This window comes from Amblyomma americanum, chromosome 11 (genome assembly GCF_052857255.1).
Source record: "Amblyomma americanum isolate KBUSLIRL-KWMA chromosome 11, ASM5285725v1, whole genome shotgun sequence".
Classification (NCBI taxonomy): Eukaryota; Metazoa; Arthropoda; class Arachnida; order Ixodida; family Ixodidae; genus Amblyomma; species Amblyomma americanum.
Genome location: NC_135507.1, coordinates 8,455,515 through 8,577,566, shown reverse-complemented (window position 1 = coordinate 8,577,566; position 122,052 = coordinate 8,455,515). Strand labels below are relative to the sequence as shown.

The 122,052-nt window shown below is 44.8% G+C and overlaps 7 protein-coding genes across 9 annotated transcripts; 4 read left to right on the top strand and 3 right to left on the bottom strand.

Moving 5' to 3' along the window:
• The first annotated feature begins 10,818 nt into the window (after nt 1-10,818).
• On the top strand, nt 10,819-14,236 carry LOC144110410 (E3 SUMO-protein ligase PIAS1-like). Its single transcript, XM_077643268.1, has 3 exons — nt 10,819-10,932; nt 12,298-12,854; nt 13,622-14,236. Exons 2-3 carry the CDS (start codon nt 12,336-12,338, stop codon nt 13,997-13,999), a joined length of 897 nt encoding a protein of 298 aa, XP_077499394.1. The 5' UTR covers nt 10,819-10,932; nt 12,298-12,335; the 3' UTR covers nt 14,000-14,236.
• Nucleotides 14,237-23,837: 9,601 nt separating this feature from the next.
• Nucleotides 23,838-30,988, top strand: Mettl2 (methyltransferase-like protein). Its single transcript, XM_077644102.1, has 8 exons — nt 23,838-24,182; nt 25,067-25,158; nt 25,225-25,421; nt 26,321-26,370; nt 26,539-26,599; nt 28,183-28,319; nt 29,763-29,935; nt 30,432-30,988. The coding sequence occupies exons 1-8, from the start codon at nt 24,103-24,105 to the stop codon at nt 30,575-30,577; spliced, it is 936 nt and encodes a 311-aa protein (XP_077500228.1). The 5' UTR covers nt 23,838-24,102; the 3' UTR covers nt 30,578-30,988.
• A 380-nt stretch (nt 30,989-31,368) lies between these two features.
• LOC144111017 (2-hydroxyacyl-CoA lyase 2-like) lies at nt 31,369-61,059 on the bottom strand. The gene is made up of 17 exons (XM_077644101.1): nt 60,936-61,059; nt 60,708-60,831; nt 60,504-60,557; nt 60,262-60,366; nt 59,293-59,371; nt 58,340-58,431; nt 56,683-56,821; nt 55,179-55,290; nt 53,801-53,901; nt 53,214-53,323; nt 50,333-50,456; nt 47,378-47,472; nt 45,899-46,053; nt 39,351-39,488; nt 37,350-37,524; nt 33,742-33,840; nt 31,369-32,757 (listed from the first exon to the last, which is right to left on the bottom strand). The coding sequence occupies exons 2-17, from the start codon at nt 60,828-60,830 to the stop codon at nt 32,572-32,574; spliced, it is 1,887 nt and encodes a 628-aa protein (XP_077500227.1). The 5' UTR covers nt 60,831; nt 60,936-61,059; the 3' UTR covers nt 31,369-32,571.
• A 507-nt stretch (nt 61,060-61,566) lies between these two features.
• Nucleotides 61,567-67,657, bottom strand: LOC144111299 (uncharacterized). The gene is made up of 6 exons (XM_077644550.1): nt 67,340-67,657; nt 66,349-66,478; nt 64,962-65,202; nt 63,543-63,825; nt 62,703-62,846; nt 61,567-61,879 (listed from the first exon to the last, which is right to left on the bottom strand). The coding sequence occupies exons 1-6, from the start codon at nt 67,343-67,345 to the stop codon at nt 61,598-61,600; spliced, it is 1,086 nt and encodes a 361-aa protein (XP_077500676.1). The 5' UTR covers nt 67,346-67,657; the 3' UTR covers nt 61,567-61,597.
• Nucleotides 67,658-70,138: 2,481 nt separating this feature from the next.
• LOC144110476 (uncharacterized) lies at nt 70,139-100,331 on the bottom strand. 3 transcript variants are annotated; one of them, XM_077643388.1, is made up of 9 exons: nt 98,259-100,331; nt 96,481-96,729; nt 93,214-93,397; nt 90,708-90,965; nt 87,869-88,024; nt 82,607-82,753; nt 80,180-80,304; nt 76,872-78,336; nt 70,139-74,486 (listed from the first exon to the last, which is right to left on the bottom strand). In XM_077643388.1, exons 1-9 carry the CDS (start codon nt 99,834-99,836, stop codon nt 74,074-74,076), a joined length of 4,575 nt encoding a protein of 1,524 aa, XP_077499514.1. In that variant the 5' UTR covers nt 99,837-100,331; the 3' UTR covers nt 70,139-74,073. The 3 variants fall into 3 exon arrangements, 2 of the variants coding, with proteins under 2 accessions (XP_077499514.1, XP_077499515.1); XM_077643389.1 differs by having other exon boundaries at nt 76,957-78,336; nt 98,259-100,330; XR_013309850.1 differs by having other exon boundaries at nt 74,353-74,486; nt 76,004-78,336.
• Nucleotides 100,332-100,562: 231 nt separating this feature from the next.
• Nucleotides 100,563-112,532, top strand: LOC144110897 (uncharacterized). The gene is made up of 7 exons (XM_077643966.1): nt 100,563-101,233; nt 103,974-104,225; nt 105,988-106,171; nt 107,454-107,714; nt 109,519-109,692; nt 111,120-111,266; nt 112,402-112,532. Exons 1-7 carry the CDS (start codon nt 101,198-101,200, stop codon nt 112,530-112,532), a joined length of 1,185 nt encoding a protein of 394 aa, XP_077500092.1. The 5' UTR covers nt 100,563-101,197.
• A 3,131-nt stretch (nt 112,533-115,663) lies between these two features.
• Nucleotides 115,664-119,591, top strand: LOC144110477 (uncharacterized). Its single transcript, XM_077643390.1, has 2 exons — nt 115,664-116,993; nt 119,215-119,591. Exons 1-2 carry the CDS (start codon nt 115,668-115,670, stop codon nt 119,467-119,469), a joined length of 1,581 nt encoding a protein of 526 aa, XP_077499516.1. The 5' UTR covers nt 115,664-115,667; the 3' UTR covers nt 119,470-119,591.
• Nucleotides 119,592-122,052: the final 2,461 nt, after the last annotated feature.

The window sequence follows — 122,052 nt, the reverse complement described above, 5'->3', positions numbered from 1 at the left end:
CACTGCCCGATTTAAAGGGTTCAGCCGTATCCATCCATCCATCCATCCATGTTTGTTGTTTGAGGCCAGGACGGGAGTTTTGCGGACTCAGACATATACAGTCAGGTACCACGAGATAGACACGTTGTGCATTGCGTGCGGAGAGGAGGAGGAAACGGCTGAACACTTGATACTTTTCTGTAAAGGGCTTCACCCTTCAGTGGACAGCAGCAGGACTGATTTATCCAAGACATTGGGGTTTAAGGACAGTAAAGGGAAAGCAGATTTTAAGCGGGTAGAAGTAACCAAGCGAAGGTTATCTGATTGGTGGCTAAAATCAAGACAAGAGTAAAATTTCATAAGCCATGGCTAGGTGGCTTGTGGCACCGCCCGATTTAAAGGGTTCAGCCGTATCCATCCATCAATCCAGCCACGCTTTCCGTCACTTGTGTGTGTGCTACAGAGGCGAACAAACAGGAACAGCGTAACTGACCGATCACCGGAGCGACGCAATGGCTGCGCATGGCTCCGAGGTTCGAGAACTTGCCGATAAGGAGAGTACCAGGCCTTTCCCACACCTCGGTCTAAGGGGATTTCAGCGGACAGTAATCGTTTGCGAAGAATTCTTCTTTTTCTCCTTTTTTTCGATTAAATTTACCTTGCTTAGAATAAACACACTGACGAAGTAATGATAGAAGTGAAGACTTGCCTGCTCACAACTACAGCGCTCAGAATAAAGGTCGTGTGCAGTGTCGCGCACGGCCGATCAGCTATATACGATCTAAGCCAAAAGACCAAATCCTGAGTCAGCGCGTGCAGTGGTACTCCGACGCTCGAGCGTGCCGTCCGCGATCGACTCGGGCACCGCGCCACGGCTTGAGAAGCGGCACGCCTAAGAAAACTTGCTTTCTGGCGACCTCCCCTATCTGCAAACGTGGGAACGGCGTGGTACCGTCGCGCTGTCGCTATCAGCGCGTCCGCGAAGCGTAACTCCGTGGGGTGCGATTCCAGCCTTTTGTTCGTCTGATTTTTCCCTCGCCATTACTGTACTTTCCCTAGCCGCTGGCGTCCAGTGCGTTTCGCGTGTTGTGGTGGTGGTAACGACATTTAGGATTAGTTCTAGCCGTCCATGATGAGCGGACTCCACAGTCACGGACTCCGGTGGCTGACGCTGACGCATCCAGCCTACTTGCACAGGTCAAACCGTTCGGATTTGCTACAGTGAACCTGCTAGTGAATGTGATAATAGACAAATGCAGCAGTCCTTATAAACAACTACGGTCGAAACGATAACCTCCCCAAAGCCCGCAGTTATGAGTAGCGACGAGCAGATATACAGTGTACTTCATATCTGGGCTGCTGCAGCCTGGCGCAATGGCGGCTGTTATTACAATTAAAGCAAGACGATGATGGCGCCACTTCAGTGAGATATATCCGACCAAGATAACAAATAAAAGATCTGTCTAAGCCTGCACTCTATCCGGGCCACCAAGAGTGAGAGCAGTAGTTGTTCACTGCTTTATTTTAGACCCCTCCTTGCTTTTAACGGCCTTAGTCTGAAACGAAAATCACATATAACACTTGACCTAGGTGGCGTTAGCGAGGCGTTCGCGCTTACCTCAAGTTTAATCGCTCTATCAAGTCTAACGCATTCGTCACCTTTTGTTTTCTTGCCCACGTTGCAGTACCCGCTCTTGGATTGAAGTTATAAAACGGCTAATGTTGACAGAAGCCATTTCCTCGGTTGACGGCAGTGAAAGCACTGCTGCGGCCATTGTCTTGGAGGAGGCGGATTCAACGCTTCAATTTAAGGTTGGTGGTGCTTACTGCATGGCAAACGCTTTCCTTTACTCTTTACCGACACCGCACGAGTTCGGGCAAACCCTTATTTGTCGGCTCCTGCATCATGTGCATAACTGTTTCTCAGTTCTGGAGTATTTTTCTTTTTATTCGTTCAGCACAGGACGTAAGCTTCTGCGGACGCAGGCATGGAACAGCCCAAAAGGCGTAAATTATGTTACAGTTCTGGCGCAGTTATTAACCGAAACCTTCGTATCTGGCACTACGGTATTAATTTATTTTACACTCGAATTATTGGCTTCTTGTGGACCGTTATTAATTGCATGTGACCCTGAGGTCAGGTTGAGCCTGGCACGTAGAAATTTGGGTAGAAATTGGCCAGCAGAAATTTGCTGCAGAGCGCTCGTGCCCGCTAGTGAATTTAATCGCTAACTCTTCGTATAAATTCCTCTTATTAGGTGGCTTTTTTTCACATTAAGAGGTAGGGCCGTTTCTCGAGGAAAAACACTGACAACTACGCGATCCTGGCAAGACGGATCGAATAACGCAACCCAAAATAATGTGCCAGTAACATAAATGTAAACTCTCGTACTTCGCTCAGCGAACTCGGCGGTTATAGATATGCCACCTTGAAGATATTGGTTCCGCGCTTGTCTTGTGTGTTCGTCCCTTTCCGTATTCTGGTAGCGCTCACCAATATCTTCAAGGATGCATTTCCAACTAGCCCCAGTTGTAGCTCTTTAGATATGCCACGTTCCTGAGCTATCCACTAAAAATTTGCTCATAAACTGAGCCACGACAAGGGAAGTTGTAGGTGCCGCGTGAGTTTGCCTCTCAGCTTTGTTTCATGCTCTTGTACAATCTACGCTGATCGCTTAAGTATGGGAGGGAACTAAGCAGCCTAACATGTCATCCCGCGTTCAAGTGAAGGACGGTATGCCCTGCCTGTATGGCCTGTCCTGTATGTAAGGCCAGTATGTGTTGCCCTAGCGGTCAAGTGTTGGAAGTGAGCAACTTGCCTTCTCCTGACCTTCAGTCGCTGTTGTGCTTGAACGTCCAACACACCAAACAGCATAACCCTCTTGAACTCAAATATCGCGCCCATGAATTCGCGAAGTATAGACCTTTTCACATTTGCCTTTTTGAGCCATATTTTCATAATCTCAGCTTTATTTCCACTAGGCTGTGTACGCAGCGTTCTGTTTGGCGAATTTCATACAGGCATCTACTGCGCATGCGCGCTCAATTAAGCTGTACACAGTTCAAATGCCTATTTCGAGGGTCATCAAGCCGCGAAAATGCACTACGTCAGCACGAGGCTGCTTGGGGTGCGGAAGCGGAGATGTAGTTCTTCCTTCCTTTTTTTTTTTTGCTCCAGATTCGTTGCATCGCGTGATATCCCGAAGGATAAAAAAATAGTCTACCCGACTTTGTTTCTTTTATAAACTGGCCACATTACCACCGGCGCACACTTCATGACTGGAGCTTTTGAAACAGCAAGCAAAGTTTGAAGGAGGCCAAAGGCAATGCCTGTGGTTGCATCATAAATACTTTAAGGACCAGCACGGCTTTTTCACTAAGGCTGTTGGGAGTGCTTGAGAAGTCGCAGCACTGCTCTAAGCATGCTCCTCACAACAGCTCTGAGGGAATTTTTTTTTCCTGTGGTTCACCATGAATAAGCCATGCTACCAGAGCTAACAGTGCTCTGCGTTTTATTTATTTATTTATTTACAGATACCTTACAGGCCTCCGGAGAGGCATTGTGTAAGAAGGGTCAAATACAGAAGTTTGTGCAAAATAAGTTAGAAATCAGAAAAACGCAGTAAAGTACAGCAAAACACAAAAAACAGGTGAGTTCAGATACGATATCGGAATTCACAAAAAGAGATAACAGTTAAACACAACTATGCGTCATGTAACAAAAATAAAGGAAATGCACAACAAGTTATACAAAAGCAAAATAGTATATCAGGCATACATGAGGAAAGCTGCGCATCAACAGAACCAAAGAGGCAATAGTCTCAAGCAGCTGAAAACGAAGTTATATGCATCTTGAGTATAAAAATGATGTGCTAAGCGTTATCAATGAAGTGCTTGAGCAGATATCTGCGAAAGGTGTCATGATTACCCTGCTGGGCGATGCAGTCCGGAAGATTGTTCCAGAGACGGATGGCACGCGGGAGTGATGAGAAGTTGAAAGCATGTGTGTTGCCATAAATCCGGGCATAGCTGTAGCTATTATGTAATCTACGTGATAAGTAGGAGGGACGCTGTAGATGTGCTGGCGCTGAATCAGTGGCATGGACGTATTTGTGAAAGATAGATAAAAGGGCAATGTCACGACGAATTTGCAACGGATGGAGCGAAATTTCGATCTTTAGTTGGGATACACTGGAATGATAGTTGTAATTTTGCGAAATGAAACGACAAGCCCTATTCTGGACAGCTTCCAACTTCTCTATTAGATATTTCTGATGAGGTGACCAGATGGATGAAGCGTACTCTAGCTGCGGTCTGACAAAAGCAATGTAGGCTTGTTTACGCACGTGAGGTGTAGTGCATTTCAGGTTACGGCGAAGGAAACCTAGTGACCTGGAAGCCTTAGCGAAAATGATGTTTATGTGTTCAGCCCAAGAAAGGTTTGGTGAAAGATGGACGCCTAGATACTTATACTGCGTAGTCCGAGCCAATGTATCGTTATTAATGTGGTAGGGAAAATCCGAATTGACTGATTTTCGGCGAAAAGAAATTGTCTTACACTTAAAAATGTTTAAGGTCATTAGCCACGTTTTACACCAGTCGTTAATGCGATCGAGGTCACTTTGAAGTGCAAGGTGGTCGTTAGTACTTTTTATTGATCGGTAAATAATGCAGCCGTCAGCAAATATGCGTATCCAAGATGAGATGCTTACTGGCAAGTCATTAACGTAAATTAAGAAGAGCAATTGACCAAGGACGCTTCCTTGCGGCACGCCCGATGTAACGTCGGAGAGAGGAGAGGAATAATTATTTGCTGCTAACTCTGATTATTTTCTTGTAATGACTCCCTGAAGCCTTTTCCTGGTTTTCGGTTAGGGTTCCGTATGGCCGCTCCGGGTGTTCAGTGATGGATAGTATACACCTCTACCGGCTGGTTAAGATTAGCTGTCCTAATTCACTTTGTCACAGGTTTCAAACACGCGACCGGCGGGCCGCATGTGGACTCCACAGGATTTTATCATTTACTCCGAAAAAACGTAACTCATCCCGCCTTTTTCTGTTTTTTTTCTTTACCCGTCACCGGCAAAAAAAAATTCTTGTTTGAGCGACATCCTGCAGGATAATCGTAGTTCAGTCAGTACCGAAAGAAGGCAGACAACTTGCATAATTTACTATCAGTTATCGCGTTGCTCCTCTAACGAAAAATCCAGCAGCCAAAGCAGATATGAGCATCAAATCATTGACATTCTCTCTGAATTAACCGCAATAAGGCATGGCTTAATGGGCCAATCTCTTCTAAAAATAAACTGTAAATTACCCCAACAAACCCAACGCCTACAAAAATTGAACTTACACCAACAGGCCCAACTTTCTACGGTATGAGTACCCCTGGTGCCTGACAGCACGCTTTCTCTTCCAGATCAAATAACGCGGGACGTCCCACTTTCCCTCGCGGCCATAGCCATGTTCCCAATCCAGCCGTTCTACTCCTTAGTACAGAAGTTTCATCTGAAATTCGTCCCCTGTGATAAGCGCCCTGACCGGCTCACGTACTTCGGAAATTTCTCAACGACCAAGGACAGCCGCTCCAATCAGACCATGGTGTTTGCCCACTTCACGCTGACTTCGAATCGTGATGCTTCCGAAGGCTTCAAGGCTACCGTGAGCGTCAATTACAAGAGCCATCACGGCCTCCCGCTCACAGTGGTCAACATCTCGCAGCTCCTCTACCGACTCCCCGAAATTAACTACGTGTTATCCTTCCCAGCCGTGCCGAGGTACGTCACAGTAAACGTCTACGAAGTGCGCAAGGTGTATGAAGAGGATGTGCTGCGCTATACCGATGACAGAGCCCCGTATGCATGGAAGCAGGAAGACACACAAGCTCTCGTCCAAGCCTACCTCGCAGAGAAAGACCACGACTGTTTACAGGTTCGAGTGAGTACCTACAGCCTATCGTCACTGAACACTTCTCTAAGGGATCCTAGCTGTCATAAAATATCTTCGTTGCAGTTTATCGAGATCAGCTAGGTGCAGAATGTAACAGCATTTATTTATTTACCCACAGCGCCACAGTGTGCGCGTGCGTGCGCGTGTGCGCGTGGGCGTGCGCGTGTGTGTGTGCGTGTGCGCGCGCGTGTGTGTGTGACTAGTACAAGGCAAAAAAATTACAAGGGCAGTCACAATGACAATAGAAATGAAGATAAAGCATTCCATTCTCGCACAGTGTGAGGAAAAAACGACATCTTGAACATATCGGTTCTTGATCTGAATTCTGGCACTTTATGGTTATGATCAACCCGCTCGGATCTGTAGCATGTGCTGCAATTATCTCGGGGGCGACACATCACAATTTATAGACAACCCAGCAAGGCTAGGATTTATTTTTTAACGTCTATCTTGTTACTAACACATCTGCCGGAATTGTGCATGCTTTGCTTGTTTCTGCATCGAGACTTCGTTAGTGGGAGGTTTTAGCCGGCCGTTATGAATGGCCTCTCCACTTGATTCTAGCTGCGCCGTCGATATCGAATGTGTACGCTTTCCGAGGTCGACACAGTTGCGAAGCGATATTTTCCCTGTGTATATATCTTGTGGCGTGCAGGTGTCGCTAGACTGCCCGCTGGCGCACAGGAGGATCGTGGTCCCCTGCCGTGGAGTCTTATGCCACCATGCGCAGTGCTTCGACGCGTTCGCCTACCTCGGCTACAACGAGGCCACTCTGGAGCCGTCCTGGCTCTGCCCCGTGTGCAGTGGCCAAGTCTTCGCCCAGGACATCCGCGTGGATCTACTCACGCTGGGCATCCTTACCGAGGCCGACGACACGTGCACTGCCGCGAACCTACGAGCGGACGGAAGCTGGGAACCGGTGGATTCGGCCGCGCAGACCGAAGCTGGCCGCGAAGACCGCTCAAGCATGTACTAGCGAACTGCGGCTCCTCCCTCATCTTAGGCCCCAGTTTGTTAGCTTAACGGCCGGCCACTTCACCTGGCAAAAGGATTCGCAGTGACCTGCATCAGCGAGTGTATAAGGAATGAGACGCAAGTATGCCCCTTGGGAAACGAACGGTGTGCATTTGCCGATTTTTGTACCCTTTGGACAGCGACGCTTGTCGCAGTTTTCCCTGCCAGCTTGATTGAAGTCGTCGTTTTCAGCGCGATGTGAAGTAGACTGCATTTGTGGCAATTTCTAGCTGTACAAAAATGAGCGCCGCTAAATATTCCTGCGTGATTCACACGGCTCAACTGCATGCGCTTTTAGGCTTTTACCTTATTTTGTCGTTTTGGCATCTTGCAATGACGTAATAAAGCACTTTTTAAACTGTCTGTCTGTTGCTCCATCTACACGGCTTTCTTAACGTTCACGTGTGTCCTGGGTGAGACTGCACTGTTCGTGAAGATGACAGTCACGCTCACCCGATTCTAGGAGTTCAGTATACTCTTGACGACTGTGTAGGCACGTTCTGTCAATTGTTCCGAGCTGCGTATTAAAAAAAAACGCGCGGCCGTCATCCACTCATTCTATACCGAGTATTGCCAAAGGTGCACGATGCATAACCGAAATGAAAAAAAAAAAAACACCAGTGTATTATGCGATTTCCGCGCCGACAATAGAGCCCCAGGCATTCAAGTTAATGCAGAGGCGTCGCTAGCAGCCCACGCGTGAATGTTCGAGTTAAACACATGTTACGACAGCAGAGCACGGCATAGCATGGCGTGACACGCCATATCACGAACAGTGCTTTCAATAACATCACCGTTAATGGGAGGGAATGTTACGTTGTGCTTCGAATAAACTGCACACTTCGGGGTAGTTTCAGTGACGATGTGCTCTCCACAATCGGCGTGCGGCTTTTTCCTGTTCCTTAACAAATCGACAAACGCTAACGTTTTGTGTTCTACCATTTCCAAGCCACTTACGTCCATTGCCACCAATGTGTGTTATCGTAGCCTTCCATCGGCCTCTGGCGGCGAAGCAGGAGAGCGGACAACGCAAATTTCCGATATCCTTCCGCAGCTGCATGGCTGTCTGTGGGATGGAGTTGTTAATTGCCTATTTTGCAGCGGAGCGATGGTATCCGCTCTTGGTGCAACCCGTAGAAATGCATGCACACAGGGTTCTGATATCAACCTCTCTAGTCTACGACACATCTGTGGTGTAAGCACTCCGCTACATCTGAAAGTAGTACCTGTAGACCGTGGCGTAATTCGAAAGCTAACACATTTTTAAAAGGTCGAACAAGAGCCCACACTGTCGCTTAATTATTCCGACAGGAGCTTCCACGCAGAATCGCACGTCCACCATTACAGGATGGTGAATATTTAAGCGATAGCTCTATTCAATACAAAAACTAGAGTTTCAGTCGGTGTGTAGATTTGACATTGAAATGACCTTAGGACATATTATATATATATATATATATATATATATATATATATATATATATATATATATATATGCTTTAAGTCAGATGCCGAAGCATACTGCCCCAAGTTGTACGCAAATTTGGCCCGATTACCAACGTCGGCCCGCACTCGAAATTTGACCTCGGATTTGGACGAAAGTCGATTTCCAACCTAATTTGAATATGCCCAATACGATGCTGACCTCCGAATTCAGTCGGCCATTTTCAGGTTTGGCCCACCCTCACCCTTGAAATTAGACATCGAACTTGGGCCAAAATCGATATCCAGCCTAATTTAAATGTGTCCAATACGATGGTGACCTCCAAATTTCACCCGGGCCACTCCCAAAAATTAGCCCACCCAACCCCCAATAATGACCTCAGATGCAACAAGTTAAACGATGAGATAAGAAACATGAAAATCATAGTAGAAGCAAGAATAGCTATCGCTCGAGCATTCGGTGTAACAGAGTTAAACCGCTGTCATTTTTTTTTTCAAGAGTTCTGCACTACGACTTCTACAACAGTCCAGGTTCCGCTTTAGGACGTTAAACACAATGTGCGGTGTTGTGCCGTACCATACCTACTTGGTGGGTGTGGAGTGTTTTGGTGGGTTTGGAGTGGACCACAGCACTCACGACACGCCCCCAGCAACAACACGAAATTCCTGCCGCTGCTCCTTCTTTCTTCGTTTGCCACAGGTGAACTTTGTCGTTTCTGACTTCATGTTTACTTTGACAGTGTTATGAATTGGGAGTTTAACGCAGAATAGAAAAGATGCGCTGTACTTGTGTCATACGGTTCCGTGTAAAGCACGGAGTGTTTTCATTGGCAACATATGACACGCACCCTCATAGCAGAAAACCTGATTAAACAGCGCAGAGAGAGAGAGGATAAGACGCGGAGTACATAAAACAAGCGCCGCTAGCTTTGTATTTCTGTCAGTAGAGTGTTAATTGAAACAGTTCGCCAGCGCTCGCACCCTTTTCATAAAAAAGTGGTATGGCTTTATCGCAGTTAAAGCGAGCAGACGTGCGAAGGCATGTGTTTAGTCTAGTTGGCTTATGGTTTTGCTTTGCGGGGGGGCTCGGCACGATATTAGTTCGACAGTAGTACTGCCCAGCGCGACAGTGTGTTGCAGTTTAACACGAGACGAGATCGGATGCGGCGATAACATAGTGCTTTCGGGTACAGGCCTGCGAAGCTGATCTGTTCGCGCCGCCGCCGGTTCGGCACCTAGTCGCGTCTATATTTATTTATTTGCTTATTTATTTCGGTTCACACGGTCAACTCAAGGTCAGGCTTGAGCGGTGAAACGGCTCTTGCAGCTTGGGTCGTGAAGTAGAGTTTTCTCTCTAAAAATAAAAATTAGCGGGGTTTAACTCCTCTTATACCAACGTGTGACGTGGGAAAGTGCGGTGCCGTGAATGGCGACGCCACAAATGCACCATAACAGCGAGATTGCGCAAATCTCAAAGCTGCGAACTTTCTCGGGGTGGCCCGGACCAAGACGAGGAGGAAGAAGAGGAAAGGCAGGGAGGTTAATCGGATGAATAACCTGTTTGCTACCCTGCACGGGGGGAAAGGGGTGAGGGGATAAGAAATGAAAGAAGGGTCGCTATGAAAAGTCAGCGTTCGTAAAAGTCACAGCCTATCGTGCAGGCCAGAAGTTCGTAAGAAGCGGAGCAGTGCCTTGCAGGCCCGGACCAAATTCTTGTAAATGACCCAAGTCAAATTTAGAGGTCACTATCGTGTCGGGCGTGCTCAATTATGGTTGGACATCGATCGGTTTTGGACCAAATCATCAGAAGTGAAATTTCGGAGGTCGCCCAGGCCAATTTTTTTTAAATGACCCCAGGACAAATTTGGAGCTCGCCATCGTGTAGGGCAAGCTCAATTACGATTGGACATCGATTTTGAGTCAAATCGTCCAGTGTCAAATTTCGGAGGTCGCCCGGGCCAAATCTGAAGGTTGCCATAGTGTCGGGCACGATCAATTATGGTTGAACATTGATTTTGGTCCAAATCGCCCAAGGTCAAATTTCGGAGGTCGTCCGGGCAAAAATTTTGCTGCTTGGCGTCACAGTTGATATGGCAACGAGCGATTCACAAGCAAGATGTACAATCAAGATGCGCAAGCAACATTTTTGCTCATCTCTGACCGTCGTATGAGTTCTTTCACGCCAAAATGCGTTGAAATAGAGTGTCGTGCGAACACGCGATCCGCTCTCATTTTCCTTCACGGGCAACCACAAAAATTCCTTCCTCAACGAGGAGTGGCTGCAGCGCCTCGGTCGTCATCATCTTCACTCATTTTTATTCGAGGGTTGAATCACACATCTAGCATTCTTCATTTTCTTCTTGCTCGCGCCGTCGCGTCGCGGTGGGTGGCTCTTCGATGGCAATTAAAATGTTTTTATCATCGCCACCTTCTTCTTCGGTCGCAATCTTTAAAACCGCCGATTTTGGACAGCAACTGTTTCCGCGGCTGGCAGCACTGAAAGGCGAGAATATCTCGGAGGCTACCGCTTCAAAACATCGAGTTCAGGTACGTAGTGCTCTCTGCAAGATTATATTTCATCCCTTGACGCGGGTTGTCTCTTCGCGTGGTTCCCTTGCACACACTAATCATGAGCATGGTTCCCACCTTTGAATGAGTGAAAGCTTCTGTCGGAGCTCGTACCTAATGCTTTTGGCTCAGTCACTGGAAGACCGTTAAAAGTCCGTCCCGGCATCGCGATGGAAGCGTTTATGGGCGCGTCGTTCCTCTGGGCAGTGCATTTTTTGTAGACCGTAGGCCGTTGACTCTTCTGGATTTCATATTCGTAGACCGCGAGAACTATGCACGCTATAAGTAAAGCCACGTTGGTCCTGACATGTTAGGGAAAAGTTGCTACCGCTCCTGTTAGCAGGACATCAGTGCCGCAGACAGGTTGGCGCGAAGCAGTTCGCAAAGGCGCACAATTCCACGAGATGGGCTAGATAGTGGCGATGCACTGTTCGCAAAAGAGCGCCGGCGACGGTATCGACGAATATTTCGTACTCAGTTTCCACACGTCACAATGCTGACCTGTTTCCTATAATACCTGTTTTTGTAGAAACACTGAACAAAAGCCAGAAGTTTCCCAATCGCATCAGCAAGCAAGGAAACGTTTAGAACGTGCATCGGCCAAGCCGGCATAGTTTCGCGACAAAGATCTTGTACAGCTCGCCTGTTCTTTGTTTCGCCTTATTGCGCTTCTTTTGTCGGTGGATATCAGCCCGAAGTGCCTAAAATTTGACGCCAAAGATTTTTTAAAAAATGCGGTTTCAGCGCTCACCTTGCGTCTACCTTCGTGTAGTGTCCTTTGTGCTGCTTTGTGAGACAAAATAAGTGTGTTTAAACAGCAACCTGCGATTAATAGTGCACTAACGTCCCGAAGTAACGGCGCTGCGAAAACAAAGCTCTCGGGTGCCTTTTTCTTGACTTTGGGCTTTTAGATCTTGTGGTTTATGGGGGTTTAACGTCCCAAAGCGACTCATGCTATGAGAGACGCCGTAGTGAAGGGCTCCGGAAATTTCGACCACCTGGGGTTTTTTAACGTGCACTGACATCGCACAGCACACGTGCTTCTAGAATATTGCCTCCATCGAAATTCGACCGCCGCGGCCGGGATCGAACCCGCGTCTTTCGGGTATACCTATCACTATCGGAACTTCTGCCCAACCTGCCGCATAAGAAAAGAACGATGTTTGGCGATAAACGTAATTTACTCAAACTGTCTCGAAAGTGAAAGGCCTCCCACCTCGTCTTGCTTAATCTGGGAGACACTTCATATCCGAGAGATCGGCCTAGCCAATTTGGCCGATCGCAAGTACAGGCTTGCCAGTTTCGCTGTGGAGTGACCGTGACACCGCATTTGGTACATTTCAGGTCGGAGGGTACACGGCGTCCCATACTTCCTGCGTATTATGACGACCCACGCCGAGGACACTGTCAAAGCCTTCGCCATGCTTCCCGCCCACCCTTTCTACCGCCTGCTGAGGCTGCTTCCGTTGAGAGCCGTCGTCTGGGCCAAGCAACCAGATGTGCTCTGCTACAGCGGAAAGTATCCACCAGTGGCGAGAGGCCACGCCAATTCGTCATTGGTATTCGTGCACTGCACGCTGCAGACGGAGCGATCCGCTCTCGACAGCAGTACGGCGAGCGTATCCGTCAATGGCGGTGCTTCCCACCATGGCATTCCGTTAACGATGGTCAACATAACCCCGCTCTTTTCTTTGTCTAAAAAAAATCACTTCACTTTATGGGCCCCAGACATTCCGAAGCACTGTACTTTGCACGTCAGTGCAGTGAGAAAAATTTCCGAAGACGAGCTGTTGCGTACTATTGACGACCACGCCCCCTACGTGCACAAATGGGAAGAGACGGGGGCACTCCTCAAGGCACAATTTGCCGACGAAGACCAGGTCGTCGTTCAACATTTCCAGGTGCGTTTGCGGTCGTACAGAACAGCAAAAACAAATTTCTTCAATGCACTGTGTTCATACTAGGCGTAGAATGCAAAAAAAAAGCACTCTATTATCTCTGGGCTGATCCAACCCCGTTTTTTTTTTGTGTTTCAGGCAGCTCACCAAGACAACGTAGAAATGTTTTTTCGACTACTATCGCGTTACCTATATTATATGTCATGTCCTGCGCATGTGCTGCATTGAGGTTTCTGGTCAGGACTTAATGAGCTGCAGCCTTAGGGAGCCGTTATTCACCAGGAACCGATTTCGGCGGAAGGGGAGGCGGGGGGTTTTCATCACTCCCATTGCGATTTTACATAGGAAAACCATATTGTATCCTTTTTTTTTTTCGTTAAGTCCAGGAAATACATGGTGCAAATTTCAGCCCCCTCCCTACCTAGAGTGAACCATGAATCCCTCCCTGTTTTAGACACCTTTAGCATACCGTGTACCGTGCTACAGTTACCGTTACCGGAGTACCGGGAGCCCGCCCACAGCCGGTGAGCACGCGCTGATTGTCCCCGATGCTTCCGGGTACCTGGCGCCACATCGTCAAGGTGATTTGCGCATGCGCATTGGCTGCGCGCGGGCTCCCAGTACTCCGGTACCGGTAACGGTCGCACGGTACACGGTATGCTAAAGGTGTCTGTTAACTCAGTCTTCTCATATTTCATGTCTAGCGTGCCTGCTTGTAGACTCAATGGCGTGGTCAGAATCCTTGGCCATGAATGCTTTGCCCCGCGCAGGTGTCTCTACTCTGTCCGTTAACGAAGACCAAGATGCGAGTCCCGAGCCGCGGAGTCCGTTGCAGACACGTGCAGTGCTTTGATGCACTGGCGTACCTCGACGTCAATGAAAGCACTCTGCAGCCGTCCTGGAAGTGCCCCGTGTGCGGCGGACAAGTCTTCGCCCGGGACATCCGCGTGGACCTGTTCACCCTGGACGTCGTGGGCAAGGTCGACAATGACTGCAACGCTGTGGTTCTTGAATGCGACGGAAGCTGGCAACCAATGTCGTCGGACGCAAAGCACAGCGTCATTGTCATTGATGACAGTTTCGTGGAGGCCGACACTGCCCATCGAGATTTTCCTCTCATTGAACTGTCGAGCGACTCGGACGAGTAGTTGCTCACGTGTGTGACGGCAGCTTGGGTGTCCGCCCGCGACATTCGTCTTTCTCTGGCACAATGAGCAGACAGCAACGTTTGCGGCGCCCCGTTCGTCATCCGCATTAGTGCTACAGTTTGACTGGTAGTGCGAGCGCCCTTCATTTGCCAATGGAAGAAGACGCGGTATGTGCGATCTTTGAAAACATTTTGCAGTTAAACCTCCCTGCAGATACGATTAAAATCATTTCAATTTTTTGGTTGTAATTTTGTTTTACAATTTATAGCAGATTCGGTGTAACAGATTTCAGAAAAAAAAAAGGTTAGTACTGCGCGAATTAGACACGACAGGAGAATAGGAACAAACACGACAACACCATGCAATGAACCAACTATAGCCCGCAAGAACGTTCTACTTACAGATTTCCTTATAGCGTTCTTTTTATGCACGACGGCAAACGGTGTTCTGCTGAGCTCGAAAGGCGGGTTATCTGGCGTTTTGTTTTTGTTTCTTTACACTGAACCAGGGTCGCCGAAGCGAAAAATGTCACGCGCCGCTTGTTCTGCGATGTTCGGGGCCTGATGCAAGCACGTTATCTGAAAAGAACACGGTAGAGTTAAAAGCTTTGTAAAGATCGAAGACGCTTAGCAGTGTACTCGCTGTAAAACTGATATATTTTCGGTGTCATACACACAAAGACAAAAGGCATTCAGAAACGTAAAATCAAATTATTTCGTTGAAAACAAGCGCGCCAAACATCCGTGCCAACAAATTTCTGACTATAAGATATGATGATATTACTTACTGTAGGCTACACGCCTCTCAATAATTAAGGAACCTAACAATAATAGTTATAAGTTAACTTTTCATGATTAGTCCACCATTGTCAGTAAGCTGCGTATTCCGCAAAGTCTCATCCATAAATTGTAGCATATCAATTTCAGGCGATGTCGCCCGACTACTTGGAGAGCCGAGGTTTAGCACAGCACTGTGCAACTGTCGGCTTTGGCTTTTCTTTGCCAATTTAAAATATAAATTCCTGCAAAAAACACGAGTTCTCCCTCCTTATCGTCATTTCAAAGCTGTCACATTTCAACAATTAATCGCAGCGTATCGTTCCATCCTTTTTGTATAACTCTGACTATATTCAGGCTGTTTTTGTTTTGTTTTTTGTTCTCTGGCAAAACTGTCGCCACTGGAACATCCACTAAGCTGTCCATATAACGCCGCATAACTGTACAGAGCAGGCAAGCTGATGTTTGTGTCCTTTTTTGTATGTTTCATTGCTGGCTACTCAAGTGCCGGTAATAGTGGTTAAGATCATGTTAGTGCAGCGGCGGCTGCAGCGGCTTTCTATAACCCGCCCATTTCGGCGCCCCTGTCGCCCGCTTTGAAACGCCTTGGAAAATCGGGTCGCTCCAGGGCAGGTCTACTACGACGCATGCGCAAAGCCGTCACGGAGGAGTCCGATGAGGCGTTAGGACACGGCGGGATTCCGTCGGCGCCTGCTATAACAAGGCTCCTGCACTGCGAAATCCTTCAGCGTACACATAATGAGGCTTCAGCGTTCGCAGGAGACTGGCCGCTCTCTGCAACTGCGGTGGCCACGCGGGTACTTGTACAGCCTGACGTCGCCAGATTAGCACTGATCCGGACAGCGCGGACCGATCGATAAGCTCATTCGCCCCAGCTACTCCTCTCTTCGCGTCTCTCTTTCGAAGTTCTCACAAGTTATTCTAGCCTTCTGGATTAGGTGGAAGGTCGAAGAGTGGTTCTAGTTGTTGATCCACTTCGAACACCAGCAGCAAACACCGTTGTTTTGTAGCGTTTTACAGTGTAAGCTGTTGAAGGCTTGTGTGGAAATCGCGTCGTGAGCGCGAAATGACGTCATCGTCATGTGGCCGTCATCAACGTCACCGTCGGTCATGTCACACATTGGTCACGTGGCTGGCCTATGGCATAGCATTCTAAAGACATAGTGCGGCGTGTAGAGGCAAGTTTGGAGGAAATGAAAGCGGAAAGGAGAGCAATCAGATGGTGTCCGGTACGAAATTGCATGCTTCGGCGCCCCCTATGACATTGGATATATGGGCATAAAAAATGAGAGGTGATCTACGAATAGCAGAAAAGACGAGTGTCTGCAACGAATTCCTTCAATCGCGGCATTCCTGCCCTTCACGACATAGTCGGTACAACTGAGGCATTGTAGATATAAAAAAAGCTTTTAAAAAGTCTATTTATGCACATATGTGAACTAAGACGATGAGAAATTAGATGAACACACAGGCGTATCACTATCGCGGTCTTTTCAAAGAGCAAGGTTGTCACACAATAATTCAGACTATCTCGCCGTCGTCGAGAGTAGATGCAAGCAAGGTAAGCATGACACACACTGCAGGAAAGGCGCAGCGTAGTCTAGGGTGGCTCATAGATATTAATATCCGCCCCACCATCAGTCGTTTTTCTTTCATAAGTTTTCCTTCACAAGCTACAGCCAACAGCGCGCTCGGCTCTCATTACCGCTTTCTATGTATGGCGACCGTGCTGATGGATGGCGCCATGGGATCTGAGTCATCGGCACGCGCATTACGTAATGACGGCAACTCGCGTGGCGCTGTTGCCTCGCTCATCAAGTGTGACCAGGACTCGGGCTGCAGGGCAGAATTTCGGCTCCTTTGCGCCGGCCGCTGGCTTTTACCACCACGGGACCATGAAGACGCTGTTGTTGACACATGCGCTGCTCCAACGGCAGCTCAGCACGTATAAGGCACCAGGCGCTGGTGAACTGAAAGTTTTGACAATGTTCGTTTAGGTGTAGCGAACGTCTTGAAGCATTATTTGTCAAGAATAAAGCAACATATTGTGCCAGGGACACGTCAGTCAGTATTTCTGTTATAGGTGCATTTGTTCTAAGCCACGCTGATATAAATTACTTTCCTACCTACACTTTTTGTTCTGAAACCCTGCCGCTCCTCTCCTGTGCTGGCATGGCAAAGAATGTATATAATTGTACGTGCTTCGAATAAACTTCAATTCATATACCTTGAATAAAGCTCAAAAAAACAGGGGCTGAGTGTGCACGTCTTCTATGCGGAGTACATCCATAGGCACCGCGAGAAGCACCACATGTACCCCCCCCCCCCACACACACACACACTTCCTCCACCAGTACCGCTCCTGAGAGCTAGGGAAGATGTCCTGTAGTACCGGCACTAGGGCAGACATCTTAACTACTCTCGCCCTAAAACCGATATGCGGCCACCATGCTGCTGCTGGTTTAATTGTCATACGCGGGAAATTGCAGATAACACTGGGCATTTGGATTAGGTGACCCAGCGTCGAAGGCAAAAATCTATTGTAATAAAGCTTCTCCCTCTCTCTCCCACGGTTTTGGTCACCCAGCTACGCTCGAGTACACAACGATTTGCACCTCCACCAAGCAATCCTCACTCGCTTTGTCCAGAATTTTCTCGACATAATTTGGCTGAGTAGAAGTCGAAAGAATTAGACTACACGCATCTCTCGAGAAAAAAAATATGCGGTCTAGTCCGTTCTACGCCTAACTATTCCACTGCATGAATGTATGCATGCTGACCCACGCTCTGTTGCCATAAACAAAGTACAGTTTTTGAGGAAGCTTACCTTTAATCACGCGTGTGTTCTGCGCTGTCGCGCAGGGCAGCTAGTAACGGCATGTGGTAACTGAAGTAAGAAGTTCATGCTGGTTACATCGACGTGTTGTGAAAAGATGCACACACCCTCATTGGTTCCGCGATACCACATAGTTTCTAGGTATTGCCTTAAAGAAAACCTGAAGCCACCGTATATGCGAGTTTCTTAAATGGCACTTCATTCACCGTGGGAATGCTGTGAAGACAGCGTGGGCGTACTTGGCTTGGCCTTAAAGCACGACTACGGCTGCCAATTTTCGCAAATTATATGTTGCAAGGAAGCGTTGTTTTGCAATCAGCATGTCCTGTAATAAAATATGCTAACTTTACATCGCAGTAGAGGAGCACAAGAACATAAGCGGAAACGATTAAAGAAAAATGACCATGGCGCGACAGTAGTTTTTTTTTTTTTGAAGTGATGTTTATTGCCTCAGGGCATAAAAACTATGAAGTTAGAGATGAGTAAGATGCTTAAATAAATGAAAAAAGGTGGGCTGATTTGATGAAATCAAGAAGTGACCGATGATATGGACCCTGTGTCCAGGCAATATAGGAATCCGGATTGTCCGGTGAGAGTCCACTGCCGCCAGGAGCCGAATTCTTGTCGGCTTCAGCGCCGGGCAGTCCCACAAACAGGTGGTGGATATTTGCCTCACAGTCTCTGTTCTTGCAGACTGGACACCCGTGGCGGGGATAAAAATCCTTGAAGTGCGGCCACTTGCGTGTCACAGCTGGAGTTAGGGCAACCTCGACCCGTATCGTCCGAAGCGCAACCTCCTCTGAACGGTAAGACCACGGGGGATGGTTACCGCACACGGAGGGATTAGAGCACGTGTGCGGCGCCGGAGGTGTTCCTTTCTTGTTAAAAGGAGGGTGCTGTCATCCAGAGTGAGGACTCGATGCAAAGACGAGGTTGGGGTCGGAAGGCGGGTCGCAGAATCTGCATGACTTTGTGCGCTCAGGAGGTCACGCGGGACCCACTCAATACGGGTTTGCTGCGGCATGCGTGCCGCTAGACGATGGATGTCTTGACAGATTTCTGGGGTGCGACTGACTCGTCGTAGTAGGCGTGTGACGTGAAGAGCATCGGTGCGAATGACAATGCGGGCCGTGGGTAGCATGGGAACGGCGGCCACAGAGCAAAGTGCCTCTTGAACTGCAAGCATCTCCGCACAGGAGGAAGGAGGTTCTGAGAGGCGAAACCTTGATGTTTTGTTCAGAGCAGGCTTGCAAGGAGAGTAAACTGCCGTTGTTGTTTCGCAGGCATGGATGCTTGCGTCAACGTACATAACGGTGGAGCTATGCGGCAGATTAGCGTCTTGCTCTGTAATTCTGTCGCGAAACGACGATGCCGCGTGGGTAGATGATGGCCGACGTAGATCAGTTGGCTTGTTGTCGCTTAGCTGCACAAAACGCTAGGGAGGAAGAACTGGCGGGGGCGGCTGTAGAATGGAGTGCGATGAAGCATATGCCCAGAGTGCACACGTTGTGTGTGTAAGGCTTGACTTTAGGCGGCGAGCATCGCGTCGTTGCTGCACCAGCTCATCTAGTGTATTCAGCTGCGCATGTTCTTGGAGCGCCACGATCGGGGTAATGCAGGGAAGGCAAGTGATGACCCTCATTGCCTCTCGATTAACAGCTTCTAGACGATCCCAAGGCGCGGTTGCACAACCGCCCGCACCAACTGTCGTGCAACGTGAGAGCGGGCTCCACCTGTATTCGGAGCAATGCGTCTAATCAGACCCAACGCCTGAATTGCTTGCTTTTTAGCCCGAGAAAGCCAAGCAGTACTTGTTCCTGACTCGTGTATTGTCAAGCCCAAGATCTTTACGGTCGAACTTTCTTGAATTGGAGTTCCGGATAGATGGAGACGAATTGGTGTTGCAGCCAGTTTACGGTGCCCCCAGCGGTTGGCGACTGACACGAACGTGGTTTTGCTCACTGAAAGCTGCAGACCAATTGAAGAAGCAAAAGTCGACGTAATATCTATGGCTGATTGTAGGCCTGCTGCTTGAGTCATCAGGTCGTTGTGAGTGGTCTACACCGTTATGTCATCAGCATACAATAAGAACTTAATCTCAGAGACATCATGTAAGCGCCAAGCAAGGGGGATAAAAGCAATATTAAATAATGTTGGCGATAGCGCCGATCCCTGGGGAACGCCGCGAAGAGGCACAAATGATTCGACGGCCTCACCACTGAGGCGTATGGCAAAGTGTCGGCCTTCAAGGAAGGATTTAACAAAATCGCGCACTCTAACGGGGAAATGCAGCATGTCAAGCGATTCCAGGATGGCAGCATGACTGATATTATAGTACGCCTTTTCAACGTCCATGGCTAGTACAGTACGCACATTGTGGCTGCGAGTTGAGGCCAGAACTGCTGACGCCAAGACAGCCAGTCCATCTTCTGCACCTATGGACGTACGAAAGCCAATTTGGGCGGGATGGTAGAAACCATGGTGCTCAAGCCACCACGACAGTCGTGTGGCAAGCATTTTTTCGGTAAGCTTGCATAATGTTGGCTTAAGCGATATAGGCTGGAAATTTCCGAGGTCTGTCGGCGGATTTCCCGGCTTTGGTATAGGGATCACAATAGCCGATTTCCAGGTTTCTGGTACAACGCCTTCTATCCATACCTTATTAATGGTGGCGAGGAGTTTGGGCAGTACAGCGGAACTTAAGTTCTTGTAAACCTCGTGCGGAATGATGTCTGGACCGGGCGCAGTCTTCCAACGGGCCTCGTCTATTGCTGCAAGAAACTCGGGCATTGAAAATGGGCTTGCAATTCCCTCGGCGTCGGCTGTAGATGGGAGCTTATCGACATATGCTGGAATGACAGCCAAGGGGGCTCCTATGACCCTTGTAGGCAACACATCATACTTGGGGAAAAACTTCCGCGCTGCCTCTCTGGCGAAATCATCCGGAGCTAAGTTAGCTGCGAAGCATGCTGTGGCCGCTGCGTCAGGACGACGGGAACCATGTTCCATTGCACGAAACGTTCGCCAGAGAGCAGCATTCGATGACTTTGTCGAGAACTGCTCACATCACGCATGCCACTGCCGTCGCGAGAGAGCACGTTCATATCTTCGAGCGTTGGCAGTAAGGTAATTCAACCTTGTCCGTGCTTGTGCAGAAGTCTGGTCTCGGGAAGCTGCCATCTCCGCTTGTCGGCGAGCAGCTCACAGGTTAAGCAGACCCACATCCGGCGCCGGGCGATTCACGTCCGTCCAGGTGACAGCAGTAGCCTTATTCAGCGCAGTTTGTATGCAGTCCACAAGTAGTGTAGATGATTGCAGAGAGAGATCTTCGACGGTGGTGCGAAACATGTCCCAATTGACCACAGAACACCTACGGCGTAATCGGCGGGCCCTTGATGGATGGAAACCGATTATGATAGGACGGTGGTCACTACCCCAGCAGTCTGGCTCCAGGTGCCACGATGGAGTGCCGGGTCCTGACCACCACGTAAGGTACGGAGCATATGTTAGACTGCGAGCATGGCGCACAGTCCGCGTTAATGAATCTGGATGGTTGAGCAAAACAAACAGCGCATCCACGAATGCGTCCCGCACACGCCTACCACGGGGGCTTGAAGCGGGGTACCCCCAGTTCGGATGAGGGGCGTTAAAGTCACCACCGACTAAAACCGGCCACGCTGGGTGCTGTTGTCGTAGGGTTAATAACCACCCCAGATTAATGCGGGAGGGAGCTCCACCGGCGGGTCTTATATATAGTATGACACAACCACAACAGTTGCCTTGGGAAGCTTCACAGCCACTGCGGCTACCTCTTGATATGAGGTGCAGCAGTTTTCTAGAGAGAGGCGAACTTGAGGAAAACGCGCATCAACGTACACCGCCGCCTTTCCCGGAGGGGCATCAGTGTGCACACGACGGTCGTTCATTGAAGGAGACATGTATCCATTAAAGCCCGGAATGGATGGCAAGGCATTGGTCTCCTGCAGTAGCAGGGTCCACACCTGTAGCTTAATTGTTCATGCGAAGTCGAGATTTGAGCTCTCCCGGCTTTGTGGAGAGGCCTCTGCAGTTCCATTTCAGCACACCACACCTACGTGTACTCGCCATTTTCGATTAGGCTTCCAAGCGTTGTAATAGAGCTGATGTCAGGTTAGATAACTGGTTTACCATAAATCGGAGGATGAATGTTGTTGAGTTATCCTGCAGTGCTGCAGAAGACCTTTTAGAGTCTGCGAAAAACGCATGAGGGCTGGACGTAGTCGAAGGCGCTGCAGCATTGAATGGCGTGGATTGGGATTCCGCTGGTTGTCTAAAGAAGTTCACGGCGTTACCGTAGCTTAGAGACCTCGGCTAAAAGGCGTGCAATTTGGTCGTCAGCTGCTGTCATGTCCTCACGCAGAGGTTCCGGTATGCAGTGTTTTTGTGTAGCTTGAAGGCGACGGCGATCCTTGCGCACTTTATCACTGTACGACTGTTGGGCACGGGCTGCAGGTGGATTGGGCTCAGAAAGCTCCGGCCAGTCGTCTTCAGAGAGAGAGTAGTTAATTGCACTTCGTGCTGCCAAATATAGCTAAACGTGGAAAAAAAAATTGTTTTCGCTGAATATTCTTTAAAAAATTGTTAGCCCTTAAATTATTATACTTTAGAAGCAATGTGAAGAACCGAAACGTTTCATCGGTTCAGCGTTGTTACATTTTGGGCGAGTTGGTTGTTCATAGCGGATATAAATACTGCGCACACAACAAACATATGGACCAGAAGGGGATATACACACAGGCGGAGCTTTTCCATTGTGCAGTCTGCTATTGACGGACGCACCCTATGTCCGTGCATAGGCAATCTTCGCTCCTTGAGAAATTTGCCCGCGCCACCGGTTTTCTAGCTATGAGAAACTAGTTTGCACGCACTATAAGTGCCGGCTCTCGGCATGTCCTGGCGCTGCGTTTACAGATTTTGCCAAGAAAAACATGAATTAGAAAGCGCAAGCCTCTCCTACCGCAACTAAGTGACGACCGTATCTATGCCGACAAGTGCAACATGCGGGTATCTGCGTGAATTAATTCATGAAGTGGAAGTCGTTATTGCATGCAATGCGCGGCCACCACCAGTCTTCGAAATGAACCAAAAGCATTCCTCGGCGAGTACAGTTAGCATATATGTTGCGCTTGTCGAAGTACTTAGCGCTTTTAAAAGACAAGTGTCTCCGAGACTCCTACGAGAAATGTTCAGAGTGGTCACAGCATCAGACTGCTGAATTGTTGTTTGCCCAAAGTGCTGAGTTCTCAAAGCGCACAAAACATCAGTAAAATCTACAGTACTGAAAACGAAACTGAACAACCAAAAAAATCAAATCCGTAGCATAGACAAAAGCCATCAAATGTCAATCCGAAGTGCTATTTTCGCGGCATGCTTCGAGTTCTAGTTGACTGCAACACCGCTAACAGTGGCTATTACCGCCGCGTCATCTGCCACCATCGTTGCAACCGGGCCTTCGTGACGTGGTACATGCATGGGTACACGGCCACGACCGTTTTGCATCAAGCGGCCGTTAAACTGCTTTTTTGGTTGCACCGCGCTCTCCCTCGTTTTCTTCTTCGCCTGGCTCAAATCCAAACACGCGCGGGAAGGTGGCGCCATCTGCATGCGGAGTGAATAACCCGTTACAGTGGAAAAACCAACTAACGCGGACAAGTGGCGCTATCTGGCGTCATCGCCGCAATTCTTGTTTTGAACAGCAGTTGGCGCCGGGGATCACGCGGTAGAAACTCTCCTCCTCGGCTTCCTCTTCGCCTGCCTCATATCCCAACGCTTGTGTGAAGGTGGCGCCATCTGCGTGTGAAATAAGCAACCCATCGCAATAAATCACCAAATACACGGACAAGTAGCGTCATCTAGTGCCATTATTGCGATTCATTATTTGAACAACTGTGGCCTCTGCAATCGGCTCCAGCCTGGCGCTACCATCGCAATTCATATTTGAACAACTGAGGCTTTCGCGATCGGCTCCGGCGGTGTCCCACAATATTGTGTTTTCACAATGTCGCTACTGTAGGTAGTAATTAAAAAGCCTTCTCAGTATTTTTTAAAGTAAGACGCATACGCAGCAAAAATTTTTTTTAATAGTGAGAAAAGTTTTTAATTTTTTCGTAATTTATTCAAGTACTGAGCTGCCGACAAAACTCCCGTCAGACCTGTCGCCACCGGCAACAACAATGGCAGCCTCCATGAGTTTCTCACAGACCAGCGTGTGTGGTACGCCTGTAGCTGAATAATCGTGAAGTTCAGCAGCTCTGCGATATTACGTTTTTTTTTTTTGCTCAACGTTTGACCCTTAAATTACAAGGCAGGCTGCGATTCTCCTGTTGTCGGGGCTCACTACTAGCACTATTGCGAAATCTTCTCTACCAGCTGCAACGCTATCATACAGTGGTTTTGCCGAGACACATTTGTTGACGTCGACGCAAAACGCAATGAGTGAAAGTGACAAAAGGCCCCAGTTTGGCCAGCGTTACCTGGACGACGACAGCCGAGTCTTTGAGCACAACGCTTGGCAAGTAAATAGTTTGTCTTCATCGGTTTTGAGAACGCTGGTACCTTTTAGCTCAGCATGTCATCGCCATCTCTAAATAACTATTTACTTTCAGTATGTTGTCTGTGTGCTTTTCAAGACCACTAGTTTAAAATTTCCAAGAAAGCACTACCCAGTACATGAGAAACAGTGTTTCTTCGAGCTTTCAAGGGTTCTACCTGTCCTAATTTCGAGATGTTATTGAATAAGGAAAAACCGTAATCCACTTTGTCTCCTTTTCTTTTTATTTTATTGTTTTCCTGTTGCAAAGATGTGCAGCATTCGTAGAACTCTGAAAAGGTGATGTAAGTGTGACATCTTTTAGCTGGGCTCGGTTAACACTGCCCGTGCGTCCTCTTTATGGCGCTTTAAAAATCAGACTTCTTTTTTCTCCTTAAAGAACAACATAGATCCATTACAAGAAATATTGAATAATTACGTCACAACTTCGCTCTCCTAAAATCTTTACCAGGGAGCAAAGCGTTCAAAAATAGAAGGCCCAAAATTTATGTTCCATAATCATGACTCCTCTTGATGTGACATCTATAATCTACGAATGCCCACGGGTTCCAAGATGATTGTGCATATTTTCGGAATAGGTCTGCCTTTGCAACGAGGTGGCACCCACATTTATGGTCGCCTGTTTTCCCTCAGTACTTATTTCACATATACATGTGCAGCTGTAAAAAGATAGACAGCCTGAGCAGACAAGCTAGACTAAACATTGTATGCAAGTAAACATTCAGAGCTGCAGTTGGACATATCGAAAAGGCCTTGCCACAGCTGCTGTTACTTGTGGTGATTCACACACAGCAGTTTACTCTACTACTTGGTCTTGTGTCAGCTGGATCAACATTCTTCTACAGGGATGATGTGTGCTGGACTGAAGAGCAGCTTAAAGCAGCCCAACAAAAAGTCGACGAGAACTCTGTCTGCAAAGTGGAACCCGCCCTGAAAGGTGCAAACTGCCACTTTATGAGTAAAGTTAAAAAACTTAACAATATGTGTTCACTATTTTTTACAGACCAGTATGAAGCTGAAGCAGCTCAGTACTGGGACAAGTTTTATGGAATCCACAGCAACCGCTTCTTCAAGGACCGGCATTGGCTCTTTGTTGAGTTTCCAGAGCTCCTTCCTGGGAACACCACTGCAAAGGACACGCCAAAGGATGACAGTGGGGAGGATTACCCAGGAAAGGGAGCCTCACTAAGGATTCTTGAGGTATGTCGTTTCTACTGCATTATAAAATGGAACAAAAATGTACTGTACTTTCATCTCTCAAAAACACGCTGTTACTTACTTGAGAGATGTCACCCTGGGACACTCGACACAAATTTCTGGTAAGTGCAGCTCTTTAATAAAACAAAAAGGGCTGCGCATGAAGATTATTGCATTTTACACCCCCCACCCTTCACAACCAACCTTACAAAACCAAGGTTGCCATGGCCAGGAATGAAGTATGTGGCTTTGTGTTTAATATTAGAATGCCATAACCACTAGGCTGCCACAGCGAATGTCACAAATACAAAGAAGACCAGAATGAAGCTGGGAAAGGAAAGGGAGAACGCCATCCTGCGCCATCTCATCTCAGCTTGAGCAGCAGAGTCTAGCACATCTGTATTGCACTTCCATCTTTTCCTGGCTCTGGGAATTAATCCCGGGCACGTAACAGTATAGTATTGTCAGAATCTCCATGGACTGCATTGCAAGGTGCATCAAACTGAACCTCACTTTATTACTGCCACTTTAGTGATTATTTTTTGTTCCTCCCAGCGTGACAGTATTTGCTTATAGTTGAGACACTGAGTAGTTTCAGCATAAACTAATCTTTCTTTTGTCTGCTGGTCGGTCCGAAGCTATGGAGGTCACAGGTTGAATCTTTGCCCTAGTAGCTACAATTCTGTTGAGGCAAAATGCAAAAGTGCCTGTGTACCGATTTTTCAGTGAATTTAACACCAGGTGGTTGAAATTAGCCGAAAGCCAATTTACGCAGAAAAAGCAAAAGAACAAGATTGTGCACTGTTCCAAAAGCATGGTTCGCTCCATTTTACTCACTCTGCAGCTAGCAGACACAAAAGTTTATAGCACGGTTTCATCACTTCAGATTTTTTTACTTTCAGATTGGGTGCGGTGTTGGAAATACAGTATTCCCCATTCTGGAAGTGAACAGGTCAGTAAGCCTTTCATTACTTTGCTAACTGAATATAGCTGAAGTTTATATAAATGGCTATGTAGCATTGGCTATGTAGAACTGTAATTGTAGTGTTGTCCTAAAAGCAGGTCATCTTGGAAGCTGGATGAGTGAAATATCTGCTTTTTTGTTGTATTTTTCACACAGGGATCCTGGACTGTTTGTGTATGGCTGTGACTTCTCATCAACAGCCATCTCTGTCTTGAAGGTAACCAAATGCCTAATATGCGTGTCAACCACTTTCTAATGGCCTTATTTCAGATTTGACCAGCGTATTCAATGAACCATGTCATCCAGTCCATGCCTAGTTGTTTTAAGCTGCAAGTAATTAGTGAATCCATAGAAAGCACTGAAGAGTGAAACTTACAAAATTTTTGTAGATGTATTCGTCATTACTGCTGTGTTGCAACTGACACAGTGCTGTCAAGTTGTACTCGTACATAGGGGAAAAGACGGAACATTTATTTCTGAACTGTGCGCTTGTTATCCTTTGCAAGTAGCTCCGTGAATGCATTTTGCAGCAGAGAAATTTATAATATAGCAGCACCTTCGAAAATATTTTCATCCAGCTTGCCAACTGTGTAAGCACATAGTTTCCCCCTTAGTAACACAAGTGGTATCGATGCCATGTGCCATGGGAAGGCAGCATTATAAAAGGTGCCACACCAATAGGTCAAGTTTTGTTTTGCAGCACAGGAAGTTGTATGACCCGATGCAAGCAAGCAGAGAGTAAAAGACGCGCAGAGAGGAGCAAGAAACCCATCTTGTGGTTTTTGTGCTCCGTTTGTGTTTGCTATTTTCCATCGTGAAGTTATGGCTACCTGTCTACAGATGTCCTCTTCTGCCAAGCTGCATTTCTGTCCTGCAGTGGTACAGGCTGTGCAAATAATTTTGTTGTCAACTGTATTAACATTTCTTGTCACTCACAATGAATTAATAAAGTACTGCTATTGAATGCTGTCGTAGATGAAATACACTGGCAGCCTTTGTAAAAACTTGTGAGGGACCAAGGTGCCACAGCATGACAAAACTTTTCCTTACATGTGAAATTGTTCCTTCCACAGAACTATTAAAATTCCTCTTGATCAGAAAACTGCCAAAGAATACCCGTATTGTGCAATGCTTAGAAGGAACTTCCTGTCTCTATGCTTTTTGAATGTGCTAATGTTACTTTTTTTTCACCACAGCAGTATATTTAGCCATTCCTCTTTACTGCATTGTTATGAAAAAAGAACTAGATCTTCAAGTATATCTGAAACATCCGAGTTAGAAAAGGACAGCTTGCGAAAGATAGAATCCAAGCAGTATTTCCTTTTGCTTTTAAAGTGCAATGCCATTGATCCGCCACTTGCTGGAACAAGGGCTTGTATATTTTATTTAATAAAGTTTGTTTACTAACTCCTAGAAGCATTACCAGCATATGCTAGCAGCAGATGGTCTGCCAGTGTGTGCTCTTTTGATTGCTGCTGTAGGCTGTAGGCCTAATACTATTTGTTACTGCACGCCGCCGCACTGGCTCAGTGGTTATGGTGCTCGGCTGCTGACCCGAAAGACGCGGATTCGTTCCCGGCCGTGGCGGTCGAATTTCGATGGAGGCGAAATTCTAGAGGCCCGTGCGATTGTGCGATGTCACTGCACGTTAAAGAACCCCAGGCAGTTGAAATTTCTAGAGCCCTTCACTACAGCGTCCCTCATAACCTGAATCACTTTCGGGCAAAAGACCCCCCCAAAACATGAAACTATTTGTTACTGCCACCTTTTTCATAATGCTTCTGCCTCAATACTTTGCAGGAGCACAAGGACTATGATGAGAAGCGGTGCCACGCTTTCGTCTGTGATGTGGCGAAAGAGTGGGACGTCCCATTCCCCGAGCAAAGCTTGGACTTTGTGATGCTCATTTTTGTTCTCAGCGCCATCAGCCCCGACCGGTGAGGACCAAAATCAAACTGCTTTTTTCTCATCATCATCATCATCAGCCCTACTACACCCACTGCAGGGCAAAGGCCTCTCCCATGTCTCTCCAATTAACCCTATCCTTTGCCAGCTGCATCCACCCTTTGCCTGCAAACTTCTTAATCTCATCCGCCCACCTAACCTTCTGCCGCCCCCTGCTCCGCTTACTTTCTCTTGGAATCCACTCCGTTACCCTTAAGGACCAGCGGTTATCTTGCCTTCGCATTACATGCCCTGCCCAAGCCCATTTCTTTCTCTTGATTTCGACTAGGATGTCATTAACCCGTGTTTGTTCCCTCACCCACTCTGCCCGCTTCCGATCTCTTAACGTTACACCTATCATTTTTCTTTCCATGGCTCGCTGCATTGTCCTTAACTTAAGCTGAACTCTTTTCGTTAGCCTCCACGTTTCTGCCCCGTAGGTGAGTAACGGTAAGATTATGCTGTTGTACACTTTCCTCTTGAGGGAGATTGGTAAACTGCCACTCATGATCTGCGAGAATTTGCCATATGCGCTCCACCCCATTCTTATCCTTCTAGTTATCTCCCTCTCATGATCCGGATCAGCTGTCACTACCTGCCCTAAGTAGACGTATTCCGTCACAATTTCTAGGCTCTCGCTGCCGATTGTGAACTGGTGTTCCCTTGCTAGGCTGTTAAACATTACCTCGGGTGAACAGTCCTCAAAGAATGCAGTGGTGAATGCCCCGCACAGGAGACCCTCCAGCCAACGGTGTCGACCGGTTGTCATGTCATGATAACCTGGCTAATCCGTGGTTAATCCCCTTGTACCTGCCAGCCCCCTATGATGTCACACTAGCAGTTGCAAGGGGATTCACTGCGAAGTCATGACAGTCTGTCCACACCATTGGCCAGAAGGCCTTTTTTGAGGGGCATTGTTGATTTGTATCAGACTGTAGACCACCATTCAGGGCATAAATTTAAATAGAAAAATTTTAAATAATCACTATAGACCACTATTCAGGGCATAAATTTAAATAGAAAAATTTTAAATAATCACTATAGACCACCATTGAGGGCATAAACTTAAATAGAAAATTTTTAAATTACTGCACTGAGAGTATGCATATGCATGAAATTTTCTAAGTGGGCGGGTGAACATTGTGTTCTTGAGGAAATATAAATACTATACTGGGCCATACTGTATGTGATGTCACTGTTTGTGATGGCTAAATTGCTACCTGGCTGTGGCCTAGCTACCATCTGAAACGTTCTTTAGCTGCACTTCGATGGCACAAATGTTGCACAGTTTTAAATTGTTGTGAAGATCCCTATCAAACTTGCAGCTAAAAGACAGCACCTGTCTCTACTCTGTCAATTGACCTGCGTTTGTTGCACTAATTTTAATGTGCAGCTAGTGCATTTAGGTTTGGCTGTGACATTTGTTTTATTTTCAGGATGCAGCATGTCATAGACTCTGTGGCCCGGTACCTCAGGCCAGGAGGAAAGGTGATCTTCAGGGACTACGGTCGCTACGACATGGCACAGCTCAGGTTCAAGAATGGCCGCTGCATCGAGGACAACTTCTATGTCCGGGGAGATGGGACCAGGGTGTACTTCTTCATGCAAGGTACTAATTCTGTGTGTATTTTAAATTAAACCACAAGCATAATGAATGTAGGCTCGCACCACAGATGCAAGTGCATATTTAGGCCTGTTCACACCGAACTTGTGAAGAAAAGTAAAATATGCTTTGGGACAATGGTACCGCCCCGCATGCAAAAAGAAAAAGGCAGTGAACTGTTAACACCATCAGTCCATGATGCCGTCATGGACTGTAGTACTGTTAGCACAGTAGATTCACCTTAATTCGAAATCGTCTAATTCAAACATGTGGTTTAGTTAAACCATTGCCTTAGTCCTGTAAACATGAAGTGTATTAATTAGAACTCCGAATAATTTGAAAAAAAAAAAAATCTAATTTTCCTTTGAATTCGAATTATTGAGGGACGATTGTAAATGGCCACACATCAACTGCATGCCAGTCCACACGTCGACTAGCATGCCAAATTTCATTTCACTTCATGGAAGCTAAAAAAGGAAATCACTTTATGCTGCCATTCCAGATGAGCTGACGAAGATGTTCACAAAGAGTGGCTTTGTAGAGGAGCAGAACCACTTGGACAGAAGGCTGCAGGTCAACCGGGGGAGGCTGCTATGCATGTACAGGGTGTGGATACAGGCGCGATTCAGAAAGGAGGTGACCACGTGACAAATGGAACCGTTAGCACACCTTGAATGATATGAGTTGCTATTCTTCTGTACATTTCAGGCCACTAAATGCAGTGTACTCAGAACTAGAGCTGGAGTCACCTCACCAGCTTCTTCATCGTTGTCAGCAGAGATGGCGTCACCGTCATCACCATCATTGGACAGGTTATATCCATTGATCTTCAATTATAGCCCTGTTCAACATCATGTGTGCCCACATTATCCTATGAGGCTTACTACTAGTTGTTAAATACAAATTGCACTGTGAATTTGGCCCCTGAATTGCTGACAGATGTCCTTGTAGGCCTTACCTTTAAAGTACTATGTGTATAATGCTTTTATAATTTTGTGCTTTGGTTCTCTATGAACCAGGGGACACAAATGCCCTGTGGATGAATAAACTCATTGCTCTTGAATGATTTGATACATTATATGAGTTGTGAATTGTGCCAATCGAATGATTACAGTACATTTACAGAAATATAGTCATTTGCTGTTGTGATGTTTCAGAACCAAAGAGGTTGCCTTATGCAGGTGCAGCCTGATGCAATCTAGACCTCATTATGCGAAGGCTGGGCTCTTAACTTTTACTTGGGTTAATGAACATAAATAACAGTACAGCGAAAAGTAAGTCGTAAAAGCTTGTTTGCATTCAGCGCTATCAATTCTGTCACATAAAGATCACAGCTACAATAAGTCTGTTTGATAAAAAATAAGCATTCTATTAGACCTGCTGCTCTCTTTGGTTTCACTTGTGATCAATGAGGAGGAAAGAAATTCATCACAAGGACAAACTGAAAAATATGAGCTGTATTTATAAATATCTATACATTCAGCCGACCGTCTTATCATTATTTTCCAGCTTTAAATTTTTAACACTATATATATACCATCAGTAATGACATACTACAGCATATTGTGTGCAAGTTGGAATGCCATTTCTTTTCTCAATAAATTCACAGTGAAAATGTTTCTAAAATATAATATGCAAGTAAAAAAAAGTATAAAAGTAACTTATTGACCACAGAAAAGCAGCTCTAAAATAAAGCAATTACATGTGCATTCAGCTGAGAGTTGTCACTCGCTATTTTCACAGTTACAGTCAGCTAGTAATAATTTGAACTTGGGTAATTGTTTAATTTCTCTTCATTCCAGCAAATTTTATGGTTTTGATTGGTCCCATGTTCATTTTCAAACTACTTTTAAACCATTTAGTTTACACTGTCGCCAGTTCTTCTAAATCTGCCGTTCCATGAAACGACACTGACGACAGGTTCACCTCTTATGATGGCGACACCTGTATATGTGTTTCCGAGTGTTTTTCAGCTTTCGAAAGCACTTTTCTTTTTTTCGAGAATGGTCTCTTTGCAGTTAGAATGCGACACCCTATTGATACAGGCAACCTTCAATTTGTCCTCAGATTCCTTTAAGAATAAACCATTTGCATGAAAAAGTAGCTAAACATGAACAATAATTGATTTTGAAATAACCAGAACGAGTGATAGGTTCGACAATTGTTGCTATAGTTGCCTCATTCCTGCTCATCTGTTATTTCATCTGACCTGTTTGCCTTACACTTATTTGTTCGCCTATACTGTACAAACAAGGCACATGTCAAATGACCACCTTCGCTTTAGCTGCCAGTATGCCTCTCTGACACGGCTTAGCACCCCTCTTTGACGACACAGAGTCGTCATAGTCAACTACTATTCACACAGCACAGCTTGTTGCGCCCAATCGGGAATGTGGTTGCATTTTGCACAGACACAACAAGCAAAGAATATAGTATAAATCTCTTCAAGCTCAGGCACGAGTATAAAAAAATATCAACGTGATCAAATTTCGTAATTTCACTGGCTGTGCCAGAGTAAGTAGCTTGTACATGAAACTGCTACAGGTGAACCTACCACCACCCAGTAGCATAACAATGGGACAGCTATGGCACTACAACAGCAGTGCTACGTAATGCAAAACAAAATGTGGCAGTGCTGAAAATTACACAGAGATGCTGCCTTCCCTAAAGGAGGTCTTCCCAATAAGACAGTTGAGAAGCACACTATGTCCCTCCCTGTTGAGCCTTTGTGCTTCCCTGAAGACCTCCGGCAGCCGATCCTTGTCTGGCAGAGCCACCAGGACACCCTTGGCACCAAGGCCCTCCACCGCCCTGTGGTAGTCTGTGTACTGCAGGGAATTAAAAGTTCACTAGAGTTCAAACTAATCGCTCGAAATGGATTGTGACTAGGTAATTGTGAGCAGGTGGCCAAGAGAAAACTGGCAAATGGAGGTATGTAGTACTGCGCAGAAAGTATAGTTCTTTTAATACGTAACCTGCACCATTGCATAAATGCAACTAAGCACACAATTTATATAACGACCATCATACCATTGTTTGAGTATGCTAATGTTGCATGAGATCTTCACTTGAAGTTGTTACTAATTTTCAAGTTTGAAGCAATCCAGCAAAAAATCTTACGTTTAGTGTACGATTGACTTTCTAGTTTCACATCTGTTATCTATCTCAGTTCGCACTGCAAGGCTGATGAAAAAAAAGCATAGCTTAGCATTAACTGAGCCCAATTATAGAGCCCTTACGTTTAAGGAGCTTTTGTTCCCCAAGACCATTAGCAGCTGGAACAGACCTCTTGCCCCTGTGATTAGTTGAAAACCCTGGACTACTTCATTGATGCAGTCCCACAGTAGTTATCCAATAATTAGTTTTTACTTCCTCACGTGGGACTGTATTTTGCTTCTCCAGTTTTCCAAGCTTGTGTTCCTTGTTGCCCTGCCCTAGATTGCTGTCAGTTTACAACCAAAGAAATTAATAAAATAAATACAAGACGTACATTTAAGCAGCCTCACATACTACCCATAAATTAGAAATGCACAGTCATCTCCACTTGTCTAGAGCACTCAATGGCACGCTTAGTAGTGCATTTATGACGATTGTCACAGCCTCGTGAGCCCAATATAGCTTTTGAAGACAGAAGTTAAACTCGATCCATGGGAATGGGCATGCACAGTAAAGTCTCGTTTCGAGCCCTAGGCCACTCGTAAATGATGGAAGTGTACTCCCTGGTATGGCGTTAGAGCGCTCTAGACAGGCGTATGGACAACTGTACAACACCCTAAGAACTGGTGCAATCTTGCCCCAAATGCGGTACTCACGGCAAGCCCACAAGCAACGTTGCTCTTGAACATTTTGACTTGCTCTCGGGAAATCTGCATCCAGCAAGCGTCATTTCCCACCACGGCTACGACTGGAATCTGCAGTTAGAGGGGAAACACAACGGATGCATGCATTCAGAATTACTACTGCTGGTGATCTGCCAAATCACTCTTCAGTCTCATACATTTCAGAGATTTTCTGCACCCCTATCTTTGGCAAAAATGTACCCAGATGACTTTAACCCTGAGTGCAGGTTCTGTGGCGAAACAGCCACATATGATCACTTATTACGACAGTACAAATTCCTTCTCTTGAGCAATGGGAGGCCGTTCTGGTCTGCTCCGACCCGGGCGTTCAAGCCTTGGTCATCGAGTGGGCCGTTAAGGTCGCTGCAAGCCATCTAGCATAGACCGTCTGCATCGACATTTTGGTGGAATAAATGTTTTCCAATCCATATTACCCTACCCCGGATCATCATTGTAATTTTTTGCCCAAGTGATAACATACCAGTTCCTCTATCCAATCTACATGCCACGCAACGGGTCCCGGTGTGCGCTCAACAGAGTATGCTGCAAGATAGCATTCATCAAGCAAATCACCGACTAGTGCTAAATGCAGACAATGTCAAACAACGTTCAACTGCACACGTTTTAACTCTTTATAAAGAAAAAGCTCTGTGCATGTCCCGCATGCATATAAAAGGTAAAATTGCACTCAGCATGTTACTGAGAATTGAATGGCATCACTTTCAAGCCGTTTTTACCACAAGTTTTGCACAAAAAAAAAAGGCACACAGTTGCACTAATGACTTCATAAAAATACAAGTTTCACTCATTGTGGCTCACTGCACAGCTAGATATATAATAAATAAGTTTACACAGTTTTATTTTTAAAGATCTTTTAAAGGCAAGTTAAGCACGTCTGCATAAAATAAATGGCAAAAAATTAGTTTTGAGAAAAGGGATAAAAGATGTGTACAAATGCCACAACGACAAGTTCGGGGCAATTAAAATCCATCACATCTGTAGCTAGCTCAGCTTCTCCTTATTCATGCTTCTACTTGCTTTTCGTCACGTGGTACCTCGCTTTTATTTTATTTTCTTTTTTGGCCCCATTAGACTGACAAGGTTCCCAATACGCTGCTGGTCACCTAACAAGCAAGTTCAATTTTTGCAGACCACGTTTCATCCAAGTGTACTTTAGAATGTCTAGCGTCTCTCTGTTGCTACTATTGAAATTATACTCGGAATCATACAAACCAAACATCAATTTGGTTTGGCTAAGTGAAGGGGGCTTCCCAAAGTGACTAGGGCTACTAGGTACGCCGTAATGGAGGGCTCCGGAGAATTTTGAACACCTGGGCTTTTTTAGCATGCACTGACATCACGCTGCCCCTAGCATTTCGCCTCCATCGAAATGCAACTGCCGCGGCTGGGATCAAACCCACATCTTTCGGGTCGACCCGAGCAACATAACTATTGAGCCGCCACCACAGCGGCCAAACGACAGTGTTGGCAGGTTGACATAGCCAACCAATGTGTTCCAAACATCCCGAGTCCCTCTTGTAAGCGTTTTAGTTATTAAACATAAACAAAAATAGATGCAGGCGTTAAGAAGCAGTCCTTATTCATTTAAACTGAACAAAATAACTAATGATATAAAAATTAAGAAATTATTTTGCTGGCAAACTTTTTGTTTCGTTTTTGCGAGATAGCAAGGGGTTACAACTTTGGCTGTACATTTCGAATGGTGTTAATTAGAAACATAATATAATTTTCTCAGGAATGAACAGGTACATCTGATGAAACAAAATTTTGTTTCTTTTATTTTCACAAATATTGAGTTTGTGATGTCGCAAGAGTCCGTATTTTACAGGTATTTGGTGTTGTGCTAACAAGGACATTTGCATAGCTGAGAACTGGCATGTGCAGTTTAACGTGCCAACGCTCCAAATGGGCTATATTACGGACAGAGCAATGGAAAGCTCCAGGTTAATTTTGACCACCTGGGGTTCATGAACGTGCACTGACGTCAATTTGCACATGAATGTCTTTTGCATTTCAGCTTCATCAAAATGCAGCTACCGCAAACCTCAGCTCACCAACCAAACGGCATAGCCACTAAGGCACTGCTAAGAACACAACAATGGTGGCGAAGCAAGCCATGCTCACGCCTGTGGCCACAGTGTGCTGATCTCGTAACTCTACACGAGGTGCCATTGGTATCTTCCTTTCCTCGTTGCACTTTAACGGAGGAGCGGGCAGGACCAGACGACATGGCTAAAGAATAAGCAGAATGGCCGCAGTGCTCTTGCCAACAGTACTAATTACATATAGTAAGCCACTGCTAAAAGCTCCTCCCTAAGTCAGGCCTAAAAGGTGAGACATTCTGTATGACCTGGCTGTGAACTGCCAACGCTTTGCGCGTACTATGTCACACGCCGATTGGCTTCGACAGTGTTAGCACTTCAGCACAGGCCATACTGTTAGCCAGGTGATGTAATATGGCAGGTATTCCACCTGTCATATGCAAGCCGTCATGCAATAATCAGCATTTGAATTCTATCTGAAATTTCAATTTTTCTCCCTAATATCATATAAGTAAATCTCTATTCAGATTAGGCTGGAGTTTCATTGCTCATATATTACAAGGTGCCTCATTAATATGATGATGATGCTAGGTTTTTTTGGCACAAGGGCATCTAGGGCCAAAGAGTGGACTGTCCATAAAGTGAGTTGTGTGTAATAACGAATCGCGAAGAAAAAAGAAACGTACTACTGTTAAGGCCTGCTTCTGCCAGCAAAGTTGAACTAAGACATAATTTTGGGAGCTACAAGCCCATTATCCTGGTCGTAATTGTCCTTGAAATAATGTGGTGCAGCTTGACGCGCCTAGTGATATATAATATGCTTTATGTCGTCTCATGAATAAATGACCCAACTACTACTGTGACTGTTCACATCTCACGAACCGCTCACTACTGCATATCGGCACTCAGTTGGCTGATCGTTACTGAATGCTGCTTTCAACGTGGCACAAGCTCTGGAGGGAGTTTTCATTACAATCATTCATGCAATACCAAAAATTGTGAGGTGCACCGATCAGGCAAATTTGCACTGTAAAGCATGAAATAACAAAAGAAAAGGCCACCACTCAGCAACTGCCACATTCCTGCAGTGTTCTGCGCTTAAAATGCAGATATTGAAACACCAGGTTGAGGCAGCAGAGATTTTTTTCTCATTAGCGTCCATATTAACGAGGCCCTAATGACCACTGAGCGTTTTCACCCTGTTCATTGTCCGGACAGCAAGTTTCTATATTAACGAGGCATAAATGCATTAAAAAAAAGTTTGTTTTCCAGAAAAATTTGAGTCGTCCATATTAACAGGGATAGTATTAACAAGGCAAGACTGTAATTTATCAGCTTTAGAGTCTCCCCCCCCCCCCCTTTTTGCTAGTGTAACTGGAGTAATAGAATGCAATACTTAGGCCCCCTGCTCAAAACAAAGATATGCTAGAAATGAAACAGCTGTTCAGTAAAAATCACATCTGCAGCAGAAAAACTGCTGTAACACACTGCACGTGGTATTTTGGCGAAGCTGCTCACCTTGTGACGCACAAAGGTGTCGAACTCAAGCATGGAGTAGCCGAGCGAACCATCTCCATAAATGATCACCACCAACGCTTCAGGGTGGCACAACTTTGCACCCAGGGCAAAGCCACCTCCAACACCCAGTGTCCCGAAAGCACCTGGGTCTAACCATTTCAGTGGTCCACTTGGCCTTCAAAGAAAATACAATGAAAACTGGTAAACCAAACCAACACTGCGATGCTTATCTTAGTCTCAGTCTCATCCAAATATCAACTCGTAGGTTTCTGGAAGTTTTTTCAGATTTGCTGCATTCAGGCAGGTCGACAGCAATGCATGGCTTCCATTTAAAAAGATGCCAGTCCACACAGATGCTAAATGCAAGTGGATGCCTGCTTTGCTTCGCTATGGATTACATTGGACTGGATTGTGTGGCCTTGCCCCAGCAACGGAGTATATCAGTACCGTAATGTACTGGACAAGGAAGCATGCCTATATTTGAAAACTAAACATTCTGACAGATTTGCCTGTCTGGTTGGGTTTGAAGACTTATAATAAACTGCACATCTCCAGCCAAAAATTTTCAATTTAACCCAACGTTTTGAAGCCGACTCGGCTCCTTCATCAGGGCTGACTGAGGGCAGTAGCTAGCGTCCCAAGCCAGCGATATAGCACTCCTTAAAGAATTTCCACGCATCTTCTAAGGCTCAACCATCTTTATACATCAGGTATGCATATACACTACTACTCAGGTGCTTTACCAGAATTTTGATAACCCTGGGAATGCAAGAATTATACATCTGTTGTAGCAATTAATTCCGATTCTATCTACTTTAGTTCCTTGAATCCTGCACAATGTCATAGTAAACATTCCACACTAAAAACTTTCGTCACCCTGAGGCTCTGTCACACCGTTCCTTCACTGGAGTTATTGCTTAGCTTAGTATTGCTGTATAGTACACAGTGCTGCTAGGCTGAACGTACTCAGTCTAGGAGTTTGTGCTGTGCATCCCATACAATTGCAGGCAAAAGTTCATAGAGTGCTTTGCTGCTCTAGCTGCATTAATGGCTCATTCTATCTGAAATCAGGAGAAATGGAAAGCTTATGTATGGTTGAATCAGTGATGCTAGAGAGCACAATCACAGAAAACCTTACCACTTTGATAGCTGAAGTGCACGCATAACTATTTGGCTCATGACTAAAGGATATTGGCAGCGCGGTAAGCACGAGAAACAGGTTACATAATTACCACACCAGTCTTGTTACACGTATGTTCCATCCACCGTTGTCTCTTTTAAAGCAAAAGCTTTACTACGCCAGCCAGCGAGCCATTTCGGCTTGTCGGGCCGTATGCCGTATGCCATATGTAGGCAGCCGTATGCCGTATGCGGTGGCGGACGCACGTCCTAGAGCCGCCGTTGCCTAGCAACGCCGCAGCCGCACTCAAACAGATGGCGCCGCCGTCGCCGCTCGCTCCACCAGACATGATGCTCCGCTGGGGCAGAGAGAGAGGAGGTGTCGCGTCGCGGGGGGCATATATATATATGCGCTTCGCCTCAGTGTATTGTAGTCATTATGGAGAGCGAAATAAAGATCCAACAACGACAGAACGAAGTGAGGAAGAGGCAACGTGCTCAAAAGACGCCAGAAGAACGCGCCGCACGACTCGAGAAGCGTCATAACGAAGACGCGGCTAGAAGAAGTCGTCCCGGAGTGACTCTTCAATTGCAGAAGAGACCGGTTTTAGTTCTCAAGAGTGTCGGAATGAGACGCTGCATAGACGGCGGGCCGAGGAAACGAAGCTTTCGCAATTCAACAAGGTTTAACCAGACCTAAACCACAGCCAATTTTTTTCCCGCAAGCCTTCAATCTTAGAAGCGTAACTGAAACACAGCAACGTTCATATATACTTTCAAGCGCGTTTGTACAATTTACATGCTGCTTTACACCAGTACTTTTTCTTAAAAACACAGAATTTTTACATATAGTACGCAAGACCCTCACATGACCCAGCACACCTGAGGATGTAGGATGCAGTGCCTACGAAATCTCCACCGTCTGCAACCAGGATGGCATCATCGGGCAGGACAGCCTCCAGTTCGCTGAGAACCTTCATCGGATTCAAGTGCTTGTCAGCGGGCATCTCAACCATGGCCCTGCAAATTGCAATAGTACGTTGAAACTGCTTACCTCATGCCTCTCATAATAAAGCATTCATGTGCACGAGAGATGCGATCGCGCTGAAGTGTCTGAACGCACATAAGACCATCAACTGCTTCATCCAGCTGCTTATCTTCTTGAATTCTCGAACTTCGAAATACTTCGAAAATATTTACAGGTTTTGAATACTGCTATTTGCTTCAAAGCCCGAATTGTATACTGCATTATTCACTTTGATATTCAAAACTTTCAAATATTCGCACAACCCTAATATTTTCTCTTTAGAACATAATAATCTATCCACACAATGTACCTTTAGAGGCAAAGAGTGAGAGGCATAAAGATAAATTAAGTTGCAACTGTCAATATAACTGCTGCCTAATCGCTAGGAGACAAACGGGGATGGGGGGGGGGGGGGGGGGGGGAACAGATCTACTGTCACTACAATGACTTTACAACAGGGGCTTCTTCCTAAAAGGTTCGGTCAAGCCACACAATGCAGCAAACTAATTCCCCTGTCACACTGGAAGGTTTAACCTCATTTTAAGTGAATGGCATTCGGAATGTCATTCGGTTTCTTTCGGTGCCACATAGTAAAAACTAAAGTCACACGTAAACAATAGCACTGACGATCAGTGAAAAATAAGGAGCATCAGTGCGCATAAAAGGTGACCTAAATTGTGGTGGAGTATTTTTAAAGCATGTGCAATATTTCTGTGCAATATTATAAGGTTCAAATATTATTTGCAGCCATGCTGCAGCATTCTAGCCATCAAAAGACAAGCCAAGTATAAAGTCAGCCACAAATCCGATAAATGTAAACAAGCAATAAATGTAAACAAGCGGAGTTTCTGGCAGTGGTGCTTGCTCTTCGCAAACTAGAGCCAGCTTTCTCTTCAGTGGCTGTCATTACAGACTCTCTTTCTTTGTGTTCGTCCCTTGCTTCGGCTGTAGATTCGCCAATTCTAAACACTTTCCATTCCTTACTCCCTCCGCATTTGAGCCTTGTTCACACGATATGGGTGCCAGGTCATAGCGGTGTGACAGCCAATGAAGTTGTGGACTGCCTGGCAAAGACGTCCCTCAATGGCCCCCATGCTACCTGTCATTTTGGCTACAGCGCACATTACAGCAGCGAGGTTCCGGCGACAAAATTTGTTAAGAACGACAACTAGATCTCTTTTAAGATCTGATGATTACCTGCACCTGAGGTATTCGTGGAGCAGGCAATCATGCCTTTCACGGCAGGCTGAGGTATCTCTATCAAGGCTCCGCTGCGGGATCCCACCCTTAAATTTTTATTTGCACAGGTCTGGGTTGGCGCTTAATCCCGTCTGCGTATTTTGTGGAGAGAACGAAGCCATAGACCATTTTTTGTTGTTTTGTCGCCGGTACACCATGATGCGAAGATGGTTTTTAGAGAAACCTCTACAACAGCTTGGCCTTTGTTTGAACAGCCCAGTCTTATTGTCGTCTGGAGCCACCATACTTGGGTACAGCCACAAGTCTGTTTTTACTGCCGTGCAAAATTTTTTAATGGAATCAAGACGGCTACCTTGTTAAATTTTTTAAAAAATTTTTCAATATTATTTTTATTCTTACAATTATCATTATCATTTAACTACTCGGCTATAAACATCAGTCTCGATCTCCTGCGAGTGTTATGCATTTCCCGTTTCATTTCGTTGTTTCTTTTTGTTTACTTCTTCCGTCCTTACCATTCATTTTAATTTCGTCCAGGCATTATTTACCTCAAAAACTCTCTGTGCCCCCCAATTCTTGGCCAATCCCCCTATGTGGGCATGTGCCATAGTATGTGGACAACATCAACAACAATATGGCCGACATAGCAGAGACGCGTGGGTACAGTGAACTGGAATAGGGGTAGTGTGCTCACTGGCCAGGCTGGAGTAAAGCGGCCGCTGTCGCAAAACGGCGGCGGTGCTGCTGTCGTGTTCACTGTAGGGAGGCAGGGAAAAATGCCAGGCGTACACGGGATAAAAATGCCGTGTTATTGCCTAAAGATCGTGCTTGCTCGGAGTAAACTGGCTTGTATCATGTATGTTGTTCAACATTAGCGGATGAAGGTTTAGTAATATCCTCATTCGTGCGAAGGCAGGGCAGAGTCAAGCGCATGGAGCGCAGATGCACAGCAGCCGCTACTTTGTGATTCCAAGAACTTATCAGCTCCAATTGCGGATTCAACGCCCTGCATCATACTACCAGCGCGACTTAAAAGCAAGTATGCTTTGAGCACACAAGTTTGGCTAAGGCGTGCTGCATTATTCCATATTTTAAAGCAGACAAATATCGCTTCAGATCAATGCTAACGGTGGCTGTGAAACTTCACACATGCTTGCCAATTTAAGGGGGTATGAAGGTCTTGAGATTTTTTTTATTATTTGTTAACATATCTTGCTGAAACTTAGCACGCAGGTATATCATAGCATGCTGATTGTGAATATGCATTACGATTTCAAATATCTCACCTGGAAGGAAATATATGGCAAATTAACATATCCCAATTAGGTCATTTCTTACAGCCTTTATAGTAATTTATCAGTTAAAGAAAGCTTTCCTTAAGAATAAGCAGACATTTGCAAGGGCCCACACCACATCCTAAAGCTAATGAAATGGCTATAAATTCATTTTGTTGGTCATAAATGAATAACAAAAATGGAGAGAAAAAGCAATGTAGCAGTAATTATCCCACACTTGGCCTAATTGCTAATCTATAATGTTTAAAGGAAAGCTTAAAGATGTGCAGGGGACCTGTGGAAATGTCTACAAATTCTTAAAAAGCTTTTTTTAACTGAGCAACTACCATAAAGGCCCGTAAGAAATGACCTAATTGGTATGTTATTTTGCTATAAATTTCTTGCCAGGTGAGATTTTGAAATCTAAATGGGTATTTGAAATCAGCATTCAACGATACATGTGTGTGCCAAGTTTCAACAGGTTATGTTGACAAATAGAAAACAATTTTTAAGACCCTCATCCCCCCCTAAACTCTGGCATTCCACTACCTTGCAGTTCATTTGGTGACTCACTCGCTTTTCTCGAATTGCCTGCACCCACCCTTCTTTTGAACTTGCATGCAGTAACTCCTCTGCCATAGCATCAGGCCAAAGGTTTTCAGCAGATTTGAAATTAAGCAGTACACGAAGCCCTTAATCTTCAAATGGGGCAATGAGAAATTTATTTATATTCTTTTGAGATAAGCCCGCAGGTAAAGCAACTGTGGCAGTGGTTTAGCTACGGCTCAACTTCAAGTGCTTTGCCCGTTCACGTCTGATAGGCTGGTTCACTCCTTTCACAATAAAAGTGAGGTCTGACTCCGATGTAAAATTTTACAATTTCCTTGGAAAAAAACTGCGTAAAGGTGGCAACCAACCTCTTCACACAGCCTTGCCCTGACCACGTTCATCCAACACATCAAAGATGCTCTCTGAATGGAGTTCACTTTGGCTGAAGCATTCTGTAAAATGGTTCTCCAGCTTCAGCACAGAATCATAGAGCTGAGCGGAAGGGTAGACGAGTCCTCCCTTGTCGCAGTATTTTGTGTACCTTGCAAGCTGGAAACTATCATCAGTGGTTGACATAGCTAGGACATCAATGCCGCTTTCTCACTTTGCCTTTACAACACACTTTCATGCTACATAGCCTGCAACGTGAACAACTAGTCGTGAGTCACGCTTGGCTACATGCTGGCTATGATCACGACACACTTCAGCCTGATCCACCGGCAACTTCACTGTCGTCGTGAGGAGCAAAACCGCAAAACAAGACGGGACTGAGGCAGGCAACAAGACAGGGCGGTAGTGACAACTGAACATTTATTGAAAAAACAGCAGAGCTTATATGGATCAGTTGCACGTGTAATCTGGCATGCAATCGTAAAACGAAGATGAAGCATGAGAAAACAGTTCAGTGGCAACCATGATGAAAACAATCAGTACGGCAAAGGGAGCAAAACCGAGCAAGGATGACACAACTAACCTGCGCAAAACCAAACAAAAACAACCTAGTGAAACGCTGACAGAAACGCTAATTCTTTCTGAAAAATAGACACAGAAGGCGCGCTGACACACTTATCTGACTCCAACCCCAGGATGGCAACAGCCTCGACAATTTCCCTTTCCAATTGCCCCTTTCTTCCTATGATCTCTGAGCAATTCAGCGTAGGATAGCAGCCTTTACAACTGCAACAGTTAATGGGCAGGGCATGTCCTCCGGGCCTACTCAAGGAACACGCATGCTCTTGCAAACATATGTTTAAACATCTGCCAGTTTGGCTGACAGAAAATCAACCACACGCCAGACTGATTCATATAACCTCTGCTGTTTTTTGAATAAATGTTCAGTTGTCAGTACCACCTTGTGTTGTCGCCTGCCTCAGTCCGGTCCTGTTTTGCAGTTTTGCTCTTCACTATGTCCTACCAACTGGCCTACAACCAAGTCCTTCAAAATTCACTGTCGTTTCTGCTGGCATGTGACGTTCAGATACCTCAGCAGCGTCTTTATCTTCCACATCAAGCAAGGAGGCCAATATCCCTGATCTTCACAGTTTCCCTGAGAAATGAATTTCATTAACCCAGAAATGAAAGGCAGTTATGATGATTAAAAACTGCGATTATGATTATTAAACCTATGATTAAAACCTCGGCACGCTGACGAGGGCTACCTTCGGCCCTTCTTTCTTGTAGGCATAGCCGGTATTGCAACCCGGCGTGAAGTAATGGTTCTGCAGGCGACCCGGCATTTTATTTTTTCTTTTACAAACCACTCTCCCAATCTATCCAGGATGCTACATCCTTGCATTGCAGGTTCGTGGGACACGAAATAATGTTCTAAGCACGCCTACTTGTGCCGAGGTTAGGTTAGGTTAGGCTAGGTTAGGTTAGGTTAGCATTCGTATACCTCTGTCACACGGGACTTCTTCTCGGCCTTTGCCGTAAAGTTGTCTTATTGCACTAAAGGAGGAAAACCGAAAAGGAACAGCGACGCTGCTATACGGCAAATCCAAAAGAGCTAGAACGCGGCCTCCGTGAATGCCAAAAGTCACCGCTGTGTGTGAAGCGGTGCTAGTAACATAATGAAATTAAAGCAGACGGTAGCACTTCAGCTAAAACTGCTTTCGTTTATGTTGGAAAAAGTAGCTATCACGATAATAAACGAGCGTTCTGACGGTGAGAAACGGATATTTTGAAACAAAGTTTCTTTTTTTTTTTCATCGTTCTCGGTCCGACCACGGTAGGCGCACTTTTCCATTCGGCTCCTCGTCGTGTTCGAGAAGCGTTCTTTGTTGTTTGTGTCTTTGTGCACACAAGCAAACTCAAAACACGCACACAACAAAGAGCAAACGAAGAAAAAACAGCAAAGCGAGATGCGCAAGCACGTGTGTGTCGATGCGGCTGCTGAAAAGCGTTCAAGTCCTTTCTTAGCAGTGTGGATGTCTTTAGTCATAGCCTCCTCCACGATTAAGTGCACTGTAACGCAAAGTTAACCATTAAATAAGATAAACTAGATATTTTTTTACGGTTTCAAGACTAAAAATTGCGTCATTTTTTTATTCTTTGAGCTCGCTAGCTGGCGCTGCCGTGTGGGTTGCTCCTTTAAGCAACTTTAAGGCCGCTGACGGCCGCCTTTATTGCTACGGACCTTTATCGCAAAGGTCTCGACGCTTTGCCGTGTAGATGCGCGTCACGCGCCTTTGGGGCAAAGGACCTTAATTTCTAAGGCCTTACAAGTGCCCGTGTGACAGGGGTAGTAGAATGCCAACCAATTTCCCTCTGTAATGCCAATGGCCCTGAGGGTATTAATAAATAAGAATGAAAAAAAAAAGAAAAACACAGAAGCCAGAATGGCCAATGGTTGCGGGCAGGGTTTGAACTTTGGCACTCTGCACATTATTTCCCATTGCTTGTTTCTGCTGCTTATCTGGTGCCCTGAGGGTATTAATAAATGAAAATGAAAAAAAAAAGAAAAACAGAAGCCAGAATGGCCAATGGTTGCGGGCAGGGCCATGCTTCAGGCTTGGCCGCTGCTGTTGGCCATTACTGAGACAGATAGTAATAGCTATCCATGACAACCTCCACTGCGTATAGTTTCACACTAAAATTAACATTTTTTTTAGAACTCAATAACTTAAACTTTGAACTTTGGCATTCTGCGCATTATTTCCCATTGCTTGTTTCTGCTGCTTACCTGGTGTCTAAAAAGTATACACTAGGTTCAAGACCGAATGGGGACGAGTTCCCCAAACTCGTTCGATGACGAACGTAAAACATAATGACACTAAATGTTTCCGTGTAACAGCCGATTAATGACATTAGGCACTAATGCCATTCAATTCGAATGAAATTAAATTTGCAAGTGTGACAGAGGTACAACCCTCATGGCTCACTTGTTCTTTTCTTCTTTGGCATTGTCCAAGTCTCTGAGGGTTTGTATCCAAGATGGGTCACATCTGTAGTCGGGCAGGGCTTTGGCCAAGGAAGCCATGAAAGATCCAGCATCAGCCTCCACGGCTACAGCTGGCTTCCAAAAGGCATCCGAATTCTGATTTGGCAGAGTAAGACAAAAACATGAAATGCATGGAAGGCGGAAAGAGGCATCAACAATAATAACAGTTCTTTGTTAGAAAGCAGCACTCAAGCTGTATGAGACAGCGCAAAATTTAATTGTACTTAAGGGCACAATAAAGAGAAATAGCAAACCGTAAGCAAGATGCTATACACTATATACTAGATGGGTAGGTTATTCCTTGGGAACATTACCAACACCTTCTTTGCGCAGAAACGTCGTTGTGTTGCTCACCAAATCATAAATGAAATTCCCAATATCCAAACTCATTCACGAGGCACTGAACCCGAAGAAAGACGTCATTTTAATGATGCGAGTTTATCGGAGCTCTCTGGCCGATCAAAGGCATCACTTCCAAGCATGAATACCACTGAGAGCTGGCAGTTCCTTATATTTCGATGGTAATTTCCCGCCGATAGCGAAATAAAACAGCATGAGAAAGCGATGAACCAATTGTGACTGGAAAACAATTCACATCTCCTGGCACAGTTGCAGGAATCCACAAGGGGAGTTGCCACATGTGCTTTCTTCTAAGCAATTTTCTGGCTTATCAATGCTCTGCTTTCAGTAAAAATGGCCCACTGCTATCACGTGATGCCAACCTATCATGCTAGCTCAACCTATAGTATTTCACTCGCGTCCCTTTAGGCTTTAAGGTTTCACAATATGTCCACACCAGAACATCAGTACAGTGATGTTTGTACACTTTTCTTTAAGGCACATGTTCAGGGAGTCTTCATAATATGTTGCAGCACCCATCAAAGGTCACAAAAAATTTTGGCCTGTTTTCAGATTGTAACAGAAGAGACAAATCACATCAATGCTAGAAAGCAACTTTTGTGGGTACCTATCCAAAGCTGGATTGTACCACAAATAGGCAGCGAATGTTGTGTGCGCACGAGTAAGTGCAACAGTGTATGTGAAAATACAAGTTTCACAACACAGCTCAAGCTAATCTGAGTATTTTATCAGTGAGTTTGTGTGATGTCCAAGTTAAAATCCAAGTGAGTATGAGTCAAAAATGTGAATGTGAGCAAACAAACAGGAATCCACAGGAACCCACGAGTCAAAGCTCACACGTATCCAAGTACAGCTCAGTGTCCAAGCCAATCCACTAAACAAAGGAGAGCCCAGAATGTGAATGTGAGCAAACAAACAGGAATCCACAGGAACCCACGAGTCAAAGTTCACACGTATCCAAGCACAGCTCAGTGTCCAAGCCAATTCACTAAACATAAGAGAGCCCAGATTTGTAGAGGTGAACTACAGCAAAGCAGTACTTTACAGCCTCGCTCCTCACCTTGTAAAGCTGGGCCTTGTTGCGGTTCACGGCGATGATTTTAGACTTGCGACTCAGAACACGGCCATACGACAAGCGGAAGTCACAGACCGAACCTGAAACGGATCAAAATGGAGCTGGCTCTGCACCATCTTAAAAAAATTCCCCAACATAATAAATATATTTGTCACCATCATTTAACAAGCTTAACAGGTTAGCAAAAAGTACACATCAGGAACTCCATTTCCCTTTTCACAAGCCATAGCATTACCCCATCTATGTGATCAACTAAATTTTTCAGCCTATCTGAAACATACTATATTCACTCGCGTAACTCCGCATTTTTTTGTTTAAGTTAAGGCTTCAAAAAGCGGGCGTGCAAATTATGCGAAAATTTTATGAACATGTCTCAAAAAACTCTACAATCGTCATAACATGCATTGTATACATCAACCTCCCCAACTTGCACCCCTCTTTGGGCAAAAAAGGTTGACTCCAAATATAAGGCACATACCCTCTCCCCCCCTTGTTATGTAGTTCCCTGTGAGATGGCATTACAGTGCCTGCGCAGCTCAAAGCAATGAATTCGCAACAATAAAATCGTGAAGCCAGCAGTCAGAGGCAAGTGCAGATACTAACAGGAGTAACACGGATAATTGAGCTAGTTGGTACATCATTTTAACACTTTCAAAAGCGCTGCGACAGGGGACACCTCTGTCGCAGCGCTTTTGAAAGTGTTAAAAAGATACTAACAGCTAGGCGATAAAATGACACTCTTGCATGTGGTCCTGCTGACTAGTGCAAACTAAACAGAAAATGGTTCGGTAGTTTCGGATTCCGGTGCGCACACAACGTTCGTCTGGGAAAGCCAAGGCCAGCGCGAGCGAGCCATGTAAACGGCGCGCAATTTGTCCCTTCAGTGCTCGTGCCTTTCGCAGCCACACACACAACGGTGCAGCCGCGCCAATCTTTCCAAGCCTGCCTTGTGCGCTGGCATGCATGCTGGTGGTCTGGCACGGCCAGGAGCGTAGAATATACGAGTAAAATATTTTTAATTATCACTACCAGCCTCACTATGCCCACTGCAGGACATAGGCCTCTCCGATATCTCACAATTAACCCTGTGCTGTGCCAGCTGCGGCCACCTTATCCATGCAAACTCCTTAATCTCATCCACCCATCTAACTTCCTGCCGCCCCCTGCTACGCTTGCCTTCTCTTGGTGTCTAGTTCGTTACCCTTAATGACCATTGGTTATCTTTCCTTCGCATTACATTCCCTGCCCGAGCTTATTTCTGCTTCTTGATTTCGACCAGGATGTCATTAGCCCGAGTTTTTTTCCCTGAATCACTCTGCCGACTACCTGTCTCTGAACATTACACATATCATAAACCCAGGTAAAAAATTAAAGGTGCACAAATTACACGAGGGTGCAAATTACGCGAGTAAATAAGGTATTCATAAAAATTTGCAGAGTGTTTAAGCTCTGCTGCGCAATGCATTGAATTAAGCAATACAGTTAAAAATGGATGTAATGAACCTCCATATAGTGAATTCCTCTATGTAATAAAGTTTTTTCATTCCCCAACATCGCCCACATTGAAGTGAGTGTATTTGAGACCTCCATGTAACAAACGTGTAGCGGCGGTTGACCTTGATATAATGAACTCGCTAAGCTGACTGTTAGCTTGTGCTGAGTTATGAAATTTGCAGAAAAGTTTCACGACGACAAAGCACGAACTGACACGAGAGGAATGTCAACGAACACAATGAGCGACCACAGTTGAGGCAATGCGTCGTGTTCCAGCGCCATTGGCGCATCTCCATTACTTCCGCTTTTAGAGCACCGTACTATGTGGCACTACAATAGTTCATGCTCAAAACCAGCGAAAAATGATAGGGCATAGCAAAAAATGGAGCACAAGCAATGCGAATCGGGATTCTGTAGCGGGCATGGCGAAGAGCGCCAGCAACGAAAGGCGAGCTCGTTTCCTGGGGCAACAGCGGTGGGCAGACCATGAAAGGTAACATGGGGAAAAGAGGTCCCCGGCGGCGGCCCGATCGCGCATGCTCTCCTTTAGCTCGATCGCGGCGCCCTTAGGTCCCCCGCCTCTCCCGCACTCCCCGCCCTACTAGTAGCAGCATTGCGCGAGCCGCGCCAGAGGTGGTGGCAACTGCTGCAGCAGTCGTGTTATCAGCGCGATTGTGGAACATTTCTCCGTTTTTATGACTTCAAGTAATGTGGTTTTCTGTGAGCATCTTCAAGGAGATTCCATTTGCATTTATTTCGTATTTTTGTTTACATTCTACATTGTCCTTTTCTATCTTCTCACAAAAACGGCATGTAACGAAAAGCTGGATGTAACGAAGAATACAGCACTTTTTTCAACTTCGTTACATCCAGGTTTAACTGCAGCTGTTTTCATCCTGCTGCCTACCTCTTGCTAATGCTTAAACTTACAGACTTCGTGCCAAGCTGGGCTATGATAACAATTGCAATGAGCGCACAGACATATATATGCCTAGCACTTTCATGTGATGACATGTGACCACAAATCCATGACACAGTCTACACTTTATCACGTACAGCTCCGTAACCAGCTTTTGCAGTAAAGGTAGATATCCCGTCATTACGCAGAACTAGCACTTTCTTGAATTTATCCTTGTTATGCAACATAAGGACTAGAACCGCCCTCCCGCAGTGAGTAGCCATTCAAGATTAGGACAAAGTTGCATAGTCAATAGCCGACACAGTAAAATCAGGAACACTTTTTTGCTGCAGCTTTGCTTATGCATCCTTTGTTGTTTACTGTAATTATATTCCACCACACTGCCTATTTGACCTTAGGTAAATAAAAAACAGTAGACAAGGTACCTACAACACCTTATGGCTCTGTCCTTTCGAATTTAAGAACAAGTGTTGGTCCACAGACACACACAACAAAAGGGTGAGGGTGGGTGGCAGCAAGGCCCATACCTGCTAGAATGACGACATCAGCCTGGGCCAGGGCGTCCCTGCGGCAGTGACGCATCTGCAGCTCACTGTGACGACCCAGCAGGCCACGGGCCATTCCCCCCAGGAAGCATGGGATGCCCAGTTTCTGCAAAAGCAAGAGCACGACCCCATTTCCCACAAAGTTAATGCACAATAACAGGCTAATAGCCTAGGCATCAAAACGAAGCTTTCCACCCAGCCTTTGGTCAAATTCGGTTAACAGTTTCGGTTGTGTTTCATCTCCGCAGCATTTTGAACCACCAGGTGTTTAAGGGGGGAAGAGGGTCTTAGAAAAAATTTTTTATTAACGAAGTCACAATTATAAAATCTTCGGGGAACATGTATTTTTGCGTGCTGATTCCAAATATGAAATTTAATTACATGTGCAACAATTTCTTGAGCACTTATGCAATATTTTACGCAACTTTCTGTGGAGAGCTTTCAAGAAATCCTGCTGCAGGGAACTTGATAGAATGCATGCCATTGGTTTCTATTGACATTAAGCTATGCAATAAAGCTAAAATTATCGTCCTGCCTGTCATAGAAGTTGAGTTATAGAATTTTGAAGTTGTCACTTCAGAAACAGGAAGACAAATTTTTCTTCCTGTTTGTGAAGATCGAAGTTTCAAACCCTGTGATAGGCAGGATAATAATTTTACCCTTATTGCATAGCTTGTTGTCAAGACAAGCGGACGGCATACATTCTAGCAAGTTCCCTGCAGCAAAATTTCGTTAAAGCTCTCCACAAAAAGTTACATAACATATTGCATCAAGTCCACAAGGACTTGTTGTACATTAAATTAAATTCCATATTTGGAATCAGCACGCAAAAATACATGTTCCCTAAAGATTTCATAATTGTGACTTCATTAATAAAAATTTTTTCTCTAAGACCAGCTTCCCTCTTTAAAGCAATGTTTCAAGTCAAAGCGCTAGAATTACGGCCAAAGGCTGCGAAGATCCTGCTTGCAGATCAGGGATACCAGTTTGTATGCCAATTAGCTGGCTGGAAGGGTGAAACCACATGTGAGAAAAAAAAATCTATGAAAAGGCCCTCCAAACTTCATCAATGCCTCTTTGACTTGGCACGGGTCCAAGAAAGCAATGGCAAAGCTGAACAATGAAGCAGGTGAAGCAGGCCTAGTGAAGTTGAACATAACTGAATGCACTGGCATGGCTACAATAATTGGAAGCAATAACTTAAAAGGAATTCACTGCTCATGGACTAGGCAGCACCTTATCCAAGAACACCTCCCCTAAGAAGATGACAACCTACCTGAGGGGTGCCTGTGGAGAAACCAAAGGTTTCATAGCATCATCCAGATTCGAGCACAGTGCCTCATACATGCACATTCTTAATGTAAGAAAGAAACCATCTGCTGCTGGTTTGTTTTGAAACAGTTGATTGGCCATCTTTCTGCAAGATGTGACTGCTCTCGCTATGACAGTCCTAATAAGGCCCACATCCTAATTAATCACTGCTGCACTTAGATGCACCTAGAAAAGCTGTCTGACGCCACTTTCAAACCCAGAGCTGGGACTCGAAATTTATTTAGCACTCAGAAAAGCATGCCAGCAGAAATGCTGCAACAATGACGAATGTTAATTCACAGAGTTTTGCACCGCACAAAAGCAACTCTGCTATGTGAAATGTAAATAACATTAAAGTTCACAACAGCAAATGCCATTAATGTACAAGTCCTACTTATGAATAGTGTAACAACAGAAGAAAATACCGTAGCACACAACAATACTAACAGAACATTTTCTTTACTTGTTCCCTTCAGAGAAAAGTGATGCCATACATAATGTGCTTAGCTACAACACCACTGCAAAGGAATGGTGCCCAGAGAGGGCTATTCTCCAGAACACTTAACACACACGCACCACTCAAGCACAAACACAGAAAAAATGGCTCAGCAGCACTTAAACGGTGAGAAAGAAAACACCAGCGACACGCCAATCACCGTCCGAAACAGTCCTCAGCTTGGTTAGGTTGGCTGGCTGATGCTGGTCAAGCTGCTGTTGCTGTAGGCTGGCATGAAGCACAGAAACGCAAAACCAAAACTAAATGGTTGGAATGTTCTCAGAGGTGCAGCAGTCTGTTCATCATCACCCTTGGAATCACGCACATGTCAGAGGTGCAAGAGTGATTGCAACATGGAATTATGGTTTTGACTGGCTGTTTCAACGATCTCTTGCCGCGTCAGTCGCACCTGGAAGCGGTCTCCCTAAGGGAGCCTGTTGAAATAAAACAGTGCGAGACCAGCAGCATTCAACTTAGCCAACATCAGACACCGCAGACTCACATGGGTGTTAGTTAGGACCGAGCCGGCAGTTTGAATTATCCAGATTTCTGAATTAATGAGCTTTTACAGTAGAACACTTTAGAGAACTGCCTTGAATTGGAACAGTTAATTACTAATACCAGGAGAACAGGCCTTCAGACCTGCATGGCTGACCTGAGCACCAGCTTCAATAGACCAGCTATTTTTAGTTAAACACAAAAAAAAAATCATTACAACTACACCAATAATACAACACTGCAGAAAATAAACGGCCTAGAATGTACGGTTCTTTGTAATGCCAAATATTAAATAAAGATTTCTTCTTCTCTGAAATCACACTAAAACAACTTTACTTTGGACATGGATACAGGAGAAATGCAGCCCGAAAAAATTGCAAACCATCTAGTTCATGTTTTGCTTTGCACCCATTCTTGAGTCATTTCCACGGCAGTTCCACAGTATTATGATGCGATTTTATACGAGCACAACACTCAGTACATAAAACTGTGCAACAGCAGTGTCTCTAGACATACTCTGGCACCATAAGAATACAATGTGAGAATTCTCATGCTCACCTCCAGAGCTGCTCTCAGCTCCTGCACAGGCAATGGAGGTAGAGTGGACTGGCTGCCCACAATGCAGACTGGGCGCTTGGCACGTGAAATGATCTCCGCACACTGCTGAACTGCACACGATGCAAAACACAGCAGGGACAAGAAAAGAATTATTAATGACAAGGTCAACAAATTCACAATATTAGTACGGTAACTGATACTCAAGATGTAAGAGCAGGATTTATGGTCTTGCTTGTGCTTGCAATTGGCTTATTCTAGAGTGCTTATGTCAGCCCCTTCACCCTGTACAATGTGGATAGCAAATGAAATCCATTTTCAAGCAGCAAATGCGGGCAGGTGGTGCTCCCATATCTGCCACCCCTCCTTCCACATACTGCGCCTATCACAACTTGCTTGCTACTCCTGCCTTGATGTGGAGCCCCCCTTTCTCCGAACAGTGCACTTGCCCAATGCCACTTGGAACATAGGAAGACCAGAGAATAACTTCCTAGCTCCTCCAAATGACCTAATAATATAATCGTTTTGGTATGGTAATATCACTAGGCATCCCAAGAGCTCCACCTCGTGAGACCATGCCAGCCACTCACCTTCGGAGTGCTTGGCCAGGGGAACATTGACCGGCAGTGGCGACACGTCACGTGGCACGAAGGCACCAGCAAACAGGTTGTGCATGTAGTAATCCAGGTATCTGCAGCATTCAGCGCCAATGTGCTATGTACAATACGCCAACTCAACAGGGCAGTGCATTACAAAAGAGGACACTAGTTAGTCCTAACTACTACATCATCCCTAACAAGGCAGGTGTATAAAATCTTTATAGTGTACTGCTGTTAATTTGAGCTCAATTTAAAGTTCAACATCAGTTTTATTTGAATTGGTACTTTAGTCCTATCAAGACTGCGTGCATTAGAAGGCTCCCCTTAATTTAAACTCTAGAAATTTTGAACAAATTTCATTCCCCTTTGGTTCGAATTATTTCGAGCCAATTGCACTTTCAAGAATGCTCACTTGTTTGTGCTCAAACTTTACATAGAGCTGACATTTAGCAGTGGCTAGAAAAAGGATTATAAATGCTTCTTTCTAAAAAATCCGTACTTGTTCAGCTAAAATTTGGATACATCATTTGTCCATTTTAATAAAAATAAATATAAAATGGTTCACCAGCTAAGGCATCACCAATATGCTGAAAGAGGGTCCACTAGTTTCTAGGAAGGTGAAAAAATAATTCCTTTCCCCACTTCATACATAGATGCAGAGGCTAATAGAGTGAAACTCCTAACTGGCATGACCATAAATATGCAAAAGATAACACAACACAAAGAAAGGTGCTGCTGGAACAACCTGCCAGTAGCACACAATACATACAGTGATGTGTGCTCTGTGCTTGGCAAACCAAGCATCTGTGGGTTGTCATTCAAGCCACAAGATGGAAGTAGTGTGTCACGGACTGAAGCTGCTGTTTCTGGCTATTTTCGCTCAACATCCAAAAGAGGTAGATTGCGGCACAGTTCTTTCCGAAGAAAAAAATGAAGCCCATCAAGTAAACTCATCTACACAAGAGAAAAAGCAGTTTCTGATTTATTCTTGAAGAACCTGGAGTATGTGTAAGCATGTGTACATCCTGTCAGCAAAAAGAGTACTCGTCAGAACACACACCTTGTGCACGACATCTGAACATGTGAAGTAGTGACTGGCAGCTTAAAAAAAAAAAAACACTTTTACAGGTCTCTCTCAGTCAATAAACAATAGGTTACTTAATCATTGATAGCCCTTCAGTCTATGCCCAACTGTCAGTAGCAGGTGATGCTTACAAGGAAATTTGTACAATAATCCTCGCAGTATTCCCTCAAGTCAGATAAAGAATCCAAGGCAAATTTAGTTCTTGACTGCTTGCATTGACACCATATCAAACTAAACTGAACGCAGAGCACTGCCCGTATAAAACGAAGGAAAGAGGCAGCGTACAATTTGACTAGCTTTTGGCCGAGGCTGCCCGGCCTCCCTTTGAAGCCAACCTCAGCTTGCACTGTGGGATACGGGTAAAGGACGTCGATTGGAAGCTCCACAAACACAGGCCCTGCACCATGATAGAACAAATTTGTGTGCATATACATATTAAAACACCAAGCTCAACATACAACACCACCTTATCCAATAAAATCTCATCAAGAAACAAACACACCAGATGTCACACTATGGGGCCATAATAAAGCACAAGTAATTTACGCACACCAATCACACCAAACACACATCAAAGCAACTCACATGATTTTGACAGTCTGGCAAACCAAAATCTATGTTTTGATGCTTTTTTTTCCTTGACCACCATCTGACATCAAATTAAATCTATGATCAGTGACTTTTACAGATTAGTAGCTAAATGTCAGCCACTTTAAAGTAAGGACTAAGGTTATGGAAAGTGAAAACAAAGATGCACAGATAACATTTTCTAGCTCCTGCATAGTCTCAGAGAAATAAAAACAACACAAGTGAATCACTTTTTCAACAGAAAAAGGAGGCTGCTATTAGAAATTTCACTGCCACTTGTCGCTACGTCAGCTCTTGCGTGAAGAAGCTACCGCAGTACACAATTAAGGGTGCACAAGGGCCGAAATATAAACCAACAAAGCTCCTCTTACTCCACAATGACCATCACAAATGTTGAAAACAGAGCAAACAAGTGACTTTAGCAAGCATGTTTCTTTTGTCTGGAATAGCAATGAGTTTCAGAAAGGTGTCATTTATAAACAGAATTTTACCTCGTCAACCAATCTGATAACATGAAATGTCCAAATGATGGTACACCATATCTAAAGCTGGCAAGGATAGGCCTTTTATCAGTTTTTGACCACATCAAACACATGATAGTACCACCACTCACTTTACCTAAAAACATATAGTACACCTGCCGCATCCTTAGTAGTCATTTTATTTTTAAAAAAAACATTTTATCAAACCTTAATTATAAAACAAAGGGGAACTGCATAAGTGCTCAACAAGATTGACAACTGTATTCATTTTTTTCCATATTTCATAAGAAGAAGAAAAATATGCTGCCAGAAACCCAGAAAGTACAACTAGTAGTTACACAGCAGACCATGTCAATTGCTTTTACTTTATAAATAAAGTTAATGAAGTATAACACCACAGTAACTACGGCCCACTTTTATCAGCATCCAGCACAGCACTGACTTCACTAACTAAAAATATAGTTTCAACTGAAAATTCAATTAGCTTTTTTGCATTTCGTTTTAGGTCAAGAACCCAGAGAGTCCTAAAAAAACTAACTGCAGAAGACGAGAATGCCATGGCCACAGAGTGCACTTTGCAAAAATTCAACTGTAATTATGGTTCCCATCAAGAGACGATAAAATTTCCAAAAAGAGAGCTTGATCAGAAGCTTAACTGAAGACCTCAGGTCATAGACAGGAAAATATGAAGAGAGTGAGATCACATGAGGTCAAACTACCTGGTGTGTCAGATTGCGCCTTTTGCAGGGCTGTCCGCAGGGTAGGGACAATGTCCCTGACCGTCGTCACAGTAGCAGTGAACTTGCAAAGCGACTTGAAGAGGGATAACTGGTCGATGTCTTGCAGAGCACCGCGCCCCTGAAGTGTGGGCAAAGAAAAAAAAAAAGCAGCAGTAATTAGTGTGGCATGCGCCACCTAATGCAGTGAGGTGAAAGATAATGTTCGAGCTGCAAATAGGAAAGTGGAGAGTCAGTCTGCATGCAGGAATGAATTCTGTTGATACTTCTTTACTGAAGTTGAAAACGTATTGTGGGCATTGTCTGCCCAGAGGAAAACTATTAACAACCATGGGAAGAAGTGTGTTTTCCACTCATGCTTAGGCACTGATAACTGGTTTAATATGAATAACACATTCCCTTTCAACTGAAGATACCTCTACTACCCACATACTTTAAGCAAGGATGTCTACAAAGCTAACTGTACAAGGAATAGTCTCCTTTAATAACTTTCTTGATAACTTCCACCTCCTGCCAATTAGCAAAGGTCGGAGGCACGCATAAGAAATCCCCTTCTGGCCTGCTTCTCCTTCTTTATCACCAAAACTGACTCTTGAAGGGGCTCTGAAAGGGGATCTCAATAAAGTTGTAGTATGCCTGGATTTTAAAGGATGCCACTTCACGAATATCCTCCAGCAAGAATTTTTTTTAAATCTTTTTGTTAGAAGCTGAGTTATTTGTAGTAAAAATTGGAATTTCTGTGTCTTTGCGTCTTTCCCTCTCCTCTTGTCACTTTTTGCACGCTGAAAGGTTGGTACGGCTCTGCCAGCCCCACCCACTTGGCACCATCTCCGGCTGGTGACGTGCACAGGAGCTCCACTTCCTGACACACCAGGGCGATGCGGCTGACTGGCTGCCGCCATGGTAGCTGAGGTACGTTTGAAACACTCTAACCAATAGCCAACTCTTAACCGACACACGCAGATGCACGACATGGAGGAGAACATGAGTTCCAAAAAGTGACCGAAAGGGGCTCACCAACTTTAGCACTCGATTGTAGGTTCTCTATCAAAGTGTATTATTTGGCTCAAGAATTAACGACAACACAATATAGTGACTGAGCGAGGTGATGTATGCTCCTTGGAAGGTGTTTCCGGGTCTCTTTAAGGGTCACCGGCAAGCTGGCATGCAAATGGAAGGAGGGATGAGGCAAGAAGAACAAATATGACCCCACAGAAGAGTGCGCAGCATTCTAAAAAGAGTAATGACAGATGATGATGATGATGAATCCAAAAAGGGCTTGGATTATATCCAGGACACTGTTGGCAAAAGCCACTGTCCATGCTCTTTTGACGAGGGCTCGTTGCTCCTCGAGGTCCGAGCTGGACAGGGACACTTCCCAGCCCTCCCAGATTGGCTGATTCATTATGCCGATAGTTATTTTCATGAGAAGCCCACACCATATGGTATAAGTCTGCCTTCTGCCCACAAAATCTCCACTGCATTGGTAAAGACTCAGGTTCAACAATGTGAAGCTCAGCTGGATTATTAAATGGCATAGTTTGTAGCTGCCGGAGGAGTGTCTGCCTCTCTAGGCAAAAATGCTGTAGCATCTGTGAGTAAGAAATGGGCACAAAATGTTCATTATTTGCCTGCTTACTTTGACGGCTGTCGCAGCTGCCCCTCCCAGTAACAGAAGAGGAGATTCTGCCATCTGAGCATTCTTGATCGCAGTCACAGTATTGGTCACCCCTGCAATAACAGTCAACGCACTGTTAACATGATGAAACAAACTTGAAACAGAAGTTGGACAAAAACCCCTCAAGCTCTAGCCTGCAAATGCAACAACTGCGCATACTTCCCCCCGTTAGAAAACGAGGGATAAACACACGCCAGCACTTACACTTCTTCTAGTAATTACACAAGCTGTCTAAGTAAAAAGCCAAAGTCAAAACAAGCAAAAATTCAATGCAAGAAAAATCTGCTGTGCAATCAAGCTTGTATCGTATGGAACACAAATCCTGGCAAGAAGAGTATGCATGTCGAATTGTAACAACTGTGACTTACTGATGTACCAAGTGAAGAGCAAAAAAGAGAACACGTACCAGGGTCAGTGTTTAAACAGGTCTTTTGCAAGGCACTCCAAGCAATTAACTAGCACAAAATGCAACAGAGGATTAAACTTAAAATGTAGGGATATACAGAAATACATTTTACCTCCTGTCTTCATGAAAAACAAAACTAGCTAACAGTCATCATCATCATACAAGACAGCATAACTGAAACAAGGTGCATAAAGGAGGAGAGACATGAAAAGATAAGTTGTAAGTGTGTGCATAAGCAATGTTTTTCTCTGTGTTCTAACAAAATACCCCTACCACGAAACTGCCCCTCTGATACTCATTCCACTCAAAGGCAAAATACACCAATCCAGCCATGCTCTTGACTTGATGTGAAGAAACGAATGTCGATTGATGAAGATGAAAAAAAAAAATAGCCTGCATCACTAAAATCATTTAATGTGGAAGACATTGCTAAGGACTTATGGTTTGTGTGTAGCAAAGACAACAGCTGGCAAACATTTCGAATGCACCATGCAGAAAAGCCAAATACCTGGTCCAGCTGTGACTGCAGCCACACCAACCTTTCCAGAAAGCCTCGCCACAGCATCAGCTGCAAAGACTGCGTTAACCTGTAGTGGTACAAACAATGATAAGTACCCGAAAATGAGATAATTAAGGCACATAAGGAATGCTGCTAGTGTCAAAGTCTGCGGAGCCTGGTTTGGAGACTGCCAACAAGGAACAGTTAAGTTGGTTGCACGTCAGCATTCAGGAATTGGCTAGGGAGGGTTGTTGCAGTTTTCAGCAGCACTGATTTTGTTGATACCAGGTTTGAAATGTGCACTCATGACCAATGAAATTTTCAGAAAACAACGCTCTCATTTATTCATTTATTTGAAGAATAGCACATGCCTCTGAAAGGCTCCGAAAAGTGGGGCCAAGGCCACAGATATATTTATAAAACACATCCAGAAGCAAATAAAAAGACAGAACAAGCAGTCTATTCTAATAAGAAAACAAACTTTGAAAAACCTGGAAGTGCCCATCAAGCACAAACACATTGGTTTTTGGAGCTATATCAGCTTATTATTCCACGTGGTGTCTCGAATCACACAATCAATGTACGCGTTTAAGGTACCAAGTTTCACTGCAAAGTGGCATCAAAATGATGTATTAGCCTTTCAATCATTCTTTACAATTTGGTACATATGTTTCAATGTGGTGAACTAGGTTACAGCACGTCAACTGAATAATGTTTACTGAAGCAAAAGCTATTGCAACGAATAATTTCCACAGCTTCCAAATAATTTTTTTTAGTGTAATGTTTAATAAATAATCAAATGATTTCCATTGGAGCAAGTTGCAAATACCATTCTAGCTGCGAGGTCACACAATTTTTTTTCTTTACTTTTAATGATACGCGATGCGCCGTTCGCCCCGCGGTTATAAAGCAAATGTATCGCGGGTTGCCTGAAGGCCATTACGAGTAGCAAGTAATGCTAACAGCGGAAGACAGTACCTCATGTCTTGTATCCACAACGCGAATGCCTTCACGCTCGGCCGCTACTAGGATCGGAGAGATGTGACCGCCGCTCAGGCAAAACAGAAACTTGACATCATGTGCCTGGGAGGAGGAGGAGGAAAAACTTTGTTTCAAAAAACAACTTGAGGTCGACACTAGGTGATCAGGGAGGAAAAAGCACGCATCACCTAACACGGTACGGAAATGCATGCATCGCAAGTAACGATAGAGAAACATACCTTCAGAACATCGGCTACCAGATCACCACCATGCCGCAAAGACGATTTGTCGACCTGCAGGCGAAACGTACACGTGGTTTAGCTGGGCTTTTCGAGTTCAAAGCGCAGTCAGTTTCGGATCGCGAGAACAACGCCAGCAGTTCGGGAAACACGCGCGGACGCATGCAAGCGCACGCGCGCCGAAGAGGAAAACGAAGCGCTCACCTTGAGTCGCAAGTTCGCGATCAGCGACAACTTCCTGCTAATGCCAGCGAGCAAACCACCCAGTACCATGACGGCGGCGGGAATCCACAGGTCTGCCAGTACTGGAGCGCTAAAAACAGTCATCCTGCAGATGGACAGACAGGTGCGGCAGTGATTTGCGACCTCAGCGGTTCAATCGCCCCTACGCCCAACCACGGGACAGAGTTGTCAGCTCGAGCAACAACACACCTGCGAGCATGAGGATGTAGAGATGAAAAAAACCGGGCAAAAAGCGAACCGATAGATGCACGCACGCGAACTAGCGTGCAGTTACCGCTAATCACGTGCTTGCTGCCTCCTCGAGTACGGCTAAGTAGAGAGCGTATCACCTACAAAAATATCGAGTATTAAATGTTCTCTATCGCCACCTAGTGGCGAAAGGCATTTTTTTTTTTTTCACTTACAGCGCGAACTATGAATTTTGTTTTAATTTCAGTAATGCTACACTGACTCAATTACACAAGTAGTTATGAAGTTGAGACAGTGAGTATGCTTGGTTATCATATGAAAAGAATATAAGCTGCTGCTTTTTTTTTCAGCAACTATATATACACTCGCAAAACATATATATTAAGCTAAGCTATTACTCTGAAGTTATCCCAGCATTCCTTTGACGCAAGTATGACCACCAGAACAATTTGGGTTTCATCAGTAGCTCTTCATGTAGACAGATAACGATAAAGATAAAGCAACAAACAGCAGGTGGCAATTATGTTGACCAAAGCAGCACTAAGAAAGGTGGTAACACTGATTAGTGGTGGTAACACGTGTGTGAATAATATAAAAAGCAATGGAAAAAGAGATCACAAAACATGCGCATCCACATCAAGTGTTTGAGTATTTATTGGGCATCACTCCACACTGTTTTCGACGCTGGCACGGATGTCATAAAGGCGGTCATAGATCTTCTCGTAGATGCGCCGGATTATGAATATTTCGTCAACCAGTGCCTGTGTGACCATCTGTACAAAAGCAAGCAGGATGACAAAGACGAGGCAAGTTCCCGTAATGATGGTAACATTTTCACGCATGTATCGATGCGCTGCATCCACGCAGTTGCCAGTGTAGACGGCAAACCAGGCATCATAATCAGTCTTGTTTAACACGCCCTGACCGCAGCTCAAATTCAGCACCTGCATATAAATATGCATATCCTTGTTCTAGCACTGTAGACATTACCACAGCTACTGGCATTGTGAGTAACAATGACTCCTCTATACTTTTCACTGTCTGAAGCACTTAACTCCAACAAAACTTGCCTGAAGCACTCAGTAAATCTGTGAAGCTTTGCTAGTTAAACTAAGAAACTTAATATTGTTCTATAGAGAAAGAAATAACAAAGACACAATATCCTACAAAGACTGCAAGTAACAAAAAAGCAAATATAGTTGTTAGAAAACAACAATGATATTCAATAAATTCGCTTCTAGTTACAAAAAAAAGAAAAAAAATTACAGATGCATTGCCCTCATTGAGATTCATTCTTGACACTCTTGAAATGCCCACACAGTACAAGGAGTGCAAGCACCACAATACAAACCCATTTCAAAATAAGGTTTCACGAGGACGAAAATAAAATCCTCTGCATATATAGATTCCGCACTTTCTCACTGCAGTATACGAATTGATAGTGGCCATATTTTCTGAAACTATAATCTAGTAATATTAAATTAGTAGCAGCTCTGACAAAGCCTATCATATTTCACTGGTTCAGTATCAGTAGCACCTGACACAATCTGCAACCAGCTAGAATAAGTCACTGGTAGTGGCTTTTTAGTTAGTGCTATTAAGTATAAATAATAGCGCAGAATAAAATTTCACCTCTTTATTGGCACAGCAGTTATGAGAACATGACTGTTGCACAGCTTTATGGCAAGGATGTTTGTGTTTCCTCGAAGGCATTTTATGAACTCAATTACTTAGGTTAACAAAATACTCAGACAAGCCTTTACACACCTCTTGGGAGCTGTTACGCTTGCAGCAAGAGTAAGGGACTGAGCAGCGTTCACTGCTTGGATTTGACCTTGAGCAGTTGAAGTACATGTTGCTGTTCCAGTCCCGAAAACTCCTCTGTGACAACCCACAGCACTGCAGGTCCTCCTGTGGACAGGCAATCAAGAAACTGAATTAACAGTAACTGATGAAGAGGACACATTCAAGTAATGTCATCACATGGATGCCTCTATAGCTTACAAGTAGCAGCAACATTAATACGAGGAGCACAAAGGGGTGAGCACTGATAGCTGATAAGTTACATATCATGTATGGTATGGTACGGTACGGTAGGGTACGGTACGGTACGGTACGAGTTGGTTCGGTACGATGCAGCATGTGGGGTTTACCGTCCGAAAGCTGCACAAGAGCTATGAGAGACACCGTAGTGGAGGGCTCCAGATTAATTTTAGCCATCTTGGGTTCTTTGATATGCACCGACATCATATAGCACATGAGCACTTTCACATTTCATCTCCAATGAAATTTGGCCCCACTGCCAGCCTGGTTTAACTGTGAAACCAAACTAAAATGCAACTGGGGATTCCAACTTGCGCCTCCTTAGGTATTTAAATAGGGCTGCAGCTCACTAAACCCCTTTCACATGACCACAGCGCGCATGCCTGAACCCTTCAAAGCTGATGCTGAAACTTGTGTAAGGTTACATGAGTGCCCCTTCAACTTTTTTTCTGTGTCTAGTATTCCTGTTATACACTACTACAATGGCTCCTCCCTACCAAGGCATCCAACATTATTAGCCCAGTAGCATGTTTTGTTGAGCATGCTTAATGAAACCGGGCCTGCCTGTATGGAATCAATGAGGTGCTGCAGGTCAGGGCTGTCCCGGTAGTGCAGGATGAGGCGTGTGGTGAGCGTGTTCCGCAGCATGCGCTTCAGCTGTGCGGGCAGTGAGAACACCAACAGGCCCACGATGAGGTTGAGCAGCAGCAGGGCCGTGATGAGCGATGAGTAGGTATTGAGCAGGCAGGTGTTCTCGCGCAGCGCCCCAACACAGCCGCAGAACGACAGCGCCACCAGCAGACCACCCACAATCATCACCGTCATCTCCATGCGCACCACGACCTGACTGCATGCAGTGAACCACCAACAAACTGTTGTCACTTACAGGCATGTGCGTTCATAACATTCAACAAGACATGTTTATTCATATGGTGAGCAGCAGTTATAGCAGAATTATAAAGTGCAAAGGCAATGTCAGTGCAAGGGTATGGCACGATAGCGTTAAAGGGTTAATGCCCATATATGGGGAATTGGTCATTCTTTACATTCATAGATCCCTAGGAGTCTTCACACCACTCCTGGTGCAGTGGTGCAGCAATTAAGCGATGTGCCACTGCCCTGCGATGGCAGGTGCTGCCACCGGTGGAGCACGTGCGACTAAGGTTGCTCTTCCTTAGCAACCTCTCACGACCAGTCATTAACTTAAGTGCCACCTACCATGGTGGGCAGGACAGGTTGTGATGACGCCACATGGTCGTGTGGATTTTTCGCCCACAATGCAGATGCCAACGACAGCACTGGATTTTCTGCAGAATGGCAGCCTTAACGCTGTTGCGTTAAAAATAGGTCCCTTGTAATGCTGAAAACTAAATTTCCTCCTCGGTATCTCCAAACTGCTAGCTCAGCTGCTAAGGGTGGCATATGGCAGGCCCAAGGCTACATGCTGCCACTGTGAGCATCAGCTGCCATTGATTCCATTCCAACACATTTATGCCATACTTATGAGGCACGTGGTTATGAGGAGACATTGTTGAAGAGAAAGGATGCCGTCTCCCCAAGGTAGCTTCAGCCTCCTCTTTTTTCATTGAACTGCAAGGATAGATTGACGGGAACACCCCTCCAAAAGCAGGGCAATGATAATCGCCGCTTTGCTAAAATCAGCATGCATCAATTGCCAACTGCCAATCAATTGCCTCTTTCTTCACTGTTCACCTGCTTTCTTTTACAATATGTCAGCTCATTCTTCTTAACTGCCTTCTGCCTCCTTCCTCTAGACTATCTTCGTTGTGCTTACTTTCTGCAGATAAATTTCATTATAAATGTTCTCGAAGTTCAGATATTCTGAGACTGTAACTGCTGTTCACCTTATTTTTAACTCTTGAGCCTTGCATTGAGTTGGAGCATTCTCTGTGCATATATTGTCACATTAAGTGTCAGCTTCATTTAACTTTTGTCTGCCTCAGTTCAGTGTTCTGGGCCTACCTGTAGATGTTCAGAACACCTTCAGATGGTTCTGGAACGCTGGCTCGTGATGCAGTGGCAATGTAAGCATACAGGCCTCCGACGAAAAGAACGAGGCCCAGGACCCAGAGGACGCAGTTCATTACAATCAGCGGGTAGCGCACAAATGGGTTCACGTCCAGGTCAAGTCCTGCTTCCGTGCCAAGAATGTCAGGTGGTGCCACTGCCGCATGGCGTGTTGTAGTTCCTCGTGAGCCAATATCTAAAACAAAAGTCAAAAGAAGGAAACCTGCATTTTTGATAACAAAAGCAGAGGGGCTTACACACAGAAGTTGCGTGAGGAAGACACAGCTTGACAATGAATAGCACAGAAATGCATTCTTTGCCTTGTATTTCGCTGACTTTCTATCAAAACTCACACTTTCGGAAAAAACGGATCGTATAATCAACAACTTACGCTACTTACTATGCAGAGTTGTTGAGGATCGAACTCTTCATACTCTTTCAATATAACATTTATTTTTCTTTTTTGTTCAAACTAGCTTGACTTAGCTTCGTTTAGAAGCATTTCGGCATGCACTGCTAAGTGTTGTTTATGTTTATGTTTATGGGGGTTTAACGTCCCAAACCGACTCAGGCTATGAGAGACGCCGTAGTGAAGGGCTCCGGAAATTTCGACCACCTGCACATTAAAGAACCCCAGGTGGTGCACTGCAAGTGCAGCCCTCATCAAACACAAGCAGGCCATTTCATGAGCGCCCTTAGAAGCGCAGATGTGGTGAAGTTGTGGCAGTATCAGTAACATATCAAGCCTTACAGCCTAAGCCAGCATTAGCTTTGGCAATTCATGAATTGAGTGGCCTTCATAATGTTGGGCAAGGCTGTAGGCACCGCATATGTACGTTACACATTAAACAACCTTTATAGTTGCTGCATCATTAAAACTAGGCAGTATTGTGGATGATAGATTGGTATCTATGTTTACGATTGGTGTGTGAATTATAGTTAATCATGAAAGTTAGCACGTATGTCCTCCTGAAACCCAGAGTGTAAACACTGGCTACAATATTGAACAATAAGGATATAATAATTTAGGTTCCAAAAAATCAATAAAATATCTCTTGCTGCTTTTCAATTACTTTTGACTGTGTGCTGAGAAAATGCCCTATATGGAGAAAGTCCTTCCCTCTGAGCAGAAACTGAATTATACGGGTCAGTGGAGAGTTAAATTGGGGCAACTGGTATCAACCAGATTCATCTGGAATTAACTGGGAATTGTTCGACAAACCACTTTTACCAGTTGGACTCAGCCTTTGTTCACCTAAGTTATGATCATTCACAACAAAACCAGGCTGCATGATGCCTTAACGTATCTTAACCAGAACAATGACAATGAACTAATACTAACCTTTCGTTTGGGTGCCAACAGAGATGCAGTTGGCAGCCATTGGCTCTTCTGGGGCTGGAGCATCCCTAAACTCCTCAGGCACATCATCATCATCAGGTTTGAGGAAGAGGCGCTTCTTAACTAGCTCATTCTGCAACAAATCACATAGTGCACCCATTGTAAATCCCAGTCACTTATCTTAAAAAGTAATGCCATTACAGCCCATACAATAGCATGCAATCTGAATGTCCTGCCTAAAGTCAAGCAGTTAAAATCTGCAAGGTGTTGCATGAAACATTGCACTACCTGATGCAAGAAACTTGTTGAATTAGCCAAATGAAACCTAGAAAACCAACCCATATTTTGCTTACATTTGTTACTGGGCACCTGTGTTATGTTTTTGTAAGTGCCCCTTCTGTAAGAACACCTTAGCGCTGAGGTGCTGTATTAAGTTTTCTCATTAAAGAATTATTGCTGCAGAGTTTTGACAGCTTAATGAACGCATATTTTCTCCTGAACTGAAATTATGAATTCCTTTTGTGTTGAGCCCCATTGTATGTAGTCTCATGTCATTTGAATGTTATCATGTTTGTTCCAGTTAAAAGGGGTAAATTTTTCCTGGCGTGATGGTAGCCTGATCTGCAATAAAAAAACGATGGTGCAGGTTACAGGAATTTTTCTCATGACATAGGAATGCAGTCAGAAAATAAAATTCGCACCAACCAAAGCATACATTGCAGATCTCAATTTCAGGCATTATGGTTCAGACACAAGGGAATCCCATTTTCTATAGATACTGTGGCGGCTGGACAAAAGCACGATGTATCCTAGTCTTGGCCACAAACAAGGCCAAAATCAAGGCAGCTTATTTAGGGTTAGCAGTTTACCTGATCCAAAGCCTACATCTCTGCTTGTAAACCTGCTCTCAAGAAATTTCTGCAGTTTTGATGCTCCACAACGTATGTGCAAACAATGAACACAAAAAAGGGTGTATCAAGAGGGGATCTCAAACCTCCATAGTCACTCCAAAGGCAGTCTGGCTCGTGGCTAACCTGAAGAGTCTTCACGCCCAGACACACTTCCTCTTCTTTAAAACAGTGGGCTTCCTGGCCATAGGTGTGCAGCAAAGGACAAGATAAATCTAAATCAATATCAAGAATGCATTTCCAATCCGTGCTGTTTGTTTTTTTCTTTCACATGAAAGTACACCTTCATTTTTCCTAGCAGTTTTCTTATTTACACCAGCCATCTCATGGCTGAATCTCAGAAGAAAATCACAGAAACTCGTTTCTTTCACTGCTATAGCCGATGAAAAAATCATTTTTTTTGGGGGGGGGGGTGGGGGGGGGGGGGGGGGGCACAGTGTGTGTCGCATCTCGGCAGACACCTGAACCGTGCCTTGAGGGAAGGGATAAACGAGGGACTGAGAGCAGAAAGGAAGAAAGAGGTGCGGTAATAGAGGGCTCCAGAATAATTTCGACCACCTGGGGATCTTTAACGTGCACCGACATCGCACAGCACACGCGAGCCTTTGCGTTTCGCCTCCATCTAAATGCAGCCGGCGCGGTGGGTTTCAAACCCGGGTACTCCGGATCAGTAGCCGAGCGCCCCAACTACCGAGCCATTGCGGCGGGTGCAAATTTTTTTTCTGCAACAGGGAGACAGTGCAAATGCCTAATCTTCACACCATGCATTGGCTTTATAAATGTTTCTCTTCACAAATCTCCTCTGGTCCTCTCGGTGCTTCAAAAAATAAAAACCAAACCTACAAAATTAATGCGCCAACGACCTGCAACCACTCGCCGATGTTTGACCAACCACTGATTTCCAGAGTTAGCTATCACCACTTTCAATACCTAGTTAGTAATGTCATACCACTGATGCAGTAATATTTTTTTTTCTGCTGTACCAAGAGACTTGGGCCTCAAAAAATTTACTCTCATTGCATAAGTTGCAACTTCATGGTTCCATAGTGTCTGAGGGAATACCCCAAGGTGGAGCAAGTATCAATCAAGGGAGTAATTAGAGAGTATGGCTGCACTCAGATGGTGTTAATTACCCGTTTGAGCAAATACCCCTTTGACTGAAACTTCATACCCAGAAGAGAAAAACAATGCACCCGAGAGCTTTTTTTACTCCTTTATTCACACAAAAACATCATGTGCCACCTAACCTGGTGACTAGCAAAGAGCAATAAACATGAGATGTTAGACTAGTAAAAATCTCTGCTGGCATGAGTGAATTAAATGGCACTTGGAAGTGTCTTTTGGGCAGCATGAGTGAAGTACAATGCACGCAAGCGGTGACGGCGCCAACGAGAATTTCCTAGTGCTTCCTTCAGACCAAGAGAGTAAGTTAATCTCTCATCGCTGTATTTAGTTTAAGTTTTGGTCTTCTGAAAAAGAGTGCACAAAAGTATCATGTCATCCAAAATTCAATCCCACCCCCGTCTTTTCCATGTCACCCCACTATGAATATCCTGGCACTGTCCCTGCATGCAAGTGGTTTACAATAGGACTCTCTCAGAGCACTTCCTCAACATCAACATAATCAACATAATATTTAAAAAAAAAGGAGTAAGAGGTCTTTGCTGTAAAATATTTGAACAGCAGAAAAAGACACCACAAACAAGCACCTAACTCCTAAGTTTTTTTTATGGCCTGTAGACTGTCATTAATTCAAAGAGTCTGTGTAATTGATTTGATGTTTCAGTCCCAAAAGAAACATTTGCATTAAAAATGCTCCTTCTAATTTAAACAATTTTTTGGTCCACTCCAAATTCAAATTATAGTGCCCTGATGTGGAACTGTTTTTAAGGCACTTTTAAGTGCAGCATCATGGCTTGTGTGCTATTTTAACACATGAAGATAAGGGACACTCAGTCGATCAGGAATGAGAAGCTTGCAAGCTGCAGCCTATGCACTTGCTACCAGTGCACGCATGGACAATTACCCTGGAACACTCCCAAAAAGCAGGCTAAACCCATCCATTTTTCGAGTGCACCTTCTGGGTTGACCGATGGCGCTGACCTCAGCATGACCTACAAAGCAAACGAGGAGCACAGTGGAGGATGAAAGTACGCCAATAACAAAGATAGCGCAAAGAGGAAAGCAAATGAGGAGAGTGTGGTGCGGAGCATGAGCAGGAAAGCAGTAGAGTGTATGGCGAGAGAAGGCAACAGTGGACGAGGAGGAGGGTACTGCAAAAGCAGTGTCAGTGGTGCTCCGTCTGTGGCGGCAGCTGCTGCGAAACGCACCGCCGAAGGGAAAGCTCGGCAGCAGCAGATCGCTGACCACACTGCTGAAGCTGGAACACAGGGCCACCTCTATTCAGCACTGCATGCTCCCTCAACGGTTGCTCATGGTTCAAATACCACAGCACCTGCGCTTAAATGTTCTAACGCCGAGAAGCGCAATCACCGGCCACTTTCTTAGCACACAAGCAAAAAAACAGCAGAAAGAAACAGAAGCCAAGCATTTGCATCAAGTGCATAATTCTATAAAATTCAACGCAAGGCAGTTTTCAATGAAATATTGGTTTCCAACAGCATGTCACAGCTTACTCTTTCATAGAAAGTTGCATTAGACAGCAGGTAAGTAGAACACACAAAACCAGTCCCGGTACCAAGGAACTAAGCTATCATTTATTAGTAAATCTCATGGCACAAAGCTGAGAGAAGAGGCTGCTCCAGTTGTAGCTGTACAACAGACTTGACACATCACATGCAGTAATCATTACCATCATTATGAGGGGAGGAGCCAATGATGATAATGATGTGATCAAGCACAATGTTCTGCGAGCAAGAAATCAATTAGGAAAACAAAACCCGCAGAGAGACTTTATTATAAAGCATGCTAGGGGTAAACACGCAACCTCCACACAAAGCTTTCTGATTTCAGCTGGTAGTGTACAGCAGCGTCTCTGCAAACTGCAGACAGTGTCATCTGAGGCACAAGCAATTTCTGCTTATTCTTTAAAAGACACCTGATATTCGATGTTGGTGCTAAATGAGCATATGTGATGTGACCAAATGCTTAAGAACCCGAGATCTTTAAAGGGACACTGAGGAGAAATTGAAGTTAGCTTATATCGATAGAATACCAGCTTCTGATCACAAAAACGCCACTCTTACTGAAAACAAAGCTCTTGTAAAGTAGAAAATAGCAAGAACCAAAATACAGGTATCGCCGCCACAGGCCAATCTTGCAAGTACAAAAGTGCTGACATCATGGGACAAGAGACACCCCCTTTGAGGAATTTTTCTTTCTAAATAGATGCCACGAATCTCTGAGGCTGACAAAGGAAGGCTGCACGGTTCAATATTGAAATGTTTTTTTTTGAAACCGATAGTGCAATTTTATCCCACAAGGAAGACAGACAAAAGATAACCTCAATGTTGGAAGCAAAGAAAACTGATGCTTGGCAGCGCCACAGGCGGACAGGAGAGTTTCGGTTTGTTATGGCATTTCGCGTCTATGAGCTTTGCGTGCCCCGTGATTTTGCTTTTGACGCGCCTCAATTTACAAGCACCGAAAAGCAGAGGAACTCCAAGTGCCGCTTCAAGTGCTAGTTAACCTTTGAAGGAGCCTGTTAAGGCTGGCCAGATGATAGCTACAGTCGATGAAAAACTATGATGGCACAATGGTCAGTGATCGTACAAGGCAGTTAGCAGTATAAAGAGCACTTGTGTCTTCGTGCGCTCGCCCGGCGTAACGTTCCCAGCTGTGCCAGTCAACTTCAAACTACTTAACGAAAATCGTTTATTAGGGACGGGAAACAAAATATGACGCAGTTAAGAAAAAGAGATTTGGAACCTGCAGAGACTGTGCTCTCCTCCAACTCATTTGTTTGTGGCTCCATTCAATAGCTTCCGCAGTTGGGGGGAGCTGCTCTATTCGAGCTCTCGGCTAATTTAATCCATTCACAGTACACATCTGAAGGTGCATGCAAGTGAGCGAGGGAACGCGATCCAGTGGACCCCGTACCTCCAGAAACGCGAGGAGCCCGTTGAAGTGTCGTGCGTCGGCTTTACTTTCAAGCTGCCGACTTTAAACGCGAGCACCCTTGAGCACCCATCCGTTTTTTAAGGCGGAAAAAAAAAAAACTGGCCCTTGCAACCCTGGGAAACCTCTTCGAAGCCACCTGCTGCACTGTGCAATGGACTACACGGTGCAACGACGCCGTTCAAGGAATCACAATCCATTGGCCCCAAAGCCTCAGACAGCCTCCGATGCGCACGACGCGCCGACCTCGTCTTCATTCCTCGTGGCTCCCCACACTGGGTTTAAGATATTTAATTAGCAACAGCTGCTCACTGAGGAAGGGGGAAACGACCTGCTGGCGCCTAACCTAACTGTGCTCCCTTAAAAGCATCGCACGCTCTGTGGGGCTGAGGTTGCTGCAATGCAGGCCGAAGTTTTTGCGAGAACTTCGTTGTCGGGTTCAGGAACGGGATCCATCATAACGCTGGCAAGACGCCGGTGCAAACGCAAACGAAGCGACGGTAGCAACCCCCGATAGTTGCCTTCAACGTACGGTGGCGGTAGCTTTCATTTCGGCTGCTGCTAGACCGCACCGCTAGGCGCCAGAAATCACGGAGTCTGCATTTACGTCACATTTCATGTCACTGCGTCCTATGATGTCACAAGAGTGCGCCGTGACGTCATAAGGGAGCGCCGAATTTGAATCGGAGCAGCGGGAAAAACTTTTTTAACTTCGAATACAAATTTCTCTGAAATAAATGCATCTTTCGCTCCCACACAAGCGGCAACAAAGCCACGAAATGCCGAACTATCAGATTTTGCTAAAAAAAAAATATTGATAGAGTTCTCCTCACTGTCTTTAAAGGGGCTGTGAAGGGGGCTCTAATAAAGTTGCGGCATGCCTGGGATATTGAAGCACGCCGCTTCACGAATAGTGTCCAGCAAGGATTTTTTAAATGCGCTTTGTAGAAGCTGAATTACCTGTAGTTAAAATTTGAATTTCAGCGTCTTCGCGCCTTTCCCTCTCCTCTCGTCACTTTTTGCACGCTGGAAGCTAGGCGCTCCTTCGCCGACCTCCCTCTGGGAGCGGAGCTTCCCGACCCGCCGGATATAAGCGGCTTATTGGCCGCGGCAGCTGCCTGACGTCTGGAAGAATCTAACCAATGGCCACCTCTCACTTTGTCTACGCAGACACGGGGGACGGAGGAGGGTGTGAGCATGAAAAAGTCGCCGAGAAGGGCTCGCCAACTTTGACGCGTGACACCTAGGGACTATTACTTGGATGGAGGCTTACAAAGAGGATTTAAATTAAATTGAAACAGATCAGCTGGCTACTCAAAAAAAAAAAAAAAACAAATCAGTACTCAGTGACTGGCAGAAAGCAACATGGACTGAGAGAACAAACTTGAGTTAATGACATTCTAGCAAAAGGTGGAACAACAAAATAGACTGGGAGGGGACATGTAATGTGAAGAGTGGGTAACAAATGGCCTGTTTGGGTAACAATGGATTCTAAGAGTAGATAGCAGGAGCAGCGGAGATTCAGTTGGGGATATGAGATTAGTAAATTAGCTGGGATGAGACTGGTTAACTGGCACAGGACATGCTAACTGTAGGTCGCTAAGAGAGGCCCTTGTATTGCAGTGTGTGTAACCTGGCTGATAATGATAATGCATTTGCAAGGAAACGTCGACTAGACACTCTTTAAGAGCAATATTTTCGGAAATCCCAAGCAGTGCACAATTCTTGTAAATTTTACCTCTTCTTCACGAAAATTGCTTATTTGTCACGTGAAAAGGCATCAGTTCAACATCTGATAATGACCTGCCCACAAGCTTCATGCTCCTGAATAAACTGTTATTGTCCTTAAAGAGCAAAAGTGTCTGATTGAAAGACTGTGCAGAGCCACTCTCAATACATCATTCTTGTCCTAGATGGAGGAACACTTGGATGAAAAATAAAAATGTATTTCACTACTCTCAACACTAAAAGAGTTCAAAATCTGATTGGCTCATATTAACTTTTTTTTTGTAATGGGTCAGCACAACACCCCCCCCCCCCCCCCCCCCCCCCCCGAAAAAAGTACATGAACTGTTTGGTAATTGTAAAAGAATTTGATTTAACAAAGTTCATTTTAAAAGGAGTCCGCTGCAATAGTAGCAAATGTAACAATATTAATAACGCTTACTAGAAACTGAAAACAATTTTTGGGAAATTATTCCGCAGCCCTCCACTACGGCACCTCTTCCTTCCTTTCTGCTTTCACTCCCTCCTTTATCCCTTCCCTTACGGCACAGTTCACGTGTCCAACGTTATATGAGACAGGTACTGCGCCATTTCCTTTCCCCAAAAACCAATTATTATTATTAATCAAAACATCACAAAGAAAGATAATCAGGATACTAAAGCCTTGCCATCAGTGGAATTGTGCACTGTGCTCACTATTCACTCTGTTCATTACTTCATACTGCTAATTCATTTTTCCTCTGATGTTGGTAAATACCCTAGTTAATTGGTGTCAAATTAAAACCAGAATTTTTAAGTGACAAATTTTATCTGCAATAGAATTTAAATACTGCCAAGCATTAAGTGTTTTTCTCATTACGCTAGCTGATACTGATAGGCTGTGTGATCGGCTGATGGGCTCACAGCCCAACTTCTTCAGGGCTACCACAAAATTGCAATTTTATAGAAATAAGACATCAGAAATGTTCAAGGTAATGATAACTCTACTATAATTTTTTGTGAGGTCACATCAATAACGTCAAAACTTTATGATATTAATCTCTATTTTCATTATTATTGCCCATGAAACTTTTGATTGACAAAGCAATGACCAAGCAACACTCATGCATGCTGGGACATTTCTGAGCAGCACAGCCACAAGTGCATCCCTATCAATCAATTCTAAATCACACATATCAATCACAGTCACTCCCCAAGAAATGGCTCCAAGTCCTTCTTCTCCACAGCCTTGCCCAGCCAAGGTTGTAATACAAGCTCTTGGAGGAACCAGCGCTGCCAGTCGCGCCCCATGGCCGACACCAGCAGGTAGTGGCCGCTGTGGCTGGTTTCGCCCCGGATGTGAACCTCCTGGACGCCGGACCAGTCGCGCAGCAGTTCTTCCACTTCTTCTGGGCTGTGGCGCAGCAGTTCCATGAACTCTGGATGGTTCACCTGAATGAATGGTGACAGAGTCAATATTTTCACAAACTTACCTTTGCGACAAACTCACTGTCATCACGAGCTCACCGTCGTCTCAAGTGGGTAATGGCAACAATAAAACACAAACAAGTCAAACTTCAAAAACTAGCTGCTAATAAGGAAAACTTATACCGGGTGACCAAACTGGCAAGTGGGGCAGCAGTCAATGCGGCTAGTGCAGCCAGCAGTTGTTGAATTAAACAGCTTTGGCTCACAAATGCTCCATGCATGGTAGCACAGTAACTACCACATTTGGTACCTAAGCGCAAGTTACCTGTCTTAGTCCCTTACGGCAGCAGCAGCAAATACACCAAAGCAGTCCAACAGAGAGACCATTAGCCCTGACGAGTAACAATTGTGTTTTCAATGTCTTCATATTTCTGTATCATCAAGCAATCAAACTAACTCTGGTGGTTATCACAACAGTCCAAAAAATGCCGCTAGTACTGCAGCACAACCGACAGGGCGCCAACAGCAACTGCAGTGTCACAGAGTGCATGGCGACTACAGAGGGCAGTGCCAACTGCTGTCTGATCAAAGAGGAGGTGGTGAGCCTTTCAGTAGCTTTGGATTTTAAGGATAGTGAAAGCAAAACTAACACATCAGCAGTAGAGACGAGGAAGAGTAGACCAGAGTAATGGCAGCGTAAAAGTAGAATGGTGACGAACTGTCTCAGAGATCGAAGTAATATAGCTTAGAACATGTACAATAACCTTGAATGGAGAAACAGATTAGGACTCAAATTAAGTATATAAAAAAAGTACAAAATAAATAGAACAGCTACTTTAATGAACTAGGCAAGGTGGTGCTCACCACCATCCTGATTCAAATATGATGCCAATAGTACCTACCTACAATGGCATACATTACGATGAAGCCTCAAGACATAATTGTCAATTGTTATTTGTGTTGATAACAGAAAGGTGCACACAATAAAAGGGGGAAAAAACTCATAGGATGGTTAACACTATCATACAAGATTCAACAACGGCTGTTTGCAATGGTGGATATACATACTACTACTGTTTGTTCATTATTACTAAGCTTTCTCTTTGCTAGAGTGCATGTAACATCACTGTGCTTAGAACACTCTGCAAGGCGCATCACCATGATGCACTGTAGTGCCGTCAAGCGTGACGTCATTGCGTGATGAGCAATCAGCATGGCGTCCTGTAGTGACAGCACGCGTAATGCCATGGCTTCCTGAACGATCAGCCTGACACGGTGTTACGCCAACAACACCGACACCACATAATCGGGAAACATACCTTTAAAGGGACTATGCAAAGAATTCAAAGTCGCTTGTAAATGTTTTCTATGTTTAGAAATGATGCTAATGAGCATTCACACCAAGCATAAGTCTTCGGAACTGAGCCGGCAATTTATTATAAATTAAAAAAAAACGTGTTTTTTAAAATTCGCGGGCCGATTGGTGTGCTTGTAGTGACCGATTTTGGAACTAAAATCGTGGAAGAAAGACGTCACTGTACCATGACGTCACCAGGCCACCACACGCTGTCATTCGCTGGAGCTGCGGCAGCCACGACGTCATGGGCACACTTCCGGTAGCCGTGAAAATCGTCTGCTCGTGCCGCCACGCGACCCTCTCGGGCAAGGGCGGGCCAGGGCATTGCCTTCGCGCATATGGTTTCAATTTTCCTCCGCCGCCTCCTTCTGTCGGGAGTTCCGGAGCCACTCGCACAGCTCTTCGTGGGCACGCATAGGGCTCGATGCCCACCACGGCCGTAAGAGCGAGAAGTCGCACATCGAGGTCCGGGTTTATTACTGCTAACTACAACAGACGACAAGCAAAGAAACCAGATGCGCGTCGCAATCCAGGAAGGCGAAGAGAGACCGGAGAGATGCCACCACGCCGCCAATGCTGCTGCTGGAGAGCTAGGAGCGACAACCGGAAGTTGCAAAGCGAACGTCATCTGATGACGTATTCAAAGGCGGGGCCCAGTCCCAGACCTGTTTTCTTTATTTTTGTCTGGTGCCCCGCGTGTACGAGTTGAGGGGGAGAGGAGGAGCGTAATTTTTAATCGTCTATATCTTCGTTGGTATTGATGCTAGCTTAAAAATCCTTGCGTTGGGGTGACGAGTGATGAAATGCCTATCTCTCGTCTGCTTTACGTAATCTCAATTAATTTATTGCATAGTCCCTTTAACAGCTGCCGCTATAAAAGGAATAGGCAGGAAATTATCACTTGAAGAGGCTCAACGCCTCCCATTCAGGACAATATCATTAGTACATGGTGTAGTGCAATGAGTAACTAGACTGCATGCCTGCACAACGAGAATAATAAACGGATGTGACGAGCATGGCATTATAATTATATAAACATAAACTGTCCTTACCCTTATGGTGACTGAGACTGGAAGCATTAACTCTTATCTGGCATGAAACAGCTGAATCAGTCTCTAATCTGACACACACATGTACCTGAATGCGAATGGGGTTTCCTTCTTGAACAATTTGAAATGGCTCGTGAAGCTTCGGATCGCAGGAAAGACCTAAGTGACACAGATCTCGGGTAATTGCAAGCAGGCTGTAAGTCCTCACTGCAGCCATGGTGATCGTGCGAGTCATCGAGGAGGACCACTTGCACTGGTCGCATCGCGGAAAATGCACTTTGGTGCCGCACAGGTGTTTCAGAAACTCTAGCACTAAGTCACCAACGGTAAACGATTCGCTGTCGCAAGGGACATCACCTGCAGCTTCCATACCATACCCATTCATGACTTCTTTTTGCTGTTGCCCTTTTGAAATGCCTTTTACAGATTCCTTAAAGATACAAGACAAGCATGGCTCACAAATTGAGGAGTGCTTAGATTTTGGACTTTTGAGAAGTTCATCCTTCAAAGCCCATTTGGTCACAACTTCGAAAGCTAGGTTTTCAGCAGACCTCTGTGTTGCTGACTCTGCTTCTTTTGCTTCAACTTCTGTGTCTTTGGCAAATGCCATGTTAATCTTGGAAACCAAAAAATTCTCTGGCATCTTTTGAGGAACCTTTGCATTTTGTGATGAAAGGGCCTTGACGAGTTCCAGCAAAGCATCAGCCAGGGCCCACGGAAAACTACAGCTTCGCTGTTTGTCAGACTCTTCGCCACTGCTTGTATACGTCACCATGTACCATGCGGAAATCATTTGCAGAAGCACCACTTTCCTCTCCACATCAGTGGACATGCCCCTGTCCTTACAGGCAGCGTCCACACTCTCAAAGAAATGCTGACGCGTTGACTTGACTAAGTGTTGGTACTGCTTTGCGACCAGCTCCTCAACATTGTCCTTCTCCTTCCTACTCTTGTTGATGTCGGAGACCCTGTTCACGAGGCCAGCAACCACTTCTCCCTCGCTTCTGATCCCATGCTGATCCAGGATTCTCTGCATCTTCAATGCATATTTGTCGAGCGAACGCTCTGCGCTGTCCTTATAATCCTGCCAGCCTGTATACTCAAACAGCTTGCTTTGGCAGTCGCTTTCGACAAAGTGGTTTTGAAAGTCGGTGCTGACGACTGCTTCCAGCGACCGGTGGAGGCGGTAAAGTTGGCCCAGGATTCGCTTGGACCGATAGGTATTCTTGTGACACCCCTTCTCCATGAAGTCTGGGTAAAGCGGGGGCTTCGCCTGCTTGTCAAGGTGAGACGCCGCCCCGGTCTTGGCAAAGTCGAGGCACACTGAGATCTTGTCGGCAATCTTCAGGCAGCAGTCGGAGAAGATGCCGTCTGGAAGCTGATCAGCCCATGCGAGATGTGCATTGGACATGACACCGATGTTGTCGTTTTTGATATAGTTGCAGATGAACTGGATCATGGCTTCCTCCTGCATTGCAAAAGGTGTTCAACGTGTCACAAAGTCTCCTCACCCCACACACCAAGAAGCAATGGAGATTCAGGAATATAAGAGCAACACCTTTCAGGTTTTAACCAAAATGTAATGAAATCGAAGTAAGTTCTTCCGCAAATCTCACAACCTGTTTCTCTACAGAGCCATCACAGTTGAACTAAGAAATTACACAAGTGGTTCATCACTGGATGAGGAAGTTCTGTTTCATCATCACTAGAGGTGCATGGTGTTAGCATAATTTTCAGCCTCATTTCACAGAACAAGTTATTCAGTTTTATGTTTATGTATCTTGACAGATTTTTTCATGAATGAACACCACCAAGAATATATAATTCTGCCAAAATGTTTCATCTCGACAATGCACTGCTGTTTTACAGAAACTCCTGCACGGCCAAAAGCCAGAGTAATTCATTTCCCCAAAATCACCTAGTGCGCATGTCGCTCTTGCTGCCACCGGACCCTTTTTTCTTCGTTGGCAGAAGTGCAACCCAAAAACAGTTTACTACTCTTCCAAGTCTTTAGTCACCTTCCAATTTTTTGCAAATGTGATGTAACATCATCAAAGCATGAACCAAAAGAATGATAATATACTCCCCGAGCAGCATGACGTGGCAACAAGGTTCATTTCACATTAATTTCGTTCTCAAAGCAACAAGATTCCAGTTTAGCATTTTTTACAAATACTAAATACTGCAGCCATGCATCAGCTGGTCAATGCATAGTTTTTTAAACAATTAAAAGAAATGCACAGTGGGCATAAAATTAAAATAAGGTTATAAGCTAAAATAACTTTAAAGTGATGCTTCCTTGGTGTGGAAAAGTTGCCCTGGATGCTCTTCTTGGAACTGGAATTCTAGCGTTCCTATCTGCTCTATTACAATTCTGAACTCAAAGTGCTCAACTAAAATTGCACATGACTTTCATCCTAGTTCAAAAAGAAATAAATTGTAAATTATGGGGTTTAACATCTCAAACAAACATGCAGACTATGAGGGACACAATAGTGGAAGGCTCCGGATTAAGTTAGATCACATGGAGTTTTTTAATGTGCGCTGGCATCCCACAGCCTGGAGGCACCTTTTGCACTTGCTTGACTTCCATCAAAAAACAGGTTTGATACCAGCCGCAGCAGTCGCATTTCGATGGAGGCAAAATTCTAGAGACCTGTGTACTGTGCAATGACAGTGCACATTAAAGAATAACACCCAGCAGTTGAAATTTCCGGAGCCCTTCACTACAGCATCCCTCACAGCTTGAATCACTTTGGGACATAAAACCCCTGTAAACCATTAAAAATGTGGCCGCCGCGACCACCATTTGAACCCGGGTCCTCTGTGTCACCAGCTGAGCGCCCTAATCACCGACTCATTGCAAGTAAGCTTTAGTTGCAGTGTAATGCAAAAAGAAAATTGTACCTCAAACTAGTCTCGGCCAGTTCACTGTTATTCTTAAGAAAGCTTGACTTCGGTGAGCCATGAAATGCAATGGAATAAATGCTGAATGCAAACCTCACCAAAGCAGAATTTAACTAATACAGTTAGCTTTTCACTACAAAAGCCTCCGTATAAAATGAGCCTTTCCTGTTTAATAACCTGCACTGCCTCATTGTATTTCACTTAGCACTCAACTAACACTCCCCTCTGTTTGTGGCAGAGTGCCTCCTTGCTACCCTCTACCGTGAAAAAATTCTTCCCGCCCACTGTGCTTGTCAAAATGGCTGGTTCTATTCCTGTATAAAATTTTGAGGAAATTTTCACGACCATTACAGTTATTGCTTTTTTTTTTTGCAGCACAAGCAGAAAATGCAATCAGTACACACCAGGTTGCCATCTGAAGTTCGTACCACGGTGTGGTCCCTGAAAGTCATGGCCTTGTGGTTAGGCCCCGGAAAGAAGAGATCTTTGTCCCAAATCACCACGTACTCATCACCGTCTAGATCAGAACCTAGCAAGCAATGCAGAAGCAAATGAAATGAAATGGCATTAATCTCCTCTGGTCACAAGCGCCCTACACTTGTACACTGTAGGCTACCCAAACAGGTTGGAACTGCACGTTCACAATGCAGCCAACTTGGCTGATTTCATATTGTTTGAAGCTGCAGCTATTTATATGACTTTCAAAGGCTTTAATAATCCAAAATCGAATAAACTATGGTCCAGGAGTGAATTAGGATTACTGCACACATAGGCTAAACAGTGTCTTTAGATGAATCTACAGAACTTGCAATGGCAGTCTTCCCCTGCGGTAAGTACAGCCCCAGCCATAACATTACGGAGCATGCTTCGGCCATCAAACTCTTGTCACGCTGTGCCTAACGAAAATTAGGAAGCACTTATACATATGTTAGCACATGGCGCTGATGCGCTTGCGTATAAACAAAATAAGCCTTATACGAAATGTGTGAGATAATTTCAAACACTGAAGCGTGCTCCGTAAAATTTTGGCTACCCCTGTACACCATCAGATTACTCCAATCAATCAGTTTTTGCAGCTATACTTGCAGCAATCAGTTTCAGTCTCAACAGCAGAAGAAGCTGTGCACAGCCAGTCTTCAACTGAGGTACAGCGCATGCCTTTCCGTCTGTTACTGCTCATCACAACTATTCACTGCATGTAACATGATCATACATGACATCATGTCATCCAATGTTCCTCAACATCAACTTCTACATGCCATCATGCCAATATGCTGGTTTTAAAAGATGAATGCCGGCAGCATAATGTTTACAGTACACCAAGATTAGCCACTAATACAAAACAGAGCTGACACTGACAAGTAACAAAAAGCTTGTACAGTAATCCCTCGTTATAACAAAGTCAGCGGGGCGGCGAAAAAATTCGTTGTAAGCGGTAATTAAATATAAGCGACCACCCGAGAAAATCTAAAGCAGTCGAGCTTTAATCGTGCCGCAACTGTGTGGAAGTCAAAATAGTGTATTCAGTGAAGCAAAACTTTATTCAGGTACAAAAAAGGCAGTGAGCTTTGGCTGTTTCCAAGTTCTTAATGGGGCATGTGCAACCCCTGCTCTAAACTGACCAAGCATCGCACGAGGCCACAGTCGCCACCCATGCTTTCAACCTGCAGGGTATTTTGAATCGCGTAGGCAGCAGCTGCTTTCATGGGGGGTCACGGAGGATTACAAGAGTATTGCACTGGAAAGCACCGCAAATGCCGTGGCTCGAGTCTGAGGTTGTGTCTGTTGTTCTCAAAAAACGATTATCCGCTCGTTGTGGGTACGCGGCGCGATTGTGAAAACTGAACGGTTTTGCAGTAGGGTCTTTGCATGATTACTGGGCAATTTTTTCCTGAGGTGTGCAACTGTGACACTTGCAAAATGAGAGTTTTCCGGCGCACAGTTGTCAATGACATATGTGCTAATTCTACGGTTCGAGTGTCGGTGTTCGCGCAGTGTCGCGCGTCTGCGCGGTTGACAAATGTCTAGGAACAAAATTCATTGACCCTACCACGCATTTAGGCCGTTCGTCTAGTCGGATGGCGCGAATCAAGCATGACCAGCCTGAGAAAATTGTCGGGGAAACACCATGATTGCGTTGACCCACCATGTTGACAGGCTGACTCGTTGCATGCGATGCTCAGATTTTTCATGTTTTCGGCAAGTTATCGGTCGATTTGCACCGTCAAAAATGAAGCTAGGGACGGTGTTTTATTGTGATGCAGGCCGATTATGGCTAGCGGCGAGCAAATTTCTAGAACGGCCTCTCCAAAGTCGTCTTCCCGATTTGTTAACGTCGCATCTCGCGTCGAACATGGCAAAGCGCATGCGACCAGCAGTCGCTTGCGTCAAGGCAGCAGCTCGACAACACCGTTGTTCGCACTTGCAAGCGCAACCTGCGGGTCGCCTTCTCGTTTGAAGCAAAAACTCTCGGGAATGACGTTTGCGCGCTTTCAAGAGTTTTGTCTGCTTTGGCCGATTGAAACAATTAGGCTTAGCAATGACTACGGCAGCCAGGGAGCAGCTCAGCTCGTTGCCTGGTGCGTCCGTGGTCGGTGCCGTTGCCGGAAGCTCGGCTCGCTCACTCACGACTCGCAAGTGTGAATGGCTCATAATCAGACTGTAGGTGTTTGCAGCGCACACGAAACACGGACGGACAGAAAAGGGAACGAAACAGGGGTTCCCTTAGTGATGAGGTGCAGTGCCAGCAGCTTTGACGGTCGCTTATTTCGAGTCACAATTTTTTTTTCATGAAAAGTGTGACACCACCAGAGGTGAAGTAGGTGACCTACCTGCCATCTCGTTGGGGTGTGGCCGCTCCCCTCTCGCTGGGAACACGATGCAGTCCCTGATGTGGCGCAGTGCTGGAATGTCGACAGCCTCAAACTTTCGCACATCCCCGGGGTGAAGGCAGGGGCACTTGGTCACCAGCACAGTGCCTGCGGTGCAAGGAAAAACAAATGCGCCAAGGTTACAAGTGCAAATGTTGGATAATGTCAATTAACGTATTTACTCCCACTTTTTTTTACAGAAAAGTTGACATCTATTTGGGGGAGGGTTTATTAACCAGGAAAAAAAGTTTCCAAAAGATACTTTTATAAGAGCCCAAATTTCATATCATACATACAACTGCCCAGCCTTTCTGCCTGTCCGCCTCTCCATATTCTAACGTGATGTAATCCATATGTCTAGCATTTGAAATCTTGAAGAATTCGCCATGAGCAAATAACGTTTTGGAAACGCGTGCTTCAAGGGTAACAAGGCAGAAGGTCAAGCAAGCTGGTATATGTTATCTCCGGGAAACAACAGAGCTACATGGACAAGGACACAAAGAAAGGCTTGTTGTCTTCTGTTTGCGTCTGTGTAGCATGCTATTGTTTCACAAAGGTGCTTCAGAAGGTTTGTTTTTTTTTTTAACGATTATGTAGCAGTCCAATTTATCATTATTTAGGTACTATTACCAAGCATGTAAACACTGCCTTCCATGTACTTGAGGTGCTTTGTTCGGAACAAGTTGGGTTTTTAACCGCGCTCTCCTTTTTTATATGTAATGACCTTGTGTATTAGAAAAAATAAATGGTTCTGTAAGTGCCCAACTGTGCCACCCAGCATCTCTTTTGCACCAAAAGTACTTAAAATGCTCAGTTCAAAATTATTCGAAGCAAACTATCATACTTACTCGCATAATGAGCCTACTTCTCTTTCCAGAAAACTTAACATCAATTTGGCAGAAGGGTTCATTACACAGGGGAAAAAAAGTATGAATAGATTTTTTTTGTGACAGTGGAAATTTAATTTCAATTCGTTCCTCTCTCCGTCCATCTGTCCACCATCAACAAAACTGCGTGGTCAATAATTTACGCTCCCATGTCACCCGCGTTCGTGTCGCTGGTGTTCAGCATCATTTGCTTCAAAAGGCATTTGCTGCATAAGGGCACAATCAGACTATTTTGCGATAACTTACGGTGCCGGCCAACCATGGCAAGATAAAGCAACCAAGGTGAACAGTGGCCCTGAGGGCCAAGGCACTGAAGGTCAAAGTAGATTCTCAACAACAAAACTGGGGGGTGGGTTCATTATGTTCAATACAGTATGTACCATTTGCTTCAAAACAAAAGGCAGCAATTACTCTCAACACTGACTGCAATTCACGTCTCATCCTGAGAAAGCATCTGCACAAAACGGTGCAAAGGTTAATCAATCTAAGATACTGGGACTTGGCTAAAAAAAATAATGAAACATGCAGCTGCATAAGAGCGGTAGACATGTTCAATTCTGATCGTGAACAGAAGAGTCGGAAGACACCCACACTGTTCGTGTGCTAGCTGCTTTTGCACACAGCGAGCTTTAAAGAAGAAACTAAGCATGGCGGAAACGGAATAGTTCTGCGGAGCCACCAAAAGACGACTTTCAATCCAGGCCCAGCAAGGTACCCGAATACTTCCTAGCACCCACTACGGGGCTTCACACTTGGTATAAACCACATGTAGATTTGCAACTAGGCTGCTCCTTCGAAACTAAAGGAACTCAACTCTAAAGAAAAGATGCGTGAATACAAAACAGGTCTGGCAGTCACACTAAGCTGTCTTTTCGTGGCAGCTACAATGCATTTACACTAAGGTCACAAATTCTGTAAGCGCTCAGTAACTCTGGCTGCAGAACTCAACCACTCGTGCCTTCTGCCACCATTTTTCAGAAACAAGAGTAACAGCTTTCTCCAGCAAAGAAGTGTCCTAAGCTCATACATACAACCAGAAAATTAAGAGGGACCCCCGTCCTGTTCGACGTTCTACACCTTCAGCCATAAACGCTCCTTTGAAACTTGAGGGAGCTACAGTCTTGTCACATGCAGCCTGTTATAATGCTTTTAGACAATTAGCCAGCACTCTAGGAGCTCTCAATCCTTTCAGGCCCAGTGGCTCTGATCATGATCTGAATATGAGCCCAAGACTCACTGACAACTCAGATCATAACCTGAATGTCAGTCCAGGCTAACTCACGACTCAGATCATGATCTGAATGTGAGTCCGGACTCACTCACAACTCATATCATGATTTGAAATGAGCCTGAGTGAGCCCAAGTAAGTCGACTCATGAGTGAGTCCGGCGACCTATGCTAACAAGGGAGGGCGTCCAGTGCCACGAATGGCGTGTGCTGCACGCACGCAAGAGACATCTCTCTCTTTGGCTGGGGAACTCATCGCATGCGGAGCTCCGCTCTCTGCCAGCAAGGTGAGGCCTCATGAGAACATTTTCCTGCAAACTCGTCCCATCTGGCCTTGGAGTTTCTCCCCTGCCCTAGCGTGGGCAAACATTCACTCGTTACCTTGCTGGTGATTCGGACGACCTCATTCCTTAGCGTATTTTTTTGCTAGCTGGCGTTATTGCTTTTGTAGTAATAAATGACTTGTCTGTGTCAGCCAGAGTGTTGTTCCTTTGTTTCCCACGCGCTCGGTAGTGCGTGCGATCACATGGTGGGGTTGGCGGTTTTAATGCGACAGCGTTAAGGGCCCTGTGTCCCAGAAAAGCAGGTGTTGGCGTCGGCGGCCGTGAGCGAAAAATCTCAGAAGCATTAATAAATAAAACGCAGAAGAAAATTGGTCGAATTGGGGAATCCAACCAGGGCCTCCTGAGTGCGAGAACAACAGCTAACCACTCTGCAACGCCGGCTGGATGGTTTGGAAGGAACAAAGGCACATGTAGTGAATAGGGCGTTGTCTTACAAGGGTGCTTTTCACCCTAGTCTTACAATTAAGGGTGCTTTTCCTTCTCTTATGGTGCGGTTCGGGTGTCCACCCAGACATGTGAGACAGGCGTCATTTCCTTTCCTTAAAACCAATTTTATTTTCATTTTCCCTGCCTTAGGGCATACACACGGATGATGGCGTTCCTGGATTCCTTGGCAATGCTGCAACACGCTGTGGCATCTTAGAAGCTTAAGCGTCTTCCAATTTTTTTGAGGTGTCAGCCAGAAATAAGTGGGGAAAACAAACTGATCACCTTATTTCAACCCCACAATGTGTAGAGGTGTCAGTTCATCCAACCAAGAAGAAATAGCACTCGTAGCACGAACTCAAATATTAAATATAATACAAAAGCACTGAAGCTCTATCTTGGCAGCAGATTGAAAACTGCAGGGCGATGCAGTACCGAGTGGTAGCGCATCCTCTGAAGGTTGAAAGCCATCCAGCTTTTAACCTTCGAAAAGCCAACCAACTCTCCCAACAATTTGTGCTGAGCATCCGAAAAAGCCATCACAGAAAAATCCGTTTTGTGGACGAAGCATGGTGCTGCTGAAAGGGCAGATTTCAAGGTTATGAACCCCCACTGTGAGGAACACCTTCAACATATGAATATCTCAAAAGCTTCAGCAGCGACTCAGTCTTTGAAAATATTGCATTACAAATTTTTTGTCAGTGCAGAAAGATGCTGTGAGCTCAAGGCTCGAAAACTGGATGCTAGGAATGTGGTAGCCTTGCCTCTTACACGCCACCTCTCAAAAGAACCAGCGCTCGTCTTTAACCAACTCAAGAATTCAGCTTGCACAGAACAATACACTTGCCCTCACACAATGAAAAAAATAACGCCAGAGATAAAACCTGTGTATCATGTCATTTTCGCGTATTCTTGATAAAAACTGTGACACGACCCTACACTTTCACTGGCAAGTGCTGCTTCAAAGCAGTTCATATTAAATAAAAATTTTCAAAGAAATCACCCGACTAAGCAGTTTGCACCCACTAAGTCCCATTGATTCCATTTGAAATCATGCAAAAAAAAAATTGATAAAGAACTGATGGAACTCTAATTTTCTCATCTTGTTGATTTATCATCCTCCTACACATGCTAACCTCTGGATATCATTTTTTATATTGAACAGCTTTAATTTGGGCCAGAAAGGGTTTAATGGGGTTTCCCCTTGATACCACTGCAAGCCTTTCACAATGCATGGTCAAACAGCTGCATGCCCTCGGTTTCAGTGCTAATTTCAATAGTTACCCTCACCCACAGGTGTTTTTAAACTGCCAGACTGCTGAAAGCCTTGACCACTAGGCTCTCATGCACCAGCCAACAGCAAAAGACCTCTGAATTCCTCAGCAGGGCTCACGCCAGCTGAGCATGACTAGAGCACAAACCACTTTGCTACACCTCATCTACATGAGGTCAGCACAAATTCCAGAGCAGTGCTGAAAACTAGGTCTACTAATATAACTGCAATACTGACTCTTGAAGTCTTATCATGACATAGTGAGTTATTTCTAAGAGTTCCCCAGAGTGGCCTCAGAGCACTGAGCACACCTTGATGAACCGAGGCATGAAGTGACACCGCACTGCATAGTGCGAATGACATAAAGTTCCCACAAGCTTAGAAGGGAAGTGGCTTGGCAACTCATTAAGTTCATGATCATTAAGCAATGATCACAATCGTTGCTCTGGTGCATTGTGTGGGTATGGGGAATAGAATGGTGTGGACAAATTGATTCTGTTGACTGCGGGCTACCAATCTAATTTCAACGTAGCTCACCACACCATAATCATTATAGGTCCATTTGGTTTGTGCGACATGTTTCAACTATGAAGTGACACAAACATTGCACTTTCCACGCAACAGACACTCAGTTCCTTGAAACAGGTGGTGCATGGGTACAAACACTGCCAGTGACCCATTACAAGATTAATACAACCCTTCATTAAGAGCCCATTCCCCATTTTTAATCTTTTCCATCTCAAACATGCAGCCCTCAAATAAGAATTATGATATACTTGAGACTTCTGTTGGCTTCCATTTGAACTGATGGCCTTTAACATCCATTATCAACAATGGCCAGATAGTAAAAAAAAAAATATGCACAATGCGACCACACTAAATTCCCACAAGAGAATGAAGAGTGCCAAGGGCAAAACATGAATGAACAACAAGTCAGTACGTGGCAAGCAAAAACCTTGGCATGAAAAGATCTTCTGAATGTTTACACTATACCATGCATGCTTGAAAAACAGAACACACTGCTGAGCACCAGAAAGAGTCACGCCATTAAACAAAGCAGCCTGACCTGTGAGGACATGGGTGGCCCTGCTTTCAGTGCCTATTTCAGTGTACTGGACAAAGACCTGGCCATAGCGAAGCAGCCCAGTCTCGTCCATGACGCCCAGCATGTTGCGGCCAGCACTGCTTGCCACGGCAATGCGACTCTTGGTTCGTAGGCCATCTGGGAACATGGGCAGTGGACTGCAGTTCATGAAAAAACAGATCTACAGAAAATTGAAAGTCACACTTAAGGAACAAGCAAACAATAACACATGGTCACCAAAGCCCCACTAGAGTCACTGTAAAATGTTGTGGCATTCATCTGGAAAACTATTTAAAATACAGAGGGGGTTCATTTCGAAATTCAGTTTCAGCACTGGTTTCTATTCCTGGCTTGAAATGGTTCTATGCGGCTAGCTGCACAGAGTTCCGAATACAACCTCCAGCCATTCATGGGACATTACAGCCCAGCAGCAATCGGAAATGCCACTAATCAAGTGACAAGTACAAACGGAGGTAAGATGACCGAAGGGGATAAATGCTACCATGCACTCTGCTTGGTAATAGTATTCAACCCTAGGAAATGAATGGTCCAAACAACTGCCGACACTTTTACACCGCACAATTAAAGTAGTCTGTGTGCATTACGGCATTACTGGTTCATATAACTCGTGCTCACCCTCCTCCATGCTGAGCTGCTCATTAAACTTGTCAGCATAGCCTCACTTGTCCAACTCATTCTCAACACCTGTATTATTTACTTTCTCAAAAAAAATGCTGGAAAGGAGACCACAGGCAGACCGTGAGTAGTGTAAAGCTAACAAATAGAAGACGGCACGACATTATTATTAATGGGGCATTGTGATGAGGCAGTGCAACATAAATGAACAGAAGACAACAACATGGATTAGAAAAATTGGAGGGGCACTGAAGCTCTGTCTTAAGGGTATGATGCGATAGCGCAATGGGTTAATCAATACCCACATATGTGGAATTGGTCATTCTCGACTTCACACTTGTAGATCCTTGGGAGTCATCATACCATTCCTAGCGGAATGGTGGAGTGGTTAAGCGATGCGCCACTAGCTTGTGATGACAGGTGCTGCCACCACGGTGGGACTTGTGCAACACAGGTTGCTCTTCCTGAGGCATCAATCATTAATTTAACTGCCACGTGCCGCTGTGGCTAGTTTGCTCGCAATCCAGTGGGCGGGCGATGCTGACACCACAAGGTCACTTGACCTAGGTGGCCTACCTGGTTGCTTTTCCGAGGATTTTTTCCTCACAATGCCAATTACGCCGATGACGTTGAATTTTCTGCAGAATGGAAGCCTTAATGCTGTCACGTCAAAGTACAAAAACAGTCAAAGCACTTGATATTTTGTTTGAAAACAAGCGAGAAACAGAGGGCCTCTGTGGACCCCATCATCAGAGCCAATAGTTTCCAGAGAGCACCGTCGTCAGTCCAACCTTCTCACTGCCTTTCTGTTAGTGCTCCGAACTACTTCTATCACTGAAATAACTGCCTACAACCAACACAGTACTAAGGAGATGTACAAACAGTGTCAAATAAATTCTGCCATCTGGTTTGCAAAATCATTATCAAGTGATTAAACTGAAAGACGTTATATTAAAATTAAGTTCTTGATGTCCGATTCCCCAGGAGAATGACGCATTCTGATGTTGTCAACACTGGTGCACTAGTCTCTACCTATCACTCAAGAATGCAGGCAGTTGTTGCCGGCAACACCGGTGCACTACATTTGTGAGCTCTTCATCAAATGTGAAGCACACATCAGATGCTCTTTTACATTGTAGAAACAACCAGTCGCACGATGGCACAAGGACTGGACTATCAGGCTGGTATGGCAAAACAAAAAAAGAACTCAGTCGCAGCATGATGTAATAGTCAGGCGTTTATTTACCCTGCAAATTTTAAGGCGACTGTTTCAGTGTCAGTGACGCCATTTCCCCAAGAAAATGTCAAAGGAGAAAATTCTGGAACAGTAATTAAATATGTCACAGCCCAAGAAGGCAAGACCTAATGAACACCACTAGTAACTAGAAAAGAGGCATGAAGAAAAGGGGTAAAAGGTGCATGAGGTAGAACGATGAGGTTAGGGAAATTTTAAGGAAAAAGCCAACTGCAGCTGGCGCAGTAAGGAGTGGTTGGGAATCACTGTAAGAAGCCTTCATCTTGCAACAGACCTGGCTAAATAAGGCAACTGTTCCTCAGGGGTATAAGTTTCTCCAAACTGCCTAGAAGAAAAAGTGGCACCACAGTGGTACAACCACCACAAGTAGGTCGTAACAATATGACTTTTTACAAGCATAGTAGTTCAGACTAGTTGGTGTAGGTATGTCCACTCATATTTAGTAAAGCAAGGAGTAGTCACACTTTAAAAAATCAAAATTCACTAGCAAAATCTTGCCACCACTGCAAGGTCCCAAATTTTTCCATGCAAGTAAAATGCTTACACGAAGAAGACTACCCAATTTCACCACTGGTATCTGTAGTAGAGCGCATTCTTAGGCTCCTTTGTGGTCATAAAGTAAAGGATTCCCAGGCAACCAATAAAAAGAAAATGGTGGCTGTCATTCCTATGTTCACATAACCTAAAGAAAACTGCCCAGCGTGGACAGCATCACGGTGCAGCTGCAATTCCATAGCAGAATCCATGTTTTTGCTGGACACTAGCCAAGCCAAATACAAACTGTCACTTCCCGGCATTTCCATAGTGGACGAAGCACTCGTAAAAAGCTCCAACAGTGGCACTTCTTTTCCCCCATGTAATTTTGATAAACTGCATGCCTGAAAGGCTTTGTAGCTGTAGAAATGCGCACATTGTTCACCATGTACCCACCCATGGCATTCTTGTAGACTGTGCACAAGAGCAAGCGCACGAAGGGGTGCTGCGTCAGCAGGAAACCCCGGTCTTTAAGCTCACGGAAGAAGAATGGCCCCTCCACATAGCTTCCAAGGACATTCAGAGCTGTGCTCTCACAAACCAACGCATCGGCAAGCTGGAGAACCATGCTCTGCTGGAGGTTCACAAAGACATGCCCCGGGACACCAAGCTGCTCCAAGATGGTGATGAGGGGCCTGTTCAGACAGACTGTACCTGAAAAGTATGCGAGAGAAAGATACTGCACAAGTTAATGGAAGAGCATACTGGTTTTAATTCTGTCTTTTTACAATGCTAGCTCTGTTAGCATAGTTCCCTAGGTCTCACGCATTTGGCATAGTCCGTCCTCAAGTTCATCTCCTATTCTGCAGGAAAAAGAAAACTATATACATATGTACAAAGCTGCTGGCTCAGACAAGGCCAACCTATGGCCACTTGAAACCTGGTCTCCATCCTCCGGCAAAGGTAAACTTGGGCAACCAAATTCAAACTGGAAGCACTAACCTAGACCAAGATACACAGTGCACTTTCCCGCAGCCACGAATCTGCTCAATCATTCATAGGCTATGGTGACTATTTGTGTTTTACCAGTGGCAGTTCAGTGGCAGTAGAAGTCATGCATGGCAACAACCGTGGCACCAGCAGGTAGCACTGGTCCCCCGTCGTGCCCTCATTTAATGTTTTTTTTTATTTTTCAGATCTCTTTATACCATATCTTTATACCTACCATATCCTTTTATACATCAAACCTTGAACGTGGGTAAATATGCTTCAGACTAAGCTAATGTTTATAAATGAGCACTGAGATCTCAGTACACAGGTAAGGCATTTTGGTCTCACAGAAGTACGGCCACAATGGCCGAGTCCTGAAACCGTGATCTCGTTCTGAACAACATCATAACACAGGTACAGAGTTGCCCCAGTGAGTTTGCAATGCTGTTGGCAGGTTACATGCAATAATGACACCATATAAAATGACAGCAGGGCACTGGAAACATTATCACTTGCTGGCCCACAGTAACAAACATGCAGATTAAAGTATCTTGGTAAAATCAGTGCGCCTCTTTGGTTCCATGCAAGGTGGGATGGTTGAGAGGAAGGAAGGTGCAGTGACTGCCTCACTCTTGGTGAATGCCTGAATCATGACATGACAGAAGGAATGAAAAAGGAAATGAAAAAGAGGAGAGAGAGAAAGAGCCAGCGTAGAAGAAGACTCCAGCTTAATTCCAGCTGCTTGGATTTTAGCACTGACTTCACAAAGCACTGACATCACACAGCCCATGGGTGTTTTTGCATTCCACCTGCACTGGAATACGGTCACTGTGGCCAGGGTTTGGTCCCGCTACCCTCATGCTCAGCACCTGAATGCTGCAGTAACTGAGCCACCACAACACACGGAATGAAGTTCAGGAGAGCAAGCTGCCGGGCTAGTTGGTGATGCATGTTGTAAACTTGGAAGCGCAAAAAAACCGGACGACGGACAGAGTAAGGGAACACAAACACACAGGTTCAAGCTCTCGTGAACCTGTTTTTTGTGTTCCCTTACTCTGTCCGTTGTCCGGTTTTTTTGCGCTTCCAAGTTTACAACACGGAATGAGCACTGCTTACGGGCACATTTCTATGTATTTCATAGATTTTCACAAGCTACAATCCAGTATCCCATATCAATTACAGGACTGCTCAGACAATCAAAAATACTGTTATTTTTCCAGCTGCAGCGAAACACAAAAAAAGCATGACACTTGCCAAAGTTGGATAGTTTTTTCAGCTATCTTCCAAGCAACCACCTACCCAGCATAGCATAATAATTTTAAATCCGTATTTCTCCTAGATATTCTGAATGAGTTAAAAGAAAGAGGGGAAGACAAAATGCTCGCAGTCGAATGACACACAGCATTTGAGGACTAGTAAACAACACAATGCCTTGAAAGAAGGTAAGTCTTTCTTTCTGACAACAGGTGGTACTGCTATTTGTCCCAAGTAACTATGCAATGTTTGAGAAACTCTGGCCAAGATAGACAGCGATCAACATTTTTTGAATTCAAACTAGACACCAAACATATTGTAAGACTGGCTGGCCTTCAGCTTTGCAATCTTCAGAGGCAGGCGCTTAACGAAGAAAACAACGAGAAGCGCCGAACACTCCATCCCTCAAGCGTGCTCAGAACGGACCGCTGCCTCTAGTCTGTGCCTGGACTGCACCGCTGGTTGTTCGTGACGCTGTGCTTTGCAAGACGTCCCTTATTACAATATTATGTTACCACAGGCCAATAAGATGTCAAAAGTGTGCGAGATGGAAACAGAGGTGTGCAAGGAGGGTAAGAAAACAAACACAAAGCCCCTTAGCTTACAAAATCACACAATACCAAGTTAGACTGTCCACTGCCTGCTTTCTCTGTGGCTTAGACGACAATGGGACACACTCAGTACAAACTCACTAAAGTAAAAGGATCTAATAACTCACGAGGGGCCGAGACCTTGATGACTTCAAGGACATCAGATGAGGAGCAGGGAAATTTGAGCATGCTCTCACGCAACACCAATTTGTCACCATCCAGCTTCGGGTTCAAGCATACCATGCCCTTGAAGCCCGCATAGCGGATCTGGATGGCCGACGGCTCTCCTCTGATGCCTAGCTTTTGGCAAACCTGACACCACAGAAAAAAAAAAGAAAGAAGGTGCGTCTGCCTTCAAAAGCATGCCATCGAGGAAAGGAAATTCAATAACCGCATGGAGTACCGTGGTGCCAGTGCAGCGCGTAGCATCAAATTTCTTTTGTCAAAGTACAGGTGAAACAGAAGACAGGGGCAAAATTTTATTGGAACTAAATCCAAATCGAACAACACTCCAATCCAACAATGTCAATCTCTACACATGCTCCAATCCAAAGAAAGCAGCTCAGAGCCTTGGAACACTGCCAGCAATTGGAAGCCATGATAATTTTTAGAACTGGTGAAATGGAATCATTTCAAACCAAAATGTCCCAAATTAGCTGCACATAATATGATGCTGTCTGTGAAAAAAGGAAATAAGCAGAAAATGTAGACTTGGCTAGAGTATTAGCATGCACAACACGGCATGCAATCTTTTCAGCTATGCTTTTTTCAGCAAAGAACACACACTAGTTGCTAGCAGAAAAACCACTAGTATGCACTACACACAATATTTGCTCACGTAATTTGCAAGCTTTTTTACTTTAAATTAAGGCTTCAAAAAAGGGGTGCATAAATTCCGCGAAAATTTTGTGAACACGTCCTAAATAAACTCTGCAAAGGTTATAACCCGCAATATATAAACTGTATATTGTCGCCTAAGTGTCGACGCCCCCCAACTCGCTCCCCTCACTGCTGGCCAAAAAAAAAGTTGACTCCAAATATAAAATGCATGCCCCCTCCCACGCCGCCCCACGTTAAGTAAATCCCCACGGGATGGCATGACGGCACCTGCGCAGCTCAAAGCAATAAATGCGCAACAATACAGCCAGCAGTCAGAGGCAAGTGTGGAGATAACAGGCAATAAAACGGTGCCCTCACATGCAGCCTGGCTGACTAGCAGCAAACCGGACAGGAAATGGTTCAGTAGTTTCGGATTCCGGCACGCGCGCGCAACTGCTCGTCCGAGAAAACAACCGCCAGCATGAGCGAACTGGATAAACGCCGTGCAATTCATCCCTTTGCCTCTTGCACCTTTCATAGACGCACACGGCGACGCGGCCGCGTCAATGTTCCCAAGCCTGCCTTGCGCGCTCCCGCATGCACGCTGGTGGTCTGGCGCAGCAAGATGCATAAAATATGCGAGCAAAAGTTTTATATATATATATATATATATATATATATATATATATATATATATATATATATATATAAACCCTGATAATAAATTAGGGGTGCATAAATTACGCGAGGGAACAACTTACACGAGTAAATAGGGTAATGTTCCGGAGAGGTACTTTACCATTAACAATAGGCCACTAACTCATAAACTGCAGCATTCTGTCTAGCGTTTATGCTTCCATTAGTACCATCAAACCGGAAAACAGAATAATTCACCCTAAAAAAAAAACTTATTTTCATAAAGCAGTCTTGGTAACAAACCAATGTCATACGTAAAATATTCACTGCTTAAGGCCTGCTAATGCATCTTACAATGTGAAGCAAGCATGGGATGAAAAGTCACAAAATGACATCAAAATATTTAGCAACCCAATGAAACATGCATAGTCCTTTGTATGCATTGTTTAAAGAAATACTGAACACAAAATGAAGCTGGCCCATACTGATAGATTACTGCATTCTAACAACAAAAGCAATAATTTAACAGAAAACGGGGCTTTCATAAGAGGCAAGAAAATTAAAGACAGATGTTACCATCACCGGCCGATTTGATAAGCAAACTGCGGTGCGTCGAAACAGCTTTTTTCGAGGCGGAACCCTAAGTTGCCCAGCCGTTAACTCCAAGACGTTGATCATGGAGTCCTTTTAAGCGCGAACATAGCCAAGTTCAATTCGGGTAGCGTTAAAATTTTTAAATACAATTTTCTCAGCAATAAATGAGTATTTTTCTGCTGGAAAAATGTCAACGTACCAAGTGGAAGCATGGACATGTTAGTGTGTCATTATCGTTCAACGCACAAGACAAGGACGAGACTAGTAACCAGACACAGTGCTGACTGTCTGTGTACTCGTCTCGTCCTAGTCTTTTGCGCTGTAATGATAATCAACATACCCAGAAAAGCCACAGAACTTCCCTTATGCCCTGGGGCAATAAATAACGTTATCAAAAAAAAAAAAATTTGATGGAGTTTTCCTCACTGATCAGTCTGAATACACTATCAGTAGTGATAGCAACGCTAGTAATTTCTGCCATTCGATAATGCATATTATTCAAAGAAAAGGATTAGGAACTGATACCACTAATGAAGTACTCAGAACTGGCATTGTTATGGCAACTGGTCTTAGTGCGGCAAGTTACAGGCATTCTGGATTCTTGGTATGCATTTGAAATAAGGCAGTTCCACCTCATTAAGTACCACTGCCGTTACTACTGCTTCCATCCAATCATTAAGATCCTCTTGCAGTAACCACAGTGAACCATTTCCCGCTCTTCATTTCAACGGTGGAAGTGTGCGGAGAGCCAAATATGTTCTTCAAGCCTGAATTAAATGCTCAACATAAAGCACTACAGTTACCACATTTCCAAAAGATTATCTGTATGCCATCATTATATGCTTCCAGTACTATATACATTCCCTACATTTAGAAGCCCAACACCTTACCTTTGCCTTGCCTCTCCCCACTAAGTGAAGGCTTGGGCAATGATATGAGAAAAAAAGATTCATTCATTTTTCATTCCTTCACTCACTCACCCTTAACTCATTAATTTTCACTTATTCACTCACTCTGTCCTTAATTCTTAATTTGTTGATTAATCAGTTCCCTACAAGTCCAATAGAAACATCCTCATGTGATTTGATTCCCAGCCTGTCTAGCTACATCAGAAAGTGCACAACCTAAAAGCAAGTCTACTTTCAACATACTCGGAACTGGCGTCGCACCAATGGAATGACCAACTAGCTTTGGTGCAGCAAGTTATATAGGAATTCTGGATGCTTGGTAATGGTATGCATTCTAAATAATGCAGTTTCTCCTCATCAAACTTAACTGAAATTCTAAATATGCACTTGTACAGCTCTGATGATGTGAACTCATAGAACAACAAAAGTAAGCCGGACCTTGTTAAGAAGCGACCTTGACACCATGCCGATCCCATCAGAGAAGATGTAAGGATTTCCAGACTTCGGATGGCGGCCACCAAGTTTGTCCTGTTCCGTAATTGCCCCAACTCCCAGAGGCACCTTCACCGACTCCTCTGTTGAGGAAAAACACTGGCCCATGCGTGCCATCTTCTTGGCAATGCTACCGATCTTGCTGAAGTCTCCCATCCACTCACGAATAGCATCGGGACAGTGTCCTCGGGTGACCTACGTGCAAGGGCATAGAGAAACAAACATCTTGCAAACAAGAAAACAATGCTACAAACAAAGCACATGGAGCATCTTCATAAACAAACATATCTATAGTGAGGCTACATGTGCTACACCAGAAGCAGACCACTAGCTGTTTCTCTCAGAGGGGTGCAGCATACTTTCTGAACATTATCATCATCAGGTGCTCCTGCCACCAACCTAAGCCAGCTGCAGAGCAAATTACCTTGAATTATTAATTTTGACCACCCTTAGCCATATTATTCCAGTAAACATTTGAAGCTTATCGCTCCATTGAACTCTAAGCCATCGCCATTATATTTTATTCTCTTGGTACAGAAAATAAACACACAGCATATGAATTAAGTAGAAAATGTCTGAGCCAACACAGATGCTCTGTGCATGGCAGAGAGCCTACCATATAGTTCGGAAGATTGCTCTCCATTTCCTGCACCTCTTTCAAACCTTTACCTCTGGATCACCTATTATGACGTCATTTTTACTTGTATCACACTTCACAACTTCATGGCAAGCAAAGGGCAGTCTGATTGATTCAGTATTCCCAATAGCGGGTGCCAATGACAGCACCTGTCGTTAGTGATTCTGGAGAAACCCGAAAGCGGCTAAAGTCCAGTAGAGATGAGATTACAAAGTTTGCAGGGATAAGTGCGGCAGGTGGTGCAGGTCAGAGAGGTGTAACTGGAGAGCACTGGGAAAGACCTTTGTCCTGCAACATTCAGAATACAGCTGTGCATGTTAGTATTAGCAGCCCCTGCCACTTAGCACATCTCAGAAACCAGAATGCTTAAGTATTACCTCTTCCATTCCCCTATGTCTGTCTTTGACTTCCCATGTAAGTCCATATGCAAGCACACTGCCCTGCCAACTGCACCGAACTTGGTGATGATTACAGAAAGCCACAGCTCTAGCTTGAAAAGTAGATTCCAAAGGTCACTTAGGAGCCTATTAAAAGACAAATAAAATTTTTAAATTTCCAAACGATTCCAACCTTTCCTTTAATGAGGAATTATCAGCAGAAGACCCAGCCTTCCTTTTCCTCCTATAAAGAAAAATGGAAATATTTAGAGATAAAAGCCAGGCAACAGCGGTATGAAATATAAAACCAAACCAAGTTGGACATTTCTGTTCACCATTGAAGTGCAAGACAACCTCAAAAAGATGATATAGGAAATTGGCATTTGCGTAAGCTTCATCACCATCATTAGCATTAGCTCAATTACCCTCCATTCAATGCAGGATAAAGGCCTCTTCTATTTATCTTATTGCAGCCACCTTTATAATTTCATCTCTTTATCTGGCTTTCAGTTGCCTCCGCCACCTACATTGTTTTTTCTTTCTAATCCAGTTTATTACCCTAAAAGGCCAGCAGTTATCTGTTTGCCACATTTATATATTCTGCCCAGCTGTATTTTTTTGTTCTGATTTCTGCTAGGATATAATTAACTCGTTTTTTTTTTTCAATCCCAAATTTCTTTAGTTTGTCTCACAATGTTACGGATGCTCACCAGTGCATAAAGCCAGACGCCATGGTCTCGAAGCTGGCTGCAGGACGATGCGAGCAATCTGAACTTTCGCCGGCCAATGGTGATGCCTTGCCGAAGGACTTGGCCCACGATGGCATCCACAACTTCATCCCGGTGCTGGTGGAAAGCTAGGGAGTGTGTCAGCGGCTCAAGGTTATCGTCCCGAATGGTCACTCTCAGCGCGAACTCAGCCTCAAATTGACGCAGCACTCGATTTTCGTGGTGTACAGATGGAGGCAAGAGAAGCAGCCGCGATGGAAGCAAGAAGATGCGGCGAACAAGACAAGAGCCATGAGGCGCCACGTGCGGTACAAAGCTCTGAGACAGCTTGTGGAAAGCAGTCTTAATAGCATCCAGCACAGACACAATGCTGCGAGCCTCTATGTCTGTACTGACAGCAAACACTGCATACTCCAGCACAGCTTCGTTCTGAGCAGCTAATGCCAAAATGGTCTCTTCAAAGCTTTCTAGCAAGTCTTGCCGCGAGAGAAGAACTAGCTGCGCTGAAAGGTCGCTGCTCTGCAGGGCAAGGGCAGACAGTGCATAACAGCAGCCATACCCAACCCTTTCCAATAGTTTAGACTGAAACCATGACTGCATTTCTTCCACCTCTGAGCCCACTTCACATACGGCCACAGATGTGTACGCAAAGGTTGTTCCCATATCACACCTCCGACTAAGGCGACCCAAGATTTGACGTGCCTTAAACTTGTTACGAAGGCCAAGTACTAGAACAAAGTTTCCACCGAGTTTGGATGCTTTAACCACATTGGTGCAGCAGCAACCAAGGTCCAGAGCTCTCTCGAATGAAAAATATTCGGGGTTGGGTATCTTTGACAAGTTCTCCTTGCTGTCTTCATTTTGGCCTTGAGATGATGTCTTCTCCGATTTCCTGAACAAGAGTGGGAAAGTCGAAAGGTGTAGGTATACGTTTGTTGTGGCCGTGTTACCTTCACAGTCATCCACTACCGCACGCAGTATATTGTGGTACGGAACCTCCAGCCTGTAGGCGCTGTTGGGCTTGCTGCACTGGTAACTGTGCTCCAATGTCAAGAAAACCCAAACAACACGCACGTCATGCTTGAAGACGCAGACAAGCCTGTAGCCGGGGACTTTGGAATGCGAGTCAATGGTCAGGCATTGCGCAAACTCGGTGAGGCCTTTCCAAGCCCCGAAAGACAGGAATGACAGCTGAATATTCCTTTCGCACGTCTCGGAGCCGCGGCAAAAGCCGTCCTTGCGATCGGGAACAAGCCACTGCAGAAAACGTGGGCTTCCTTCCACTGCTCCATCCATGCACCATTGCCGACAGAGTCTGAAGTAGAGCTGTTCAAGCCTGGCCGACGTAATGCTGCGATCTAGGAGCACTGAAGAGACGGCTTGATACAAGCAGTCGCCGTACGTGCCACTGCGAACCTGCACGGGCTTGGATACCTCCACTCGAGATGCAGGGACTGACAATTGAAAGAACTGCTGACATCGCTTTTCGTAGACACCGATATCTTGGTTCGGATCCGGGATCCACAGGACAGTGAAAGTAAGTGCGTTCATGCCCACCATCTCTTTGTGCAACCATATCCTTGACACGCCCCTCGAAAGAACGAAACAGTGACGGTCACGTCATCACATACTCGATGATCGAGACAGGAAGTTTGAAACCGCTTGCACGTCAGTCAAACAAACCTGTTCATACACAGCTCTTTGGTGTAGTAAATACAAAGGCGGACAGCACTGATAATTCCTAGATTGCACTGACTGCGTACTGTATCTATCGGAAGCGCGCGCCCACTGTTTCTCAACACATCAGAGTTCAATCACTTTCATCGCATGTAATTTGCACCCTAAAAGTGTTTGCTCGGTCTTGCACGCTCCGCGCACACGCCAGGATGACACTTGCTCACGAGAAGCAGCCTCATTTGGTGCACATTCCACTCACTATGCACATCAAGAAAAACTGGCAAAACACCAAAAACACACAACGCTACGCGATAACGAAACTAAAGAAACTGGAGAGACGGGCGATGCCGGCGACTCGTTGTTCGCTCCGGCCGACACGTCTTCGCAGACGATGCGAGCCATCAGCATCATCATCAGCCTGATTGCGTCCACTGCAGGACAAGACTTCTCCCAAATCTCCCCGTTCATGGAGGTCTCCAATTAACCCTGTCCTGTGCCAGAGAACTTAATCTCATCCGCCCACCTAACATTCTGCCGCCCCCTCCTAGACTTGCCTTCTCTTGGAATCCAGTTATTTTGCGAGCCATGTGCTAGCCAAAGCAAAGCGAGCCGGGTCACTTTACAAATGGGGAGAAAGTTGTTGTAATACGTATATCCACCGCATCTTTTAAATCATGTGCAGATTACCATAGCAAGCGACCATACCTTTGTTTAGTATCGGCGCTGGTTGAGTAAAGGACGGTGAAGAGTAAGCAGCCGTAATGCGGCTCGGAAGCAGGACAGGGGACAAGAAGCTAGACACGTTTGCCTTTAGATGTGACTACTTCCAGCTGTAGCCCGGTGTTGAGAGCGGCCTTGCGTGACAGGCCCGGCTGTTTTAGAAATTAACAACGCCGTATGACGCCCTTCCGTGCAAGTTTGTGCACGCGCAAAAGCGCAACTACACTGAGTGAACCTGTGGGCAGTGTTCTCTACTGCATACATTATATGTATAAAAAAAATACATTTTAACGCTTGCAGATTTATGTTCACGATGAGCACGTGATTCCGATCTGAAACGTGTTTGATATCCAGTTATATAACGCGGAGCACGCTTATGCACCTGATCGGTGCTGCTTTCCTGATATTTACCAGTCATCTTCCTCCGTGTAGTCTGTACAATTCAACGCCTTTAATGGGCGTCTTTCAGTACATGCATGGTGTCAGGGCACTGGATGTGACATGCAAATTACTGTGCCAGTTTCATGCAGATTTTTGCTGAGAAGAGGCATATCCGTGAGGTACGCCATTATGGCTAGCTTGTCAAAAACGCTTCCCTTTACTTGCCACTGGATTAACAAGCCAAGTATTGACGTACGTCGGCAACATTTATCTGCTCTTCAGAGCATCGTCACAAACTGCAGCGACTTGCACTTTGCAGCACTGCATATGTTAGACGTGCGTCAGAAACCTTCAGAATGCATTTACGAAGACCCAATACAGCAAGTATCATGCGAGCTAGCATTCACAACTGCTGTTCCTGGTTATTATCTCGAGAGAGTGAGTTCAGCTATTGCCAGTCAATGGTGCCTTAATGGATTAACAGATCCCTGTGCTTTAGGCATTCTGCAGTGGCTAGAGCCTGACCGCACTAGTGGTTTTTGGCGCGGCTTCGTCTCGTTAGAGGCTGACATCCCACTGCTGTCCATTTCATTTGGAGCATACATTGGTCTGACCACATTTGCTGAACTCTACAGTATTGCCAAACATACGCAAAATGCATGCTTCACACTGGACTGCACATTTAAGCACGATGAGAAAGTTTTGTATGTCTGCATCAGGCTCCAGCACAAGTGCAAAAAAACTAGCAGTGTTTATCGTCTTACCTTAAAGTATGATGACATCTACCGTGTAGTAACCGATACTAGAGTAGACACAACGGATGTTTACCTCCATATCAAGACAGTTCCTCTTCTTCATAAGCAAGTTGAGCAAAATTTGGAGGACATCCTTCTGTCAAAAAGCCGCCGCAAATCAAGTCAGACTTGTGAGCTGATGAAGTTTGAAAGGACACTGGACATTGGGTGCATGTGCACTTCTTACATATGCAGTGTCGATTTTGCCAGGTGCCCTGTTCTGAAACTCAGCATGGCCAACAAACTGAAGGCAAGGCAAGCAGTGGGCCGCCTTAGTCACCGCTGCAGGAAAGACGTCAAATTCGTGTACGCCCCAGTTGTCACATCAAACATTTCAGGCCACATGGAGCATACAAAGCAAAAGTTCATGACTGCAGTTGCGCCCTTGTTGCAGTTTTCATGCCGTTATGCTCTGAATGCAGTGTTCCAGCAGAGTCACAATGTCTTGGCACAAATGGCACTGCTATCAGAAAGCGACTTTGATGCCTTCCTTGCATTCATGCAGAGGTGTGCCAGAGTCGATGAGGGTGCACTCGAGCAGGTACTCTTCGCTCTTTGCGCTTCCATAGAAAACGGAAGCATTTTTACGCTTAGGACAGCACTTCCAATTCTCTTCAACAAGTTCCACATGTGCCACACATCCGCAGAGATTCCAAGCAGCTGCTATTGTATACGGCGAGTAATTGCTACCCCATCAAACCTGTTCCTTTTGCCACCCGAAGTGCACTGCAAGAACAGGGTGCTGCGTAGTTTTGATCCCGACTATGCCCTTCGGGTCACGTTCCGAGACGACAACCTTGATTACCTGTCGCATTCACTAATGTTCAACCAGAGAACCGATGAAATCCTTGAAGCCACTGTTGCAGCTTTTCTTCGGAAGGGAATTTTTATCGCTGGTCGGCATTACCGGTACCTGGGGAGCAGTGCCAGCCAGCTGCGCGACCATGGCGCATGGCTTTATGCCAAGGTAATGACGTCATATGCCAGTCCCTTGGGCTAGTCTAGTCACTGGCATTTACAAAGCAAATGAATTTGTACTTGCGTTTTATTTGCTTTCAAATCTATCACCATGATATACTTAATAACTGCCAGTGTGAAGAGATGTGCACATATGCTGTGCCAGGTAGGCGATATTGATTATCTCACTTTAAGCAGGACCAGAATAACCTCATACTAGGTGCTTTTTATCTCATAATGTGACCAAATTTGACAATTTTTGCATGGAAGTGCTATCGCAATAAGAGTCTCGTGAAAGAGCAGCTAGTGCACTTTTTATGCTACGAGAATTGTACTGCACCAGTCAACCACATTAGGTAGAAAGTAAGAAATAATACAGTTCATGGTACCTAATGTCAGTACTGAATTGAAATGTGCACCAGTTTTGCCTGATTTATCACCATGTAAAAAACTGTCTTGTGTAATACTACCTTATAAGTATTCAGCCAATGATCACTCCACTTTTACTCGATATATGCAACGAACATCTTTTGTTGTCCAGGGTTGTGTTCATAGTACACTGGATTCCTGGTAATTCAAACTAATGTACGTGCTTCTCATCAAGTGTATTCAGTAAGCTCCCCTAATTTGAACTACTCATAATTAGAATAAATTTTTGGTCCCCTTCAAGTTCGAGTTATTCTGTTGACTGTACTTGCTTGAATTCGGTGTGGCAGCAGGAACCATTCTTACTTTTGAATGCTAAGCATGCCTCTTGTCACCCAAGACCATGCTGTGCACTGCCGTAATGTGGCAGCAGACTCTTTTAAACTGAAGTTGCATAATAAGTTAAAGGACAGCACTGTGGTCACTGGGAAAAACTGGTGAAGTCCAATGGCTACTTAGCCCTTTAGAGGTCACGCGTTAATAGTACATTGGCCAATCCTGTCAACGGAAACTTAAATACAATATTGGTTTGAGAGTTTTGCCTGCAGAAATTGTCAAGGCTCCATTACCAAGCTTGGTAAGAAGCAACTGTATTATGCTTTTTGTGTGAAGAATAACACACTGTGCCAGTATGAGTTGTAAGAAACCGACTGAATGCGCAAAGTAAGAGGTTCGTGCTCTTGTTTACTTTTGAGAGGACCGCAGCACATAATGTATTTTTGTTTGCATACATTTATTCAAGGACGCCAAAGGCAAGTCAGTGCAGGACATCAGGGCCTGGATGGGAGACGTAGCCCACATTCCAAACGTAGGCTACAAGATGGCCCGTATGGGCCAGTGCTTCTCATCTACAGAGGACACCGTGCGTGTTCCGATGGGCAGTGGAGTAAAACGGGACCTGCCCGACATTGTCGGTGGCATACACCCTGTGTCTGAGAACCCCTACATATTCTCGGATGGCATAGGCATGATCTCAAAGTCTCTCATGACGAAGGTTTGTGCGCCGAGCGAAAAACTTAGTCAGGTTAGACGCACTGGGGCACTTTTTTCAACCCTTTCCTGAATTTCTTCCAAATATTCACCATAATTCATGCCTTCCATTGAGCCAATAAAAATATCACTGGCAGATTACATTTTGTATCACTGCTCTTGGTTGTATTGCCGGGGTGCTGCTGGTTGCTTTGTGTCATTATTGCTGGTTGCACTTTGTATCACGTCGTTATTGCTGGTTGCACTTTGTATTGCCTTTGCCTTTCTGCTACTGGTTGCATTGCTGGTTGCCGTGGTTTGCTTTTCATCATACCTGTTTGTTCCTTTGCATAATATTTGCTACTTGCATGTTGCTTTATTAGCTGCATCACATATATTACAAAATGCTCATGTGACTTCAAAAGGCCTTGCATGATCTGTACTGTTCAGCACTGGTTCTTGATTGAATGACAGGTATGCGCTATAGCACCATTTCTGTAAAGTCTGCATTGTTTTGGCTTCCTGTCCTCTTTGGTTATGTGTTCATGGTATGCAGTTGTCATTTTGAGAGTCGATTTATTTTTACCTAAAAATAACAGCACAAAAGACGTAACAAAAAGTACTAACTTTCCCAGGTATCTTCCTCAACTCAGTTATTTTCCCTCGCTGTGTACAAGTAGTGTCTTCTGTCATATAAGACATGTTCACTTGTTATTTTATGTGAATAAATTGAACTTATTTGAAGGCAGTATGTGTACACCTGGCGTCAAAAGTTTGTGGGACACACATCGCCAAATAACACTATTTTCGCATAGCCTGGGCAGATTTCCTGGAAGTGGCAGTCCTGCATAGTTCTCATTCTAAAGCACAAGCTGCAGGTTTTAACTTTAGAGCATGTCCAATGGCTTCCATAAAATTCATGATTTTCGCAACTCACATGGCCTATAAACTTTTGATGCTGGGTGTACATCCCTACTTCTGCCAGATTGGAGCCTCTAAAACCCACACATAATTTTGAACAGTGACATTATGTCCACTGCTGTGCATATTATTTAACCAATATTTGGTACACTAATGATAAACTAGCAAATGAAGTAAACAAGGTAATTGAACAATTATTCATTGAATCTGCCTTTAAACATCCATGCTAAAACATCTTACTGTTTCTAAACCATAATTTTATGAACCTTAAGTGGTTCAAGCCTTAATCTTTCATTGTAATCAAAATCAGAAAGTGCTTTACTTTAAAGCCATCTACAATTGGGAGTTGTGGTTTGTAATAGTGTGTTTCATTCAGTTAAGCTTTGCCTGTAGTAATGTAGTGGTTACAATAGTGCCATGGTGAAAATTATAAAACAGTTCGCAAAACTGTCAAGACACCTGGCAAAGTCTTGTTGATTGAAGTGCCACTTGTTGGCCCTACTTGTCAACAAGAAGTTATCGCCTTACCAGTGCGTGACACCTAGAATATTTTTTTTTTCTGCCCTAATGTGTTTTGTAAGCAGGTACATCATAATTTTTTCTGATTACTGTACGGTGTATGAGGATCTTTTCTGCTTTTTCTTGTTCATAATTGGCCACCAATGTGCTAATGTGCGACCTGCCTCCGCTGCATGCATGTTTTTTTTTATTTTCCTTTTATAAAGGCCATAGGCATTTTCAAGCTATTTTCTTAGCTTTTGGCATGTGGCTTATCCTGAACATGTATGCATATTTAAAAATAAAATGGTCTACATCTTCTTGAATTTTCTCTGCATTAATTCATGCTGCCCCTCGTAATCATGCAGGTGTGTGAGCAGCTGGGCTTAGCTGAAGTCCCATCAGCCATTCAGATCCGCTATGCTGGCTACAAAGGCATGCTCTCCCTGAATCCAGAATTGCAGGGAGACCAGCTTTTGCTGCGTGAAAGCATGAACAAGTTCCACTGTTCAACTTCAGATAGTCTCGAGATCGTACGAATATCTGCACCACGTAGGTTCCTGCCAGCTCTCTTGATTTGTTAAATTAGCAGAGTCAGCTAAGGTCGTGGGGTTATTTTTGGCTTTAAATTAGGAACCGAGGTACTGGTTATAAGACTACGGGAAAACCAAGGAAATTCATATCTGATTGACTGCTTATTACTCAACACTGGACAAGTGCATGTTAGGTTCTTTCTAGCTCTACTCCTAGTTTTACAGTATAACATGGTGCTTTAAGGTCTTAGAGACATAATATCTAAAAACGCACACTACCATCACAGAGGTGATGGGATGATAAGGGTGGGTAAATAATTCAAGGGTAATTACTGATAGGTAGGTGATTTTAATGACTGATAATGATGCATATTTTAATGACTGATAGGTAGGTGATTGATAACAGTGCCCATTTATGCACTCTTGTAGTGCATACTAGCTCTGATGAACACATAGCTGACACTGATAATTGACACATGTTCGAAAGATGACAGACTGATGATGACTGCTTGATGAATTTTGCGAGTGATTTATGTTTAGTTGATAGTAGATTTATCTGATAAGAGTGCTGAAGTAATTGTGAACTCTTGTACAGCATGCCATTTCAAACATGGGAGCTGTGGAATGATGTAGAATATGTATACTTAAAAAAGAATGTAGCATCATTAGGTTATATATTAGTTTGGCTTGGGGATATCCCCTCGTGGATATGCTTGAAAATCTGCCATTGTTAACTACGTACCCAGTTATTTTTGCGTGTGTGTGTATGTTTGCGCATGCGCATCATTTTATGAATGCATTGGCTCATGGATTTGCTTGATTGAGGATGAATGAAGAAGCGGCAAGGATATTTCTGTTTTTGTGCACTACTTGTGACATAAACTAACTTCGAAGTCAACAGCTGCTATTTGACCGCTGAAACTCATAGAGCACAAGAGAGAAAAGGAAATTATAAATTGTTCACTGGGTGCAGGCAACAGCCACATGGTGACTTATGTTTACTAACGTCTTAAGCATCATTACAAAGAAAGAACGCACAGCCAAAATCTGGTGCCTGTACTCTCTTAAATTCACTCCTGGAAACTTTACTAATACTGCCTCAAGCAATTCATGTTTACAAGTTGAACATGCTGTTCTAGAAACTGTTTTTAAAGACATGTTGCATTGAAGCTGCTTGTTTTCTCAGTTAAGTAAAAAGCACAGTGTGATATATTTTTTACGCAGGTCACAACAAGCATTTTTAAATTGTTGCTATTCTGCCATAAAAATCATTCAACTTTTTCTGCACCCTCTTGTGACAGGCCCAGTGTTTCTGAACCGGCCTCTGATTACAATATTGGAGCAGCTTGGAGTTCCTGCCCGGGTGTTCTTGCGTCTCCAGCATAGCATGGTGCTGCAGCTATGTGATGCCTTTGTCAATGATGACATTGCTTTGCGGTTGCTGTGTCCCCATCTCAGTATGTTCTACCTGCCCCTTGCCAAGCTTCATCGCCTTGGGCTAGCTCTGACCAATGAGCCTTTCATCCACTCCCTGCTAGTAGCTGTCTACAATAGCGCAGTGGGTAAATAGCTATTTCTTAACTGCCAGCCTGCAAATGCAATCTTGAGTACTGGTTTTAGGGAGTAAACATAGTTTTTTTCTAAATAAATCAAATGCCAGATATACTGCAAACATCTAATGGACATCCAGGCTGGGTGCTCTGCTGTGGTACATTTAGTATACATACACTGGATGTCCAAAAACATCAGTCAGGCAGAGTTATTTGGTTGTGTAGTTTGCTAAAGTAACGTCTATTGGACCAAAAAAAAAAGTTTTAGTGTATCAATGCCTTTACTGTACTCGCTGTTGGTAATAATTTGGCTCCAAAGATGCAGTCCGGTAATTTGGGAACTTTGCAGATATGTCCACCGTTGGTTTAGAAAATAAATGCACAAAAACACATTCCTCCTTCAATCATCACATTATATCTTCTGATGTACCTATTTAAGGCTGCATTGCTGAATTCAAATAGTTGCTAAATGTTTCTTCATTCTTTCACCCCTCCTTCGTTCCTTCCCTAAGGGCGTCGTTCAGGTGTCTGTCTTAAATGAGACAGTTACTGCACCTTTCTTTGCTTCATATCTACGCACACAGTTTTGGATCAGTAGCATGTCAGATGACCACACACTCTTGTCTCAGCACATCCTCACGAGCAGTAATCATGTCTTAATAAAAATGAGCACTGCATAAAACTCCACCTATGACTCTACTTCTCTTCTTAATTGGCATAACTGTGACATGCACTGCAGTGAGGAGACATAATAGTAGTGAGTATTACTGCAGAGTTTGCTTTGGCATTTGCTTTGTAAAACTCAGCTCTTAAAACCTGTGATATGATGGGCTAGAAAGGAAAAGCATTTCATGCTGCAAGCATGCGCTACAAAGAAATAGGAGCAATAGTGCAGTGTTCTTAGCTAATCAGTGCGTGATAATAACTCAAACTTACATACCGGCAAATATAGTAAAATTTAAAAGGCCATAAAATGTGGTATGGCTGTGTTAGCACACATGCACATATGAAGCAAAATTACGGTCCAACAATTCTGGTTACATTTGTGCACTTCACAAATCGTCAAGTGTGCTGGAAATGGGAAACTAAAACAGTCAGTAAGAAACCTTATTCCGAAGTTTACTGTGATACTCAGCAGCAAAGTGGCTTTCTGTTTCAATTAGCAACAAAAACTGAAGTTCCAGTGCTGCAGTTCGCATGTTTTCCAAAATTAGGACAAGTTACCCAAAATTTATATATCATGCCGCATCCTTTGAATTGCAGAAAACCAGCCATGTCTATCTAAGCCGTAATGTCACTTATTTTTGCAAGCTTCTGTTCCGATTTGTTGAACACTCAGATTTTCGGGCTATATAAAGTTTTGGTGCTTAAAGATAATCAAGGGGGCGTGTCATGTGAAACAGGTGTTGTTTGTGAAATATAAAGCAATCATAGGTTGCTAGCTGCTACCTTGTCACTAAACAGGCAGTGTAATCACAGTGTGCATAGCAAGGCCTAAGGCAGTCAAGTGGCAGAGGTTGCTGACAGATGTAGTAGCCAGAACGTAATAGAAAGCACAGAAGTCTGTGAAAGTTTACAACATGATGGATCAATGTTTTTCATATAAAATTTGTTTTATTATGATTGTCAGCAAAGTAGGGATAAATAATTGAATTTTATACCTCCCAAAAGCTCCAAAGTTATCAGCAAATTAGTGTGGCAGTGAATTTTTTGCCATCATTTTTTACTGTTTTCGAAACAAGCTTTAAGGCAAAGTTTTGCACAGTTTAGAAGCAAATATTTGCATCAAAGGTTTTGCATATGTATAACTTTGCAGCTGGCCTGAAGAACAAGAGTCAAATAGCAGTGCCTGAGGACACTGGCCGCAATATGCTGGGCATCTTGGATGAGACGGGAACTCTAGAATATGGCCAGGTCTTTGTCCAGTTTTCAGATATAAGGAACAGTGAACGGACTCCAAAACCTAGGTGTACTGCCCGGGTTCTTACAGGTATGGTACTCATCTGCTGGTTTATTTTAACTGCCAGCTAGAGTAAGACACTCCTTGCAATTTAGGCTGTCTTATCTCTTTTGTCGGTACTTACCAGTAGTCACATATGGGGCAGAAATGTGTAAGCTGATTTTAAGGGTTTAACTTAAATTGAGGACAATACAGAAAGCTATGGTAAGAAAATTAATTGGTGTAACCGTAAGAGACGGGAAGAGAACAGACACGAGTTAATGACATTGTAGTCAAAATCACAAAAAGAAATAGGCATAGGCAGGGCATGTTACGCAGTGGAAGTTGAGATAACTGATGGCAATTACGGGTAATGGAGTGAATTCCAAGAGAAGGCAAGTGTAGTAGGGGGCAGCAGAATGTTAGGTGGGTGGATAAAATTAGGAAGTTGGCGAGGATTAAGTGGCCGCAGCTGGCACAGTACAGGGTTAATTGGAGGGACTTGGAAGAGGCCTTTGTCCTGCCATAAGCATAGTTAGGCTGATGATGATGATGATTATATTTCTTGCAACATGAATATTGTTCTAGCTCCCGTAGTAAATAATTTAGATCTAAAGCGGTTGCAAATTGTGTTGAACACAAAGACCTGTCACACAGTCCGTTCACTCGCTCAATCATTCATTCATTCAGGAGGATTGACAGAGGCTCGAGTAGCATACTCAATTTATTAGGACCCAGTTTATTTCATTTTAAAAAATGTTGGTTTTTGAGCCTATTTGTTTAGCTTTCCTTCTGCAGTGATCACTGTATGCGGGAATATCTTCGGCATTAGAATAAGCAGTTTGTCGTAAACCAAATAATTTTCCTCGGCTGATGAAAAAAGAGTGCTCTCCAGGTGGGCCTTAGCTATGAGACAGATCCACTGCCATTATTTTCTAGAACACCTCTTTGTAAAGCAATTTGATTTTTCTGTGTCTGGGAAGCATTGCTTAAAATTGAGTAGTGCACTATGTAATTCACGCAGTCAGAAATAGGCTGTGTGCATTTATCCCTGGCACCAGGGAAAGACAGCTCTATGAGAGCTATTTTGCTAATATTCGATTCCATAAAATTGTTCCGTGAACTTTTTAATGCAGCTGTACCCATAGTCCAGGAAGTAGTGGTTCTTGAGTTCATGCGATCCCCTGTTATGTGATCCAAGTGGGCCTAAATGTGGGCCCGTTTGGCTGAATGAAAGGAGGACGTGCATGAAGACATGTATAATGTTTTGCTCCTTTCCCTAAACAGGGCGGCTGGGAGTTTTTTTGTTTTTTATTAAAGGAGGTTTTTACCATGTTACTACTTTGCATAGACAGGCAATCTGGCAGTTATTTTTCAAAGAAAGGAGTCGTGTAGCATGTTACTCCTTTACATAGGCAATCTGGCAGTTATTTTTTGAAGAATGAAGTTCTGTAGCGTGTTACTCCCTCCATGGACAGGTACTGTGATGGTGACAAAGTGCCCCTGCCTTCATCCTGGTGATGTGCGCAAGTTTGAGGCTGTAGATGTACCAGCCTTGCGCCACATCCGAGACTGCATTGTGTTTCCGGCAAAAGGACAGCGGCCACACCCTGACGAAATGGCTGGTAGGTCGTGTCGCACTCTAATAGAGGCTGCATAGATTCACGTCATGAATTGTAATAATTGAAAGTGTCATTGCTGTCACAAGCGGTCACAATTACTTAAAAACTATAAAAATGTTCCTTAGTCATGTGTATTAGTTACAGTTGAATCGAAGATTTAAACTCGAATTTAACAAAAATTTGTTCGAATCACATAAAATGTGAATTAACAGGAGCCTTTTTAATACCCTTGACAGGGACCAGATCGAAGTTTCAGTTTGAATAAACTGGAAGTTCAAATTAAAAAAAAGTTCGAATTAAAGAGAGTCTACTCAAGGAAAATGAGTAGTTAAAAACTCAGTTGTTATTGAGGGTCATTCAGAACTGAGACGATCTAAGTTTGCTGAGCACATTCTCAAATGGAATAAGCCTTTAATTGATGCTAACACATTGTTCCAAAATACAACTCAGTCAAAATAAGGGCAATTTATGTAGAAATGAACATTTCGAATTAAAAAAGGGCTCACAAAGTAAGCAGTTGAGTAGCCTATATGCAGACAAATTGCTTTTAAAATTTGTGATCAGTGGGGACAGATTCTGCATAAGAATATGTGTCTACCAAGCAAAAATACCCATGTACCTCATGGACCATTACTGACTTCCTCAAGCTTGTCTATGGGCTTGTACGCTGATGTTATGACTGCTTTTTTGTGTATTTACTAAATTCCTTCAATCATGGCTAAATTCCTTAGGCACTTTCTCAGAAAACTAAAGCGTACCTTTAATGAAACTTAACCTTTGCTATGTTTATAACTGCAGAGATTGAAATCTACTCTGGCTAGCAACCAAGGCATGACCAAGGCATTTTGTTTCTTTTCTTTATGTAAAATGATTGGCTTCAGACAGCTTTCTTGCCAGCCGACCTCTGTGCTTTGTTTTGCATGAAATATGATTGCTGGTTTCTTCTTCCTTTTCCTTTTTATCATTGTTAGCTTTAAAGGGCATATGTTTTTGGTAGAATTTGGCGTCTTTTCAGCTTGTCAGCCATCAGAAATTCTCCTCAATCAGCATCTGTCATTTTGTCTCTCGCAAACTCTTAAATTTGTCACACACATCTCTCTTTCATGTTTTTCATGTTTACTACTAATCTTGAGTGCAGGTTCAGACCTGGATGGGGACGAATATGTGGTAATAGCAGAGGAGGACCTGTTTTTCCCTGGTGAAAATGTGGAGCCTATGGTTTTCAACGATCAAGCATACAAAGCAGATGGACAGCAAGACCTGGTATGAACAATTCAGCATTGCCTTTTTGTTCATTTTCCAGCCCATCTGAAAGTGAGATTAATTGGTGATGGAATTTCTGCAACCTGCCCAGCTGCGACCATGGCCATTTGAAAATATATGTACTGCCTATTCGTGCATCCAAGGTCTTTCTGGAAGTAACCTCTTTATCTCGAATCAGTTTTACTCTCGTGCAAGTACGATTTGGTTTGTAGCACATGGAGGAATAGAGTGACTGCAAAGCTGCAGATTTCAGTGCCATGGCACTCTTTTGCCCCAGATGCCCTTGCGCCATAAAAATTAACAATCATTATCATGATTAATTTGTGCCTAATTGCTGTCAGATGTACTCGTGCCTCTCTAGGGCTGTGAAGATATATAATTATTTCGAAATAAATTAAGGCTATTGGACTTGTGCCTTCAAATCTTTAACCATGGGTTTTATTTGACAGCATTACAACATATTTGCCTCCATTTATAGGTTCATATTAGGTTAGACAAAACGCTGATTCACGACAACGATATCTTTAAAAACCATGGTAAAAGCGTTTTAATGCCGAAGCTATTACGACACCAATATCTTTAAAAACCATGGTAAAAGCAGTTTAATGCTGAAGCTATAGAAAACTAGGCAAGTCAGTGTTCCAGTGGCTTCTTATGAATAAGCTATGGGGTGTTAATGAAGCAGATACTGTTAGAATTTTCACAGTGCTGTTCTCCTCATTGACTAGAGTACAGAGAGTGCCTATAAGAATTATGCTATGTGGGTGTAGGAATCTGGAATCTGTGTCAGAATCCGAGGCACACTGTGTGTGTGTAATATATATATATATATATATATATATATATATAAAATGAAGTGAGGGGCTCGTTTGACAAACATATTAAAGAAGCCAACAGTCACCGAAACGAAGGTGCATAGGGAAATGTTTCTATTTCTTTTTAATATCTAGTGCCAATCAATTAGTTTTTAAAGAAGATTTCTTACAAAGCAGCAGAAAAAACAACCATGCCGCCGGTGGGATCCGAACCCACGACCTCTGAATATCGCGTCCGGTGCTCTTACCAACTGAGCTACGGCGACGGCTGTGCAATCTGCTGCTTTCGTGGGTATTTATGTTTTTGCGTGTAAGCGAACCTTGAGAGTGTTCACCAGCTCGTCATTAGATGACGTTCTACGTCACACTTGCGGTATTACAGGACGTGCTACGTCCACCGCTATGGACGAGGGTGGAGCTGGTGAACACTCTCAAGGTTCGCTTACACGCAAAAACATAAATACCCACGAAAGCAGCAGATCGGACAGCCGTCGCCGTAGCTCAGTTGGTAAGAGCACCGGACGCGATATTCGGAGGTCGTGGGTTCGGATCCCACCGGTGGCATGGTTGTTTTTTCTGCTGCTTTATAAGAAATCTTCTTTAAAAACTAATTGATTGGCACTAGATATTAAAAAAAAATAGAAACATTTCCCTATGCACCTTCGTTTCGGTGACTGTTGGCTTCTTTTATATATATATATATATATATATATATATATATATATATATATATATATATATATATATATATATATATATATATAGTCACCGTTTTTTTACAAAAACGATGATCCGACATTATGGAAGGTCGGGGGCCGACCTTGTTGCGAGGTGATAGTTTCGGCCAAGCCGTAGGTGATGCGCGCTGTGCCAGTACCCGCTCCCGGACATCCTTGTGTAAAAAAAAAAAAAAATTGCTGACTTTTATGCGAATCGGTTAATCTGTTTACGAAACTCAAGCGCCGCGTCGTTTATCCGGCTGCTCGCGACAGCGGTCGCATTCCCGTACGAGCGGTAGACAGCACGAGAAAAAACTTTCGGATAAAGTATTTCCGGGCACTTCTGGAGCATGCGTGGCGCCGGAATCGGAAGCTTCTGGTACAATATATTTAGCTGTTCGGTTTTCCGCTGATTACCAAGGTCACAGTACTATAGGATAACCAGCCGGGCCATACGCCGGTGTGAAAGGCATGAAGGTGCATTGCTTTATCGCCTTCGATATCCGTTTGCACACGACTGCTGGCCTTGCGAATGCGATCGTTACGCGTCTACTGAAATATGCGCTCCGCGCGCCACGATGCTATTGCACGAGCATTGCCTCTGTAAGGATGCATCCAATGCATCTTCATCTTTGGTCACTGCAGCGGGCAAGGGGGATGCCGACGTGTACAGTAAAACACCGTTAATTAGAACTTCAAGGGAGCGAGAAAAACGTCCAAATTATCCGAAGGCCCGAATTTACGAATGGCTCCCCAAAACACAAAAATGTGACGTAACGGCCTCTTCTGAATTCTTTCCTTCCTCCATGCCAACTCAGCTGACTGACCGATGCGCTGCCGGTAGTATACATTGCCGCGGACTGGCGCGAAGCTCAGAGTGGCGAAACCGAAACTATGTGCCTTACTATTTTTCGGTGCCGACGACCAACGATCGTTGTCACGCCGGCCGTTGTGCACACGGAAGTAGCACGCGCTAAAGCGCGGGCGTCATGTAATCCAGGTTTGAGGATGGCTAATTGAACGGTCACACTGTGCGAGTCATGCGCAAATTCGGCGCCGCATCGGCAGCCCGTCCGAATTAACCGGAGGGAGCCCCGTAACGTCCGAATTAACGAGGGTCCGACGCCATAGACTTCCACGGGCGCTGGCTGCGACCAGACCAGCAGTCCGAATTGTTAGGGTTTTCTAAATAATGGGGGCCGAAGTAACGAGGTTTTCGCTCTATATAGAGTCAACCCTTTTTTGGCTAGCGAGGGCTGCGAGTTGAGAAAAGACGTTTCTCGTCATGCCAAGCTTAAGGACGTTACTTTCAAAGAGATCTGGGAGTGGGCTTAATACGGCAGTATACGGTATTTATTAGACGCCTGTTTCAGCAACTGCGTGACTTCAAACTCGGGGTTCTGCTTGCTTTAATGTTCTGCTACTCTGGAAGAAAGCGTATTGTTACCTGCCAACGCTGAGCGGTTGTAGTAATGAACGTTTGAGTTTTGCGATTTGTGTATCTGGGAGGCTGCCTATCAATTCATTTTCAGCTTGGTCAGTTTTTTTTTATCTCATTTTTCCTCTTTATTTCTTTTCATGCGCTTCCAAACCTCTGGGACGAGGACATGATATCGTTCACGTGCAACTACATCAAGAACGACAACATCGGCCTCATGTCCAGCGCCCACCTCGCCTGGGCCGACCAGCTGCCAGACGGCATCTTTTCCCATCGGTGTCTGACTCTCGCGGAGAAAATATCCACCAGCCTTGACTTCGCGAAAACCGGAATCTCGGCATGCCTGGATAAATCTGAACGTGTGCACAGATACCCCGAGTTTATGGAGAAGACAGGTAACAAAGATACTTACCAGTCGTCCCGAGTGCTCGGGCAGCTCTACAGACTCAACAGGGGACTGGTCAGCTCGGGCTTCTGCGGCTGCGCTGAGCGCAGAGGAGGACACAACTTGTTCGAGTTTCCCGGTTGGCAGAAGCATGAGCATGCCGCCAGACAAGCGAAAGGCATCTACGCAGACATTATGAGCCATATCCTTCGTAGGTACGGCATCTCAAGTGAGGCTGAAGTCGTAACAGGTCTTTTGAGCAGTCTTTCACCACACCACAGAAGCAGGAACCTCAAGCGCAATGTTGAGACTAACGTGCAAAAGCAGTTTCAGAAGCTGGTAGAGACAATGCGGCAGCGCTTCTTCCGTGATGTTGAGTTTGCTGCCCGGGACACAAGCCTATCAGGAATGAGTGCTCAAGAAACATTGTTGCAGATGGGCTCTGCATGGTACATGGTGACTAGGAGCACAGCCACTGCCACCTCCGAAGCCAACTGCCAGGGCTTTCCTTGGTGCATCAGTGATGTCTTGCTTGTGCTGCTAAGAAGCAAAAGGACACATCGCACTCAAACACTGGAGCCCCAGGCATGTGATTTGCTGTTGCAAGAGCTTAACGATGCAATTACAAAGGGCTTCGTCGATGTGCCCGCCCCCACTATAGCACTCAACACCCTGATCAAGTGGGTTGCCAAAGAAGGTCTGCTAACAAAACGAGGATCGGAGGGCCCAGGGATATGCGATGAGTGTTTGTCTTCTCTTTTCATGAGCTTTGCTGGTTCAGGTGCAACAACTGAGCAGTCGCCACGAAAGAGGGATCGCCGCCATCGTGCGGAAGAAGGGCGAGATGCTCTGTTCGGTCACCTTCCCCGAAATGCTGCCGCTTATGTGATGGCGTTCCTGAGGCACCTGGCCCACGCATCGGGGCTGAGCCCACTGTGTCGCCAGTGCCGGCAGCCGTGTTCGCAGACACACAGCCTCACGTTAGCGGCGTTGCGGTGCTACAGTCAGCTGGTGGTGTGCGGCTCCCCTTGCCATTTGGGACTGTCCTTCGGTTGCGACTGTCAGCAAGTTGATCGGGGACTAGAAGAACATGGACCCATCAGAGTGCAGGTAATGTTAAATGTATACAGCTGGGAAGATGCCTTGAAGAAATGCAGACTTTTTGGGTTAACCTAGTTTACATTTATCCTGTGCTGCAGAATGACTATCATAGAAGGCAGAGTGTAGAATAAAAAAAATATACAATTAAGTATAGGCGCGATCGCTGTTCACTGCTCCGGCTTGAGTGGGACAGAAAAGGTCACGTGGCGCTTACGAGTCACGTGTTCTTGTGGGTGTTGCTGCATGCGCCCTTGACCGCGCGATTTCAGTTTGACGCACCGGGAGGGTCAGCATTTGTTGGGCCACCATGAGAGCTGAATCGCGTTTTCAGAATTTCATAACAGACATGCTACTACTAAGGCAAATACAATCAGGCGCTCAAGTGCAACAGTAAAACGTTAGATGATGGAATTTTAGTTCTGGTTTTCGTGGCGTGGTCGTGGTTTAACCGTTTGGAAGTGTGTTCTGGTGCGATGCTCCTTAATTATGTCAATCTTGGAGGAGGCGATTGGGTGGGGTCCCGTTTGAACCAAGTATTTCTTGGGCTTTTCTCGTCGAAAAAATGATATTCAACGTCGTTTTCCTATGTAAAATTTTTTGCTAAGTAAAATCCGCCCTGCCTTCGAAGCAGTTGAAGGAGCCTTTATCCAACTATCAACTATCGACTCCTCGGTAGCCTTCGTTCTGGCGTACTCATTCTCCACTAAACAGTGCTGTCACGAGGTGAAGTGTTGTGGCCAGCGTGCTCGTGCACCGTGCGGGGAAGCCAAACCAAGACGGGCACTCGCTACGAAATTGCCGCCGCGCGCCCTCTTTCATTGCAGCTCGTATCGGATTTGACGCCGATAAAACGGGGCTAAATATTCTAGGCAGGTCTCGCGCTCTCCTCTGCAACATTATTCTTTTATAACCCAGTTTTCTATGCGCTGGGTAAAAAAAAAAAATGTGCGCGAGTTGGCAACGCTGACATGTTCGGCTGGTGTATCAATGTTCGGCAAGCCCATTTACATGCGACAGGTGCGGCCACGCTCACCTACAGCTATAACGAAAACTGCCGGCTATAACGAAGAAATCGTGGACCCCTTTGTAATTCGTTACAACGAGGTTCATCTGTAGAATAGATCAGAAGTATCAGTGGCAATAGTTAGATGGAAGTTTTTTTTTTTTTTTTCACTGCATATGCGCACACATTCACGTATAATCCTCTATTCAGAACCTCGCTCTATTCTTGTTGTTTTGCTGTTATATACCAACGAGGAAGGCAATATTCTGAAGAAGTTATGGGGGTTTACACCTCAACCTTTCCCTGAGGGGGATATATAGGCCACAACTTGCACAACTTGAATGTACTGTGAGGTCGATAGTGACTCTAGGCATCGGCAGTCGAAAAAGCCTCTTGCAGCGTAGAGTGGTTGGCTGATTTTAATGCCCTGAGATCGTTTCGGAGGCATACAAGAGCACACACACGACAACTATAACAAAACAGTTTCTCCTGGAATGGCTTGCGAATCGCCTTCGTGGTTCCTTAGGCTTCCGCTCCCTCCAACGCATCCTTGCTTCGGCTTGGGCGGCACGCTCTGTGGGGCCTTAGCATTGAAGCAACAAGCTCTGAACAGGGTGCTGAAGCAGCCTTATTGGCTCCAATTCGGCAGCGCGTAGTGCGGCGTCTGCACGCCGCATCCTCTCTGTTGCTGGTGCTTCGGCAGTACGCGCTGCGAGGCCTTCACAGGCTCGCCGCTTTCTTTCTCAGTCTCGAGCACATATTGTAAAACGTTTGTTGAGCAGCAGGAACTGTTACCGCCGACGGCCCCAAGCGAAGCGCGTCAATCGTAGCAGTGACTTAAAAAAAGGCGAAGTTCGTGCTCGCGTGCGCCTGGCGCTGACTTAAGTCAACACTGCCTAGAGTATATAGGTGTACCTAAATGTGTACTATAGTATCGCGGTAGCGTCGCGTAAGAGCACGCCATCCTCGCCACTCCCCCCCCCCCCCCCCCCGCTCCCCCCCGGCCAAGCGCACATTCTTTCGAGCTCTCGGTGGGCGAAATTACTGAGAAACCCTCCACTATGGCACCTCTTTCTATCTATCTCTCTTCTTCCATTCCCTCTCTCATCCGTTTCCTGACGGCGCGGTTGAGGTGTCCGCCGAGGAGTGAAAGTTACCGCGCCATTTGCTTTCCTCAAAATGAATGCGGAAAGAGCGCGCACTGTTAACGGCCGGGTAAATGCGCAGGTCAGGAATGCCGCTCTGCTGCGTCTTCTGAAAGGGGGCGGCTGCGTGCGCGTCGAGGAGACGCTGCGGCGGTGGTCGGGAGTGCAGGACGTGCGCATCCGCTTGCGCACGAGCCGGTCCGGCGGCCGCCACTGCGCCCTCGTGTCCGCCAGGGGCCGCGACTGGCAGCTGTGGTTCCTCGAGGAGCTCCTGCTCCAGCCCTGGTTCGAGCAGGCCGTCGTCAGAGGAGCCTCGGAGCGGAGGCCACGGCACTAACCTCTCTTTCGCCGCTGTCACTCCGCGCAACAGGCACAGCGACGACGTTGGCCGATTGGTCGACGGAGATCGTCAATCACTCTCCTGAATGTCGGTGGTGTTTTGTATTCTTCTGTGGTCAAATAAAATTTCCTGGTGGCGGCAATCCATTTGCTTGTCTTCGCGCTTTGCAGGCTTAGAAGAGGTACATGTTCAACATTCTCAGAGAAATTTGAATATTGGAATATTATAAGGTATCGTTGTGGAAATATTCAAGGTAATGGTCCATTCTTCTGATATGTATCAAAATCTTAAAGAGCGTTTCCATCGATCGCATCAAACAGGACTGCCATAGAAAACCAATGGGGAACGCTTTTGACAAAAGCACAAACATCATTAGAAAAAAATGAAAAAATTATCTGAGGATATATTGATTGTTATAGTGAAATCTTACATTGTATGAAAACATTGCGTTCATAAACTGTTTCCCGCTCAACAATTCGTTTGTACAGAATTGTTAGCTATGTGTGTAAACCCGCTGGAAAAAATTATAGAGACTGCGCAGCTGCCATAGTCGCCCATAAAGGAAGTGGTAGAAGTAAATTGCGTAGCGCAGGTGAGTCAAAATCTGGCCAAGTTGGTTCATATTCTTGAGGAAAACCAGTCAAAAAGACGAAGGACGAGAACAGAAAGCCACACATCGTCGACTGGACTAACAAGTGGCAAGAGTTGTTAGTCTTGGCAGCTGGATGTATCTGTTAAAAAATTGTGGCAGTGCATATACGGAAAGAGCGCCTAGGCGCTCTTTCCGTCTCCGTGTCTTCCTCTGTTTGTTCCTTTGCGCCACTCAAATTTATGATGAACCAACTAGCCCCAACAGCAAGTGCTTCTGTATCATTTTTGGTTTATCTCTGGCTGAAAATGCTGCGATAAATGACGAGGACAAGGCTTGGTCTCATAGACCGAGCGCCAGCCTCTCCGAGCGTCCCACGCCATAGAAAGCCAGGGAATGCGTGCACATGCATATTGGAAAAAGCTCTCGGCGATATTGATATTTGCGAACCAAACAAGAACGCTCAGGCGTGTCTGATCATTTATTTGTGCGGTTCAAATTAGGGAGCGCCGAACCGGCCTCTGAGCGAGTTGGCTCTTCGCTCAATGCGTTCACCCAAGAGACCACAAAAATTAGCTTGATAAAGGATTTAGTCTAGTCATTGACCAGGGACGGATTTCATGGTCGCTCAGATTTCGTCGAGGAAAGAAAAAATACGCAGGGCACTTAAGACTACTTGCGTGCTGTAAATGCGAAAGCATGCACGCGGGGAGCTCAACTGCGGTGATGGCATATACTATTCTAACGAGGTGACCAGCGCAGCTACCTGTTCGCGCCATCCTGGGTTCGAAATCCACTTCGGAAGACTTTATCTTTCTTTCTTAACGATATAGGCACTGCCGATGACGTCATGAGGTCAAGTGGAAGGCTCGGTCAGTTTCTCGTGGACGGTCGGTCAATGCCGGATTTTGTGACTGATGAGCCGCAAAATGATTTCGCATCATTATGGGTCAGGACAATCTTCCTACGAAAAATATCTCTGGAGGCGGGTGGAGGGGAGCGACCCTTTACATCTTTCCAGTCATTCACACTCAGCGGAAGAGTACTAATAGCACTCAACATCTGAGCAGACTTGGACGCTTCGCGCCGCATAGCGCTCACAAACTAGCGCTAAGTGTAAGCTCTGTTTCTTACACCGAGCCTGTACTGCTTTAATACAGCCGCCATTATTCAGCTTAGAGCTGTCAACAAGTGTTCTCTGTGCCCATGCTCACCCGCGCAGCCTCTCTGCACAGTGGAGAAAGCACACTTACGATGGGCAAAGGCACAGTGGAGAAAGCACACTTACGATGGGCAAAGGTTATCAGACGCGCGTCCGCGGTAGGCGCGGCTTCCGAAGGCCACAGCTAGAGAAAGACGGAGTTGAGAACTATAGAACTGATGGATTTTTTTTTATTAGTGCGAGAGCACTATTCCGATGGGTAAACCCCGAGCAAGGTCTTCCGATGTTTGTATGCTCGCGATGTGTGTAGGTCGGCACGAATTGGTGAAATAATCAAAAATAAATAAATATCCGCGACTGCGATTCGAACCGGTAGCGGCGCGAGCAGGTCGCTGCCGAACACGCCTCGTGCAACTCTCTCTCTCGCTGTGCATTGCACACCGTTATCAACTAATATCACTATTGAACTAATATCCCCGCTGTAAGCAATGTGTCGGTATAGTGAGACATGTGCGCTGCATGCGTTGGCGTGAACAACGTTGTAGGAGAAACACTGCACAAAAGCAATATGCGTTGGCGTTTACAACACTGCTGCAGAAACATGGCACTAGAGCATAGGCCGCCGGCGTACATTGGGTAAATTGGCATTGCCGATGAAAAAGTTGAAGACACGCATCACTGGCTCCCTGGGACACCTCAACTGCACTTTCAGGTACGTGGCGGTGCTGTCCACCTGCAAAAAAAAAAAAACAGCGCTTTCGCACAATATTTCACGCTTAGCAATGCTAAACCACCAGCCATTTTTATTTCTATTCATCGCACAGTAGAT

What these genes read in the sequence shown, in the direction of transcription:
- Mettl2 (XM_077644102.1), top strand. Translation starts at nt 24,103, where the DNA reads ATGAGTGAAAGTGACAAAAGGCCCCAGTTTGGCCAGCGTTACCTGGAC. An exon ending in AGCGCCATCAGCCCCGACCG is followed by an intron (nt 28,320 to 29,762) that starts GTGAGGACCAAA and finishes TTTTATTTTCAG; the next exon opens with GATGCAGCATGTCATAGACT. An exon ending in GGTGTACTTCTTCATGCAAG is followed by an intron (nt 29,936 to 30,431) that starts GTACTAATTCTG and finishes CTGCCATTCCAG; the next exon opens with ATGAGCTGACGAAGATGTTC.
- LOC144110476 (XM_077643388.1), bottom strand. Translation starts at nt 99,836, where the DNA reads ATGGTGGGCATGAACGCACTTACTTTCACTGTCCTGTGGATCCCGGAT. An exon ending in CATCAAGGTCTCGGCCCCTC is followed by an intron (nt 90,966 to 93,213) that starts GTGAGTTATTAG and finishes CATACTTTTCAG; the next exon opens with GTACAGTCTGTCTGAACAGG. An exon ending in GAACTTCAGATGGCAACCTG is followed by an intron (nt 78,337 to 80,179) that starts GTGTGTACTGAT and finishes TTTGCAATGCAG; the next exon opens with GAGGAAGCCATGATCCAGTT.
- LOC144111299 (XM_077644550.1), bottom strand. An exon ending in ACCTCATTGATTCCATACAG is followed by an intron (nt 62,847 to 63,542) that starts GCAGGCCCGGTT and finishes GCCTGTCCACAG; the next exon opens with GAGGACCTGCAGTGCTGTGG. An exon ending in AGCGTAACAGCTCCCAAGAG is followed by an intron (nt 61,880 to 62,702) that starts GTGTGTAAAGGC and finishes ATTTATATGCAG; the next exon opens with GTGCTGAATTTGAGCTGCGG.
- LOC144110477 (XM_077643390.1), top strand. Translation starts at nt 115,668, where the DNA reads ATGATATCGTTCACGTGCAACTACATCAAGAACGACAACATCGGCCTC. An exon ending in ATGGACCCATCAGAGTGCAG is followed by an intron (nt 116,994 to 119,214) that starts GTAATGTTAAAT and finishes GTAAATGCGCAG; the next exon opens with GTCAGGAATGCCGCTCTGCT.
- LOC144110410 (XM_077643268.1), top strand. Translation starts at nt 12,336, where the DNA reads ATGACGACCCACGCCGAGGACACTGTCAAAGCCTTCGCCATGCTTCCC. An exon ending in TCGTCGTTCAACATTTCCAG is followed by an intron (nt 12,855 to 13,621) that starts GTGCGTTTGCGG and finishes TGCCCCGCGCAG; the next exon opens with GTGTCTCTACTCTGTCCGTT.
- LOC144110897 (XM_077643966.1), top strand. Translation starts at nt 101,198, where the DNA reads ATGCAGATTTTTGCTGAGAAGAGGCATATCCGTGAG. An exon ending in AGAAGAGGCATATCCGTGAG is followed by an intron (nt 101,234 to 103,973) that starts GTACGCCATTAT and finishes CATTTATTCAAG; the next exon opens with GACGCCAAAGGCAAGTCAGT. An exon ending in ACACCCTGACGAAATGGCTG is followed by an intron (nt 111,267 to 112,401) that starts GTAGGTCGTGTC and finishes TCTTGAGTGCAG; the next exon opens with GTTCAGACCTGGATGGGGAC.
- LOC144111017 (XM_077644101.1), bottom strand. Translation starts at nt 60,830, where the DNA reads ATGACTGTTTTTAGCGCTCCAGTACTGGCAGACCTGTGGATTCCCGCC. An exon ending in CCTGGCCAAGCACTCCGAAG is followed by an intron (nt 53,324 to 53,800) that starts GTGAGTGGCTGG and finishes CATCGTGTGCAG; the next exon opens with TTCAGCAGTGTGCGGAGATC. An exon ending in ACAAGGCCCAGCTTTACAAG is followed by an intron (nt 46,054 to 47,377) that starts GTGAGGAGCGAG and finishes CTGCCAAATCAG; the next exon opens with AATTCGGATGCCTTTTGGAA.